At 56.8% G+C, this 111896-nt stretch overlaps 32 protein-coding genes across 32 annotated transcripts; 14 read left to right on the top strand and 18 right to left on the bottom strand.

Moving 5' to 3' along the window:
• Positions 1–3250: 3250 nt before the first annotated feature.
• GGS23DRAFT_603720 (uncharacterized protein) lies at positions 3251–6192 on the top strand (the record flags this gene model as incomplete). The annotated part of the gene is made up of 10 exons (XM_051519506.1): positions 3251–3343; positions 3392–3460; positions 3715–3749; positions 3839–4541; positions 4702–4847; positions 4906–4936; positions 4995–5050; positions 5103–5139; positions 5209–5428; positions 5489–6192. The coding sequence occupies 10 exons, from the start codon at positions 3251–3253 to the stop codon at positions 6190–6192; spliced, it is 2094 nt and encodes a 697-aa protein (XP_051373758.1).
• A 16055-nt stretch (positions 6193–22247) lies between these two features.
• GGS23DRAFT_406248 (uncharacterized protein) lies at positions 22248–23187 on the bottom strand. Its single transcript, XM_051513625.1, has one exon. It carries the CDS (start codon positions 22928–22930, stop codon positions 22403–22405), a length of 528 nt encoding a protein of 175 aa, XP_051373757.1. The 5' UTR covers positions 22931–23187; the 3' UTR covers positions 22248–22402.
• Positions 23188–26392: 3205 nt separating this feature from the next.
• On the bottom strand, positions 26393–28079 carry GGS23DRAFT_406144 (phosphoglycerate mutase-like protein). The gene has a single exon (XM_051513623.1). It carries the CDS (start codon positions 27883–27885, stop codon positions 26416–26418), a length of 1470 nt encoding a protein of 489 aa, XP_051373756.1. The 5' UTR covers positions 27886–28079; the 3' UTR covers positions 26393–26415.
• Positions 28080–28749: 670 nt separating this feature from the next.
• On the bottom strand, positions 28750–31169 carry GGS23DRAFT_557449 (uncharacterized protein). The gene has a single exon (XM_051515707.1). The coding sequence runs from the start codon at positions 30974–30976 to the stop codon at positions 29081–29083; it is 1896 nt and encodes a 631-aa protein (XP_051373755.1). The 5' UTR covers positions 30977–31169; the 3' UTR covers positions 28750–29080.
• Positions 31170–31550: 381 nt separating this feature from the next.
• Positions 31551–34107, bottom strand: GGS23DRAFT_406184 (methylmalonate semialdehyde dehydrogenase). The gene is made up of 2 exons (XM_051513624.1): positions 33320–34107; positions 31551–33201 (listed from the first exon to the last, which is right to left on the bottom strand). The coding sequence occupies exons 1-2, from the start codon at positions 33981–33983 to the stop codon at positions 32147–32149; spliced, it is 1719 nt and encodes a 572-aa protein (XP_051373754.1). The 5' UTR covers positions 33984–34107; the 3' UTR covers positions 31551–32146.
• Positions 34108–34880: 773 nt separating this feature from the next.
• Positions 34881–36438, bottom strand: GGS23DRAFT_594597 (ARM repeat-containing protein; the record flags this gene model as incomplete). Its single annotated transcript, XM_051518191.1, has 3 exons — positions 34881–35493; positions 35556–36078; positions 36144–36438. 3 exons carry the CDS (start codon positions 36436–36438, stop codon positions 34881–34883), a joined length of 1431 nt encoding a protein of 476 aa, XP_051373753.1.
• Positions 36439–37198: 760 nt separating this feature from the next.
• Positions 37199–38385, bottom strand: GGS23DRAFT_406111 (uncharacterized protein). The gene is made up of 3 exons (XM_051513622.1): positions 38162–38385; positions 37710–38107; positions 37199–37568 (listed from the first exon to the last, which is right to left on the bottom strand). Exons 2-3 carry the CDS (start codon positions 37998–38000, stop codon positions 37290–37292), a joined length of 570 nt encoding a protein of 189 aa, XP_051373752.1. The 5' UTR covers positions 38001–38107; positions 38162–38385; the 3' UTR covers positions 37199–37289.
• Positions 38359–39610, bottom strand: GGS23DRAFT_405855 (uncharacterized protein). Its single transcript, XM_051513620.1, has one exon. The coding sequence runs from the start codon at positions 39380–39382 to the stop codon at positions 38717–38719; it is 666 nt and encodes a 221-aa protein (XP_051373751.1). The 5' UTR covers positions 39383–39610; the 3' UTR covers positions 38359–38716.
• Positions 39611–40979, top strand: GGS23DRAFT_405928 (uncharacterized protein). The gene has a single exon (XM_051513621.1). The coding sequence runs from the start codon at positions 39839–39841 to the stop codon at positions 40904–40906; it is 1068 nt and encodes a 355-aa protein (XP_051373750.1). The 5' UTR covers positions 39611–39838; the 3' UTR covers positions 40907–40979.
• A 1412-nt stretch (positions 40980–42391) lies between these two features.
• GGS23DRAFT_557384 (60S ribosomal protein L9) lies at positions 42392–43703 on the bottom strand. Its single transcript, XM_051515706.1, has 5 exons — positions 43477–43703; positions 43278–43325; positions 42937–43192; positions 42646–42823; positions 42392–42546 (listed from the first exon to the last, which is right to left on the bottom strand). Exons 1-5 carry the CDS (start codon positions 43520–43522, stop codon positions 42493–42495), a joined length of 582 nt encoding a protein of 193 aa, XP_051373749.1. The 5' UTR covers positions 43523–43703; the 3' UTR covers positions 42392–42492.
• A 458-nt stretch (positions 43704–44161) lies between these two features.
• GGS23DRAFT_405836 (vacuolar protein sorting-associated protein 26) lies at positions 44162–45828 on the top strand. The gene is made up of 3 exons (XM_051513619.1): positions 44162–44530; positions 44708–45180; positions 45274–45828. The coding sequence occupies exons 1-3, from the start codon at positions 44317–44319 to the stop codon at positions 45550–45552; spliced, it is 966 nt and encodes a 321-aa protein (XP_051373748.1). The 5' UTR covers positions 44162–44316; the 3' UTR covers positions 45553–45828.
• GGS23DRAFT_557377 (nucleoporin Nup120/160-domain-containing protein) lies at positions 45648–49873 on the bottom strand. Its single transcript, XM_051515705.1, has 3 exons — positions 49167–49873; positions 47075–49102; positions 45648–47020 (listed from the first exon to the last, which is right to left on the bottom strand). Exons 1-3 carry the CDS (start codon positions 49789–49791, stop codon positions 46104–46106), a joined length of 3570 nt encoding a protein of 1189 aa, XP_051373747.1. The 5' UTR covers positions 49792–49873; the 3' UTR covers positions 45648–46103.
• A 185-nt stretch (positions 49874–50058) lies between these two features.
• Positions 50059–51738, top strand: GGS23DRAFT_557375 (DNA repair protein rhp51). Its single transcript, XM_051515704.1, has 3 exons — positions 50059–50490; positions 50551–50698; positions 50815–51738. The coding sequence occupies exons 1-3, from the start codon at positions 50404–50406 to the stop codon at positions 51624–51626; spliced, it is 1047 nt and encodes a 348-aa protein (XP_051373746.1). The 5' UTR covers positions 50059–50403; the 3' UTR covers positions 51627–51738.
• A 1448-nt stretch (positions 51739–53186) lies between these two features.
• On the bottom strand, positions 53187–54746 carry GGS23DRAFT_405536 (uncharacterized protein). Its single transcript, XM_051513618.1, has 2 exons — positions 54389–54746; positions 53187–54318 (listed from the first exon to the last, which is right to left on the bottom strand). The coding sequence occupies exons 1-2, from the start codon at positions 54440–54442 to the stop codon at positions 53194–53196; spliced, it is 1179 nt and encodes a 392-aa protein (XP_051373745.1). The 5' UTR covers positions 54443–54746; the 3' UTR covers positions 53187–53193.
• Positions 54747–59303: 4557 nt separating this feature from the next.
• On the top strand, positions 59304–60456 carry GGS23DRAFT_405252 (Formyltetrahydrofolate deformylase). The gene has a single exon (XM_051513617.1). It carries the CDS (start codon positions 59583–59585, stop codon positions 60435–60437), a length of 855 nt encoding a protein of 284 aa, XP_051373744.1. The 5' UTR covers positions 59304–59582; the 3' UTR covers positions 60438–60456.
• A 1731-nt stretch (positions 60457–62187) lies between these two features.
• On the top strand, positions 62188–64058 carry GGS23DRAFT_557343 (uncharacterized protein). The gene is made up of 4 exons (XM_051515703.1): positions 62188–62901; positions 62959–62987; positions 63063–63203; positions 63275–64058. The coding sequence occupies exons 1-4, from the start codon at positions 62679–62681 to the stop codon at positions 63641–63643; spliced, it is 762 nt and encodes a 253-aa protein (XP_051373743.1). The 5' UTR covers positions 62188–62678; the 3' UTR covers positions 63644–64058.
• Positions 64059–64112: 54 nt separating this feature from the next.
• Positions 64113–65835, top strand: GGS23DRAFT_405205 (TPR-like protein). The gene is made up of 2 exons (XM_051513616.1): positions 64113–64144; positions 64237–65835. Exon 2 carries the CDS (start codon positions 64583–64585, stop codon positions 65768–65770), a length of 1188 nt encoding a protein of 395 aa, XP_051373742.1. The 5' UTR covers positions 64113–64144; positions 64237–64582; the 3' UTR covers positions 65771–65835.
• Position 65836: 1 nt separating this feature from the next.
• On the bottom strand, positions 65837–67299 carry GGS23DRAFT_617983 (RWD-domain-containing protein). Its single transcript, XM_051520908.1, has 2 exons — positions 67021–67299; positions 65837–66877 (listed from the first exon to the last, which is right to left on the bottom strand). Exons 1-2 carry the CDS (start codon positions 67085–67087, stop codon positions 66213–66215), a joined length of 732 nt encoding a protein of 243 aa, XP_051373741.1. The 5' UTR covers positions 67088–67299; the 3' UTR covers positions 65837–66212.
• Positions 67300–68115: 816 nt separating this feature from the next.
• Positions 68116–70002, bottom strand: GGS23DRAFT_603709 (S-adenosyl-L-methionine-dependent methyltransferase; the record flags this gene model as incomplete). The annotated part of the gene is made up of 6 exons (XM_051519505.1): positions 68116–68374; positions 68450–68744; positions 68849–68905; positions 68966–69309; positions 69391–69517; positions 69645–70002. The coding sequence occupies 6 exons, from the start codon at positions 70000–70002 to the stop codon at positions 68116–68118; spliced, it is 1440 nt and encodes a 479-aa protein (XP_051373740.1).
• A 1195-nt stretch (positions 70003–71197) lies between these two features.
• Positions 71198–73915, top strand: GGS23DRAFT_557329 (ARM repeat-containing protein). The gene is made up of 2 exons (XM_051515702.1): positions 71198–71619; positions 71695–73915. The coding sequence occupies exons 1-2, from the start codon at positions 71352–71354 to the stop codon at positions 73551–73553; spliced, it is 2127 nt and encodes a 708-aa protein (XP_051373739.1). The 5' UTR covers positions 71198–71351; the 3' UTR covers positions 73554–73915.
• Positions 73916–74442: 527 nt separating this feature from the next.
• GGS23DRAFT_603707 (uncharacterized protein) lies at positions 74443–77418 on the top strand (the record flags this gene model as incomplete). Its single annotated transcript, XM_051519504.1, has 7 exons — positions 74443–74602; positions 74665–74829; positions 75824–75828; positions 75934–76356; positions 76412–76496; positions 76599–76765; positions 76840–77418. 7 exons carry the CDS (start codon positions 74443–74445, stop codon positions 77416–77418), a joined length of 1584 nt encoding a protein of 527 aa, XP_051373738.1.
• A 2840-nt stretch (positions 77419–80258) lies between these two features.
• Positions 80259–81633, bottom strand: GGS23DRAFT_557320 (RNA polymerase Rpb4). The gene is made up of 3 exons (XM_051515701.1): positions 81417–81633; positions 81158–81285; positions 80259–81064 (listed from the first exon to the last, which is right to left on the bottom strand). The coding sequence occupies exons 1-3, from the start codon at positions 81599–81601 to the stop codon at positions 80943–80945; spliced, it is 435 nt and encodes a 144-aa protein (XP_051373737.1). The 5' UTR covers positions 81602–81633; the 3' UTR covers positions 80259–80942.
• Positions 81634–82136: 503 nt separating this feature from the next.
• Positions 82137–83364, top strand: GGS23DRAFT_405053 (Sybindin-like protein). The gene is made up of 4 exons (XM_051513615.1): positions 82137–82294; positions 82364–82443; positions 82527–82649; positions 82739–83364. Coding segments are annotated over exons 2-4 (570 nt in total). The 5' UTR covers positions 82137–82294; positions 82364–82441; the 3' UTR covers positions 83184–83364.
• A 47-nt stretch (positions 83365–83411) lies between these two features.
• On the bottom strand, positions 83412–84921 carry GGS23DRAFT_557313 (uncharacterized protein). The gene is made up of 2 exons (XM_051515700.1): positions 84270–84921; positions 83412–84179 (listed from the first exon to the last, which is right to left on the bottom strand). Exons 1-2 carry the CDS (start codon positions 84558–84560, stop codon positions 83574–83576), a joined length of 897 nt encoding a protein of 298 aa, XP_051373735.1. The 5' UTR covers positions 84561–84921; the 3' UTR covers positions 83412–83573.
• A 117-nt stretch (positions 84922–85038) lies between these two features.
• Positions 85039–86474, top strand: GGS23DRAFT_617973 (Borealin N terminal-domain-containing protein; the record flags this gene model as incomplete). The annotated part of the gene is made up of 3 exons (XM_051520907.1): positions 85039–85393; positions 85466–85751; positions 85832–86474. Exons 1-3 carry the CDS (start codon positions 85219–85221, stop codon positions 86472–86474), a joined length of 1104 nt encoding a protein of 367 aa, XP_051373734.1. The 5' UTR covers positions 85039–85218.
• GGS23DRAFT_557309 (translation machinery-associated protein 22) lies at positions 86263–88074 on the bottom strand. The gene is made up of 4 exons (XM_051515699.1): positions 87803–88074; positions 87664–87683; positions 87367–87454; positions 86263–87292 (listed from the first exon to the last, which is right to left on the bottom strand). Exons 1-4 carry the CDS (start codon positions 87867–87869, stop codon positions 86880–86882), a joined length of 588 nt encoding a protein of 195 aa, XP_051373733.1. The 5' UTR covers positions 87870–88074; the 3' UTR covers positions 86263–86879.
• A 1903-nt stretch (positions 88075–89977) lies between these two features.
• On the top strand, positions 89978–93480 carry GGS23DRAFT_404876 (uncharacterized protein). Its single transcript, XM_051513614.1, has one exon. It carries the CDS (start codon positions 90276–90278, stop codon positions 93297–93299), a length of 3024 nt encoding a protein of 1007 aa, XP_051373732.1. The 5' UTR covers positions 89978–90275; the 3' UTR covers positions 93300–93480.
• A 778-nt stretch (positions 93481–94258) lies between these two features.
• Positions 94259–98326, bottom strand: GGS23DRAFT_404829 (uncharacterized protein). Its single transcript, XM_051513613.1, has 5 exons — positions 97968–98326; positions 97696–97791; positions 96984–97627; positions 96801–96924; positions 94259–96731 (listed from the first exon to the last, which is right to left on the bottom strand). The coding sequence occupies exons 1-5, from the start codon at positions 98215–98217 to the stop codon at positions 94336–94338; spliced, it is 3510 nt and encodes a 1169-aa protein (XP_051373731.1). The 5' UTR covers positions 98218–98326; the 3' UTR covers positions 94259–94335.
• An 8030-nt stretch (positions 98327–106356) lies between these two features.
• GGS23DRAFT_404723 (uncharacterized protein) lies at positions 106357–107471 on the bottom strand. Its single transcript, XM_051513612.1, has one exon. It carries the CDS (start codon positions 107248–107250, stop codon positions 106486–106488), a length of 765 nt encoding a protein of 254 aa, XP_051373730.1. The 5' UTR covers positions 107251–107471; the 3' UTR covers positions 106357–106485.
• Positions 107472–107816: 345 nt separating this feature from the next.
• GGS23DRAFT_594576 (uncharacterized protein) lies at positions 107817–108394 on the top strand (the record flags this gene model as incomplete). Its single annotated transcript, XM_051518190.1, has 2 exons — positions 107817–108083; positions 108209–108394. The coding sequence occupies 2 exons, from the start codon at positions 107817–107819 to the stop codon at positions 108392–108394; spliced, it is 453 nt and encodes a 150-aa protein (XP_051373729.1).
• On the top strand, positions 108175–109252 carry GGS23DRAFT_404688 (uncharacterized protein). The gene has a single exon (XM_051513611.1). It carries the CDS (start codon positions 108576–108578, stop codon positions 109179–109181), a length of 606 nt encoding a protein of 201 aa, XP_051373728.1. The 5' UTR covers positions 108175–108575; the 3' UTR covers positions 109182–109252.
• A 72-nt stretch (positions 109253–109324) lies between these two features.
• GGS23DRAFT_603702 (ethanolamine kinase) lies at positions 109325–110642 on the bottom strand (the record flags this gene model as incomplete). The annotated part of the gene is made up of 2 exons (XM_051519503.1): positions 109325–109846; positions 109914–110642. 2 exons carry the CDS (start codon positions 110640–110642, stop codon positions 109325–109327), a joined length of 1251 nt encoding a protein of 416 aa, XP_051373727.1.
• Positions 110643–111896: the final 1254 nt, after the last annotated feature.

The raw sequence follows: 111896 nt of genomic DNA, 5'->3' as shown, positions 1-111896 counted from the left end.
GGACCACGTAGTTCCTATACCGCTGCTATCATCGCTATAGGCAAATGCTGGCAGCGTCTTGTGAGCGATAGATTACCAGGCGGACGGAGTTGGGTTGGTCTGAGACTTGGAAATAAGTAGGGATGGTTGAGCAGACCACCAGTTCTAATAGTGGGATGTATGTGATGTGTGTAGTAGTAGTGGTAGGAGGAATTAGGAGGCAGGCGAGTTTCCGCCTCTCCAAGATATATGTACATAGGTAGGTACATTATGTAAATGCAGGTTGAATAACTTGGAGGGAACCCCGGACTCGGCTCCTGCCGACCTAGATAGGTACATACCTACATACATATGGCATATGCAAGTACGCACCTTCTCGGTGAGGCACACCGACCGGTCCTTCCTCCCCCTCTACGCCTCTCAACTGATCCGAGGTCGACAATACCTCAGGTATCTTGGGGAGGTACAGGCACAGACCCAGGTACAGACCCATGTACGTAGATGCCTCGTTTCATGCAGGTAGCGCCTTATGTACTACGTTAGTTGTTGGGTAGGTAGTTAGGTAGGCAGGTGCAATGTTGACGTGCGGTACGGAGCTGAACAAGTAATGCGCGTGCATATATCCATGCCTACCTACCCACCTACCTACCTAGACCTACAAACCCACCTGCCTCCTACGTATGTACTTGTGTACTTCCGTCCTTCTATTCTCGCCGAGGAGGCAGGACGGGCCTAAGCCGTAGCACCTCCCTACTGTAGGTACTTAGGTTGTCGTACGGGTATACCTGACCTGATGTAAGGCATGTGCCTAAGCCATCCACTGAGTTAGGTAGGTACCTTGATACAGACCGTTACCTCTTAGTAGGCAGACGGACCTTGTGTACATAACATATCACCCGTGGTTGCCTCAGCCTACCTAGGTACCTCCCTAGATGCTGTGTGCCCACCCTAGGTAGGTACCGTAAGCCAGGCCCCCCTGCACACAGTAGGCAGTTAGGCGCATGTAGGTGGCGTTCATCCCGTATTATAGGTGAAGCAGAGAGGTAGGCACGTACAGCTAGGCTAGGCTGGTAACTTCCGTGCTTCCGTGCTTACCTTCTTAGTATATGCCTGTAGCATATGATTGGCTACGTGGGAGCGGATGGATGAGACGCTCAGCTTACGTACCCAGGCATACTTCCACGCGTGGCTAGGTACCTGGCTAGGTACCTACATTAGAGGTAGAGGTTGGTAGGTACCTACCTAGGCAGGCACCCAAGTAAGTACCTAGGTGCTGTGCGTACCTGGGTACCTGCCTACCGACCTACCAACCTGCGTGGCAGGCCTGGCAGGCGCTGCGGGCTGGGGGGAATGCCATCCGGACGCATTGACACGCTTAATTAAGGTAATCTGCGCTTCTTATCGCTGCTCCCCCATCCCTCAACTTGACGTGCCCATTATTCATCTTCTGCTTGGATTTACGTGTAATTTTATCCATGCTGCCGAGATATGCGATGGGAGACGTCTTAGGTACCTAGAGAAATTAACTTCATCTTCATTATGCTGTGATTTCCCGGGAAAACATAGAAGCAGAGAGAAGAGAGTGTATCTTTCGACGTCATCGTTTCCTGAGAATTCCCAGGTACCTACCCACATCTTCGGGTCCCAGCTTCCCGTCCTGTCCCACCACTGGCAGGGCAGCCGGGCGACGTTGATGGATGTGCGGGTACGTACCTCCTGCATTTGCGCTCATGTACCTACCTCCAAGTGATTTTATTAGTCCGTTGCGATTCTTACGTAGGAGGCCGGGTTTTACTCGTACGCGAAGAACAAACCGACTTCCACTCTCGCCGGCCAATATATCTGCGGCTTTTCGTGGCCCTCTCTCTTCCTCTTCCTCTCTCTCTGGGCGCTGGCTACCCGTCCTCCCGCACATCCTTTCGGCCCGCGCAGCTCGATGCTCAGAATCCAGCAGATTGCCGGCAACTAGCGGGATGACGTCGGGCTTCTCGCTCGTTTGTGTGTCGGCAAGCCAAGCCCGCCCGTCATCCATCGTCGAGACTTGACCCTTTTGGACCTGACCTGGACGAGGTTCGAGAACTCGAGCTGGGCCTCCGCCACCCGCCTTTCATTTTGGTCCAATTGTATTTGCCTAGCAGCGAGCTCCCACGACCTGGGAACCACCCCGGCAACGCATCGTCTCGAGACCAGCCCCTACGGGCCTATGGCCGCCGGAGCCAGGTCGCTGCGGGACCGCGTTGGGATGTTTGGCAGCGGGTTGTGAGTTGCAGAGGCCAGCGCTGCATTTGCCACCAGGATGAGCGGATGCACGGTTTGCAGGTGGGTGGGTGAGCGCGTGGGAAGAGGTAGGTAGAGAGAGATGTCTCATTTGCGGCGCCTCGACGGGCTTGCGAAGGGGGCATTCATACATATGTCCATGCTACCTGGCTCTGCAGCCTTCTTCAGCCCCTTGAGGTCTGGCCACTTTTATTCCTGATGGGTTCCTTTTGCCAGTGCAACAGCCACACTAATCAGGTTCTCGCCGGTCTCCAACTGGCAACCCGCGCCGTTGCATCAACCACCAGGATAAAGCAAATCACAGCGGTTTCGAGCGCTTGGGAAGTCATGTGTCCGGCTGTCTGGCGAGCAAGCTTCACTGCACTGACCGTTCTGTAAACTGTTGCCGGGCCCGTCGAGAGAGCGGTACCTTTCGACCGCGAGCGCTCGACAAAACCAAATTAAGGCCCTGTATCTCCCTTCCTTGGTGAGGCGGCCGGCGGAGTCGGACATTTCCTCCGTGAGAACCACCCTCCACCATCATCAAAACATTCGGTTTTGCTTGCCTTGGCCCAAATGTCTCCAAAAAATACAAAATCTCCATCAATTTTTGCCCTCGTGCTTCTTTGAAGAGTCGCTACCGCATGACACACGCTGGTAGAGCAGACTATGATCCCGGCCGGCCAGTCGCCACCGTACTAGCCCATCTACGGACCGCTAGATATCCGAGCTGATACCTCCGCCGTCGACGCGTTGCGGTCCGGCCCGGCGACCGTCCTCCAGACCCAGACCCCCATACGGCAAGTACATCGCGCGCCTGATCAGCGTCGACTCGCTCTTTGGCACACGCGCTTCTTTAGGGATAGTCGGGTTTGGACACCACCGTAGCACTAACCTCGTCTCGTCTGTCATGTGCCCCCTGTTGACAGGAAACCTTCCCGATCGACCTCGAACTAGAGGCCTTTTCCCCCCATCCTCACCTACCTCTCCCCGGCTCGCTTATTAATTATAGAGGATGAATCCCGAGAACGCTTCGAACAATTCAAGTTCTGCTGGCCCGGCGACTCCCACCAACAGCAGAAAGGAGCGGGGCGCGATAGCAGCCCAGGTATTTTGCCTTCCCACTCTCCGCAACCAGTTTTGACCATCCGTCTAGGCCTGTGAGTCCTGCAGGCAGCGCAAACAGAGATGCAGCGAGGAACGGCCGAAGTGCGCTACTTGTCAGGTCAGTGATTGAAAGTCTTTTGCGTGTCCGTCCCAGCCTGCCGGGAAGCAAGTCAGCAACCTCCCCCCCCCTTCTCTCCCGGGAAAATCGCTCTTGAAGTCGTGCAGCACTCGTCTACTCTCGATGGTCCTCTTGGGGGATTCGTATAAACTGTGCGAGTAGGCTAATCACTAACTCCGGGGTGCGGAACAGCGAATGAATGTGAGGATGGCTCGTCATCTCAACCCGCGTTAGTGTGCTACTAACCCCGTCAGCTGGAATGCAAATATCGAGAGCCCCAGCCGACCAAGTGCGTATCCTCCGAGTGCACATTCGACCAGTCGCCCGTTGCCGAATGGTGTAGTGCGGTTACGCGTCGACCATACTGACTAGCTGCAGGAAAGACAAGACCCTTGTTGAGATATTGGAGAGACTCAAGAGCCTCGAAGGGGGGCTAAGGAATCTCGAGGGGAAAGTCGATAACCTCAACACTCGAGGCTCTTTTCCCCAATCCATATATGGCCCTACACTGCCCAATCCTTCCGCCACGACGCTAGATACCAGCCGGATCAGTTCGTGGTCCCCTCAGAATGTGCATCTGCCGCCGCCGCCAATCCCCCCAGCCTCTGCGCGAGACGTTCAGTACGTCTCCGCAACGTATAAAACGCTATCTTGGCCTTACGTGCAGCCGATCCTCGAGAATAAGGTCCCGAATCTCGACCTAGCATGTCTAGAGAAAGACGGAGTTGCCGTGTTGTTGGGCCTGCAGGGACGGACGATGTCTCTGCCAAAGAGCATGCATGGCTCTCTGCATATCGGTGGCGAGGGGTCCTCTCTTCCCATGCAGGTCCCTCACTCGAGTCAAGTGATGCAGACGGGGGAGCTAAACTTGAACTGGGAAACGATGCAGCGACTCGCTAAGTCGTACTTCGATACGTTCAACTTGATACATCCGATCATGGATCGGCAATCGTTTGTGTCGGAAGTATTGCCTTCCATCGGGAATAATGGCTTCGATGAGAGCAGTTCTTCCACATTGGCCTGTCTGGTATTCGCGCTCGGCGAAGTCGCTCTTAACGCTACACAGGGCGCCCCCCTCGGTGTAAGTCAGATATCGAGCAACTCATTATCAACCTTTCACTTCGTTCACAGTATCGCATAGTACCGGAGGCATACCTTGTGAAATCCAACCCGTTTCCCACCCACGCTATCCGCCTGTTCTTCTACAACGCGGAGAGACGGCTGCTAATACGCTTTTGCAGACCCATAAAGGTCGCCCTAGCGGTGTCAGGGGCGGAACTCTAGAGAGACCACCGGGCTTGCTGCTTTTTAACGAGGCCAGGAAGCGAATGGGTTTCAATTTAACCGAGTGCAGTCTGGAAAATGTACAGATGTTCGCATTAGCAGCGTGAGTGCTTTCCCAATCGCAACTCGTATTGTTGTAGCTTACCAGTTCGGTTACATAGTATATACTACGGAACGTGTTGTCATCATCTGGTAATTCCTCCCGGTATTGCAGGTATTATCTTCACGGCCTGGGGTCTAATTGGCGTAGGAGTTCTGGCGCATGACGATATCAGCCTCGCTAGCTTGCCAGGCGCTGCTGACCAGGTATGCACAAGAGATGATGAAACGAGGTTGATCATGGTTGACGTGGCCTCAGCAACCCGGAAGAGTTGACGACACACCGAGGCGATTTGGTTCGAAGGGCATTTTGGCATTGTTCCATAATGGAGACGTACACCAACGACTCACTCTTATCCGCTTAGGGATCCGGGCTGACCCTCGACAGATATTTAAACATGGAGCTGAACCTGCCTCAGACTGGGCTCGACAAATTAGAAGCCATAGTTGGCTTGCCAGATTTCAGCGGCCCGTACTCGGAGGATGACTACATCGGAAACCAGACATCACATTTCCAAGAGCACTTCGCCTCGCAAATCGTGCTTCGGAGACTCTCTGTGGAGTTTCACACCACATTGACTAATGGTAAGCTGCATTGCTCGTTACCTTCACATCGTAGCAAGACGGCTAACGAGGGAAGCAAAGCTTTCGGCCCTACGAATCTCGCAGCCGAAACGCCGGCCACGCCGGCCACGGTTATGATGAAGCAGATGGCCGCCCAACTAGATCAGTGGCGAGGCCTCTTACCTGCATATCTGCGTTGGGAAGAAGAACACCCCGGGGCCGTACCGAACCCGACCGAAGAGCTGTACGACGACCAATCGATGTATCCGCCTCCCATTCCCGATCTCCACGCCAACTTCATGTTCACGGCGGATCTGGACAGCCCTCCCGTGAGCTATCCTTACGCGCTAGATATACAGACGGCTAGCCTCCGGACCCGATATTACTACGTCAAGTATCTCATTTACCGACCATTCATCTTCAAGGCCCTTCACCGCCCGGAGCAGATGACACGGGACGACGCGGACGGGGTTGTGGAATGCCTTAAGGCTTGCTTGAAATGGCCCATCACCATGTCGCCCACATGCTTCCACAAGAGGTTAGTTCCGTGCTTGTTCTTCTGGTCGCAGAACCTCCTAGGCATCCTCTTGATTCTACATCTGACGCGGCAGGTGCCGATCCTGGTGCGGATACGGACGATGATGGGAAGCAAATTCGAACAAGACGCCAACGAGACGGCCATCCTTTACACAGACTGGATACGGGACCTGAAAGACGCTGATCCGACTGCTCTGTGGTGCTGGGAGATTCTGAAGGGCATCTACTCGCTGGGGGATGACACGTGATAACTACTACACTTTTCCTTCTTCTCTGAATGTTTTCCCACTCAGCCGTATTAGATCAGCGGGGTGCAGAAGAAATTTGGAATAAGGAATAACCAAAGATTTCCCCCTTTGTGGATCAGAGCTTCTGGCTGTATACCGCGCTCGGGGGTCGTATCAGATGTCATGGAAGAAACTGGCGCTAGGTGCTTTCGGATGCGAATGTTCCGATAAGTATTTATGGGATTGGTATCTGCATTGCTAGCGAAGGGACATGGCTGTCTGGATTTGAAGCATTTATGGTAGACGTATGTGCAACCTCCGTATCGGGTGGCCATGTATATACACCAACGACCTGGCAGTTCGAACTCGCCTCGTACTTGCTCTGTTGGTCAGCATAGAAACGGCGTACTTCATGAGGTCAATATCCGCTCTTGCGCCGAGCGTGGAGAGCGGGTTAGGGTAATACAGGGGGTTGGTTCACTGCTTCTCATCTCGCCAGGTCGTGAAGCTGCGGTAGTAGAAACGGGATAGATCTTTCTCTAGCTTCCAAGACACAGGAGAGCGTGGAGTCCAGGTGCCAGCATAGGCGTCTTGGTAGCTGTCTCGGTAGCTCACCCGGCAAAGGGGTTCTGATTCACGGGGCCACGTCGGCTCGGACCTACGTTGACCTGGGAGGATGTCTCGGGGTTTCCAAGAAGCTTCGAAACACCGCGATCTAGCGTTCACGGCTCGCTAAAAATAAAATAAGAAACAAGAATTGCCCTGCCATTATAGGGCTGACTGGTCTCGGCCAATCCGCGGCCGTCGTCGGCCGCGGTCAAGAGGCTCAGGTTGCGTTCGCGTTGTATGATCCGCTTCGCGCGGCACGCGGCCTCGGCCTCGTCGCTGTCGTCCCAGCGCCTCGAGCAAACCCGCCCGCATTAGCCAACCCACACTCCACGCCCCCAGGTGCATAAACGAGGAGGCGCCGTCCAGCCCAATATTCTGGCGCTTGATAGCACACGTCCGTTTGCCGTCCCGCTTTGAGAGAGACCGGGGGAGGGGGAGGGGCCAGTATATGGCAAATTCCCGCAATCCCTATGGGGAGGGGAGGGAGCTATCTGTGAGAGCAATCCTCCACTGCTAGCCGCCTGAGTGCTCCCTCCGAGTCCCTCTCTCACACACACACACACTCTCTCTCTCCCGAATGAAATACCGCTGCTCCGTTTGAGCCCTGGGAGGGCAGCCCGGCGATGGGAAGGCACCGCGCGCGGACAAGCGCAACGCGCAGCACACACACACCGCCATTCGCGTGCCAAGATCCTGTTCCTCAGGGCCAAATCTGGCCGAGCTTACAGTGACGCTGGGGTGCGCCCTGTTCTCATCGCCGCTACGGCCCTTTTTTTTTCTTTTTCCTCTTCCTCTGGCTTGCGCTACAGGTGAAAACATACATACGTGTGTGTACGGGCGAGCACAAGTGAGGCTTTGGCGGCCGCAGCGTCGAATGAGCGGTCTGTCGCGTAATCGCTGTTGGTGCCTACAACTCTGGACTCAACCCCCGGGAATTCTCGATCGGGGGAGGGGGTTTGTCTCGCATTGGTAGAGACTGGGTTAACTGGGTAGAGCCGTAGAGTGAGAAGCGACTCTGCCTCGTTTGGCGTCTCTATCCTAGACACTTTCTGTTTCCCCTCATCGCTGGAGGGAGGTGGGCAATCACTCCGTCGAACACGGTCTACACGAGGCCATCTAGATGCACAGATATGTGAGACACGATCCCACTAGATGTGGGCGCGAGATTGGCCGCGTCGGAATTCTCGGACGGGTGGGTTGAGTGTCCGCGCGGTGTTGTTGCCACCACACGCGGGCAAAGGCAGCGAGCGTATCGAGCTGAGCGCAAATGCTTCCGACGGCCAGCGGCTGCCGTGTCCAATCCGCGCTGATCACTCCGACCCGTGTCGCCGAGATATGTCGTATGTGCGAGTGGTACATACGTGCTGACTGGCGAGGTAAGTAGATAGGGAGGTATGCATTGTGTGGTGTGCGTGTGCGCGTATGTACTACGTAGGTAGATCACGACGCCCCGACGAGCCATACCCTTCCTCCGCCCATACTTCCTTAGCAGGTTAGCGGCAGCAATGGCAGTTATGATAGCCATTGACAGATACTAGCGTCTATGGATACCGGCTCGGCAAGTGTCGCCCACAATGTGACCAGCGGGAACGTCTTGAACCTCTGGCTTGGCTGAGGCCTGTCGCGAACAGCCCTACTCGGGAAGACGTCGAGGCTAAGAGAGAGACCGTGAGAGCGAGGGAGCGCTAGGTCAGCACGGTTGCACTGCATTGAAGTGCCTATCAGACTTTTTATTGGGCACTTTTATTGCAGGGCCTGGCACGAACCCTCTCGTGTGCCCTGCAGTCGGCCGCGGTGGATGCTACATAACGGGTTGCCCTATTGTTAGGCATGGTAAGTCTGGCGTCGGGAGGCGGCGACGGTGAGAGGGGACGGAGAGAGACAGGGCGCACAGGGCGGAGGGCGGAAGGGAGGGGGTAGGCATAGCGCGAAGAGGGATTATACGAGAGTACTCTCTAGTCGGCACGCTGTGGACTTTTCCGAGGCCATAATGAAGCGAGATATAGGAACGAGAGGACAGAGATCAGACGAGCGCTTTGACCTGGGCGAAACCCAATTTGCGCTTTGACGGCTTGGACCGGGCGGTTACTTTTTCGGCGTGGTTCGGAGAGAGGGCCCACACAGGTTATGGCAGTAGGGATTGTTGGTTGATGGGTTTTGCCGTGCGCGTGTGCGTGTGTGTGTGTGCGTGTACTCATATGTGCGCACGTAGTAATGTAGTAGGTGTCTGGGTATGCGTGTTCGGGTTGGCATGGCCGGCGGTTTGGCTGGCTGGCTGGCTGGCCTGGGGTTGGGCGACGACAGCGTAAATGAGAGAGATCGATGACAAGCTTGGATATGTCCAAGCGCGGCTTCGGGAAAAATGGAAGAAGAAGAGAAGACAAGGAAGAAGGCCGAGGGATACGCAGATATGGAGGTGTGTAGGTACGTACATACATGTGTGCCTTAGGTAGAGGCAGGCAGGCTCTGGGGGAGGAAAGAGTGACGCTCCACCGGTGCCGGTGGCATCACACCCAAGTGCATGCGCGCGTGTACCACGTACAACATCTTATAGTATAGGTATCTGTCTCGGTTACTGCATAGGCAGGTATGTAGGTATGTATATGCATACATTGGGTAAGGTAGTTGAAGTCGGCGCATGCCCCGCACAACGGTTTCAACCTAGCAAGCCTGTAGGTTATGAGGTAGGTACCTTACATATATAATATATACCTATACACGTACACCCCCTCATCTATACGTCAGGGAGGTACCTACTGTATAATGACCTGATATTAGACGGGAGCCTTCGGAAACAACCTCTCCTCTGTAGTCTATAATGCCGGCTACGTTATGTAATTTCTTCTCCTGCATACCGTCATAGCAATACTCGCACATACGCCTCCTCCTAACCGTGAAGGAAGGATATAGAAATTGAAAGCCGCAAAAAATTAAAAATATAAATATGAATATAGGTGCGTCGAACCCGTGCCCCCGAGAGCGTATACGCCCTTCTCTTCCGGGAACCAGAAGACCGAAAGAGGGAGAGGAGCGCAGGGGAGAGGAGAAGGCGAAACATACGTTCAACAGAGCTATGACTGTAAGTATGGTACGACTCGGAACCGGGTCCAGTGATCCCTTGGCCGACGGCTTCGAGAAGGATTCCCGGCCTCTCTCGCCCCTACAAGCTACCAAAGGACCAAGCACCAAAGCAAAGGTGTCCACCCTATTGTCGCTGTCGCAACGCCCGTACGCGCGTACTGTATACCTGCATAGCGGAGTACATATGTACATATATGCATACACGCGTACGTGCATATACGCCCATCTCCTCTCTCCTATCCCATCCCGGCCACCTGGGTCCTGACCCGGCTATGCCACGGGCAGTAAGTAGGGGGGGGGGAAGCTGGTCCTCCGACCCCGACCGCGTGGCACAATCAGCCGGCCATAGCTCTCCTTCGTCTGGCACGTTTTTTGTTCTTTCGGGCTTTCCCCCGTCTCAGTACCGCGCCAGAAGTGCGCTTTGAGCGCAGTTTGGACGTACCTAATCCCGTGCCAGCCCACACGCACTACGTAAGCCGCCCGCTGCTGCCAAAAGCTCTCCCCACTGCCTGCCCAGTCCTGTGGAGTTCATGCAATGCAAGTCCCAAAGCTGTCGGTACCACTGAAGCTAACCGGATCAGGCGTCTCGTGGCTTCCCTCCTCCTCTGGATGCCTAGTTACTATACTACGTACCTAGGTACCTAAGATATGTGTGTAGCCAGGTACATATATAGGTACCTCAGGCCTGAGGTCGGCGCGTATGCGTGCGAGTACGCAAGTTCCTGCCTCATAATGCTGATTCTCCATGTCATCATAATGGCAAGGGCAGCGGGGAGTGCTCCACGCACATAACCTCTAACTACGGGTAAACGGGTAAACGGGTATACGCAGCAGGTATTATATACCGCGACATCAAGGCAAGGAGATACATACGTACCCACGTCTGGCGCCAACTAGGATCAGGTTGTGGCCCGGTACGTCGGCAATCTCTCTTGCAGGGCCTCGCGCGCGTGGGAGAGAGACATGCATATGTACAGAACAGGTATCCTGTATATATCAAGTATGTATGTACCTACATGCTCGAGAGAGTGTGCTGATACGACTTTCCTACATATACTCACGTACTAGTAGATCTTGTCAAGAGGTAGACTACATGCGCCAGGGTTGCCTGCCACATCGACGCCAGCACTTATGAGTATACTATTACCTACCTACCTAGGTAGGTAGGTACTATGTATATCCATACCGGTACGTGCATGACCTAGATTAAGTTAGGTTGGGCTGGGTACTTACATGCCTCCTACGTACATATGCGCCTATCAGCGTCCTCAAATGCGAGTCAAACGTGCGCATGTTACATTTTCGTCCGACAAACCGTTTGGGCCGGCTGCGCAGCTTGGCGTTTCCACCCTCCATCCGGATCTTCTCCCTCTCTCCGTCTCTCCCCCTCTCAACATCTCTCTCTCTCTCTCGCGCCCTCTTACCCGAGAGCGCGTGTTGCGCCACCGTGGACGCGTCTCAGTCTCAGGGGGAGGGTCCCCGACTTATCGCTATCGTCGGCATCGCTATCCGCTGCAGGCTCAGACAAAGCTCGTCGTCGGTTCTACATCACCCTCACCTCGCCACTCTCCCCTAGTTACAATTCCACGACCCCGTCTACGGCTCCTCCGGTTCCTGCTGTGCGGTAGGATCGGCTCAGATACCCGGGCGGGAAAAAACAAAGAACGGAACGACAACGGCGATGATCGCTCACCTTCGCCTGCCTCACTTTTTGTCGCTTAGTTGCCCGACCCTCGGCTTACCTACATCCCCCCCCCCCGCTCCCCCCTCCCGCCCCCAGCCTTACAGAGATGTCAGAGATGTTGCCAGTTGAGACGCACTATGTATGTGTGTATGATATTGCCCATACTATAATACAAGCAGAATCGATCGTTGTTTCTATTTACTTTGAAACACCCTCTACTCCCGGCCCACCTTCTTCTCCTTGGAGCCAGAGAGATCACACGGCGAAGCCGACGCCTCTGGATTTTTTTTTTCTCCTCCCGCTGCCCCATCGACCTCGACGCTGTGTGCGCACACAGGCACGTGAAGATCTTTAGCATGCCCGCCTCCCGTTAGACTGTCTCGGATAGGATCTTGTATTTCTCCTTATCATCCGACTATCTCGCCACTTGTCTCGTACGGAAAGCAGGTATTGTGCCCATATGGCGACATTTCCGTGGTGGATCTAGAAAGTCCAATTCGTGGGGGGAACTGTTCCTCTCTGGATCACATATCCGCGATATTAAGCACAAGTGCTAGCTTGGTAACCGGGCGCCGCAAGCCACGGCCCACCCGCACAGATGTGTACGTCCATGTATGTGGATCAGCACATCAGATTGGGGGAGAGGGGTGAGGATCGACATGGGTTGGTTGGCGTTGAGGCATTTTGGATCGTCACGGTCTGTGCCCTGTGGCTCAGATATTGGACGACTCGCAACAAACATGCCCATACACCCAGCACATATGGACAAGGGTCCGGGAGAACGTCGACAAGCCTGCCCGATCGGGAGAGGATGATAGATTCAGCAACGTCACCGCCGAGGACCCTCTCACACATAGGTGCGCTCCCTCACTCGCCTACAGACATGCTACTACCTACGTAGGTACGTATGCGCACGCACACCCGGCAATAGCAGTCGAACCATTATAGCGCTGCTGCGTGCTATTATCATACAATGTTACGTTGCCGTTGTAGCTGTCAGATCACGCACCGCGGATTCCCATCACACAACAGAGCCTTGTCACGGGGAGAGGGATGGCCGCAACCCCATCAGGCGAGCATCCGCTATCAGGCGAGGCAGCAGACAAGGTACCTAGGGCGTTATCTCGGCAGCTAGCTATGCCATTCACCTACGCAGGACTCGTTGCGTGAGTAGGTAAGCATGAGCCATGAGCTCGCGGTGGCCAGCCCAAGCCGAGGGGCGAAGGAGGGAACACTTCGTTCCCCGCCTACGTAGGAACGGAGGGAGGGACGGATAGATGGACGGGTGGATGGATGGGTAGATAGATGGGTGCAGGGACGGGACGTACATACATGCGCATGCAATGTATGTGTGCTCTACAACTCTGCCGGTAATTCGGATTCTGTCACAGGTGCAGACCGATCCTCAAAAGGAAAATTTCGACCAATTTCCGCAGTTGATGCGGGCATTCACCAGGCCGCCGGGCCACGGCAGGTATCTTTAGATACCCCCGGTTCCCCAGTTTTCCGCCCAGGGCGCCTCAAGCTCCAGGGGTGAGGGCTTGGCCGGCGCCAGGAGGCTCTGGGATGCTCTTCTTGGTACATAGATTCGGTATGCTGCCTCTATATGGGGGTGCGTACGTACGATACGCTAACTACCCAGGCCCCTCTATCCACCGCGACCGCCGGTCTTACCAAGCAACACGTACGCCTATCCAGTCGTTTTGTCGTGTTCCTGTTTTCTCCCCCCCTCGGCCTCTCTGTCAGCATTTGCTATATCCCCTTTCGTCATCTCGCTACGTCGTCCGCGGCGGCGATGATGGTCTTATGATGTTCAGGTCATAGTGGGCCGGAACGTACCCGACGACGCGACGCCACACCGAAGGGGCTATGGCACGGGCGAGGGGGCGGCCGATGCTGTCGGCACGCCAACTTTAGAACGCATACGTACATACATTCACATACGTAGATGTCACGCGGACTTGATATCACCGTCCCATATGGGAGACGGGGGAAGGGGAAGGGGTCCTTCGTTTGCCCGGTGTGCGGCCATGGCATGATGATCAGGGACGGACGGAACTGTTATTGCACTGCAACGGTAATGTGTTAATACCCTACCACGTACTACCGAGCAAGTAGCATGTGTCCATCGCAAATTGGTGGCCAATATCGGCTACGCTGCTGACGGCTTTTCCTTTTTGCTGCTCTCGTCTTTTTCTTTTCTTGGTTTTGGCGCCGGGCATCTCGGAGGAGGTCCGGGGGCGGGTGGTAAACCGCAGAAAGAAAAAGAAAAAGAAGAAGTTGGGGCACGCGCTGCCTTGGAGAGAATTGGAGAGGATATATATATAATAGATCTCCAAATGTATTATGCATGTCCATGGATGGATGGGCTGGCGCAGATGCAGAATGCCTCCCTATCTGAGGGCTGAGGGACCTACGGATGGCAGTTCTGGTAGCGAGAGCGCGAAGTAATATGCTTAGATGCGTAGGTGCACGTAGGTAGAGTTAGGTACCTCTACCTAAGGTAGAGGTTAGGTAGGTACCTAAGGTAGGTAGTATTCGTATGCCTGTATAATACGTAGGAATATAGGCAGGTATATACCTACCCCCTAGGTGCCTATAACATGACGTGCCTAGGTAACGAGGTAAGTACCTAGGTCCTTTGGGCAGGAGGTAACTCTAGATAGGTACCTATCTGCGTCAGCAGTTCGCTCACCGGGCGCATGGTAGTGATACTATCCCGATACGTGCACATGCCATCCTGTACCTTTTTAGCTCCGTCCCGAAACAGGCCGCGGGCAACGCACCTACCGAAGCCATAAACCGGATAGGTCACGATGAGGTATGTACTTGCCTCCTAGTAATTGCCTACCTAGAGGTACCTAATACCCCCTAAGGCAGGTGGACATACTAAAGCTCACGGTAGGTACAATACCCATGTATGTAGGTATACATATATGCATGTATGAGTATACTCATAGTTGGCTGCGGACAAGGGGGTGCCAATTCCCATCGCATTCCACCCTCCTCTTCCACTTTTCGATCCCTCTTCTCTCATCTGCGCCTGATCGCGAATCAGGTTTCCCACAGCCAGCACCCGGCCTCTCTCCGTCTCGCCGTCGCTCTCGAACTCACGTATCGGTTATACCTAGGTTGTCTGCCCGCCCACTCGTGCTGGGCCGGCTCGGTACCTGCGCGCCTGGCCCTTACAGCCCCTACGCGTCAAGCACCTCCTGAGGTAGCGCCGTCTCGGCCACGTTCGCCGGCGCATGCACACGTACAGCACACCCATAAAACCACAGGCAGCCGTAGTAGGTACGGGCGAACGCACGCCTACCGTCATCCTCGTCATCCTCGTGCAAGCCCGGCATCACCAAACAGGACGAGCCCAGGGTCTCGAAGGTGGATTGACCTTGCATGCCACGACGCCCTATGAGCGTGTAGGCACACACCTACCCACCTCACACCGCATGCCTCGCTTGGACACACGTTACGGCCACCCTACGCACGACGGTACCTATAGTGAGAGGTATCTGTGTGTATCCGTCATGGGAGGACCCAGCAGAGGGTGGATGGTCGGACACTTGCCATCACGTCGCTGGGGGCCCTGGTTCGGTTCCTCGATCTAAGAACCTTGAGGATCGTCCCCCCTTGTAACCGATTTTTTTCTTTTTTTTTTGCTGATTCTTTCGCTCTCTTCGTCTCCTCCCTCCTCCTCCTCCTCCTCCTCCATCGTATCGCATCGCATCGCATCGCATCCCTTTCGACGCTACGAGATGTATTCGTATATGAGTGCATGCCTACCGTGGGCACTGTACCTCTTAACCTACCTACCTAGGTGGTACCTAACCCACCCACCCACGACTTAGGTACCTACATATACGCTCTGCGTACATAGACGTATATGTACATATCCATACGCGCACCACACACGCACACACGCACACACGCACACACGCACACATGTCCACGCCTTCGGGTATACCTGCTATGTACCTATTCGGTACTATGCTGGCTACCTACCTACGTGCTCCGTGCCTGGTACTCTACCCAGTACACGTATTGTATTGTATACGCGTATCGACATGCGCATTACCGTCGACCTCCTATACCCACCGTCTGTATTGAACCCTCCTTCCTGGCATGTATACATCGAGGATCCCGCCAGCCTTGATCAGTAGTTGCAAAATCTCCGCGCCTTGTTTCTCGACCCTTCTGCTTCTTCTTCTGCTTGTGCTTGTGCCTGTGTTTCTTCTAACCCTCATCCCTTTTTCCCTTCTCCCTTCTCCCTTCTCCCTTCTCCCTAAACCTCCCCCCCTCCCGCCCCTCCCCTCGTCCTCGTCCTCGTCCTCTTCTCGCTCCCCTCCTCGCCCTCTCCCTCCCCCCTCCCCCCCGGTCCCTCTCCGAGAGCTCTCAACCACTGCTTTCTTCCCGCCCAGGGATGGCATCTCGTTCCAAGCTTTCCGTTCGTGGCCCTGGCCATTGTCCGACCATGCTTCATCGATCGTCTGATGGATCCAGATTTGCTTAGACCCCGTTAATTGTCACACAGTTGTTACTCTTCTTCACCTTGACCGTCAAGTCACGGCCCTGGACCGTTGAGACGTATCGTGCAAGCGCCTCTCGCCAGTGCTCTTCTGTGTCCGTCTCTCAGACATGGATACCTCCTCCCTCTACGTAGCATCTCCCTCACTCCTCGTCGCCTCCTCTTCCTCGCACTCTCCGGACCCATGTCTTCGCCCTCGGCCGTGGGTCTCGGATGTCCCCAGATAGTATGTGTATTCCCCTTCCATGTACCGTGTTCATTATCGGTGTATATGTAGCTGGAATCCGTTGCTGGACGTGCTTTACCCATATGCCTAGTTTGTGACTTACACCGGCGAGTCTACCTTCTCGCCTCTCCCACGAGCTCGCGTACTCCCTTCTCCTCCTCCCCCCTCTCTCGCCTCCTTCTCGTACGTGCGTGCACATACACACCCACAGGGACCGGGCTGACCACACCTTAATACCAACTGTTATTCAATGCTTGATATCAAGGTAGCTTGTGCCACTGGATACTCCCGGACGGCGGCTCGGCCTTGCACCCATATCCGCCCTGTATACACACACATACAAGAAACACACGCACACATATATACACATATATATAAGCTGGGCTTGCTGTCACGATCTATGTTCTCCCCCCCCCTCTCTCTCGCACTGACTTTCTCTTTGGCCGTCTTCCATCACTGCTTCCACATCTTCCTCGCCGTAGCCTCTCGAGCAAACCTTGTTAAGGCAATAAATATACGCTGCTTCCGGAAACTCTCACCACCATTGCCTGACATAACATTACCCTCGTATCGACATATATCAACGTATACACGTATAACTAGGAGAAAGGGTATGTCAGATCCCACCAACACAATCCCTCGTCGACTCGTCTGTTTACTAAAAAAGAGCATCACGGATAGGCACTCGCTGTTACACCTACACGCCCGCACCACCCATACACAAACCTACCCGTATATCTTCTTATACGCATAACGTATACGCATAACGCACACACGCCTCCGCCCGCGCATCATGTGTGACTTTACGAAGAACTACTACATCTATACGTCGTGCTTAGACCCGGGTGCGCACTTCTTCCGCACAACCGTGGACGGGAACCGAAAGCACGCCTGTCCGAAGGGCCCCCACGAGCGCTACATTGTCCAGCCTGGTCAATGTCCACTATGCGGGTGACGGCGGGAACCTGTCACCTTTTCGTCCTCTTTCCCTCTCCGCCATTACTGGAACCAGGGGGTCCGGGGCACACCCGCAGCCATCGACTTGTCGCCCAGACCCGCATTTCGAGCTGGACACCTACTCTTTCGGTAGTCTTATATATCCTGGGGTATCATAACGCATAATTCTCGCTCTATCTCGCTTGTCACTCGACCTCTCCGGATCCACTCTCGAGATGTTTACGGGCTCGATTCGGCTGTTGCGGCCGCGGTGTTGAAGGGAAGGGTACCAGTCTCCATTTTATTTTATTTTCATCAGGATATCACGGGTATGGGTGAGCGGCCTTTTGCGCTGGCGATGACGAGAGGGAGACAGAGAGATCCGGTCACATTTTCTCCCGGACGGACGCTGACGTTGGAATTGGTGCTGCGACATTACTTAAGAGTACCATGGGCTTAGCTGGGGAGGGAGGAGAGGCCGATCCGCGAAGACGATTGGGCGAGGGGTCCCGGGAGAAGAGGGACCTTGACGAGTCGCTCTGCACATGACGGTTTATTGATTAGATAGGCGCCACAGACCTATTTCTGGCCAGGGTTTTCTAGGCGGCGCAAAGGTTCGGTTTGCTGTTTGATTTCAGTTTGGGTAGCATCCCAACCCGGATGTAATAAGCGTCGGGAGGTGTCATCGGTCATGGGATAACACAGCACAGCGTTTCCTTTCTCGGGACTGGTTATATTTACAACCCTTCTGACGGCGTTAAGGGGAGGAAATACCGGTCTGGCCGTTATCAAGTAACACTGCTTTTTTTTTTTTGGCAACCCTCAGAGCGTTCCAATATCACATGTGCGACACGAACTATGTGCACGTAGAAGGGTATATGCGCACCTATATGTGTGTATAATAGATATATACCTATACATACGATGTGTAACATATATAGCTGTGCCGGTCTCGTGATGTCTATTCCGTGACATCGGTGGCTGTTGAGCACTACCAGCTAGTCCGTAAACACAACGGCGGACTCTCACCTATACGGTCTTGCTTATTTTTGCCTTCATCCGAGCGAGTCGGTGAGTCGTTCCGGGATGCTGGCCTACGCCATACCATCGTACATGACATACACAGGTATTAGGTGGCGGAGCGAGTTATCCCAAGTTGGCCTGCGCTACCTAGCACTAACGGCCCAGAAGGGGTGGAAAGTCGACAGATATGGTAGCCGATTACGCTTATAGCAGAGCAGATATACCCCTGGTTACGTCTTGGGGGCTGGCGCAATCCGCCCACTGCGACCCCAGCGGCCACCCGTAAGGCGTGGGGACGGGAGATATCGCGGACAAGCTGTAAAGAGGTTGTCTCTATACGGGAGAATCCCTCTTCAGGTGCAGCAGTCAGGCACATTATCACATATGCTCCCCCCCCCTCCCTCTCTTCTCCCTTCTCCCCTCCTCCCATTCCCTCCCCTTTCCCTCCCTCTCGTCTCCCCAGGTCCCGGTCCCGGATCCCGCCTCTTGGAGCCGTTGACGAAGGAAATAATATCAGGACGCCACAATCCTCCCCACCCCCCCCCCCCCCCCCCCCAGCGCCAAGTCAACCAGCGGCCGAGAATATGTGAGAGCGTTGGTTGAGAGAGAGAGAGATAGGTCTAGCTTCCTCCACACACAGACAACAAGGGCCGCCCTAGCCTCCCGTGCGTAACCCACAATAGTGACTACGAAGGGACGACGGACGAACTCGCTATTCTACCCATACCTACACGGCCCGCTAGGTAACTCCCTCCACCCCTTCCATTCGAGGAAAAACGTGGTCCGGACGACCGTGTGGCGGCAGGCTCTGGTTGACTCGGTTGGGGAGGCCACGGACTGAGCACCCTCTTGCCCCCCTTCCCCCTCCCCCCAGCTCGTGCAGGGTGCCCGAGTCCTGGGTTCCACATTACCAGTCCGGTCGTGAGGCTATACTCGCGTGTGTCTGAAGCCTGAGCGGGATGTGGAGCTTGCTTGCTTGCGGATGCTATCTAGCTGCCAGGCATAGCTATGTAGACACCGAAAGGGGAGAGACGGTGGACACCTGTACCTTTTGGGTGTCTCCCTCGCCTCCCCCCCCGTTTCCCTACCCCCCAAGGGCCTAAGTCCCTGAGGGCCGAGTGGGGGGTGGTGGTAATGGAGAAGAAAAGATGACAGCGACGTTATAGGTGACTAGAACATATATAATACGGCCTGCACTTGTCATTCGCGAGCCCCCCGCCCCCTTGACCGAACAGCGGGTACCGCGGTTCGACCGATATCGACGTTGTATCTCGTGTGAGCCACCCCAAGCATTTGGGGCAGGTCGCCCTCGGGAGCATCGTATGACTTGCATGAAAAATGCCTTGTTGATCGTAGCCGGCCGGCCGTCCAATGGACGGTTGAGATGACCAAGATGCCGGTGAAGGGGGGGCTGCGCGCACACCCCCCCCCTTCCCATCACACGCTCGCGCACACGCATGCATACGCACACAGCGGCTGCAGCCGCCGAGCCACGGCATCGTGTAGCCGACGTATAGGGTGACGTTTCTTCTTCTCCAGCAGCCTTCAAGGGCTTGGTTGTTGTTGCGGGCTCGCAGCAGGACACGCCAGGGAGCCTCGGGTTGCGGGGAGAGCCGTAGGTAGGTAATAGCTGCAGCGCCGTCGAGCGGGCCAGCTCGGCATCCCTGACACCGATCACTGCTGCGAGACGCAGACGGAGAGAAGAGGAAGAGAGAGAGAGAGAGAGAGAGAGAGAGAGAGAGAGAGAGAGACCACGTACGCATCTTGAATCCTTCGACCGGCCGTGTTGGTCCAAGCACACTAGGCGTGAGCTCCTGGGGGCCCATGGGCCGTCGGCCGCATCGGGAAAAGGGACCTCTCTCTCTCTCTCTCGGCGGTACGCACGACGCGCACACGTACTTGGGGGGAAAGGCAACCGTAGCGCGACCCTAGCTCGCCGAGCTCGTCCCGTCTTCTCCCCCCCCCGATGAGGAAGTGCCTATTCCCAAGTTGGGGAGGAGCCGTTGGGCGGACGGACCTTCGATGCTACGTAGCGCGCGTGGGCAGCGTAGTATACTGGGCGTCGCGAAGCTGTCACCTCGCCGCAGGGACGGGCGGCTACCCGGGGGAAGGGAGGGGGGGGGGGGGGGGGGTTCTCTCTCTGCGCCCTGGACGCTGGAGCGCTGCCGCGCGGCGATCCACGTTTCATCGTGCGAGAGAGAGAGAGAGAGGTGTGTGCAGCCGTCACGCATGGCTAGCTGAGCCAGCCAGCCCGGGCTCAGCTCGCCCAGGACCAACCAGTGTGTGTGTCGAGCGCAATCGACAGCGCGAGCCGTCTCGTCTCGTCTCGCGGCTGCCGTGGCCTGGCCCCCCCCTTCCCTCAACCCCCCTCTCCGCGATAGGCGAGTGTCTCGCACCCCTGACGCCGATCGCTGCCATCGCGTCAGCGAACACAGATCGCGCGGAGCACATCGGCCGCCGCGATCGGGCTCCCTGATCTGCCTACGCGGAGAGAGAAAGACGACCGTGGTGGTAGCGAGAGAGAGAGAAAAGAAGAAAAATAAACGATGTCTAAACGTCGAATCCCTCGGCGACGCCACCGTCCCTTATGCCCATCCAGGGCCCGTGCGTGTAAGCACGTAAGGCGCTCGAGATATAGGTAGCAGATGTGTCCCCCTAAGGCGCTAAATCCGCACTGTGGCGGCCGAGTTCATCACTTGCATGCCAACCTCCCTCGCCAGCTCCGTTGGTTCAGGGCCCCTACATGCTACGCAGTCCCTACCGCGAAGCCTGAAGATAGGGGGTAGGTAGGTAGGCGAGTAGGTGTTTTCGTTCCATATACCTACACAGAGAAGAGTCCCTGGCATCACGACAGCGCGCCTCTTGGGAGGCGTATCGACTAGTCGAAAAGGGGTAGGTAAGGCATAGGTGTAGGTATAACTATAGGTATACAACCCATATCAGCGGCCCGAGGGCCGCCAGGCATGCACATACATACAGAGACGGTCTTGGTAGCCTCCTAGATGTGATAGGGGCATTTCTCTGCACGGAAGAAGAATTCTCGCCCCTTACTCGTTGCACACCTACTTATCCTCGAGTGTCCCAAACATCACCACTCGGCACGAAAAGCCGGATCTGCGACTCGAGCATAGGCCCAGACGACGTGATTCACCGAAAGGGCTATCCCCATCCGTTCGCCTGTCCGCTCTCTCTCACTGTTTGGTCGCAGGGCACCGGCGTCCCTGACGTGAGGAGTTTGCTCGCTCGACCCAGGGGGGGAGAAGGGGGGTACCGATATCCAGTCTCCTATATCACCTAGCGATAAGAAGGGCCGTTCACTCTCGCGCGGCTATCTTAGCGTTGGGGCACGGGGCGTCGCGCCCCCGGGAAGAGGCTGGCTGGCGAGCAGCGGTACGACAGCGCGAGATCTTGGTCCGACGGCGATCTCGACGCCTTGTCGCCAGCTCGACCTTGCCCAATGGCGACATTCCGCTCTGCCGTCGGCACAAGGGCACCACAGTTGCTCGGATCCACCCATACGACCCAGATCCTGCAAGGAGCCGTCCGCAGGGAACCTTCTGAGGAAGTATCGGATACCTGTCTCCTTCTGCTATACCCCCTTGCTGGCTCGGATCTCGCGAATTGACGATGCGTGACGAGCCGGTATGCAGTAAAGCCGAAAAAAACAATCACAATAACAACAGAGCCTCTCTGCCAACCCTGGCTTACCAGCACCGGCGTATCCCCAGCCCATTCCTTATCCGGAACAACTGGCAGCGAGAGTCCGGTCCATCGCTATGGTCCTTGACGGGCCGTCTGGAGCCGTGTGTGTGTCTGTGTGTGTGCGCCAAACTCTAGCAACGTGCTCTCTAGCAGTCCTGCTTCGCCACACAGACGGGAAAAGGAGAGAGGCTGGTCGGGAACTGTGTGAGGCGGGATCTCCAACCACCCCCCAAGCCCCTATTGGGGCCAGGGCCCGACTGCAGGAGTGCCTAGACATCCAGCCATCCCCTTCGCCCCCAGCCAACGCCCTCGGATCCTCACGACGCGATACAAAACATCGAGGCCATCGGAACCGTCGTGCAGACAACCACAACACCCGAGACACCATCAACGCGGGTAGCGTAGAACGAGACCTCCCCTTCCGCCCCCTCTCGAACGCGCACCGCTAGGGGCTAAGGCAGAAGAAAAGCCTTCGCCGGCCAGATGCCCGGCGGAAGTCCATCCCGGGGGCGAGATAACGCGTCACGGACGGACAGACGCTTGGGTGTCGGATCGAGGACAGCGCACGCACGCGCGTTGACAGACCGCTAACCGCCTCGGGGCTAATTTCGTCACTTTCCCCCCTCCCTAATGGATCACGGCTTCGTTGTCGCTGGCTGCTCGCTCCGAGCTCTCGAAAAAACGAAGGCGCCATCGATGGGTACCCGGCTCGCCTCCGACAGGGGAACCGCTGCGGCTCCCGGTAGCGGGTTTCGACACTTGGGCGCGGCGGACCACTCGGCTGGGAGATGAAAAAAGAAGAAGACATCCCCTCAAAGGTAGTCCGTCGGCAAGGGCTGGGGGTCGTAGAGAAAACAGCATAGTAAGCAGTTCCGCTCGTCGCCGCGTATCGCATCCGGACAGTGAGCCCGGCGAGCCGGGTGTGTTGGTGAGAGAAGAAAAGAAGAGACGAGGGAGAGAGGAAACGAACCATGGCATCGCGGAGATAGGAGGCGGTTCGTCGGCATTCATTAGACACGACGACGCGAGCTCGGGGGTCATCGAGACCGTGTTTAGCGAAGTTGTCCTCGTCATGTGCACGCAGTAAGTGCAAGACCTCTCTCGACTAATCCCGTTTCTCTATATAGAGGGCTATCAACTACTCGTTCACACACACACTCTCTCTATAGGTATATATCTCTAACAACGGGGGTACCGGATCAACAGTCGATAACGAGAACACTCGAAAGCATCTCAGCATCGGACCTGAGAAACAGCCGCGGCGAATGTTGTCCCTCTCCGCACTGCTCTCTCTTCTCTCACCGTCGAACTTTTTTCTCGCGACATCCCCCCCTTAGGGTTTCGCCATCTTGCTATCGACAACATCTACGCGCGGTTTATCAGTTTGATCATCGGCTTTTCCGGTGACACATCGACCGCCCGGGAGGATACAGTCTCCTCTACAAGACAAGACGCCTCCGCGCCGCCTTCGGTGCTGGGTTCGCTGATTAGTCTCGGGAAACTGCGCCTGGCTTTCGTCCCGGCGCGCGGACCCGAGCCCCGTGTGAGAATAGCCCGTGGTTCGAATCAAGATGCCTAGTACCTACATAGGCCCGCTCTGTGGGAGTGGTAAAAAGAAGGGGACTTCCCGAGAAGCGCGACTCCCGTGGACAAAATCGAGCGGATCTAGCGAATGTTAGGCCGAACCTCGACGACTGCACAGCGAGATACGAGTTGACGCTCTCTAGGCTGCTCGAATTAGCGGGCTCAGAGCCACAGACACAAGACCCTGCGCCCGGGCAGCTTAGATGGCTACACCATTCCGACGAACTCCCCGTTGCGTTCGATATACGACGCGGAAGAGAAGGGCGTTTTCGGATACTAGCGCCGCGAGATACACAGATAATACCTAGGTAATTAGGTTTCCGCTCACGAATCGCCGCATAGCCGAGGCCCGGGGACGACTGCCGCAGCATGGCCGCTCGCTCTCCTGCTCGAACGATACGTTCTGCATCCGAACCGGGAGGCGAAGACGTCGAAGGGATCCGGCTCCGAAGCCGCGGAATCCTCCCCGCCAAGTCCGCACTAAGTCGAGAGAGGGAGAGTGCTTTTCGATGTGCCGAAAAACTAGTATACGCGCACTACGCAACGGCTTGGGGTGCGCGGCACTGACGTTGGGGGGGAGGTATTACCGGCAACGGCGAGCAACTGAGCGTCCGACACGTCTCCCAGCACTAGGCATTCCGTGAAGGACCGGGAGGGGAAAAGAGGAGGGAGACGAACTAGGCGGTAGGAACGTACGAGCGATTCGATCCCTGGAGGTCAAGACAAAGGAACGGGCAGATCCAGATTCATCCTACACCGCGATCTCGGCCCGCCCGCGTCGCCGCCGCATCTCGTCTAACGAGGGCGCCTCGCGCCATGATCTCCCGAGAAGCTGCGCGCGAAAGAACCGACCGGAATCACGGAAAGAGGGAGGACGAGGAATTCCGGGGGGCGGGGAGGGGGGGACCGCAGCAGCGCCAAAGAAGGCGAGAGACGGACAGCTCTCGGACCCTGCAGCGGGAGCGGAGCAGGCGGCCGAGGAAGATGAGCCGGGAAAAAGGAAGGAAAAGCGGGAAAAGAAAAAAAAAAGGAGACACAGCGAGAGACGGACGAACACGAAGGACGACGAAGGCTCGAAGCGAGGTCGCGATCGCGTCCCTGTATAGGACATAGACACGCCATGGTGCGTCGGTATGTACGGCTCTCCGGCCTGCCGAGCGGCGCGCGGGCCCAGGCCTGGGCCCGGGGTTGAGGATGAGGCTCTGGTCTGCGTTGACACCCACGTACCTACCTATCTACCTACCTACAGGAGTAGGTACGTGGAGAGCAGGCGGCAGCAACAGCGGGTTTGTGGACGACGCGGCAGAAGCAGGCCGTTGGGTCTCGCCACTGCGATCCCGACGGGGCACCTCTACCCGTAATAACCGTAAGGCCGCGGTCCGAGGAACGGATTAAAAGGAGGGGGGTTCGCCTCTCGACCACCTGACGGGCCTGTGGTCTACAACGGCCGGGGCATCGGGAGGAGACACTCGGTCTGTGACCTGTTTGTCTGGGCCCGCGCCCGAGATATCTGAATCAAGAAGACGAAGGGTACCTATATAGGCGGACGAGCATCCTTTCTGCCAGTACGCCGATGCTATGTTTCGGTATACCTACGTGCACGCACAGGGGGTTGAGGAGCCTGGACAAGATCGGCGGGGGGGGATAACTGTGCTGCGATACGCAGGCTCGTCGCGGTCCGAGAGCGAGACGTGATCCGGGATATCGAATACCTATGGAAATGCTTGGCCCGGTTTATATGAGAGATGTTTATTGCTGTCTCGCTCTGGGAATAATACTTCCTCCGGCAAAAACGGTGGTATACCTACTGGTAATAAGACGTCAGATGTTCTCTGGACGATGTGAGGTTGTTCTATAGGAGGTAGATACTGAGGTACCTATGTACTGCGTTAGTAATACGGTGCGATTATGTGTACCTACTATATTGCACTATTATCACGTGTGCTGGAAGGTGGCTTGGTGAAGCGTGGCTTGGCGGGTTCGTGGCTTGCCCGAGGGTGACTAAGTTGGCTGGTTGGACTGTGCGGGTGGGTCGCAAGTACCACATACCGACCAATTTCATGCTGCAGAGGGTATATATAGCCAAATGGACCTCACCCTCTCGCCTTCGGGCATTTGGTCAATTTGAAACGATACAGAGAAGATTAGCATGGCCCCTGCACTAAGGATGACACGCTACATCAAAGAGATGCTAAACATTTTTTTGCAATTTTTTTCACCCTCCCTTCCTCGCATCGCGAACACGGGCAATTAATAGGGTTGTGTTCGCGCTCGTGCTGGCTATCGCACATATATTTTAGATCCTTCGTCCAACGCCTACAGCCGTTACAAAAACACAGAAAACTTATGCCCACTGCCCGTCTTGAACCCTCCGTCGACCTCCTTTAACGCACGATCCCGCACGTCTCCACGCATCCTGACGCGTAGCCGGCCGCTGGCTACCTCGGTGTCAGTTCACCCGGCTGCGTTTTCCGTTCTACTAGTATCCTCTTCCTGATGATTCTCGCCATAGAGTATAGCGATGCTCGATCCCGCTCGTAGTATAGATGCATCACTCCCCTCGGCCACAAGTCGCTGCGGATCTGCCTGCCTCCTCATTTCCTACCTGGAAAGAGTCGAGATACCCAGCGACAGCGACACCTAGCTCGATACGAAAAGGAGAGGAACCCAATAAGACAGCGGATGTCTACATCAGCCCATTCAATCGAAGAGTGAAGCACATGCATGTATACATATGTCTAGCCTTGTCATTATTTCATATATTTCGTCGTCGCATATTACTCTTGCAATACCTAGACACCGACCTGGCCTTCTCTGGGGTTACCTAGCTCCCTCTTCTCCCCCCTCTCTCCCAATTAGACCCTAGACCGCCCCCTACACCTTCTTATCAGCCGCGGCACCCGCCGACGCTGCCCCGGCCGCGCCGAGCGAGGCCAGCGTCGACTTGCGGACTAGCCTCAGGCCCGCAACCGCGTATACGAAGGCCTCGAGGCCGAGCACGACGACGAGCGCGACGAGCGCGCCGATGACGCCGGCCACGGGGAGCGAGACGGCGTTGGTCGACGTCTCCGGCGCCGCGGCCGCGTCGCCGTGGCTGCCGCTGCCGCTGCCGCCCGTGATGGCCTCGTCGGCGCACAGGCCGGTCGTGTTGCCGCAGGCGGCGCACCAGGCGGCGGTGTCGCCGATGGCGAACTTGGCCATCTCGGCGGCGAAGTCGGGCCAGGGCAGCGGCGAGCGGCCGGTGCCGAAGAGCGGGAACTCGCGCGGCGGCGCCTCGGCGGCCGAGCCGTTGGCCAGCAGGAAGCGGACCGCGACGTCCTCGGGCGCCGGGTAGCTGCCGCCGGTCCCGACGCCGCTCGCGTTCGTCACCAGCTCGAACGCCATCGACGACGCGTACCCCACGATCCCCGTGAAGTCGTCCGACAGCCGCCCGAGCCCCGCCAGCCCGAAGAACGACATGAAGCTCGCGTACGCGCCGAACTGGACGCTGAGCGGCGTGCGCCCGCCGCTCGCCAGCGTGTTACTGAGCTGCGCCACCACCTGCGCCGCCAGCGTCGAGCCCGCGACGGCGCGGATCGGCTCCGTCTCGTTGTACGCCAGGTTCCACTCGTGCTCGTCGGCGAGGAGCTTGAGCCGGCGCATCGTCGCGTCGGTGAGCAGCTCGGCGCCCGGGATGCTGACGTTGTGCACCGTGGCCACGTTGATGTAGTCGAAGATGGTGTAGCCGTTCTTGAAGTTGGCCTGCGCCGGGCTGAAGACGCCGCCGATGACGGGCAGCAGGCCGCCGTAGAAGGCCCGCGTCTCCTCGAGCGTGCGCGCGTACGCGGCCGACTGGAAATAGTTGTTGGAGCTGACCATGGCGTTGCCGCAGCCCGAGCCGCCCTGGAGCCACTCGTTGTTCTCCGAGTTGGGGTTCGACGAGGCCGTCGCCACCGCCTCTACGGGGATGTACTGGTAGCCGCCGAGCGGGTACTGCACCGACGAGCTGTTGGCGAGCTCCTGGATGCCGATGACGCCGACGGGCGGGTAGGCGCCTTGCAGAAACGCGATGGCCGAGGTCTGGAGCACCGAGTCGGGCGGCGAGATGACGTTCAATTGCGTGCTGACGGCGATGTCGTGGCTCAGCCCCAGGATGGGCGAGCTAGCGTCGGCCGCGATGTAGCGGCTGCGGTAGTAGCCGCCGGACTGGAACGCCTCGTCGGCACCCAGCGCGGTTAGATTCACCGGCGCCAGGCTCTTGGGCGTCCGGTCACCATGGCGGTGAAAGATGTAGACGCCGAGGACGGTCTCGCCCTTGGCGAAGGGCAGAGCTGCCAGCGACACCACAAGCGCCTTCAGCGCCATGGTTGCGAGTTCCGACCTATGTCCGCTTGGCCTCCGTAGGTAGTTTTCTGTCCACTCGCCAATGCTTAGAGACGAGGACACATGCACGTACACGCGCCTTAACCAGGAGCAATCCAGCCCAGACTGAGAAGCTTGGAGAGGGGAGAGCCGAAGCCCTAGATGGGGACAAAGACCTCAAGTATTAAACCCTCTTTTGGTTCCCCTCTTACGCCTTGCCCCGCCCGCGTCCACACCCGGATGTAAAGTAGGGTTGCAGTGGCTCTAGCGTAGGCCACTCAGACCCAGTACCGGGAGAGAGCTGGTCGGAAGAACGTATGAATGCTAGGTACTGCTATCTCGTAGCGATAGCCGTCGACGCGGGACCGACAAGGTCAGGAAAAAGCCTGGATGGAGGGGAACCTCAAGAGACCCGCCGGGCCCAATCCCCAATCTTTCTATCTTCTTTCTACCTGCCTAGTTAGGCGGTGTCGACGCTGGCTTAGCCGATCCCGGTCCTCCGCTCCAAAGCTCTCTCGGGAACCTGTGCCGAGAGCAGACTGGCCGTCTGCCTTCGAATTGCCCAATCGCAAGCTGCCTTCGATCCTGATAGTGCGTACGGGTGTCGGAGGCACAAGAGTCTTGCATCTCCGCCGCGGTCCGATAGATGGGGAGAGTGGGGTGATCCGATACGGATCAGGTCGGAGAGGGAGGTGAGGAAGAATGGAGGTGGGTGGGTTCCTTGGCTGGCCGGGGCTTGCTAGCTAGAGGCGGACTATTAAACGGCTAGGCCGCATTTTATACGCCCTTTCTAGGTTGCCAGAGATAGCAAACTTTTGTCACGGAGATACGAGATGAATAAGAAGAAGACGGGGAGGAGGAGGAGGAGGAGGAGGAGGAGGAGGAGGAGGAGGAGGAGGAGGCTGTCTTGTGTCTTTTTGTACCTCGGTGGAAGAGAAGTGCCTAAGTAGGTGTAGCCATACCAATATCAGAGAATGGTACGAGGCCGGAGCGAAAAATAAATAAGAAAATATACCTACATCGTGGAGTAGCGCTCCTACCAGCCACGCCATGCAAAGAGAGAGGGTTTAGAGTATTAATGTATCGTGCGCTAGACATCATATCCTCATGTGGATTATATCATAGCATGGGGTAACGGACGGAAATGAGACGCAAGTCAAGCTGCTTGGATCGGCGTAGAAGGCGCTGCAGCACTCTTTTAGAACCGCACGATTGTCACCCTGCCTCTCATGTCCTCGCCAACGACCCACCGCTCGTCACCCACTATCTTTCCCTTGCCCATGAGCTCCGACCACATCTCGTCCGCGAACCTGACCTCAGAAACCTCGTCCGCTCTGTCGATGCCACCCTCCTCGTCGTCATCGTCGTTGCTGCCGTCATCACGGATCCCGTTTTCCTCCTCCTCCTCTTCCTCTAGGCTAATCTTAGGCAGCACGAACGACGACAGCGCCTCCATCATGAAGCACTGGCGAGCCACGATCCGCACCCCGGCCCCGGCGTCGACCACATCGCTTACCGTCAGGTAGGGAAATTCCTCGTGGCGCCAGCACGGGGCCCAGCCGGGCCACGACGTCGTGCCGTCCTCGTCGACCACATCTAGCGCTTTGCCGCCGGCGCCGGAGGTGGTGGGAGAAGGAGACGGGGGAGAGGGGGAAGGCGGAGGAGACGGCACGGCCGAGGCTGAGGCCCGCCGCTTTCGTCGCCGCCGCGGCGTCCCGCCGACCCGGGCCGCAGACCCGGCGCGCGGGCAGAAGCTGAGGTGGACGTCGCCGTCGGCGCAGCACTCGTCGTACCAGCGGGGGCCGGTCGCGTCGGGGCCGAAGGGCACGCCGGTGCAGCGGACGATGTGGTGGCGCGGCGGCCACAGCGACGAGTGCAGACCCGCGAGCCAGCGGTGCTCCTCCTCGTGCACGTACACGTTGGCGTGGTCGAGGCGTAGCTCACGCAGCGTCGGCGTGTGCCGCTGCCGCAGCCCGAGGAACTCGAGGAATTCCCAGCAGAAGCGGCTGACGACCACGGGACCCTCGCACCCTCGTTGTTCCTGCGATTGTTGCTCGCATTCTGCCGGCGACGATAATGACGAAGAAGGCGGCGGCGGCGGCGGCGGCGATCGGAGTTGAGGCTTGCGCGCCCCGGTCGGGTCCAGCGACGGCCGGTACGGCGATGGCGACGAGATGTCCCAGACCGTGAGCTGCTCGAGCGGGTCCTCCTCGCCCCAGGGGGACCGGTTCGGCTGCCACAGGTACAGCGCGTAGTGCGTGGCCGTGTGCGCTGAGAAGAAGCGGTCTTGGCCGTTGAGCGGCAGCCCAAGGAAATGGATCTTCCACTCGGAACGAAAGGTGATGTCCCAGGGGAACTCTGACTCGGCCTCGAAACCGAGCCCGCGGTGGATTTTCGATGCCGGTTGCTTATCCTCCCGTACCCCCTCCCGTCCTTGTTCCGGCTGGCTCTGCTGTTGCTGTGGTTGACGTCCTCGCCGCCGTCGACGCTGCTCCCGCCGCACGATATCGAACGCGGTAGAGAAGTGGCGGTGCACCATCTCCTGGCTGTTCAGACGATGGTATGGCTCGCGCTCGCACCACTCGATGATGAGTACGCCGCAGGCCAGCCGCAGGCGGCGTACCGTCTTGTCAGCGGTGTCGAAAGGGACCACGGTGCGGCGCCGCGTCTCAAGGTCATACGCGATGTAGCGCCCTCCGCCGTCGTCAGGAGAAGAGGGCGAGGAGCGAACCTCAGCGTAGATTAGCAGGCCGTCGTCGGCACACCAGGTCGGGTCGCGGTGTTGAAAGACGGCGGTGCTGTCGTTCCAGCGCAGCCAACGGTTCCAGGGCGAGACACCGCGGAACCGGCACCCCGACCCTGGGCCGGGTCCCGATTCGGTCGCTCTGGCCGTCTCGGACGCCTCCCGGAGCACGTCGATCTTCTCGACGAGGCGCGGCCGCGCGGACCGCAGGTGGTAGTAGCGGCAGGCCACGACAGCAAAGATTCGGGCCCAATCGGGTTGTCGCCGGTCGTCGTCCCCGTCGCCGTCCCCGTCGCCGGCGGCACCGGGGGCCCTACGCATCTCGCGCGAACGGGGAAAGTGCCAGCGCATGAAGCTCCGCGAGACGTCCGGGTCGGTGAAGGCGGCCTGCCAGGCACGGCTGACGCGTCGGCACAAAATGCAGTCCTGCGGCGAGAGGTAGGCGGCGACGAGAAGGAAAAGGTCACTCGGCAGGTCAGTGAGATCCGGCGTTATTGCGGAGGCAGCCGTGGCAATCGTTGTCGCCGTCGCCGTCGCCGTCACCGTCGCCATAGTCGCCTCCGCCCCCGCCCTTCTTCCTGTAACCCTAGCGGTGTTTGTGAGATTGCTACTGATGCTAAGCGCGGCTATAATGGTGTTGTTATCTGCGGCATCCATAGTCGGTTACGTTGACAGGGGGGGCGTTGGATGTAGGCAGATATAGGTAGATGTAATAGCCTGTAGATGGATGGAATTCGGTAGAGGGTTCAATTGTAAGTTGATTAGCCTTAGGAACCACCCAGGTATACCTACCCGTTATATGCTCCGCACTAGATAAATGAATGACAGAGGGCGGGATTAGATGAGTAAACGAATAACCGAAGTATGGAGCAGAGAGGGGAGGTTTAAATACTCGACGAATCTCTCGGGAAAGGTGTAAAAGCACGTACGATATACATATGTATCTTACCGCCATTTCGATGAGCCGGACGGTAACATGAGCCATCTTTATGAACTCCTCACAACGAAATCACCAACCAGTTATTGCATATCACCTACCTAGGTAAACACCTAATATCATATAGTTGCCTATTTCGTTTTGTATTATGCCCCTGCCTATGTAGGTACCTTATACGCCATCCATCATCGACTCCACAGGCGCATCTCGATAGCAAGGCATCGGCGGCATCCCTCTTCTTCACTTTTCTACTTTCCCTCCCTCCCTCCTAGGACTTGTCACCGGAAGACAACGATAATTAAATTGATCGACAGCGATGCAAGCTCGCCCATGCTCCTCGGTACTCACGCTTGCTACATCTGCCTACCTGTATTCGAATGCCATTATAGGTATATACAGTTCGTAATACGAACCCCAACAATCCCCCCCCCCCAAAAAAAAGAAGGGGGGCCCATCCGACTCTTTTATCTTGCTCCAACTAACCTCATCGCCCTTTTTCAGCCTGAGATGGCGGACACGTGGATAGTATGGACGGGTCCGAACAGACTGGACCTGCTCACGCCTCGCTCGGCTCGATGGACCGACTAATTGTGCGTCGGCATCGCCACGTCTGCCTTTCGCGAGATCGCGTCGGCGCTCGACCACAGCGCCGTCACCGTCTTCTGCTGCGTGTAGAAGTTGATACCGGGCCGTCCGTAGAACGTGTTAGCGCCGCCGCCCGCGACGCTCTTCTTGTTGCCCGTGAACGAGAACATCGGCAGCGGCACCGGGATCGGCACGTTGATGCCCACCTGGCCCGCCTCAATGTTGCGCCGGAACGTCTCCGCCGTCGGCCCCGACCGCGTGAAGATGGCCACGCCGTTGCCGTACTCGTTCCGGTTGATCAGCTCGATCGCCTCGTCGAGCGTCTCCACGTTCAGGCACACCAGCACCGGCCCGAAGATCTCCTCCTTGTAGCACCTCATCACCGGCGTCACGTTGCTGATGATCGTCGGCCCCACCCAGTTCCCGTTGGGGTACTTGGCCGGCTTGAAGCCGCGCCCGTCCAGGAGGATCGTCGCGCCCTCCTGCTCCGCGCTCGCGATCAGGCCCTCAATCCTCTCTTTGCTCTGGGGCGAGATGACGGGGCCCAAGTCGGCCCCTTGCTCGAAGCCGCCGTTGACCTGGAGCTTCTTGGCGCTCTCGGCGACTTCGGCCAGCCACTCCTTCGTCTCGCCCACCATGACTAGGGTGCTGAGAGCCATGCATCGCTGGCCGGCAGCGCCGAAAGCGGCGCCGACGACGGCGTTGATGAACTGATTCTTGTTGCAGTCGGGCATGACGGCTGCGTGGTTCTTGGCGCCGAGGTTGGCCTGGACCCTCTTACCGTTCGCCGATGCCCTACTATAGATGTACTCGCCCGCCTTGTTCCCGCCGACGAAGCTTATGGCCTTGATCTCGGGGGCGTCGAGGATGAAGTCGACAGTGCGGTGCGCGCCGTGAACAACATTGACGACGCCGTCGGGGAAGCCGGCCTTCTTCGCCAACTCGACCAGGATCATCGCCGCGCCGGGATCCCTCTCAGACGGCTTCAGGATCAGGGTGTTGCCGGTAACGGTGGCGATCGGAATGCACCATAACGGAATCATCGCGGGAAAGTCTGTCAGACAGAAACAGTATTAGATAAACGTTCGCAGGCACAAACAACTAACCCATTTGGCCAAAAATGAGGGGGCAATAATCATAATAATCATAATAAACAACTAGGCAATACGTACTGAAGGGGCAGATGGCGGCAACGACGCCCAGCGGCTCCTTGTAGGACCGCGTCTCCATATCCTTGGCCACCTCGAGCAGCTCGCCTTTGAGCAGCTCCGGAGCGCCACACGCGGCCTCGGCGACCTGCAGACCGCGCAGCACGTCGCCCTTGGCGTCGGCGAACGTCTTGCCCTGCTCGAGGGTGATGCTGGCCGCGAGGCGGTCCCAGTTCTCGCGGATCAGGTTGACAAACTTGAACATGATCTGCTGCCGTGCGAGCACGCTCGTCGCCCTCCAGGCCGGGAAGGCCCGCTGGGCGCTGTCGACGGCGGCCCGCAGCTCGGCATCGGTCATCTGCGGCACGCGCGTCACCAGGTTGTTCGTCGCCGGGTCGTGCAGGTCGATGAACTTGTCCGTCTGGCTCGGCACAAATTGGTTGTTCAGAAAGTACGGCGTGTCCTCTGGCGCGGCGATCTTCTCGTGCGTGGTTGGGTAGCTCGTCGCCGTCGAGGCGAGCCCGCTTATGGGGCGGATATGTTGCGCGGTGGCCGCTATCCGCCTCGCGGCCGCTGTCTCGGATGCCATGCTGGAAGGAGCTGTGGGGGACGACAGAAGGGAGAATGAGGACGAGAGGCGAGCTGCGGTGCGGCCGACGGTGGTTCGCGTTCTCGCGAGACGGTGCATGGTAACGATGGTCCCAAGAGGAGGGAAGAAGGAAGAGGAAAAGTCGGCCTGGCGGAGCGGAAAGCTCCTTTTCCTACTCAGAAAAAAAAAAAAAAGAATTAGAACCCCAGGAGCTGCTGAGCTGGCCGCCAACTTCAATCCCGCTGCAATGCAATGCTGGCTCGTCCCGCGGATAGGCTGTGACGATAACCGGAGCGCTCCTCCTCGATGACTGCGGGTTTGTTTGGCTAATAAACCACCGAGTTGGAGATGGGTGGGGTTAATATTTACCGTTCCAAGCCGAGACCGAATACCGGATGGCCGGTACCTGGGGTATTGCGTATATTACGTATTAGCGGCTGTCAACCACCGTTACTCTCCCTTTCAAGGGCGCCAGCCTGGCCCCGGATCCCCTTTATCCTCCCATCCCCTCGTCCACCTAGGTCAGGTTGGTGATAGGTGTACCTAGGCTACCTACACGTAATTATCAGCAATTGTCTTAGTCGCCAGCCTAAAGAGATAGTTAGTAACGGACGCTCCACTGGTGCAAGTCGTATCGACGGGTCAAGTCTTTTGAGGTAGGCATTTCCAACGGCAATATACACGCACTGCCGCCAGCTAGCCGGGCTTCGCCCTAAAGCCGTGTTCTCTAGGCTCGCTGGAAGCCTGCCCTCGGTTAATAAGACCTAATTATTCGAAGCAACCTGACTGACTACGCCCACCCACGCATGGCAGACGATCTCGCACCCGCCACGTCCTCGGCCGATGTCTCTCTACCATAACCCCGTAAGATGCTGCACCCGTACGCCGCCACGACTCGTAGAATAAGTACCGGCGACAAATACAAACGATATATAGCACGCCCAGGCCAAGACTGTAGTCTCCTTTCGCCCACCGGATGACGGATGAGCCTAGATCTTAGTTCTCGAAGCTATACTTCAGCCAGCCACCGAGGGCCCGTAAACTCTCCCATCGCACGTTCTCGTCGGGGTCTCCCATGAGCTCCATGATGCGTGTCTTGAGGCCGAGCTTCTCCAGTTGGTATCTCTTCTCTGGCACCTCCTTCACGAGGTTGCCTACGTCATTGCAGGCGACGGCTAGCACCGCCTTGTCGCTCTCCCACGGCTTCCGCATAATCTCCACCAACTTCCGCGCAATCTCGCCATTCTCGTATTCGAGGATCTTTCGCGCATTCTCAGCCCAGAAGACGGCGTGGCGGTGGGGCGGTGACCACCTCAGGTGTCCCGATTGCACCTCGGCGACGTATTCGTCGAACGTAGTCTTGTTCTTCTGGTATTCTTCGAGCATCTCCGTGAGATTCCCCAGGTCCTCTTGCAAATCCGGGTCGGTCACGCGGCGTCCGCCGACATTCTGAAGCAACGCGGGGAGTCTGGCCAAGACAGCTATGGGGAGCAGTGTAGTGGGGTTGGCTTCGAGGAGGTTGTACAACGTCGATAAGATCAGGCGCGTGGTCTTCTCCTTTGGCGAAAGCCGCAGTAGCTGCGTGTATAAAAGAACGATATCGTATTCGCTGTTCTCACGTTAGTTCTAGGTGGCTCCTCACGTGCTGCTGTGTATGGGTTCTCGCCGTACTCATTCAGTTCGTCGCCGATGTCTTCCGCTTCGAAGCTTAGCTGCCAGAGAACCAGGAGGACGTGGTACAGGAGTTGCAATCCGACCCCTCCGCTTAAGCCCTCGAAGCCTCCGCTCCTCGTCGTAGTGTTCCCGCTCCAGAGAATAGCAGAGGATTCGCTGCCGACACCTGCGGCTTTTCGTAGGATATCGATTAGGGGTGTGACTGTCTCGCTTCGCTGCTTCCAGAACAGCTGTCGAGAAGATCGGCCGTAAAGGAGGGAGGAATACTCTACTATGGCGGTATCTTGCACGCCCGCGTCGCTCGAGTTGTTTACCAAACTGGAAAGGTAGCTCAGGACTAAGGGCAGGGCACGGGCCGTCGACCGCGACTCGTCTTTCGAATTGGCTGTGAGCGTAGCGAGCACGGTGGAGGCTAGCAGGGTGGTGGAATCTTCGGTGTTGGTCGAATGCGCAAGTAGCGGTAGGATATGTTGATACGGGTCCGAGTCCTTGAAGAGCGCCTTCGCCAGAGTCGGAACGCCTACGTACGTTATGTTAGCTACGAGCTGTCCAAATTGGCACATGCAACAGCTCGGAGCCTCGCACCTTCGAGCAGGTCATTCAGCAAGACCAGGTTGTACTGCAAGACGTCGGGGTGCTTGCTCGCGGACTCGAGAACACCCGGCGTGCCCGGTTCTCCCAGAAACAGTATTCGGTAACCGTCGAGGTCGCCCTCGACCACCCGGATCCTCTGCTCCTTTTTGACCTTGTCGACCGCCCTGATCTTAGCTAATTGGGCGTCGGTAATGGTACCTACTCTGACTGCGCCATCCCAAGGAATTGGTCGTTGGCGGATGTTGTTTTGCAGCCAAGCGAGGTACGGAGGAGGGTCGAGCGACATAGCGGAATGGTGGACAGATAGGTATCTAAAGGGGAGGGTCGGCGAATGAGCGGAGGAGTAGTCCGCCGGGGGATTCGGGCCCGGTACGAGGTGATCTAAGCTAGAAGGGCGGCCCGACTCTACGCAGGTGGACGGGACGACGCGACAGCGTGGCCGACGTTGTCTGCCCCGTGATATGTGACACGCAGGAGGTAGGGAGGGCAGGCAGCTACCGTGTCTATTTCGATAGGGTGGATAGGCGGAGGGATGGACAGACAGATGGGCGCAACAAGCGCCTTTTTCCAAGCACAACTCGGGATCGGGGTCGAGGAGGAGGAGATGCGGCACGGATGAGGCTTCGGTTTCGGGTCGTCAACATGGAGCTTAGCACTGGGTTGTCTGAACGATGCCTCCATGCGGTTTTTGGGAGGTCAGTCAGTTTTCAGATACGTACCTACCTAGGTACCTACCACCTACCCAAACGGTTTAGGTAAGCCAGACAAGGATCTTGCCCAAGTTTTTAAGCGGACCTGTCGTCATCAACAGAGGTACGTATATACATAGGTACCTGCCTACCTAGGGCAGGCGTATGAGTAAAATCTACGTGCATCTCAGGAGAGGAGCGATCGAGACTTGACGGATATGTACATAGTGAGTGCATCCATCTACCAGAACCCGATATAGAAGTCATGACATGCCTGCTTTAACCTACTTCTACTCACAGTTGGCATCCCGAGATCTCCTTGATCGAACATAGGGGGTGACTCCCGAACCACTCCGAGCTTAGGAGGTGCCTATATCATAGTGCCCAGCACTCGCGGTGTGTTCGACTTGTGGCCAGTCTCTCTAGATGGAGCATGGAAGCGTCTTAATTATCCTATCCTCTGTTTTCTCCTCACCCATACCTCTTGGTCATCTCCGTCCTTCTCGGTGCGGGTCCCGGACCCGGCTCCGACCCCGGCGCTCTCGGCCGGGCGCAACTGGACCTCCCACAGCCTCAGCTCGTAGTTGGCCCGATCCGCTCGCCCCGAGAACAAATCGAACGACCAGCCGTGCTTCGGGCAGGTGATCCCTGCGCTCAACGCGACGCCGAAGTCCTCGATGTCGAACGGGATGCCTTCGGAGAGGGGATAGGCCGAGTGTGGGCAACGCTATTCCTGTCATTGGTCATCGCATTCTCGCCCAAGCCGAGTTCGCACGAACGGCACACGACTACAGAGACATGCGTCGACGTATGTGCGTGTATGGAGTGCATATGCAATGGGCAGGGCAAGAAGCGGCCAGGTACTTACGTTGTTGATGGCATGGACCTTGCTCTTGTACCTGAATACAACCATCTGATCCCACAGCCCGCCTCCCTCGGAGCGCACTATCGAGTCGCCCTCGATCTGGCGCGCTTGGGAGCTGTCTGTCAGAGGGACATGGAAGACCTTACACCCGGGCGCCGAACCCTGGCCGGCGCAGGGGCGGTGCTCAGAGAGACTAGCGCTGCCCGACTCGGTGATGTCGGGGAACGAGGACGCGAGGCCGACGCAAAACCACGCGTCACCCTTGCGGGACGGGGTAGTGAAGGGCAAGGTCATGCCGTCTCAGCTCCCCGCGCGATTCTCCGATAACGTTGACGCCCGGGGCGGCGGGGGACTGCTTGGGCCTTTACGAGAGGTCCTATGGCTGCAAGTGGGTAGTAGATCTGGCAATTGGTGAGAAGGCTGCAACGAACGAATCGAAAAACGGCCATTTTTACGCGATAAGATCCTAGGCGACGGTATCTACGAATCGCGATACACCATCGCCCATCTAGCTAAAATGTGCGCAGGCAATTCGAAAGTAACAGCAACTTGACCAATAGCTTGGCTAACAATTGCGTGGAGATTTCCTCAACGAGACCTGCATTCTCTGAAACCCCGGTCCGGGTCGGAATGTGAGAGCTGAGTGCGGGCGGCAGAATTCAGGGAGGTTAGGCACGTAACCGCATCGCATCCCTCTGCCTCGAGAGACCGTCGCGGACAATATTGATGCATGCCTACTAGGTACCTACGTACGATGCATGCACACCTAGTCAAGACCAGACGCACACTGCTGCTGAGCGATGTCGCGGTCCCTTTCGTATTTCGAGATACGGCGGGGCTCCCTAACAATGGGTGCCTCTCTCGACGGGGCATGGCCAGTACCAACAGGCGGCAGCGCGAAGAGAGCAAATCGAGTTGCGGAACCCGTTGGTCCCTGCAGCAAACCACCACCGACTTGGAGGTATTGCTACAAGTGCGTAGTACGTACCCGTATAGGCTATACGACATCGCTAGCTGGGAGCAACCGCGCCCCTGTTTGAGATGTCTGATTGGCTAATAGCCCTAGCATAGCGCTTTATCGGGCTGTGGGGGTACCCAGGTACTTGGTTCGCGGCATGTACCGGGATACTTATGACACACGGGGCAGCGTTGTACCTCCCACACATAAATTGGGCGGTCCGGGTACGTGAGCCACGGCCACCACGCAGGTCACTACAATCGATTATCATCGCTGTTGCGACGGCACGGGCCACACTGTCAACACGGAAGTTTGCGCTGTTTCTTGTTTCTGCACGGGGCCTGTCCGGAGAGCTGTGCCAGCTCACCATCGCATAACAGGTGGTAAGTAGAGATACGATAGGGCTGTGATTCGAAAAGTCGACGAGAAGAAGCGTCAATTCCAATACGGCCCGACGAAAAGCAGGTGGGAGAGCCGTGTCGATTTCGATACTTATTTGCCAGAAACCGTCGGCTTGGTCCTGTCCACATGTGGCCGGTGAAGAGATCGCGACCCCTGCCACCTCCAACCCCCTCTGTTTTCTTGGGCAACTGGCGAAAACGCAACACCAGCCCCGCGGCATTTCGTAATCGCAGACCTTTTTCGCCCGTCGCCGTCTCTTCCCCCCGTCCTGAGGGAGGCTGGGAAGAGCTTGCAGCCCACCAGGCCAGAGAGACATGCATTAAGGAACGCACTCGAGCTCACCATCCTCGATCTCATCTCTTTCTCATCTCTTTTCCCTCTCTCTCCCAGCTTTTCCCACCTCCCACCTCTAGCTCGCCCTTATCCATATCCACCCGCTCGCCATTACGCATCCCGCTTTCTCTCGGGTTTGGGTGTGGTGCCGCCCTCGAGTCTCACCGCCGGCACTGACCATCACACAACAGTAGCAACACACACCGGTCGGCTGGGTCTAGTCTGCCCATCCTAGTCCGAGGCATCTGGGAAGTTGCTCCAGCCTTAGATAGCGAGTGGCATTTCCAACTGAAGAGAGCGCAGAGGTGGTAAGACGCCGGCTCTCATTGGCGTCGCGCGCGATAGGCTTGTCTCAAGTTCTCTCCAGACCACTTGCGCCTTGCCCGCATTCCAACGCCTACCACCAGCCGAGTCTGTTTCACCGTCAAACGTGCACACGATGCGACTCGTCCCGGCCGGACCCCTCTTCCTCCCTCTCCTCTTTGCCTCCCTCGTCGTCGCCCACCCTTACCCGCGCGACCATCTCCAAAAGGGCCGCGGCGCGTCCAGCGGTATAGCTGGCCGTGCCGACGCGGCCACGGCCGGCGGATTCGACTTCTACACCACTACCTGGACTGAGACCAGGACGTATACCAGCACTATCAGCTCTTTCGTCGGCGTCACCACACCGGCTTCGGGCGGCGCGAATGGAGAGCCCTGTGTGCCGCCCGAGGGGTCTGGGCAGATCGCCTGCGGCCCCATCTGCTGCGCAAACTGGCAGTACTGTGCTTATGAGGGCCAGTGCATGGCCAACGCTGGTGGTCCCGGTTCTTGGACCGAATGGACAACGGTCGGCGTCATCACGACCCAGTATTCGGCGCCGTACCGTGTCACAAGTGGTAGCACCATCTTGCAGACGTCGACCCCGACTACGACCGGTACCGCGGCTAGCGAAACTGCTTCCCCCTCCGACACCGCCGCCCCGGTTCCTGTCGAATCCACGAACGGCCAGTTGAGCGGAGGCGCAATCGCCGGCATCGTCATCGGCACGATCGCCGGCGTGATCCTGCTGCTGCTGCTCTGTTTCTGCTGCATCGCCAGAGGCCTTTGGGGTGTGTTGGCTGGTATCCTCGGGTTGGGCAAGAAGAAGAAGAGTACGGAACGTATCGAAGTCATCGAAGAACACTATTCGAGACGTGGCAGCAGGCACGGCAGCGCGTATGGCGCCGCGCGACCAGCTCACCGAACATGGTTCGGTGGCGGCGGAGGCGGCGGGGGCGGCGGCCGACCTTCGTCGGCCGGCGAAAGGAAGGAGAAGAGCTCGGGCGCCGGCCTTGGGATGTTAGCTGCCGGCCTCGGCGCGCTCGGCCTCCTACTCGGCCTTAGAAAAGACGACAGGCGCAGGCCTAGCAGCCATAAGCCCTCACGCAGCGAGTGGAGTAGTGGGTACTACACTGACTCCTATACTGCGAGCAGCCCTAGTGAGTTTATCCTTGAAAGAGGTAAACTCCGAGAGGGTGTTTACTGACCGAGATTGTCTAAACAGGTAGCCGAAGCTCGGATAGGAGAACGCGAGACACACGACGATCCAGGCAGTCGAGAGCCACGAGAGTTTCCAGGCACTCGGTTTCCAGGCACTCTAGAGGACCGCGACCCTCAAGAACATCGAGAAGCTAAGAGGCTGTGGTAGTAGTAGCCGACGACCGAACCTCCTCCTCCTCCTCCTTTCCTCCTCCCCTGTACCTTATGAAGACCACCCTTTTCCAAACGAAGACTATACGTAGCCGACCCCGGCACGGTTTGCCATTTCTCTCCCTCCTCGCACCGGTATTCATGCACATAGTACTATAACACACCAAATCACATCACAAACGGCGTTCTGGGAGGAGGAGTTCAGGTAGTTGTTCCTTTACCCTAGAGACCAAGAGGATTTGTTTGTTTATTCGCTTTCCCCCCTTTCTCTTTTTCTCTTTTCTCCTTTATGATGCCAACGACCTCGATTCGATCGGGCCCACGACACCAAGTAAAACCAACATTTAGCAATTCTCCTCACAACCCCCCACCCCTGATCCCTTAATCCTATTTGCCGACGGAGGGAGATGGAGATACCGTCGGAAATAGAGGGGAGGAAATCCTGTAATGACAAAAAGACACTCTCACGGTTTGATGTACATAAGACACGAAAGTAATGTTGAATGCGGCGAGCAGGGGGGGAGGAGGCGGACGAGATCAAGGGATAATGAATGAAAACCGGGGCGAGCAAAGCGGACGGAGGAGTGAGGGCTTCAGAGGGAGGGGGGGCCGGGGGACTGGCCTCTCTCCCTCTCCCCCCTTGGCTTTTGCTCGCCCCGGGAACGAGAGACGGGACCGAGGACGCGTGGACGAAGAGGAAGGAAGAGTCTCCACGCGAACGGACGATTAGACGAGATGAGATGGCCGAGTAGGAAGGATGAGCTCCCCCAAGGGGCCCTTCGCCGAACGAAACGAATAAATGCTGATGAGATTTGCACTGCCTTTGCCTGACTTGAGTGCATCCGGTCTCGCCCGCAACAGCTGTGATATGGGCATGCTTCACCCTCCTTTTCTATCGTGTGTGTGACTTTAGAGGCAAATAAGTGGGCTTCTGCCTTCCGAGGCGAGAGGCTATATACCTATAAGTATTTTCACTCACACCCGTTGTCGTCTACTTTTACCAGGTAAAGAGAATGCCTCCCCGGCGACGCTGAGAGAACCGGGGCATTTTCTTCTCTTGTTTTACTTATTCGTTTTATCTGCTAACTCTCGGGTATCCCCCCGTCTCGCGGCGGCTCTACTTAGACATACACTAATAGGATAGGGTGTAGGAGGGCGGGGGGGTGGTCCCTCAAGATGTGATCTCGTGGGGAAAAAAAACCTCACAATGTCGCGCATAGGGAGGGAGGAAGACAGGCTGCGGGCGCGATGTGTTGTTATATCCTCGTGGTCAGGACTGGGTTAGGTATTTGGTTCCGTTTTCGTTTTTTGTTGGTTTCGCAGCTATGTTTCGCTACGTGACATGCAGATGAACCCCGGCGACTCCGTAATTGAGACCCTTGAAAGCAAAAAGAAACCATTATGCTCCGCGCGCGCGCGCGTCTATTCATCCGCCGCGACGTGGCCCTTCTCGGACACGTACATGCCGTCCAAGAACTAGAAAATCATCCTTTGGTTAGCGAACATGACCATACCGGGTAACGGTGCGAGAGGGTCGACGGCCGGGGCGGGGGTGGATTCGGGAGAAGTGCCCACCTTTCGGATATCCTTGTTTCGGACTCGGCAGATCTGTTGGATGTCGGCGGCACTTTGCGAGACGTTCTCTAGGGAGTTGCCCCAGAGGATCAGCTCGTCCTTCTGGGCTGATGAGATCTCAACCTCGACACCGGGGTGCATGGTTACTCTCCGGACTAGCTTCTCTCCGATGAAGTTTCTGTCGTCGCGATATCAGCCACTTCCCAATTCCTTACGCGGCTGGCCCGTTGCGTGCGTTCCCCCCCGCGGGGGCGGGCGGACGGGTATTCGACAAGGGCCGAGAAGACATACCGGATCTCGACTTCGAAGACACCAGTCTCGCTGTTCTTCTCGATGTTGACATTGATGGGAAAGTGGGCGTAGACGTAGCGCATCTTGTACTTGAAGCCCTTGGTGACGCCGACGATCAGGTTGTAGATGAGCGTTCGGACGGTTCGAAGGGTGGCGACATCCTTCCGCGACCCGTGGTGGATCTCAATGCCGATTACGTTCTTCTTAGGCCGCGAGAAGTTGACGGCGATATGGCTTAGGTCCTTGGATAGCTTTCCTATTTATCCCATCAGCGTTCCTTGCGCCCCGGAGCGGTAGGCCGACCCTCATATGCGGTGAACGGTGTGGGGTGGTCTTCGTACCTCGGGGGCCCTCGACTGTGACGTTGCGGGACTTGATATGGACCTTGACTATCGTTCGGCGGAGCGCATGTCAGCGAATTGCTCGTCTGGTGCTGATGCGGATGCTACCGCGAGGCCTGAGCTGTCTTTCTGTGCCAGCAGCTCCACCACGCATCTCCTTCTTCCCGTCCAGACACATAATCCCCCTCGGCAAACGTACCTCCCTCAGGAATCTCTAGGGTCTCGAGACTGTGGATGTATCGCATCTTGGCGGCGCAGGCGGAAGAGGAATCGGAGGCCCTGGAGGGAATGAAGAAGTCGTGATTAGCTTGCGAGGGTTACCAGAACCAGCGAGTAAATAAGATAACCAGGCCGACAACCAGCTGATCTCGGGGATGCTGGCAATGCGCTGGGGGTTGACGTACCTGGGGGTGAAGGTGAAGGCGTCTTAGATAGGTGCAAAAAGGGAGTAGAGAGAGGCTCACCACTGGTCAAAGTCGCAAAAATCAGTCGAGCAATTGAGGAAATTTGGTGTGTGGGCAAATCGCTAAGCTACAGGCCGAGTACCGCCGTACCTTAGTGATTGTCGATAAATTGGTCGACGCAATTAGGGCTTCTCTCGCCGACGTGGGGTAACATGTGGCTGTGGCGGGCGAGTTATGTGTGGCTTGGGAATATGTAGAGGTACTACGTACCTAGGTACCTCCCAATTAGGGGTATAACGGAATAACTCGGGTTCCCGATGACGAAGACAATGGGAGCTCAAGCCAATCCAGGTCGGGAGGCATGTACGTACCTTTGAATCGGGAGGAAGCTGCAATTGCGCAGTAAAAAAAAGCGGGACGTGCCTGCAGGGTGCAAGTACATATGTAGTTACCTAACATAGCAAGTGCGACTCGTTCGCAAGCCCGTGAGGGAAGCAGCTTCGACTTCTCGACGAGCATAGACACGAACCGTCCCACCCGCCCCGAAACCATCCCAACCTCCCCTCAAACCCGCCGCGCCCGTATCCCTCGACCGACCGACTGACGTCCCCTTGGCTCGGCCAATCTCGCCCAGCATGTCCTATTTCTTCGCCACCCCTGTGGACATAGACATTGTCCTCGAGGACAGCGACGAGCGCCAGGTAGTAGACATAAGGGAAAAGCAGCGCCGCGAGAAGGCGCCGCTGTACATGGACGGCGAGTCCGTCAAGGGCCAGGTCACAGTACGCCCCAAAGACGGGAAGCGCCTGGAGCACACGGGCATCAAGGTTCAATTCATCGGCACGATAGGTTCGTAAGAGAGATGCTATACTCCCGCGCGACTACAGCGAAGTCGCCTGCTGTTCTGAGAGAGAGGAGAGTGGCAGACAGGCAAACAGAAAGCGAGACAGAGACATATGCCCTTCTATTCCTCTTCTTGGTTTCTGCAGTTGCTTACTTGCTCGCTTGCTCACGCGCCTACCGCAGAGATGTTCTTCGACCGCGGCAACCACTACGAATTCCTCTCGCTCAACCAGGAGCTCGCGGCGCCGGGCGAGCTCCAGCACCCGCAGACCTTCGAATTCAACTTCAAGAACGTCGAGAAGCAGTACGAGTCGTACAACGGTATCAACGTGAAGCTGCGCTACTTCGTCCGCGTCACCGTCGCCCGCCGCATGGCCGACGTCATCCGCGAGAAGGACCTCTGGGTTTACAGCTACCGCATACCGCCCGAGTTGAACAGCAGCATCAAGATGGATGTCGGTATAGAAGACTGTCTCCACATCGAGTTCGAGTATAGCAAGAGCAAGTACCACCTCAAGGATGTCATTGTCGGCCGCATCTACTTCCTTCTCGTTCGTCTCAAGATCAAGCATATGGAGCTGAGCATCATCCGGCGCGAGACCACCGGTGCCGCCCCGAACCAGTACAACGAGAGCGAGACCCTCGTACGCTTCGAGGTTAGCTTTTACTCTTACTCATTCCCACTCCTGGCACGCTACTCCTACCTCTATAATTGTCCGAGCTGACCAGGGCCCCGGCCTCGTCTCCAGATAATGGACGGCTCCCCCTCCCGCGGCGAGACCATCCCCATCCGCCTCTTCCTCGGCGGCTTCGACCTGACGCCGACCTTCCGCGACGTGAACAAGAAGTTCTCGACGCGCTACTACCTGAGCCTCGTCCTCATCGACGAGGACGCGCGGCGCTACTTCAAGCAGTCCGAGATCATCCTCTACCGGCAGGCCCCCGACGCCGCCAACAACACCGACCCCCAGACCGTCGTCTCCGTCCCCGAATCTACGCGCCAGATGCCGTTACCCAGACATGAATGATAAAGCGGAAAGAGAAAGAAGATGAAGCTGGATAGAATTTCTTTTTCTCTCCTCGACCTTATCGACTGAATGACTGACTGACTGACCGACTGACTAATCCGATCCGACCCACTGTACATTCCTCACCCCAATCCTATTCCAGTCCCAGGTCGAGCGTTGGAGGCAAAACGGCGTTTACTGGTCTCTGTAATTTATGTAGCATGCGGTTATGACCAAGCAGACAGGGAGGGAGAGAGAAGGAGAAAGCCAAGGCGTTACTCGCGATGGATCACGTAGTTTTTTTTCTTCCTTCTTTGGGTTAATGCATCTAAGATTTGTATTCCCTCCCCCCCTTACCTCCCTTTTCCCGCCGTGTTAACGCAGAGGGAAAAAAGAAGAAAATAACAACATGAGCCCGAGGCGTAGTTACAATTCGGGAGGTATCATCTCGCAGTCGTAGTACCAGTAGTCTTCCCGCATAGTCGTACATTATGACCTATCGCCGTTCCTGATATGGCGCCGCGGCACGGCACGGCACGGCGCTATATTATAAATCTTATCTAATCGTTATCTCACAAGATCTCCATCTCGTCGTCGGCCGCGAACCCGAACTGGTTGTTGTGGATCGCGGCGATGCGGTCGAGCTCGTCCTGGTACTCCTTCCGGATGTCGGCGAGGGTGACGACCTTGCGCTTCTCCACGACGGGGGCGGCGGCGGCAGCAGCAGCAGCAGCAGCAGCGTCGTCCTTGGCGTCTTTCGCGTTGGCGGCGGCGGCGGCCGCGGCGACGATTGCAGTTCGCGCGGAGCCGCCGGCCTCGGTCGTGATCCAGGCCTGCTTCGGCTCGACGCAGCTCAGCACGTTGATGAGCATGAGGTACTGGCGGGTGACGGCGGTGTCGAGCATGTCGTCGCCGGCGACCTGGTCGCCCTCGCCGAGCTGGCGCAGCTTGTGGATGCGGTCGAGCAGGACGGCGGCGGCGCCGCGGTAGTCGTTGCGCCGCACGCGCCACGCGTACAGGATCTGGTGGTACGGCACGCCCGTCACCACGTCGGCCGCGTCGCGGCAGTGCTGCGCCAGCACGTCGTCGACGGCCCCCTGCAGCCCCGGGAACGGCAGCGCCACGAACTCGGCGTTGTGCAGGTTGTCGCACATGCGCTGGATCAGCGCCCGCAGGCACGACATCTGCAGCGCCCGGTCCTTCATCGCCACCAGCGTCGCGTGCGCCAGCTCGAACTGCGACGTCGCGATCGCCCCGCTGAAGAGCCGGCACTGGATCTCCGTCCGCGCCTTCTCCGCGTCCTCGGTCCTGCTGTTCACGAACTGGAGCGCCAGGCGCGAGAAGTCTATCACGTACGAATACGCCTTGTGCTGTTCGAACAGGGCCACGATGTGGGCGTAGTAGCGTGGCAGTCCCGCGAATAGCAGGTTCCACTCGGTCTCGTCGAGGAGGCCGCTGCTGTGCTTGTCGGGTTCCGCTTGAGGTACACCTGTGCGTATCATCGTTAGCCGGGATATTCCGAGGTCGTCGTCGACCAACTTACTCATTCCGTATGCCGCCTTCTTGAAATATGTTGACGCGGATGTGTAGTCCTTCAGAGCGAGGTGAACGCGGCCCTGCACATAGGTTGAGAACGGATCCTCCTTGCAAAAGGGGTTCAGCTCGGCGGCAAGATCGGGTCGGTCTCTGACGAGCAGGCCGCACTGGATGTACTGAGGTTGCAGCTCGATGTTACTACTAGGAGCACAAAGATCAACCACGATGCTCGTGATAATCGCCGGCATCGTCTCCGAGACGGCCGAGTCGAGCTCGGGCAACCCCAGAAGGTGTCCCACATTGCCTTCGAGCGCCGTGATGACCCTGTGATCATCGACTTGTCGCTTCGGGGCAACCGGGGAGTTGCCGGACACCGAGCTGGGCCTGTCTGCCTTGGGGAGCGGCGCCGATATCTGGGTGTTGGCAAGCCACCGGACGAGTTCTAATCTCCGTAGGTACGTCAGCAGGTTGCGGTATACTACGCCGATCTCTACCCTGTTATGAAGAGCATCCTCGGGGCGGTCGAATTCGAACTCCATGTGAACTAGGAGAATCAACTGGCTGAAGCAGACGTTCCATTGGAGCTCGGCCATATCTTGGACTGCCCTGACGATAATCCTCCGCCCGAACTCGGTGAGAGGATGCTCCGTCGGGTGCTCGGCATCCCAGGTCTCGTCGCAGACTTCAAGCAGGCGCTCGTAAAGGTTAGTCGTCACCAGATTGAAGTTTGGGCCGAGCACGTCGGTCACCTGAGCACAGTCTTCGTCGGATATCTGGCGCCAGAATCCTGCCTTGTCCGAGAAGAACTGTATGCGTTCTTGGTCCGTCTTGGGCGACTCCTCGAACATCTCGGAGCGCAGGACGGAGCGGCAGATCTGCAGCATGCTATCGGAAAAGCTGTCGAGGAAGTTGAGGCCGGAGGTAATGAGAGACGGGCCCTCGTTGGAACCCTGGAACCTCGAGGTCGGGTTGTGGCATATCTGTTCCAGCTCGCTGCATTCCCGGATGGCGGAGATGCTATCGGCGCATACGACCCACGGAATCCCCGATTCCGATTCATACGACAGGGTCAAGGCCTCGCCCCTTGGCTTGTCGAGCTCAAGTAGGATCCGGTAAAACTTTCGCCACTGCGTTTCGCTGGAGGCTCTGAATTGTTCGTGCTCCATGTCGCCAGACGAGGTTTTGTTCAGAGATGCGGTTGCTGCGATGGCGGAGCAAATCGACTCCGCAAGGCCCTGGCCGTTACGAGATGAACCGCCACCCTGTCTTCCCACCACGCCTTCGTAAGCTGCTATCGCGGCTTCGATGGTTGCTCTTGGAAACCTCCCCGGGAAGAGAATAAGCTGTAACCACCTTTCGGTGGGGTCGACAGGATCCGACGGGCTAGATGCTTGCGCCGTCGGTATGACTGTGTCAGAAAACACGGATCTCCAGCCATGCTGCCACGCCTCCGGGAGGTTATCTGCCTTGAACGATAGCTCCTGTACTCGGTATGCCATGTTGTTCTTCCACAGAAGCCACAACCGGTACCCGTCGGACGGCGAGCATTCTATGACCCTGAAATCTGCGAGAGTCCAGACGTCCGACCCCAGAGGCGGTGTAGGGATGAAGCGCTCTGTAGAGAAGGTAACAGTTACGTCGACAGAATTCGCGTGGTTAGATTGCAGCAACCAGAACTTGAACTCTCCAGAACCGATGGGAGAATACGTCACGCAGAGTCGTTTCCCTTCAATGCTACCCGCGATCTGCATCAAGTTCGTCTGTGACGCATCGAGCTGCCACTTTCCCGTCTCCTGCGGGTCCCGCTCGGCATCCAGCAAGTCCATGGTGCCGAGAATCTGCCCGCTATTCAGATTCCAGACACGCAGGTGGTGGTCGAGGCAGACAGTGAAGAGAAACGAGGCGTCGTCGAGCCCCAGATCGGTGTGGACCGCGGAGGCGGCGGCCTTGATGTCCATATCACCTCGGCCCCCGAGGATGCTCCGAAACCAACCCTTTGCATTATAGAACGTCTCCTTCCAGGGCGGGTGAGAGACTAAAGGCTTGAACGTTAGACTCGCAGGCGGTCAGAGAGCAGGCAGGTATCGGGGCAGACGAACCATTGTGTGTTGTGTTTCTGTCATACCGGACGTGGCCGCCGTCTGAAGTGGTGACGACCAGCTGATCGCTATTGACGGCGATGAGCCGGTAGGGGTGTTTGAAGTTGCGGAAAGCATTGGGCTGGTAGATACGGCAAGCATCCCCCAGTCCCGTCTCGACGAAGGAGCGCTTGCGAAAGGAGTCAGGCCGCAGAAAGAGGGTGTAGAGCTGATTCGCGGTGTCGAGCACGAAGACGCTGACGGCGTCGTGATCGGGGGCGTCTGAGAGGGCGATGCAGGTAGGTCGGATGGGATGGTAGAAGTGAAAATTCAAGATAAGGTTGGCATCGGATGCCTTCTTCGGCTTGTAGATATCGGCCGTCCGTATGCTTAAGATGGTGTTATCGCCGCCCAAGACTCTCCAGAGGAAGGCCCTCGGGAAGCTATGATATTTCCTGTAGTAAATAGCGGACGCCGTCGCTCTTGAGGCGTCGTTCCTCGCGGCGGCCTTGGCCGATTTCGCGGGCTGTCGCTGGCTCCATCCTTGCGAATTAGAGGTAGGGAGCTTGATGTCGACGCTGTAGGCGGTGGTAGACGGTTCTAGGCTTATGCGCGTCTCCTTGAAGAAATACGGCACAGGAGCCATGGCGGGCCCGTCGCGCTGCGTAGAATTACTGTTGACGGCTGGATTGGAGATTTCGGGGCGTGGGAGCGACGCGGGCGCGAACGGTAGGAACTCAGGGCGCAGCCAAACCAAAAAGACGGGAGTCACAATAGCTCGAGTTATCGATAAACAGGGGTCGGTAGTCCCACTTAAATAGCAGCTGTCCGACAGCTGGAAAGGTTTGGCCACAACCCACCTGCCGCGTTTCGTGCCAAGGACCTACCCGATCCTTCTTGCCTGACGAGGACAGGGAAGGTATTAGCTTGTTAAATTGTTCACGTGCTTCCGCGACTTCCGTCTATTTTCTCGTCACTTTTCGCGTCAACGCGTCCCCCCTCCCTCTGCCACGCTCCAAGCTGCCTCTTCCCTACCCATAACCAGCTTTCTCCCCGGTCTTTTCTCTCCCGTTGCCCGTCTCGCCCTCCCGCCACACAAGTTCTTACCAAATACCCAGGACGGAAAAGAAATACATTGCCTACAATAACGGCAAGACTCGATAGCAAAATATAGAGAGAGAGAAACTAGGTAAACATCGAAAAAGAGAAGAAAAAGAAGAAAAGTAGGGACGGAAAACGTCCGTAAACACCAGCAGATATGGCAGAGGAGTATGAGGAAAGCATGAATGAGGACCAGAGTGGAACGACCGGTCCGGGTGCGCCGACACCCGTCTACGCGCTCGAGGTACCTTCCAAGTCGCCACGATCTCTTGTGGAGCGTACTGACAAGGGAACAATGTGTTAGGGTCTCGCCGGCCTGACCAAGCGCGACTGTCAGCTTCTCGCCGAGGGGGGCTTCCAGACGGTCGAGGCGGTCGCGTATACGCCGCGGCGAACGCTGGAGCAGGTCAAGGGCATATCCGAGCAGAAGGCTGCCAAGATCCTCGCCGAAGGCAAGTCATTGCATGTTCATCGTGAACTCCCCCTCCCCCAGAAAAAGAAGAGACACCTAGATCGGCCATAGGCCACATGGCACAGCTACGGGAGACGTCGCTAACATGTCGAACAGCGTCCAAGCTGGTGCCCATGGGCTTCACAACCGCGACGGAGATGCACCAGCGGAGGAGCGAGCTGATCTCGATCACGACGGGCTCGAAGAACCTGGACACGCTGCTCGCCGGCGGCGTCGAGACGGGCTCGGTGACGGAGCTCTTCGGCGAGTTCCGCACGGGCAAGAGCCAGATCTGCCACACGCTCGCCGTCACCTGCCAGCTGCCGTTCGACATGGGCGGCGGCGAGGGCAAGTGCCTGTACATCGACACGGAGGGCACGTTCCGGCCGGTGCGGCTGCTAGCGGTGGCGAACCGGTACGGGCTGTCGGGCGAGGAGGTGCTGGACAACGTGGCGTACGCGCGGGCGTACAACTCGGACCACCAGCTGCAGCTGCTGACGCAGGCGTCGGCGATGATGTGCGAGACGCGGTTCTCGCTGCTGATCGTGGACAGCGCCACGTCGCTGTACCGGACCGACTTCCTCGGGCGCGGGGAGCTGTCCTCGCGGCAGACGCACCTGGCCAAGTTCATGCGCATGCTGCAGCGGCTGGCGGACGAGTTCGGCATCGCGGTGGTGATCACGAACCAGGTGGTGGCCCAGGTGGACGGCGGGCCCAGCGCCATGTTCAACCCGGACCCGAAGAAGCCGATCGGCGGCAACATCATCGCCCACGCGAGCACGACCCGCATCAGCCTCAAGAAGGGCCGCGGCGAGACCCGCATCGCCAAGATCTACGACAGCCCCTGTCTCCCCGAGAGCGACTGCCTCTTCGCCATCAAGGAGGACGGCATCGGCGACCCGGCCCCCAAGGATATGGAGAAGGACTGAGAGGAACGGCTGCGCGTTGGGGACTCCCCATCACCACCACTACTAACAGGTACCTAACTACTAATACTGCTGCTACTCCGCTACTATCCCAGACGGCTCGGATGATGCGGGGGGGGGGGGGGGGGATTTGGGGGAAATGAGATGACTATTATATACGACTAGACCGGTCGGGGCTGTTTTTACACGCGAGCGGGGTGCATGGCTTTTGGCGTTTCGAAGGGGGCGACGAGACGCATGCTCAAGTCCTTTTTTTTTTTCCTTCTCATTGTTCTTCCTCGCGAGATGTGCCCACGTGTATGTATGTATGTATGTATGTATGTATGGCGGGTAGGGCAGGTAGGGTAGTTATACCTGGGGGGCGCGGTCCCCCATTCTAACGGCACCGGTGCGTCTCGCGAGAACCCAGCCCTGCGTGCTGTCGCGTGTAGCTTGCGTGGCGAAGCACTGCGTGGGCGGCATCGGGGCGGGCCCGAACCGGCCAAGCCCCCCGTGAATCCCGCGATTCCTTCCCTCCCCTCTCTCTTTTTGCGTCTCCTCGACCCGTTGCCGTCCGCCTCGCTACCCGCCAAGGCCTGCACGCCCAGCGGGGCTTCTCCGCCGCCCACCCCCCCGGACCGCGACGCCAGGACGGGTCTCCCGCGCACCGCAGGGATCGCCCCCCCAGCCCGCCACCATCCGTCCCGTGTCTCCAGCCGATCCAATCCACCGCAGGCTGGCTGGCGCCCCCGCTGCGCAGTCGATGTAAGTCGAAGCCGGAGCAATTGATTGATTGGTTTCTCCTGCTCTTCTCGAAAATCAAATCATTCATCCCCCCTCCCTCCTCCGTCTTTAGGCATGCAGGTATACCCAATTGTCGCCGGCGTGCCAAGTCTTTTTCTTCCTTTCGGTCCGTCGAAGGAGTGTGAGTGAGACTGAGCCGGAGAATGCTGTGTCTCTCAAGAGTATACCTACTTACTTGCCTACAGCGGTGGGCATGTCTGCCGACGCCCACCCCTCTCCCTCTCCCTCTCCCCCTTATGATCAAAAAAAATTTTCCTTTTACTTAAACCTCTACTGTCTTCGAGGGGTCACCAGTCACCGCAAATCTATCTCGTTTTTCAGAAGCTGCCTACACGACAAGGTATTTAGATTGGCAGATGAGCGACAAGCTTACGCCCGTCGGAATCAAATTAGTCGGATTACTTGCGTATGTGAGTGATCGTAGTAATGGTAGGTAGGTTAGTTATCCCGGCGCAAAGTTCGCCTCCCCTCTCCTCGCAACGACCCTCTCGCATGCAGGAAATCTAATAGAGAATTATTCCCCAGGATACTGCCTCCTCGTCACGCTGCTGTACGAACGCCAGTATGAATGCGGCGCACCTCTTCATCTGGATGCGATTACCCCCCTCAAGATTCGCCCGAGCAAAATGCAGTCTACATCGTTTCGCGGGATATGGACTCGCGACGAGCGACAACGTCAAGGGCCAGCCGCATGGTGTCATCACGACCGTGGCCTCTATTCTGGTGATTCTTCGCTTTCTCCGTCGCTCCTTTGCATACGGTCTCCTTACTTAACGAGGACTAGACATTATCTTGACGATCGATCGCGGCCCTTATGAGCTCGGCTATTACTGTGGCTCCTCGGCTGGACATTCTCGGCGCCATTTTGGCTTTGGGGCTGGTCGAACGTACCAGCAGGTAGAAGTTCAAACCCCGCATTGACTCTCCTGATGGTCGTGTTCGCGTAGGCGTCACCCGAGTACGTACGGTGGGGTATCGGCCTATTGGCCGCTAACGGGGGCCGGGAAATCGGCGGCGATGAACCGGGGGTCTGTGTTTCACTAGGATGTCGCGTCTGCTTAGCCGGCGTGTCCGAGAGAGAGCCCGCGTTCGACGGCGGCGACCCTACATCATCGTGAAGGGGGTGCGTCCGAACCATGGGTATACCAGAGCGGCGGGAGGTGGGTGTGTAGCGCATGTTCGAATGGCCGACGTCCTCCTCCGACGAGGTTGAGTTGCGCCCGACCGTGGTCCTCGGGCGTGAGGATGTCGAGGACTGGGAGCTAGATGACGAATTTGTCGGAATGTAGGTTTCAACCTGCCGAGGTCTAACGAAATTGGCCTCGAGCCGGTTCAACGTCTCAGCATCGAAAGATGCGCCACCAGAGGTATCAATAGTTCGACGACGCGAAGAACCCTTGGGTTGGTACGTAGGCCGCCCAGGGGGGAGGGATGCCCTGGCCTGGGTCTGGTTGGCGTCGCTCGGGATGCGCCGTTCAGAGAGACTAGTCGGAGTGATCTGTGGGCTTGGTTGTGGGCTTTGCGCAGGCGTTGGCTCGACCTCGGTCACCGTCATCGTCGAGTGCCGAACACCGCCCGATATGACCATGTCATTTTCTCGTTCTTTGCCTTTCAGCCTACCATCCGACTCGAGCGTCGACGACGAGGCGAACGACGGGCTGCTTTGACCGAGCCCCACTGGTGTGCTGGGCCTCGATATCCAGATACCGTCCACCTCTATGCCGCTTTGTATTGCGCGCACGCCGAACGGGATGTCCGCCCGCTTTCCGACGGGGAGGCCGCTCTTGCGCATCTCCATGTGCCTAATCCTCTTTTCTTCGTCGAGTACGGTATGCTTCTTCAGATATCTGCTCAGCCACCACAGCTTGACCAAGCCCGCCAGGAATACTACGACGATGGCCGCGGCGAGCACCTTTCCGCGTGTGAGCAAAGGGCGCAGAGAAAGGAGTAGGGAGAACAGGGGAGAGGGCCAGGGGTCTTACAAAGGTCATCTGCTGCCATAATTCCCAGTTGACGAAGAAGTTGATGTGTGCCATGTTTGGATGCTCGGGGGTTCGACGACGCCCCAGTTAACAAAATTCAAGCGAGAGAAGATGGTGGGAGAAGAGGTGGAGGGAGGGGGGAGAGGGGAGATGGGGGAGTAAAAAACGAGTGACCCGCGGCGCAATCCAGAATAATGATGAGGGTAACGAAAGACGGATGGTCCAATATGGCACCACCAGAGAGAGGGGGCGGATAGCAGACGGGGATAGTGAAGCAGAACGAGAGGCCCGTCACCGGAGGGGAGCGAGCGGAGGGGGGGGATCCAGTCACGTCGACGGACCGCAGCCAGTTAATACTTTTTTTTTTGTTGGCCGCACAAGTGGAGACAGACTGGATAGACGAGACGCCGAGGAAGCTGCAAGGTACTTCCTTCTGTCGTACTCGCCTACCGGTCGTGCTTGCCTTGCGCTTCGTATAATGCTGGCCAGGGAGGCAGTCGCAATCGAGGACGGTCTGGGCGTCTGGGCAACCGCGAGTTGACTAGTCTTGCTGCTTCTCCCCTCGTCTTTTTTATTGTTTTTTTTTCCTTATATATCTTTTCCTTTCCCGGTGTTTTTATTTATTTTCAAGTGAACAGATGCGACGGGAGGGTTGAATAGCGTCAGTCGCTCACAATCTCCGCCAGAGACGATAGGAGCAAGAAGAGCCTGAACCAGAATTGTTCGTTAGTTCAATATCGCTGACCCGGCGGTCTGGTCCGGGTATCAGATGGGTCTCTGGCGACTTGTGTTGTGCAGCTCTGTGTTCGGCCCGAGTAGACGTTACGGTCAACAGCAAACTTGGGCACAGGTCCCCTTTTTATTTCATTTTTTTAAAGTCTCTTTTCCTACCCGCGCCGCCGGAATACGAAGAGGCTTGTCAGGCCGTATCGTGCACCGTCGAGGTATCCACGACGGATGCGATCTGCTGCTGAGGGGTGGCGGCAGCTGGCTGCCGTAGGGCTGGGGAGCTGAACAAAAACACGATCCGCCTACCTCGCGCCGGTACCGATCACTCTCGCGACGTTGCTAAAGGCGAGCTCAAGAGGGACCCAAGAGTACCCAAGAGAATCCAAGAACAGCTTGGCCCAGGAAGATGTCGACGGGTTTGAGGTAAGCTTCAAAAGAGGACCAACCCACTGAATATATGAACCTCGCAGTCTCCCCTGCGGGGACAACTTCACCCTCATCCTTTTTTCCTCTCTTCATTCCATTTTCTCCTCCCTTTTTTTTTCCCTCTCTACCGAAAGCCGGGTTGCCGTCGGGCCACCAATGAAGGTCCCGAGCTTGAATGGGTCTGGTGGTCGATATAGGGCCGAGAGGCGTTATATTGATCTGGTGTCCCTGGCGAGCTTATGTTAGGAGAGGCCCAATAAGCGGCAACTTAAGAAGGCCGGTGGATATAGCCGCGAGAGAGAAACGCGCGTTCCTGAACAAGGGTGGGTGAGATCGATAGATCCAGAGCAACCTACGGTTCTGGGCACGGGAGAAGAACATCGAAAGCACGCGATGGGACGTCTACATGGCGCGGGCGGCGCAAGGGGACAGGCGACCTAGAGTAAGCAAGCAGATGGAATCGTCGTTCTTACGCAGTCAAACGGGCAAACTCTTTCCAATACCTACCTACCCCAAACTTGTGCAAGCTGCAACTGAGGGAATGGCCGGGTCGCGACGCAGATGCCAGCAGGACGAGCGGAGTATCTAGGGATCCGGTTACTACCCAACATATGGGGTCTGCTGACGGGGAGATGAAGCTGGTGCTGTGATATTTACGAAAACGACGCTATCCCAAGGGAACGAACAGTGACAGGACATAAACGCCATCGCGCCATGCCTCCCGCGCGGGGAGCGGCCTTCTCGGACGATCCTCGCGGGTACCCAGCTCACTTCGATCCACCTGAGTCTGTTACCAACGAAGTGCTACAAGGTCTTGGATACAAAAAAAAAAGGACCCACAGTGGAGAGGGGAGAGAGCGGGCAATCCGGGTTTGCCTGCATCGCGATCCCCAGACGTGGACGGACATAACATTCCCTTTTTTCACGACAGCCTGTGCACCGGTGCAACCGGAGTGGGTTGACCGGCTGAGGCCAGGAAAAGCCTGGCACCGGCTTGTATGGAAGCACGGTCTCGTATACATGCCTACATGGCTGACAATTGCAGTGAGAAACTATGACACGATGTCATGCCAGCATGCCACCCCGAGGGAAGAACAGAAAGAAGAAAAAAAAGGGGGGCTGCAGCTAGCCGGTGCGGTGCCGGGTTGGTGCGCACATCGACCTGCAGAGTCGCGAGAGTATGCTCTACCTACACCAACAACAGAGTAGGAGTTCAGCGGTAAGCAGGTACCTGAAGTAAAGGTATCCGGACATGTATGGCTAGGTGGACTTTACCCGGAGGCAAAGCCTACCGTGGCGCCGTGTCGTCCCGTGTCGCCCCGTGTCGCCCCGTGCGCGCAGGATGGGACCCCAATGGACCAGCCCGTGCGGCCATGGAGATGCAGATGCTGACATATAAATAACTACCTAAGCAGTGCCCACGTACCCCCTTGCGCCGGCCAGGAGGCGAGCAGGAGACAGCGAGGGAATCAATTTCGGCGATGGAACGTCGCGATCTTGCCCACGTATGGTTACTTTCCTCCTTGTTGTCGTTCTCGATCTCTCACGTTCTCGCCTAACGCCAAAATAGCTCGCGAGTCTCGATTCGTCCTGCTGGAGCACCCTTGCCTACGTCGGCGGTTTGGGGGGGGGGGGAATACGAAGGAAGTGCGCCGCACGCACATACGCCATGTGTGCGAGTATTGGCGTCGCCGACTTGGCGAGCTGGTATTGCCCCTTGCGCTGCTGTGCGGGATGCGATGGATGTGCTGGCGAGACTCCAAACTGCACATATTTAGGTATAGTACATCAGATAGGTACCTACCCGCCTGCCTACCCATAGGTACTGTCGTATGTACTTAGACGGCTTGCCTGTTTCCCGTACCTGGGTCGCGCGGTCTAGTGATCTATGGACGCACGCATGTCTCAATAAACACGCCCAAAAATCGATGTGAGCTCGCCAATCCGGAGATTGGGAATCGTTGGCAGCGCCTATCTTGGAAGGGGGGAGAGGGGGGTTCTCCCATAGGACGAGATTCGGGATGAAGGCGTCTCCCCAATGTAACCTAAAGGAAGAGCCTAGGGGCGAAACTAGCAGTTCTAGAGCAGCGGGACGCGGGCAGACGGGGAAATATTGCCATATTATTTGTTTAAAGGAGGGAGCTGAAGGAGGAGGAGGGGAGGAGGAAGAGGAGGAGAGGGGAGCAGGCGGGGGAGCGGGGGCGAGAACGAGCATCTCAGGCCGATGGAAAGCCCGTCGCCCTTCCACACCTGCTCGTTCTAGCACCACCACGCAGCTGCATAGGGAAGTGGTAACTGATCCATTAGGGACCTATATTGCCTACATACACATCGATAAATGTACTCAGGCATGCCTCAGGTCGGGGACCGTCCGCCACTCACACACTGGGGTAGCAGTGATGCAGCACGATACTACGCCTGCGCGCGTATGCGAGTCCCCGACTCTGACCAAATAGGTACCTCCTAGGTTCACCCATGTACTGCCCAGCGAGGTACCTGCGTACCTGGCAAAGTACTATGGACCTTACGTGGTAGGTGCCTCTCCCACTAACCCGAGACAACTCCCAATGTGGAAATTGCCTTACTTAGGTACCTGGGGTACCCGTAGGCACCGGTCGAATGTGCTGAATGTGCTGAATGTGCTGAGTGCTGAATGTGCGCCTTCTTCCGCGCCGCGCCGCGGCGGCCGCTCTCGCGTTCGCATAAAAGGCTCTCGACGATACCTCCCTCCAAACTTAGGTCACCGGTATCTACCGTACTTATTTTATCAGGCTCGATTCAACTCAAGTAATAAACTATAAGAGGAGGTATGTAGAAGGTAATTTATGTGACGTACTCGTCGGATCTACCTACTATACATATATATTACCATCTACGTATATATATTCGGGATATACCTACAAGATATCCGTGGGCCCCGGCGTCTGCTAAGACTTAGGCAAAAGCTTAACCCTCGCCAACCTCGCACCCGCGCGCCCCTCTCTCCACCTGAGCATATTACCTAGGTATAGGCACGGACGGCGTCGGTCTAGGAGGACTCGGGCAAGGGGCAGGAATCAATTCATCTTGCGTCTTGCGTCTTGGTCTTCTTGGCTTCCCATGAGGCTCCAAGCCGGCCGTGTGCTTCGCAATTCTGTCACGGGTCTGGACAGGTTCTTCTCGGCTGCCTCTTGGCTCATCGTCAATGCGAGCGACGTGTCACAAAATACCTCAACGCTCTTTACCTACCTACTTAAGGTATAACTTGCGCCCTCGTATCTCCGGTGCTTGCCTGTCTGCCTACGATTGCATCTGTGATGACATAGGTAAGTCTTACTGTATGTATACCTACCTACATATTGCAGGTGAGATTAGGTGGGAGGTAGGCATGTCGTGACAGCGCACTCTGCTCACTCTTCCCAACTCGTTAGGCTTGTCTATCCGACATCATATTAGAACGGTCCCAACCAATATGCCTACCTACCCCTACGTCTACACCTAGTTTTTTTCCCCCTCTCTCTGCTCCATGTAAGACCATCATGGCACCACACTTAGAAGAACATCATAGCGCGCCCGCCAAGTAACGGCACAGGTATCGGCGCTGTCAGCAGATGGCTCTTCGTAGAGGCCTGTTCTAACAGCAGAAGACCCATCGTTATCGCCCTCCATCTTGGATAACTAACCTAAGGCGGAGAAGAGAACCTTATTCAAACCTCTCTCGAGAAGGAGAAAGGTTCGCTTACGTGATACGCACTATGTACCTGAACCGTCTTAATCAGATAATCGCTCCTGCTTATCGCATCCCTATACTATTAGCCGTTAGTCGCAAGCGCGCTACGCATTAATCCCAAGGCCCGCTGCCCGGAGCCAAGACTATGATGACTGTTTTCGATATATCCGGAGGCCTGCCGGGAAGAATTAGTCACATCGCACTGTGGCTAGAAGGACACGAGCAAAATTCGTCGTAGGGAAGCTAAAGAAGAAAAGCGTACAAGAGGGAAAGAAGGAATAAAAACCAAAGGAGGAAAAAAAAGGACTCACGCGAATTGGGACTAAAGCCATGTCTGCACACGATGACCATATCCTCACGCTTTCCTGTCCGGACAAGCCAGGTATTGTCCACGCCGTCACCGGGCTCCTGGCGAGTCATGGCCTGAACATCCTCGACCTACAGCAATTCTCGGACCCGGGGTCCAACAAGTTCTTCATGCGGGTGCACTTCAGCCAGGCCCGGTCGACGGCCGACCTGGACGGGCCCATGGCGAAGCTCTCGTCCGAGTTGGCCATGGACCAGTACGACCTGAGGCCGGCGGGCAAGAAGCCGCGGGTCCTGATCATGGTCTCCAAGATCGGGCACTGCTTGAACGACCTGCTCTTCAGGGCCAAGACGAACCAGCTCGGCATAGAGATCCCCCTGATCGTGTCCAATCACCCGGACTTCAAGCCCCTGGCCGAGAGCTACGGCGTCCAGTTCCACCACCTCCCGGTGACCAAGGACACCAAGCTGGAGCAGGAACGGCAGATCCTAGACCTCATCCGGAAGAACGACATCGACCTCGTCGTGCTGGCGCGCTACATGCAGGTCCTCAGCCCGGGGCTGTGCGAGGCGATGAGCGGCAAGATCATCAACATCCACCACAGCTTCCTGCCCTCCTTCAAGGGGGCGAAGCCGTACCACCAGGCCTACGACCGCGGGGTCAAGATCATCGGCGCTACCGCGCACTTTGTCACGGCGGACCTGGACGAGGGGCCCATCATCGAGCAGAGGGTGGCGCGCGTGGACCACAGCATGAGCCCCAAGGAACTGGTCGACGAGGGTAGCAACGTCGAGAGTCAGGTTCTGGCCGCGGCGGTCAAGTGGTGGAGCGAGAAGCGGGTGTTCTTGAACGGACACAAGACCGTCGTCTTCAATTGAACCGATCCGAATGGAGCCACCGCAGACCATCACCACCTCACCTTCCCTCTCTCCTCTCGCTCCGTCGCGGCGCGTACACTGGGACCCCGACTCGGCATCGGCATCTGTGTCGTCTTTCCGGGGCCATTGAGGGGGGTGGGGAAGGGCGCCGAATAGCGCAGAGACAAAACTGGTTCTCGGTTTTTGCGATTGAGACACGGGAGTCGGCTTGGTTATCGGATAGACGGCGCAACTGTTGAAACGTGGCCCCAGACATCGGACAAAAATGGGAGCAGGAGAGGAAATAAGACTGAAGACGAGATCGCCGGTAGATCTTTTCGGGCACTAATAGAAAAGCGAATGAAGGTATCACTTGCATCTGCGGTCCTGCGGGACAGCCCATGGCGACATAACATGTGACCTGGGAGATTACGATCAGTGAGTAAGGCAAGGTTAATAAGTGAGCCGGTAAGCAAGTAGGTAAGCCGATCAGCAGCAACTGTTCCTCTTTTTGTTTACTTCATTTGTAAACCCCCTTGAGGAAGAACAAGTCGAATATTATGCCGCGACAAGTTTCACAGCCTACGGTGGCCCCGCAGCCCTCGATGGTTTCGCAACCCGCCATCCCTCCTACCAAGTCGTCGCGCCTGGCTCGGCTATGCGGTCTTTCTAGACAGGTATCGATTCCATTACCGAAACCGAGGCACGGCAGGGAGTAAAAGACGAAAACAAACAAAGGGGGAGAAAAAAATAACAACCACCAAACGACACCACTCTATACCTAACCTACCTACGTGAAAGGGTGGAAGACGAAAGGCAATTATCAGTCAGCTTACAGAGTAGACATTTCAGCGCTGGGCTACCAAGGCTCGTTGGCTGGCACCGCCCTCCGCACATCTTCCTGGGCGTAATCGTGCATTTACCGCGGATGGGTCTTCACGTCGGCCATATATGAGCAGCTTGTTGATCGGTGCTCCGTTGGCAACGCAGAGCTAGGTCGACCCCAGCAGGAGCCCCGGTTCCGACATGGATGTCTTCGGCTCTCTCGGAATGCACATGGACGGCGACAGGCTGCGTGGCGCGTAGCACTGCGCAGTAAATTACTCACCTAACCTGCCTTGCTTGCTAAGCGTGTACGTGTATGAGTGGGCAGGTTGGCCAGCCCCCAAGCGAGAGCCAGGAGCTGCCAGCGGGTGGCATAGATAGGTAGTAGTATAGGCAAGGGGGAGGCGCGAATACCAAGGAACTCGACTAGATCACATGCATTCATGCCTGGATCTTGCTCATAACGCACACCTACCTACAAAGAAGGCCCCTCAGGTATATGCTTGCAGCGCCAGGCTAAAAGGTAGGCAGCGCAACTCGTAGAGTGCGAGTTGTGAAGCTGTACCTACACACACCCACCTGGCACGGGGATGAAATCCGGGACGAAATACCCGTGGGTACGCTACCGCCTACACCCTGTATTTACCGGGTTAGAACCTCTCTGTAGAAGCCCCGGAGCCTGTGACAGGTAGCTGGTTTTCTGTGGAAGCCACCAATAGAAGCACACATGCATGCAATTACCAGCAATTGCCCGTCGGGTCAATAGGCAGAGGAAGCGACGGAAGCAGCAAAGGAAGGAAGGCGCAAAGAAAGAATGGACCCGAACCGCAGCTTTTCTGCGGGTACCGAGTCCCGTCGACGTCGCACAACGATGTCACCGCCCACTTGAACCTGCATTTTTAGGTACTCTAGACACCTGTAGGTACCTACCTAACCCAGGGGAGCTAAACCTAATGCTCCCCATCCGCCCTGATCCCTTCCCGCTGTCTCTCCCTCTTTCCGACCCTGGGGGCGGATTAGATTGCCACATGCCGCCGAAGCACACGGTAACGGCCCCTTAAAAAGACAGTAAGAACACACCTGTTCACTGCTGCTACCGCCCCCATTCCCCCCAATTCATCGTCAGAAGCCCACACTGTCGTTGTAAGCACTCATGGGGCAAGAGTCTTTCTCTCATCCGATTCAACTTAGCAATTAGGTAGGAACAGACTCTGGCACTTGCCCCATGTGCCCTGCTCCACTCCCGTCATCGTCCCACCGGGTCATCGCCCATTGCGATCTCACCCTCGTCAATTCGATTCGGCTACACCCAACCTCTTCCTCCTCTTCCCTTCTCTTTCCCCCCCTCTCCCAGACTACGTCGTATTTGCCCCAATGCACCTTAGTTAGGCCGTATTCAAGTCCATTAGCATCGCTTCGTCCATTCTCTCTGCAAAAATGCCCATTATGCCTATCATGCAAATTCGCAATCCCTTTGCCAGGCGCTCTGGCTTGCTGAATGGTGCCGAGGTCAAGGACGAGAATGTCCCGCCCGGCTTAAGTCCCTCAGAATCCGCCCAGGCCGGCTTCGAGAAGGTCGACACCATCGGCTCCATGACGTCTTCGGCCCTGAGCATCCGCAGCGCGAAGGGCCGCGACAATGGAGACTACAAGATGAGTGGTTAGTTTGCGAACTCTAGTTCGCGCCCATCCCGACTAATTGGTCTCGCGACTCCAGTGGTGAATGACAGCGGAGTTTATCTGCCGGTACGGGCCCGCCCATCTCCTACCCCGAACCCACGTCCCCGCGGCCACATGCTGAACTTACACGTCCTTCTCTAGCCCTCACCAGTAGATGACAAGAGCCTCTGGCCAAGGCGTTCGGTGGCCTCTCGAACCTCGGTCGACACCCGCAGCAGCCTCGGCGACATTGAGCACTTTTCCATCTCCCGCGAATCTTTCGACTCCTACCGCCGCTCCTTTGTACGTCGCACCACCCTCTGGCTTCGGCCAAAGCTTTTCCCGTCTAAATATAGAACTAACCGTGTTTCCAGGACATCTCGGCTAGGTCACCAATCGCGGTCTACGACCGACCTCGCCAAAGCCTCGACTCTGCGGTATTTCCTCGACTGCCGAGGACGCCGATCCGACACCGTCACTTTGACCAGGAACCCCCGACGCCCGAAGAGGGATTTGAGGACGTCGGGCTTAACGATGACCAGAAGCAAGCCCAGCCGAAAAAGAGGGGTTTCTTTGCCAAGTTTTCCGAGCCGCAAGAGCCCAGTGCGCATCCCCCTCCGGGAATGGGCATGTCCAGATTCATTCCGGGGCGAAAACGAGCACAGAGCGGCCAGGGGTCGGAGTTGGGCAGTATCGAGCGGCCTAGGTCGCGCCAATCCGTCGACGAACAGGAAGCGCAGTAATTATCTTGTACGAGCTTACGCGGGGAGGACATGCATCCATGATTTTACGGCGTTTGGGTGGTTTCGGGTGGGGGCAGGGGGCACCGTGATATCCGTTTCGTGAGCAATCGCTTGCCCCCCCCCCCTGGCTTGGCGGAAATGTTAAGCCTAGTCGTTCGCTTTGGCACATCACGAGCTGACGGATAATGAGGGGGCAAGGACGGGCGAGCCAGCATGAGGAGATGCTGGGTAATTTGGGCACGCTGAAGAGAAAGCAGATAAAGTAATGACTTACAAGGGGAGCTGGGGGTGATGATGGGTATATTCCATATATGCTATGGAAGAATCGGATACCAGCTCGTATTGCCCGAGTACAATAACGGTTTCTGGGCCGACCTACCTTGAGTACCTTAGGTACCTACCTAGGTACCTACCTGCCTCTTAGGCGTGTAGCTTAGATATAGGTAGCTGATAGGTGGTGGGTAGTGCTGCAATTACAGTGCTTCTGCTTCGTCGCTGCATGTACGTCTGGCCCAACCTTAGGCACGTCGGCAACCTAGAAGCTTATCATTAAGTTTATATGGCATCTCATTGCTGATCACAAAGGTATTCAGCCGGGATTCATGTAGTTATCGAGGCTAGGGCGATTGAGAAATATTCCCTACAATTCAATAAAGGGAGGGGCGATAGTCGATGGAGGGGTTAAGTTTGGCTGGACCCGAAGAAAAAAAAAATACCGCCGGAAAGTGAAATAGGTAGATATTTTAAGCTTATCACCATCGTCATTATCGATTACTTTCCCCATCACTTTGGCGTGCCTTATCGAGCGATGCTCACCTCGCCCGCTCACCAAACACGCCCGGTTACTAAAGCCAATACGATTCTCTCGTCTCGCCCGCGTACATAGGTGCCCATCATCATCATCATATCGTCGTCGTCGCCGTCGGCATTCCCATCGCCATGGCGCCCCGACGACCGGATAAGAAGAAGTCGAAACACCGGCAGCCGGCGGGGGCGGTCTCGCCGCAGGCGCTGGTGAGGGCGGCCGAGGCGCAGCTGCAGGAGGGCAACGTGGGCGAGGCGGCGGCGCTGGCGGAGAAGGCGCTGGCGGGGTCGGCGGCGGGGTCGGACGGCGAGCTGGCGGCGCGCGGGCTGCTGGGTCAGATCGGGCTCGAGGCGGGCAACTTCGCAGCGGCGCGGGCGCACTTCCTGCGCGCGGCGGCGCTCGACCCGGACGGGTCCCGCGACGAGGCCTCCGGCGGCGGGCCCGACACGTTCCTGTGCCTGGCGCAGCTGAGCGAGGAGGGCGGGCGCGACAGCGTCGCGTGGTTCGAGAAGGGGGCGGCGGCGCTGCGGAAGCGGATCCGGGGGCTCGAGGAGGATAAGGAGGAGGCGCGGCGGCCGGGGCTCCTCGCGGAGCTGCGGCGGAAGCTGGCGGCGACGCTGTGCTCGGTGGCGGAGGTGTACATGACGGACCTGTCGTGGGAGGCGGAGGCGGAGGCGCGGTGCGAGGCGCTGGTGACGGAGGCGACGCTGGTGGCGCCGGAGAGCGCCGAGTCGTGGCAGACGCTGGCCAACGTGCGCATCTCGCAGGCGCGGGCGGGCGACGCGCGGGCGGCGCTGGCGCGCAGCCTCGAGCTGTGGCGCGACCTCGCGCCCGCCGACCCGGCCGTGCCCGACTACGCGAGCCGGGTCGGGCTCGGGCGGCTGCTGATGGAGGTCGCGATGGAGCGCGAGGCGCTCGACGTGCTCGAGCGCCTCGTCGCTGAGGACGACGAGAGCGTCGAGGTCTGGTACCTCGGCGGCTGGGGGCTCTACGTCATGGGCGAGAAGAAGCGCAAGGACGCGGGCGCAGCGCCGTCGTCGCCAGCTGACGGCGGGGCTAAAGGGAAGGAGGCCGAGGATAGGGGCGAGGACGAGGATGAAGAAGAAGACTGGGGGGCGCTGTGGACGTCGAGCCGCGTCTGGCTCAACCAGTGCCTCCACCTGTACAAGCTACAAGATTACGAGGATGACCGGCTCGGCGAGCACGCGGCCGAGCTCCTCGCCGAGATCGCGAAGGAGCTAGGCGAGGCGCCGGCCGGCGAGGACGATGGCGAGGACGACTGGGAGGACGAGGAGGATAACGACGAGGAGATGCAGGGCTAGGTTGTCTCCTGGTACCCTGGAAGTATGCAGACCGGCTATATTACGAGAGGAGGAGGGGGCAAGGGGCAAGGGGCAAGGGGCGAGATGATACCACAGTCTCTTAGGGCATATATTGCAGTGTTCCGGCTAAGCAGGGCGGCGTTTGGGATCAGAGAAAATAAAGGAGCGCAACAGATGATGCACATTTCCGGTTGTACTCTTCTTATAGGTATAGACTGCGGAAAACCCCTAGCATGTTCTGCCTCGAACGAGAAAAGAGGGAGAGAGAGAAAGACCTCTTTTTTTGGATCCCCCCTCCCCCCTTAGCACGCCTAAAACTCCGAGAAATGCTCTACTGCAAAACAAATGCAGGAATAAGCCAAGCAGGCAGTCCATCGCCATCGCCATCGCACATCAAACCAGGTCCCTGCACACACCACCACACCTCCCCCCACCCCCTCGCTCATTCCTCGACCTTGAGCTTCCCGACGCGCTCGGTCGGGACGTCGGGGTCGTCGTCGGGGTCGACCTCGGCCTCGGCCTCGTCGCCCCTGCCCGCGAGGCCGCGCTCCCAGAGCTGGCGGCCGGTGAGGCGGGGGGGTTCTTTAGCAGCGGCGCGGGGGCGCTTGGCGTCGGCGAGGCGCAGGTCCTCGTCGTCGCGGGCGCGGCGCTCGTCCATCTCGCGGCGGAAGGCGTCGCGCCAGCGGGCGAAGCTGGCGGGCGTGACGGGGTCGCCGTGGAACTTCTGGTTCTCGGCGCGCTCGGCGGCGCGCGCGGCCTCGTCGCGCGCCGCGGCGGCGGCCGCCCGCCGCGACGCCACCAGCTGCTCCGCCGCCTCCTTCACCGCCGTCACCACCGTGAACACCATCGCCATCCCCAGGCTCTCCCGCACCGCCGCCTCCACCCCCGCCAGCAGCGCCCCCTTGTCCGCGCCCACCGAGAACTCCGGGTGCGGCGCCGCCCCCGCCGCCGGTAGCAGGTCTAGCACCGGCGCCTCGTCCGGGTACGCCTCCGGGTACTGCACGTGCAGGATCAGCGTCGGCGGCTCGCTGGCCCCCGCCGCGGCGTCGCTGTCGTCGTCGGGTAGGTCGAGCTTGATCGCGATGCGGAACTCCGAGTCGGAGATATCTGCGCGCTCGGGGGGGGATAGGTTAGCCCGAAGTTTGTCTTCTCTCCCAGGTATCGCCGTGCCCTGCGCGTTGCGGGGGGGGGCGACGGGTAAGGGCAGGGAGGGGCAGAGAGGAGGGAGGGCGACGAGGGGGGAAACGAACCGGTGATTTCGTCGGGGAAGATGGAGGCGAGGACCTCGCGCTCCTCGGCCTGCTCTTCCTTGCCCATGCTTGCGTGATGGGACTGGCGATGACCAGTCTCGGCGGGTGTTCGTGGCTGCGGTCGCGAGAAAGGGTCATGGCTCTGCAGTCTGGTCGTGTAGTGGGAGAACTTGGGTGCCAGACCGACCCCGCCTGCAGGGGCAGGCAGGGGCAATTAGGTAAGTAAGGGCAGAATTCTTAGCGCGGGGTTTAATGGAACAAACCATGTTAATGTTGTAACTGCGGGATAAAAATATTCAATGTTGATTGATTTAATCCCTTATCGAGATGATGACGTTAAACTTAATACTGCCAAGTTGAATCCGTAGGTACATTGCCTGTTTTGGGTATGGAAACACTTTTATACTGTCAAAAATAGGTACCCTTCTGTGTCTCGTCGTTTACTCGTTTCTCTCCGATTCATCTCGATAGCGAGTTCTTCCCTGTTGTAGTTCGGTTCTCTCTTGGTGTCGTTGGTGCGTACTTGTTTAGAGCTACGCGATAGAGAGCTCTTGTTGTTGGTTACCCAGGTAGTTTGTTGCGCTGTTTAGGTCTTCCTCTGTAGAGAGAACCATCATTAGCAAACTCGGGAAATACCGAATTACTAGGGGCAGAATAAATGAGCATTTGATGACTTCGTGTCTCTAGTCAGCGATAGCGCACGTTGGAAGACTTCGAGAATAACCACCTTCCACTTTCTGTCCCAGCACCCGGGACGACTTGAAGAGTAGCGATTGTTGGAATGTTGGCAAACTTTCCCCAAAGCGTCACCCGCGAACTACTACTAGAAGGACACTACTACTAGCTACTAACAGTCTTAATAGCATCAAGGAGTGGCCGCGGAAGCGCGACGTTGACATCTCTTATACCTAATAGTGGTACCCCGTGCTGACCCCCAAGGTTCCAAGAGCATGAATGCGGAAATCAGATGGTTCGGCATGGCCACCCCCCTTTCCTGTTACATACCTAGGGGGGAATTTTGAACCTGATATCCCGAAGTGACCCGGTTCTGCGTGTTCGGGGCTCTACAAAGACCTCTCGTCGCGACAGGTTCACCTACAGCTGCGAATCTGGGAGTACAATCTCTACCAGCCCGACCTGACTCCTGCAATCTATGATCCTACTCATGCGCAGGCCAGCTCTAGCGATGATGTCACGGAAGTCGCTTGGCTTGCGTTCGATACCATTGATAATCGACATCATGGCTAGGTCGCGCTGGTGGGACCAGCGTGTATAGTAGCCAAAGTTGGCCGGCAAAGGCGCCGGGGCCGAGGGCACTTCGGGGAATCCGTTGGTGGTGTTCATGACTTGGTCGCTACGGGGCACAACATGTTAGCGGCCGGGCAAACGCCAAGGGGTGCCTCGAGAGCACATATTCAGGGGCATCTACCAAACCAATATCCGGCTTCGTGGCCCCATCGCGGGTTTGATCGCAGCTAGTATGCGGACGCAGTACTCGTCGGACCAGTCGTGTAAGACATAGCGCAGCCAATAAATATCGGCCTTCTCGACCGGGTTTTGCTGGAAGAAGTCATGGGGGACAAACTTAACCCGGCCAGCCTCTATCGCGGCTGGGTTTTCGCGGGGCCAAACCTCAGCCTCGGCTTGCTTCAAAACCGGCGCCCGGTCTTGGACAATGAAATTGAGTTTCGGATATATGCGGGAGAGCTGGATACTGAAGCCGCCTAGATCATGCTTGAGTTAGCAAGTAGCCGAAAGCGGACGCAGGGGAACCGGAAGAGAGCAGCGGGCTAGAAGAGAAGAGCATTGGGAGCAAGCCCATACATACCAACGCCCCCGCCAACATCTACCACCGTGGCTGTTCCGAGGGATGCCCAGGGGTAATCTAAGAGAATCCGAGTAAGCGACTTGGCATCTCGAGTTTATCTAGGCTTGCTTCTCTTACCATATAGATGGGCCTGACCCAGAACCTTGCCACCCCCAAGCATCGCAAGCCCGAAAATGGCAAGCTCCGGGCGAGCTACGGTGGCGTTCGCTGCCGCATCCTTGACCAGTTTCTCAAATTCAGATCCGAAAACGCCGGGATAGGCGCTCAGTTGGCCCCCAGAGCCGTGGCGGCCTGCTTGCACATCGCTCAACTTGACTCGCTCCTCCAGCCAGTCCCACCGAGCCTTCGGCGTCCTGAGTGTGTCTTGCCACGGGGTTACCTCCACGGCATAGGACGCACCCTTGCTCGGGTCGCTGAGATAGTGCGGCAGATACGCGGAGCTACTATAGATATCGAGCGCACTGGAAGGCTTTGCGAGTTAGCGCCTCTCGGCTTAACAGGGTCGTGGTTGGGCCGCCACCGGGAAACCGAGGGACACGTACAATAGCATAATATAGGCGCGCAAAGACTCATTATGAACCAGTGATGCCGAAACCCTGTTGTTGGCATACACGTCGTCGCCTACTGCGGCAAAAACATGGTTGGAGCATAGACATCGCATCACACGAGCTAAGACGGGGATATTAAAAAAAAAATCAATCAGTCAATTACCAAAACCATACAAGGGTGGCTGTGATCTACAAGCATAGCCAGGCCATTCCGAATGACGAGGCAGGACGGGGGTAGGCAAACGTACAGAGCTTCCTTGACTCGATTCCGACCCGACTTGCGAGCGTCTCGATGTCCAGCCCCTTCTCTCCGTTCTCGTCTAGTATGTCGGGAACGCGCTTATCCGCGACAATGTGGAGAGCTCGAGCCTCGAAGTACTGCATCGAGAGCTCGACGAGACGCATAGACGGGTCGCTGACCAGCTCTACAAGAGACCCAGCGGCCGAGAGCAGCTGCCTCTGCGCCTCAAACACAGGCCTAGATGGTAGGGTCCCTTCTGGCTTTCCGGGGGCATGGCGCTGGGCTACGTATTGCGCTATGGAAGACTGTATCAGCCCTCCAAGCTGCAACAGCTTATAATCGGTGTCGTCGAATCTGATAGGCATTGCGGGTCTGAAGTTGCTCGGTTGTCGTGTACCTAACTATATTGCCAGTCTCAGCAACTGCCCGGGGGCTCAAGGGCCTATATATACTCCCTTCTCGTCGAGAATGGGCTCGGGCTGGAGCTATCGAGCCGAGGATTTACGTGACTAAGCCGTCAGGTGCTACTCCTCCACGTCAGCGTTCCTTACCCCAGACCCTCGTACGCCGACCTTCCTACCTCGGGGAGACGCATGTCAGAAGAAAAGACGAGTTAAAGCGGCGTTCTTGTCGTAGCGAGCTCGAATCCGAGCTCTCCTCAGCTTGCTCCTCTCTTACACGCATCGACCCCTCCCTGACCCTCCTCTGCTTGTTCCACGTCATGAAACATGCTCTAGATAGCCTTTGTCTACTATTTAACCAAACACCCAGGACAACGGCTTCCGCCCGCTACGTGTCATAACGCGATGGGCTTGGAAGAACGAGAAATCTGAAGCAGGTGAAGGCAACGTCAAGGGACGCTTAGTTAGGTAGGTACCTACCTATGTCACAGCACCCTGGAGAGAGGCGGTCACTTAGATGGCTCACAATCAACTCGGGGCCTGTATAACTCGAGTATGACCGACTCTTAACAATGGAATTAATAACTCGTGTTACCTGCACCTCCTTAATGGAGGCCCTCCTAAGTGCCCTAACAGGGTGCGGCGCGGCAGCTAGAGAACCCGAGCGGCTTTCTCTTCGCCGACTAACGAAGGGTTTAGCTAAGCCGAGCAAGCTTAAAGTTGCTGCCTCCCCCGCCCCATTTTCTCCATAGAGACTCGCTACGCCGGGGGGCCATGTCATGGCCCCAGAAGTTGACGAGGGAGGCCATAAATGAAGGTGGGTACCTAGGTAATAATCGAGATACCTAAGAATGAGGTGGGTAGGTATAATTCATGAACGGCTCACACGGATAATATATATTTACCTGACGTTTATTCACCTCCCCTACCCCACCCTATAGCGATCCTTTGCGGGTGAGTCGGGTTAGAGGATGAGGTGAGGTTCAGATGGCAGATCGTCGGTTTTGTGGAGAGTGACGTGGGGGACAACTGTGAAACCAGGAGTACAGGTGCGAGGTCGGTACCAGGCCTCATCTCACCGCCTGGCAGAATAACAGACCCACTTAAAAATTTCGAGTTTTCTTAGTAACGAGGTTCTTAGAGAAGTGGCAGGTATCGCTAAGGGACTCGCACTTACCTACCTGTAGTTAACCCGTTGAACGATATAGTCTAGACTATTTTTTTTCTCTCCTGTCATGCCCTCTGCGCCGACATCGTGAATTAACCACCTCCCACCTCCCCTTTCCCCCGACTCGCCCTCGATCGATTCAGCCATGGCGCCCGAGGATGGCAGCCCGGGAGGCAAGAGGAAGTTCGCCAATGGTGGCAGTAAGGACCACTTAAACAAGAAGCCGAAATACGACCAGCCGCTTCGGCGGGGGGACAAAGCAGAGAATAGTTACAACAAGGGCGAATCCGGCAGATTCTGGGACCGAAAGAACAGCAGTGCTTCCCTGAGGGAGGCGAAGTCGCAAAAGAATGACAACCTACCCAACCGGTCGAAATCCGATGACAAGCAGGCCGGGAAGGTCTTCGAGAGAGGTGGGCCAACGCACTGCGCGGGCGCGCCGCCTGTTTTCGAGCCGATTTTCGATAGCTAATGCCAAACCGAAACAGGCCAAAACTCCCAGGAATCCCACATGATACAGAAACAGCTCGCCCAGGAGCGCAAATCTCAGAAGCCCCTGGCCGACGAGCTGCATAAGGCCAAGAAGCTTTGGGAGAGGTTAAGGCGCAGGTCCCACGTGCCCAAGGAGGAGCGCGAGAAGCTGGTGAGGGAGCTCTTCGAGATCGCCACTGGTCGCATGAAGGAATTCGCCCTCAAGCACGACGCCGTCCGCGTCGTCCAGACCGCCATCAAGTACTCCACCCCCGAGCAGCGCAAGATGATCGCGAGGGAGCTAAGGGGCGCGTACCCCACATTAGCTGAGAGCAAATACGCAAAATTCCTCATCGGAAAGCTCCTCGTGAAGGGCGACGACGAGATCCGAGACATGGTCGTCCCCGAATTCTTCGGGAAGGTCCGGAAGCTTATCAACCACCCCGAGGCTTCTTGGATCCTCGACGACGTCTACCGCGGCGCCGCCACCAAGGAGCAGAAGGCCATCCTGTTGCGGGAGTGGTACGGACCCGAATTTCATGTTTTCCGACAGGCCCAGGACGGCGCGGCTCCGCCTTCGGCTGACCTCTCCCCGATCCTCGAGGAACGGCCGAACGGCCGGGGTCCGATCATGAAATATCTCCGCGACATGACCAACCAGCTGGTCCAGAAGAAGATGACGGGCTTCGCCATGTTGCACGACGCCATGTACCAGTACTTTCTCAACGCGAAGCCGGGCACCGAGGAGGCCAAGGAGTACATGGAGATGATCAAGGACGACGAGAGCGGTGACCTGCTCAAGAATATGGCCTTCACCAGGTCCGGCGCTCGACTCGTGTGTCTACTCCTCGCATACGGCGGCGCAAAGGACCGGAAGCAGATCCTTAAAATGTACAAGGATACCTTTCCACTGATGGCAAGCGATCCCCACGGGCACTTGGTCATTCTCGCCGCGTACGACCTGGTCGACGATACTGTCCTCACCTCCAAGTCCATCATCACCGAGCTGGTAGGCAAGACAGAGCAAACGGGAGGTTCCAACATCGTAGCCTGCGCCAACGATTCCAACGCGCGGCTTACCATAAGATATCCCCTCGAGGGCCCCTCCAAGGCGCTCTTCGATCTGGGCCACGCAGACGAGCTCAAGTTTCTGGAGGAGATCTGGGAGATCCGGAAGACCACGAGCAAGAAGGAGGCTGAAACCCGCCGGAAAGAGCTCGTGGCTGCGTTATCACCGCCCCTGTTGGCCGCCATCGCCTCGTCGCCGCTAGACCTGATCTCTACTTCCTTCGGATCTCAGATAGTCGCCGAGGCGCTCCTCTCCTGTGTCGGAGACAAATCCGAGGCATTGCAGGCGATAGCATCCGCCGCGGACGGGGATCCCGGTGAAGGCGCCGAGACAGCAGATCGACCCGAGGAGTCCGCGGATGGGCCTCCCATCGGCGTACACATATCTAGGACTCCCCACGGCGGTCGTATGTTCAAAACTTTAATAGCGGGCGGCCATTTCGACAAGAAGTCGCGCCAGGTAATTCCCGTCGACCCTCCTCTCCATTTCGCAGATATCCTTTACCCCGTCATCAAGGACCACGTCTTGTCCTGGGCGACAGGACCGAGCTCATTTGTAGTGGTCAGCCTCCTAGAAGCAGAGGACTTCTCCCACCAGGACGAGCTCCGGGGTATACTAAATAAGAACGAGAAGATACTAGAGAAGGCGGCAACGGAGGAGACGGAAGCGCAAAGGGCAGCAGCAGAGGCGGAGGCCAATGGCCAAGACAAATCGGCAAAGAAGAGAAAGGGCAAGAAATCAGAGCCAAAGGGGCGGCCGGTTGGCAATATGGGCTCCAAGATATTACTAGAGAAGCTGAAGACCTAGCCACCAGCTAGCTAACTACCTATCTACCTACCTACCTAGGTACCTACCCATCTGTGCTCCATTCCATAGGCTCCACCCCATAGGCTGTTAAAATCTACATTGTCCTTAAGGGCTACTGTTTTGTATATATGTCCAACAGCCATCGTTTCAGCCAGGGACAGTGGATAGATCCTACATAGGGGTATTAAGTATTTCCGAACGCCATGTTTAGCTTGATTCGTTTTCTCCTTGAGCAAGTCAATAGCTGGGAATGCTGGCGAGGCTGTTTCTGCATGTTCCCTGTGGGTTAATACGCCCAACGTGTATTACAGATACCAACGCCTGGCAAGTCTAAATCGGGATGGGATGCCTATGTTAACGGGACAACGTACTCTTGAACGGCCACAGTTTTGAATCATTCAGTACGCACTAGTTAGGTTTGGTGTAATACCATACAACCAACAAGCGAGTTCTTATACCTGCTTACTTGTGTTTACATTTCCCTGAACTTCCTTGAACCACCACCTTGAACCAGCAGACACGAAGCCCATGACTTTAGATACTTGCCGAATGTTACATCACATAGATCATCACACGAGCGTTTACTACAGTGTTGCTTCATACAGAGTTCGATTTCTCTTATCTCGTACTTCTCTTTGTCGTGCACGTGCTTCTAAGCGTAGCTCTCCCCCAAAAGTTATATGACAAACGGCAATAATTGAATTAAATTAATTAACAATACTATTTTATTATATGTTATGTTTGGTTAGTAAATTACCAGCAGTTATAAAGTAGTTAATATTAGAGCTACTTTCTGTTTTATTATCCCAGCTAAGACTTTCTTCCAACAATTTGCGGGGATCATCAATGGACGAATGACTTTTCTCCAACAAACTAGCCAGCTAACGCCATGACTTTGAGGGACTCGGCCGCCATGCAAGTCTCTATAGCAAACTGCGACACCCTTTCGGCCTCAAACGTACCCGATCCTGGGCCTGGTCATCTTGGGCTGGTACCGAGATGCGGCGCTTGCATGGACACCATCTTTCGACACGAGAGAGTCGTAGCATGTAAGAAATGCCGCGTCCCTCGAAAGAACGCTCGTTTCGTTGCTGACCTCGTTCTCTGGCAGTGTTGAGTAACGAAGGCTCGACTTCAAATGGCAAGAGGACGCGGCCGTTTCCCTTTCCGCAGCTAGGCTATCCCAATACACTGGTTGACGGATACCGACTTTGTCGACACCCTGCCTGTGGCATATGTGCCCGTTCGCCCGAGTGCGTCCCCATTCACCATGATTGTCTCGCCATCTTCCTCCGAGAATGCCCTCTGGCCGAGCCAAAAGCTCTTGCCCGCCTCTAGACCATCGGTTGCTATCGGAATCCCTGGCCGAAGACGCCTCTTCTCCACCTCACTCCGCAATGGCACGCCGATTGGGAGGCTAGCATAAGTTAGGGTACCCCTTCACGGACCACCCCTTCGCGGACCAGGCATTTTATATGGGGTTTATATACAAAAAGCTTATTTTAATAAAAGCCATAAAAAATCGGAAAAAAATCGGAAAAATCGGAGATTTAATTACGTAATCTAATTACTTAATAAAAATAACATATGATTTTCTTGATTTTTTTGCTTATTAATATAAGGATTTTTATACGAATTTCGTTTTTGAAAATTTTCATTAATAGTTTTATATATAATTTGTTAGTAAATCTGTTAACTATGCACTATATCGCCCTCTTTACGTATTTTATTTATAGTAATAAAGTAGGGCTATGACCTAATTATTTTTATAATAAATAAATAAAAGGTTAATATTAGCTAATCTTATTTTTTTTTATTTTTCCGATTTTTATTAAATTAAATATTAATAAAAAATACTAAATTTTGAGGTTATTTTTTGAAATTACTTTGTATGGAAAAACAGCTCCGTTAAAAAAGTCGAATTCTTACTGTGAAAATAGGTATAAAGTAGTCTTTAAAAATAACCTCAAAATTTAGTATTTTTTATTAATATTTAATTTAATAAAAATCGGAAAAATAAAAAAAAATAAGATTAGCTAATATTAACCTTTTATTTATTTATTATAAAAATAATTAGGTCATAGCCTTACTTTATTACTATAAATAAAATACGTAAAGAGGGCGATATAGTATATAGTTAATAGATTTACTAATAAATTATATGTAAAACTATTAATGAAAATTTTCAAAAACGAAATTCGTATAAAAATCCTTATATTAATAAGCAAAAAAATCAAGAAAATCATATGTTATTTTTATTAAGTAATTAGATTACGTAATTAAATCTCCGATTTTTCCGATTTTTCTCCGATTTTTTATGGCTTTTATTAAAATAAGCTTTTTGTATGTAAACCCTATATAAAATGCCTGGTCCGCGAAGGGGTGGTCCGTGAAGGGGGGGTCTAGCTTATTACGGATCATGCACATTTGCGGGCTTCCACGGCTGCAGTCTCTGCCACCAGAACTCGTGGAGCTCATCCGGCAGCTAAGTCCACACGCCCTGTTTTGGCGTGCCATCTCCACCATCAGTCTAGCTAGCAACGTCACGATCCCGCCACAGCCGTTGCTTGTATTTCCCCTGAAAGACATAGAAACCTGGAAACGTGGGGAGTCGGTCGTGCGCATCACGGAGCAAACGGGGCGATGCCGACCTATGACGCGCCTTACCGTTGACTCGGAAGGGATCCAGAAGATTGATCGGCTTCCAGCGACACCCAAGTATCGTCGCGGGGAGACGGTAAGCCGTTATGCCTACATTGTGGAAAGAGCGGAAGCTCTCTCCAGTGTACAGGCACATCTAAAGGTACGCGTACACATTCTTTGGTCGATATTGGTTTCTATCTACCTAAATAGAAAAGGACAATCTTTTACGACTCATGCTACCCTCGAGTCTACCGGCTCTACGAACTTGGGACACGCCCGCCCCTCCTATACTAGACAATTGTTTCCTTTCCCGCCCACTCGCGGGACTATCGTGGCAACGCTTTCGAACAATCGATTTAGCAACGATCCAGGGCATCACATTCTTCTATTAATACTCGGTAGGCCGACTTTGCAGCATACACGTGCATGATTCGGACGAATCATGCGCCTTGCCAGCATACCATCGTCTATCGAATCGATGTCAAAAAGGCGCGGTTTGGATTTATTGGCCGATTGCGCGGCAAGACAGCGTTGTTGCCCTTAGTATCCGAGGCGAATTCGATATTCTGGTAAGTCCAACGGAGCCACGTTGCCTCCCAACCATTCCGTCGGTGCACCCTTCTGATTCGCATACGGATATCAGATTCGGACTCGGCTCATTGGCAATGTTGTCGTCGGTTCGCGATTCCGAGGCGCTGAGGCCGGCCTATGGCTTGGTGGTACGGGCAAATGCACCCTACTATACGGTGAGCCTCGGGAAGGCGAGAATATTCCCTTGATCGGAGGATGCTGTTCCGCCCATGCGCCCTTTACAGCCCGAATACAATCCATTCCAAGACCGGAGAAGGACTGTCGCATGCACTTCTCCGCGGCCCCTATTGGCATGGTCTCTTCTGCCCCCGTCTGGTACGATGAACAGAACGGATTTTGCCGAGGCATCTTATTTGAATACGAGAACGGCGAACTGCGGGCTGTGGGACAATGCCGCCTACATGTCGATCCAAGTAAGAAGTACGTACGACCATCGAGACTTTGTTTCCGGACAAATATCCGAGTCGGACACAAGGTCCAGGGCACTCGCGTTGTATTCGAATCCGGCGAATCCGCTCATTCTCACTATGACTACTCTGCTGATGACGGATGGCAATGCAAGGCTCTTAGGGGCACTTTGATGTTCTGGTTTTCTAATCGGTGTTCATTGCTATGCGTAGAACAAACATAGAAACAAGTGCTAAAACTAGGTAGTTAGGGAAGTATTAATGAAGTGGCTGGAACATAGTCATCAAATTAGTTCAGATGAGTTAAAACCAGCTTAGATCAGATTAAATCACATCAGATCAACTTAGGTTATCTGTTGTCGACCCTATATGGCCTACATTCCGGCAGAATCCTTCTCGGTAAGGTAGCGAGGGCGAGGAAATTCTATCTCACCTTTTTCTAGTTGTTATATCAATCTGCTTACTAGTAGGAAGAATGCTGTATATCTGCAAGCCAACAACCCTAGCTAACGGAAGGAGCTTTAACCCCTATACATACGATCTGGAGGACAAAATATCTTAACTCGATGGCGTTTAGGCAACGTGTCTAATGGAGTAACTTTTAGTAGGCGATAAACCCCTAATATACATCTTCTATTACTACGAGGACAATTGCATGCAATAGAGTAATCCTCTTTAGGGTGGTATCGCGGAGACAGGCGGCATGTTCAAGCTTAGTCTGGTGAGGCGACCTCCTGCGGCATGACTAGCAACTAGACCATTCACTGGATGACGCTAATGCCATCCATTGACCGAAATTGGCATGACTGATCCATGAGAGTGTTAACAAACCGTACCAACCCCGGCGCATAAGTGTCCTCTCCTTTGTCTTTCTTTTGTTAAACTGAACTATCAGACATATTGTCATATTGAACACATGGTTTAATCTCCATTTACTTTTCAAAGGATAGCGCTGTCATGCCTACCTGATGTGATATACTAACCGGACCGGCCATCACGGATTCAGATAGCCAACCTGCTGCTTTTCTGATCTCGGCGTTTCCCAGAGACCCCCCTATCTTTATTAACCATCACATCAAACGACAAGCAGTCCTACGACTTTCGAGCAAACAACGGAGGTTCAGCTCACAAAAATCTAATCAAGTCCAGAATCAGTCCGATTTTTGCGCCGATACAACCAATGGCACAAGTACAGACATATAAACATGGATCAACCAACACCTTCCGATTCTACAGCCGTTAAACGCTTCGACCGGCCTTCGAGTTTAAGACCATCCTACATAATCTCGGCGCCATTTTCAACGCTGACGACATGGAAACAATCACTGCCCAACTGTTTCCTTACCCACGACCACCAGTTCGACGTTCTCATACATGTCCATCTACAACTCAAAACCAACAACCAATCAAGGGTACGAACCTCGTCAGCCCCATAACCCACCTCCTCCCTCACCCCCTCTCCCTCTCCTTCCTGCCCGGCTGTCTGCCTCACCGCTGATAGTCCCTCTCTACACTGTCCAACGGGCATCTCGAGGTCACCTGACGCAGTGGAGCCGGGGAACATCCAACCCCCGGCGTACCCCTGAAGGCGGAGCGGGGGGGGGGGAGGAGGAGGGACTAACTGGCGGTATCGGCTACGGATATGATGGGACATTACAAGTGGCAAAGGGGGGAGCGTTATCACGGGACACGAGACGGAGGAGGAGCGGCCTCATTCGATGCGGACAGAGGCTGTGCAACGCAGCCCACGAAATGGAGGGCGTTGACATACAACCAAGTCCTGACGATGACGGCGGGCGCAGGGATGGCGGCATGGGAGACAACACATCTCCCCCCGCGGGTGCCGACGGAAAACGGGCCAGCCTGCTCAGCAACGTAGAGTTATCGAATCCCGACAGCATCGGCATCTCGCCGAGGGAGAGATTTGGGCGACCCAGAAAGCCCATATATTCGACTCGAAGGACCCGGCTTCTAGTGCGATGAACAACACGCAACATCGACAAACAACGGAGACTGATACCCCTGTGTTATTATCTAACCAATTTCTGCATCAACTGCTAACCCATCGGCTTTCTACCCAAAAAGCTGATGGAGCGAATGCCGGCAAACGAAGCGTCTGCACAAGTTAGAGGCGAGGCTGAGTATGTATATTACCCGTTACTTCATCTTCCTGGTTTACGAGTTGCTAATCGATTAATAGCCTCTCTTTCGTCCCCGAGACGCTGCCGTATTAGTACGGTGCACCATTAGCTTGGACGGTATCCGGACGAGTATAGCCGGGCCGTTCCCGGTTTGCATCAAGCTTCGTGGCCACTTCGGTGGTACATGTGCTTGTTGCAAATTCCGGAATCCCGCAGTAAAGTGTTCCGTACGGGATGGCGGTCTTGAGGATCCGCCCGCGGGCCATGCGCTTCCTCCGCCCCAAGTCATCGAGCTGGATAGCTCGGACGAGGGGGATGGGACACAGGATAATCCTGTGGTCCTGAACTAACCAGTATGTATATATTTCTGTTACCCAAACCTGCACTATTCAATTCATCTGCCTTCCTACGAAGCTAGATACTTCAAGTGAAGTTCCGGCGGAGGATCCTTATTAGAAGTCTGATAGTGACCCAGAACGATTGCCGCGCACCTTTTCGTGGTGTTCTAGAGAAGTAGTGAAGAGAACAGCTTCAGCTGCTAACAACTGACCTAGGTGCCGATCAACCGGATGAGATAGCTGCAACGGCAGATACGACAGCTGTATCTGTGATCGGCCAGCTGTAGATGGCAGCTGGGAGAAAAGAAGAACTCTGAAGAAGAAGGCGTCGTCATGTGTGAATGCATGGCGATGGATGGCGATGTGGAAGAGTGAATATCTATCTGCTCTGTATGGCGATGGTAGATGAAAGATGAATAAGGAATGAAGGATGGTGAAAATAGGGTATGTGGACGAGACCTGCCTATACAAATATCCCAAATCCTACACGAACAAGTCACACTGCACCACTACAGTAGCCTTACCTTCATACGAAGATAAGATGAAACTAAGACGCAATACATACAAACCAATGAGAATGATCATCGTACGTGGTATAATTACATGGTATTTATCGTAAGGAATTTCTTTCCAGCCTAGTGTCGGGAGCTTCACATCGACTTTCTGGTGTGTCTCGAAGGGGAACCAGCTTAGCCGCACCACGAGCCAAGAGAGAAGTTGTGCCTAGGAACGGTCGGCGAGTATATAGCTTCGTAGTTATTAGAGGGTATTCAGACTATCTCCTTTCATAGAAGAGTATACATTGTATCCCCCTTGGAATGCGAGGAAGAGAGGGAAACCGAATCTGATGCTAAAACAAAAAGGCCAAAAACAACTTTCGCTTCATGCCTCTATTTGCCAATCTGAAGTTGCGCTGGAGGGGGTGGGTATAAAACAAGACTGCCGGAAAACAAATCGAAAAGGCCCTGAATGTCAACCAGTTGCTGTTTTTTTGTCTTTTGTCTTCCTATCCTACGCCGTCTGCTACTGCAAATGCAAATGTCCCTGGTCCCTGGATGATGAGTTGATTGACCGATTAAGCAAGCGGTCTAAAAAAAAAACGCCCCCTGTCAGAAATTCACTCTGTGTTCCGGCCCCTCTCCTTCGTCGCTCTCGCTCCCCCCTCTCTCTATCCGGGGCATGGTATTATCATCGTGGGCATCGCGCATTATAGGTAGGCGGTAGATCGTGTGTGTGCGCGCGAGAGTGCGCGTCCGAGTGGTGAGGGGATCACCGCGGCATAAGCTTGTACATCTCGTTGAGAAGCTCCTGCAGGTCTTCGTCGCTGATCTTGTCGTTGAGGGAAGGGATGAGATACTTGGCCTCCTCGGCCGTCTCGCAGCAGAGAGACCCTGGATGGGTGCGTGGCAATTTTCCACCCGTCAGCATTTCTTCCCCTACATTCTACATGTAGGTACTGGTCGCCGACGATCGGGCAGACTCACCGAGCTGCGCGCGCTCAAACTTGTGGAACTCTTTGCGGCTGCTCAGCAGGCGCTCGACAGCCTCGACGTTCTCCTTCTTCTTGTAGCGCGCAAACGTGTCTAGGTAGTCCATGGTTTTCGTCAACATCCTGTAGGCGACGGCGCCCGATCGCGTCAGCCAGCGCTCTCCCAGTCCGCCCCGAGCCTCTCCGTCGCGCAAAGAAGGGAAAGGGAGAGGGAGAGGGGAAAGGAAGGGAGCGAGGATGGGAATAGACCCTACTCAGTCTCGTTGACGTTCTTTCGATCATTGCGGCGCTTCGCTACTAGGGCGTTGATGACCAAGGCGGCCTCGGACAGCGTCAAGGTGTCGACGTCCTGGAACTCTCCGAGGTAGAGGACGTTGGTGGCCTCCTCGTTGCCGGCAGGCTGGGCCTTCGCTCGCGAAGTCGGAGGATGATGCGACATGGCTGGTTCTGTCTCGCGCAAGAGAGAGGAGGGGGGGGGGGGGGGGGGGGGGGGTAGAGAGAGAGAGAGAGAGAGGAAGGGAGGGAGAGAGAGGAAGGGAGGGAGGAGAGAGGTCTCCTTTTGTCAATGGGCGGCGGTTCGTCGTAGGCAACCCAGGATAAGAGGCGACGGACGGGAGAAGCAGGGCTGCGCCAGGAAATATATGGGATCGTGGAAATGGTGATAGTGGTGGTGGGAGAAAGCGGTCGTCACAGCTTTCGTCTGGTGGTCGCAAAACCACGCGTTGGAAATGTAAGAAACCAAAATCCAGCCTGTTGCCATCAACCATGCGGCTGCGATAGATCTGTGAGGGAGTACGTACCTATGCCAGTATTGTAATTTGTCCCTGTATGCATTAGGTTAGGTACCTCCTGTGTGCAGGTACTTGAGAGGTACGTACCTCTTATGCTACTGCACTCGCCGGCATTTTAGCGACCGAAACTGTTTTCTGTATAAATGCCTATGTCCTTTAAGGGACTATCGAGATAGCCTTACTCAGTAACCCAGAGTACCTAGATACATACCTACCTGACGTTTACTTACAGAGCCCAGAGTGAGTCCCTTTACCTAGAGATAGCATGCCATATACCTACGCCAAGGACAGCGACAGGGTCTCATAATAAGAAGAGGTGCTCGGCCTACCTATCTACCTAGGTACTACATACCCTACATACCTCTACCTGCTAGGAACTGAAGGCGGTTCTGAGAGAGAGAGATGAGCAGACCCTTCTCACGCCTCCTTCCGAACCCGCGCAAGCCAAGGCATCTCGACACAACCTGCACGCCTCGGTATATACCACAATGTACGCAGCACCCGCCCAGCTTGGCCAAGGAGCCTCCTCTCCGCGCAGCGCATCCGCTAACCCGCCGGGACCCAACACCGCAGGGGCGTCCTGGCTCTCATCGTCATCAACAAGGCCGGCGGCCTCATCTATAACCGCACCTTCGGCGACGGCCTGAACCAGCTCAACACCAACGACTACCTCGTCCTCGCCGGGACCTTCCACGGGTGAGACCTCCCGCCCGCCCGCCTCTGCCGCTGGGCATCTCTCGCTATCCGCTGCTGCCTCGCTCGCTCACGCTAACCCCACCACCCAGCGTCCACGCCATCACCGCCCGCCTTAACCCGCGCAAGGAGCTGCTCCAGGCCCAGCACCAGCAGGCGGTGGCCGCCGCGGCCGCCGCAGCGGCATCGGCGTCGTCAGCGTCGGCGGCGGCGGCGGGGGGCGGCAGCGGTGCTAGCGCCAGCGGCGGCGGAGCGGCGGCAGGCGTGCCGATGCGGCCGGACCCGCCGTCGGGCCTCGAGGTGCTCGAGTCGGAGAACTTCCGCCTGCAGTGCTTCACGACGCTGACCGGCACCAAGTTCCTACTCTTCACCGACACGCTGCAGGCCAACGTCGACGTCGCCATGCGCCGCGTCTACGACCTCTACGCCGACTACGTCATGAAGAACCCCTTCTACCAGCTCGAGATGCCCGTCCGTTGCGAGAACTTCGACCGCAAGCTCAACTCCTACATCCGCGAGATCAACAGCTCCCGGTAGCACTAGGTTGCAGCGTCGGTCGCTGCCGTTTACACACTTTTTCTTTTCTTTCCCTCCTGGGTAGGGATGGGGCCGCCCGCTACGGACTTGGTATGGGGACTACGGGGAAGGGCTTCGCGCACACGCGCGCTCGAACGGCGTGGGATCAGGGCAGAGATAGCTAGCCGCATTATCGCATGGCGTTCGGAGTTCACAGATAACATCCGTGTTTCTTACAAGACCAGGACTCAGTTATCAATAGAAGATATCCCGTCTTCCTGCGGGGATAGTATTTTCCCTTCCCCCGCCGTATTCAGCGCCGGAAGCCCTAGGTAGTCTATCATTATTGTACAGGTAACCCCGTCGCGGCGCCATTTCGTCGATGGGCGGCTCTCGAGGCGAGGAAAGCACCTACGACGTGTCCATCTTATCTCCGTCGTCTTTCTTGCCATCCTTCTTCTCGGAAGATCCGCTCCCGCTGGGCTCGCCCCGCTCGTTAAGCAGCGGCTGGTTCTCGCCCTCCTCCTCGATGCCCTCCAGGCCCGTCTTCTTCGCGGCATCCTCTTCTGCTTTCGCCTGCTTGGCCTGCCTCGCGTTCTCCTCCTCCATGCTCATGCGCAGCGCAAGGGCTAGCTCCGGGTCCGCGCTAGGGTCGAAGTCGAACCCGCCAAAGTCGCCGCCGCCACCTTCGGCCACGCCGCCGGAACCGCCCGCGGCCCCTTCTCCGAGCAGGATGGGCGTGGTTATCAGTTGGTCGCTGAGGAGCTTTCCGCTGGGGGGGATGACGACGAGGTGCGAGTTCTCGTTCGTCTTGACGGCGTTGTTAAAAGCCTCGAGCTTCTTCTGCACGTCGTCGTCGTCCAGGTCGCCGAATAAGACGAAGTCGATGTCGATGTTGCCCTTCTTCATCTTCATTGCCAGCGATACTAGCTTCTTTTCCTCGTCGGCCACGGGAGAGCATACGAAGACGATGATGCGCTGGCGCTGCGACTTGTTCTGGCGGTGCTTCAGGGCAAGCTAGAGGGGGAGAGAGCTCGCCGGTTAGTTCACACGCTAGTGCTCGGAGGAGGTGGGATGGGTTCTTAGTATGCTAGGGGTCCCACGTACGCTGGCGATCTGGATACCGGTAGCGAGGTGGGACGAGCCCGAGATCTTCTTCTTTGTGCGGTGCAACCCCTCGAGGAGGTTGCCTCTCTCCGTCGTCAGCGTGGACAGAACCTCGGGGCCCTTGCCGCCCATGCTCATCAAGCCCACAGAGGACTCGGGGTTGGATTGGGTGATATTGTCGAACACGATGTTAATCGCATCGGCCTGGGCGTCGAATCTCGAGGGGGTGTAGTCTCCATTCCGGCTGCTCTCGCTGTTATCCACAACTATCATCACTGCCTGCAGCGGCATCTTGGCAGCGTTGCAACACAAGAGAAGGCGAAAGGATTGCGACGGGTTCCGCGGGTAGTAGAGAGCAGGTTGGCAGATGGAGACTACGGGAATGAGTTGTAAAGAAGTTGAGTATGGTCGGCCACCAACGATTTAGCTGGTAGAGGTAGCAGGATCGGTATGATGTATGGCGTTGCGTTGTGTCGGACTCGGAGGATGAAGTAGTAGAGAGGGAGCTCGTCCAGCAGTCAAGCAACGTCAGGCAGGTGTAGCCTACCAGGAGGTATCTAAGGTAATGGGGGTTAGGTAAGGTAGGGTCTGTTTGTACCTGATGTACCTCCCGTACCGAGACTACGTTATATAATGTATTCAGGTACCTAAGGATATCGCCCAAGTTCAGCCACGAGTTTTGATGTTATGTAATCGGGGCTTGATCAAGCGCCACGAAATAGAGGGACCGAAGTTTTGTGCGTCGGTACACCTCTCTTTTGTTTACTTACACAAAACCAACTCCTACAGGCAATTCCATCATCTCCGTCAAGTCAACTCAGCACCGCCAATTCCTCTCCAGATACTGCATATTCCTTACAGCACGACACAAAATACGCGTTCCCCCCAACCCTCGGAAGCGCCGCACCTACATTGCAGTCCTTAATACGAATTAGACGCATTCAGCAAGATGGCGCCCCTGAGAGCGACGCGAAAACACCAGTCAGACCAGTCGAGAGACCCGACGGGAAGCCCCCAGGTTCACGCGATGACGAGCACACCGGCGCGAAGCCCGATCAAGAAGCGGAAGATGGGAGTGACGCTCGCCCAGAAGCAAGCCCTGATCGACAACTTACAGCTAGAGAGTACGGGTGCCACGCCGAAGTTGCTCGTGTAAAGATCAACCCGTGCCAGCTACTAACTAATCCTTCGCGTAGTTACCGAACGCGCTCGACGGCTGCGGGCCCAGTACAGCATCCAGGCACAACAATTGCGATCGCGCGTGGAGATGCGCATAAACAGGATCCCGACCGCGTTACGGAAAGCCAAGATGGGCGACCTCCTCCTCAAGGCTCTGCACCCGCAACAACCCCCCCAGCCACCCAAGCCAGCGTACGTAGCCAGACCTCCACCAGTCCCGGCCAAGGATGCCACAACCCCCAAGCCCATCCCGCGGAAGCCAGTGCCGGCGAGCAACGCGGCGGCGGGCCGCAAGCGCCTGAGGTACGACGCGACCTCTCATCCAACCCTCCTCGTTACCTGCACCGCCTAGCTGACGTGACATGACCTATGTGTGTGTATAGCGGTGAGATCTCCGACGACAAGGAGAACCAGCGGAACGACGCCAACAGCCCCAAGAAGCGCTCCCGCGTCGTGGCCGCCACCACTAAAGAGCCGGCGCCGATCCAGCCTGCGCACGTCCTGTCACCGACGTCCTCGAACACGCGCTTCGCGCCGCGCGAGCGCCCCGCCGCGTCCCCCGCCAAGGCGGCGCTGAGCCGGCCCGGTTCTCCCCACAAGGGCCCGCCGGGGCGCCCCAACAACATGCTGCCGAGCACGGTCGAGAAGGCAAAGGCGGCGGCGGCGAGGCCCGGAACCGCCGCCGGCGCGCGGCGCGCCCTCCCCGGCGCCTCGTCGTCGGTGAACTCGACCACGGGCACGCGGCCGCGGCAGGCGATAGCGCCCCGCCCCGCCACCGCGGCGTCGACCCGTGGCCGGCGCAAGGTCAGCGGCGCGAGCGACGACGGCAGCGACGGCAGCACGTCAACCACGGCGACGAAGAAGGTCGGCGCCGGACGCGTCGCCAAGGCCTCTGCTGCTGCCGGCCCTGCCGCGAAGAAGGCGGCCGCGAATGCAACCAAGCCGCCAGCAACCAAGAAGCCGCCCGCCGCCAAGGCAGGCACCGCGTCTGCGGCTACGGGGAGAGCGTTGCGGAAGAGGAATTAGGCGCGAGTGACGGAGCATACGCATGTTTTTTGTACGAGGTTGTGTATATGTGTGTGTGTCGCGGGGCGGCTGCGTGTGATATCAAGCAAAAATTACGGCGTTCGTGTCATGCCGGCGTTTTCGGGGCTGTCTACGGCTAAGGCAAGGCAGGATAAGGCAGGGCGGGGCCAGGTATGGCAGGGTAAGGGTGCTAGGTCTAGGCCGTTGTCACAATCAGAATCCTGTTTGACTTTTCTGCCCGTATGCTACATGTCCATTCTTCATTTCCCAATCCCGTTGTCCTTCCTTGGCTTCACTCTCTTCCACCCATCCCTGTCCCGCCGTCCCCCCGTGTGCCTTCTCTTACTACAAAGGAACGAGAGATTGGTACTCGCTCGGTCTGCTGCCGGCGCATACGACGCCTGCTCAGCTGGCACTCGCCTTCTTCTTCTTGTCGTCGACGAGCTCGATGTTGTCCTCGGGGATGTCCTTGTAGCGCTCGAGGAGGAACTCCTCAATCTCGTCGCTGACGTCGCCCTGGACGACGATCTCCTCGCCGCCGCTGGGGACCTTGGTGACGGAGGCGCCGGTGGCGAACTTCTTGCCGAACTCCTTGGCCACCTTCTTGAGGTCGAGGCCGAACGCCTCGAGCCCGACGACGGCCGTGACGAACTTGCGCTTGTTGCGCTCGACCCGCTTGATGGTCACCACGCTGTTGGCGATCCGGTCCGCCTGCTTCTGCTCTGCCTTCTCCGCCTGCGCCGCCTTCTTCTGCGCGTCCTTCGCGGCGCGCTTCTGCGCCTCAACCGACAACGACGCCGTCGCGGCTTCTAGCGCTTCTGGTGGATGGGGAATGTCTCCGTTAGCAGCAGCACGCACGGTATATATAGAGTGTTCTGTTCGATGTACGTACCAGGAGACCATATGACCCGATACACATCTGGGTGGGCCTTCTCGAGCCAGTCCTGGCACTTCTTGACGGTCCCTCCGTATTCGCAGTACTACTTTGCCAGAACGGTTAGTCTCGCGTCGTTTGGGGGCGTCGCACCGCGCAGCTCGATCTCTGAGGACAGTAGGGGAACACCCCAACAGCTCTCTCCCCCCCCCATCTCTATCTCGTACACAACACACCACACTCGCCCTGCCTCCCCCCACCTCTCTCTGTATGGGTGTTCTGTCATAGTGGCTTGTCATCGGAAAACGATCGTACCTCGGGAGGTAGGGTGCACACTAGAGCATGGCCGCCAAGCGCCGTCAGCTATGCTGCCCAAGGTGGAAGAAGCGCCGCGGCCAGGCGCTGGCTCGTCGCGTGGTGGGGTCAAGCTGGAGGCGTGTTGTGTTTGACTTACCGCCGCAGTAGAGGACGTGGCGGCTCTGGGGCTCGCTGGGGCCCTCTGGCGACTCGGTGTCCGCCATACCCGCCTAGTCGATTACTGGGGGGGGGGGAAGGGAGAAAGACGCGAGATCGTTTCGTTTCCGTCGGTACGCGATGGGCTTGGGGAGGGGGATCGGAATTGATTCTTTTGCTAGCTGGCCTCGATTATGGATTACGGCAAGCGGCGGGGTTATGGACAAGTCTATCTGTCTATCGAGTCGCCTATCGACGTAGATAACGGGTTTGGTCTGCCCCACGGCGGGTTTTGGCGGGGCTCGTCGGTACATATGCTTAGGTACCTGATATAGCGACCTTCTACCCAAGATATGAGTACTTGTGGGATGCAAGTAGGTACTTTACTGGGACACTACATCCCGCCTACGTAACAGGTACCTCGCACCGTAAGGTTAGACTTCTTGAGTACCTAACCTCTAGGTATCCCGAAGGAAAAGGACGAATTCAGTTGTGGGCACGTGCCCTCTCTCATTTCACACCCCACCAACTCTCCTCTCCCGTCTCCGGCCTCCACACCTCATATAACTGTGCCTCTATGCCTGCTTCGCATAGCGAGAACCTCACCGAGAGGAGAGAGTACCCAGAGCCACGTCGACGGGACACATCTGCACTCGCCCCCCCTCCTCTCGGGGTTGTCGTCCACCCATGAACATAGCGCAGATCGTAACGACGGTCAAGTATGCACTAGGCACGGGCCAAGCGTCTAAACCGTGAGAAAATCACCCGCGCGCGTTTCCTCCTTCACGCCACGCGCCTTCGGGGATTGCCAGCGAATCGTCTCTTCAGCGTCACCCAGTAATCGCCGTGCCCCTCGACGTGGTGGCGTCCCCCGCCTTGGCTGGAGAGATGACCAATGCTACCTCGAGATCCTAGACCATGCGACGATACGCCCAGTTCGGCATAACCTGCCATACCGGCGTTCTACGTACCCCGACATCTCATCCTTTGTCGGAAGAGGGCGGATGAATATACGTGGGCCCTCGGCGTCGCTTGCGGAAGGAATCTATCGTATACCTATACCTACTTGAATACCTATACCTACTTGAGCGCTCCCAGGTACGGCTAGGTAGGTAGGTATGTATATTAAAACGAGAACACGGCGAGGAAACGGGGACCAGAGGAAAACAGCCGGTCGGCTCTACTCATACTTGACATCAAGACGATATCGGAGCGCGACGACGGGCACATCCTTACAAGATGCCTACCTGCGTATCCAGCTTGCAGATCAACAGACCACCTGTCTTATAGCCGCGTCTTTATAGATGCAGGTAAATCTCCGAACTGGGCCGGTTTCTATTGGGTAAGCTGCCAATTCTCGCAGTGCATAGGTCCCTTTACACCGGCCCAAGGCTCAACGAGAAGACGGGACAGTCGGGAGAGATCTACTATCCGCCGTACAGACCACATGTTTGTTGATTCCTGCCGTCATCCACCCGGCGTCTAACTGGGGACCAGGTTGGCGCGTGGGCTGGCGAGCACTCCACCGATACGCAATCGGGATTGGGCTGTTTGCCTATGTCTTGCATTCCACTCGGCACGTCAAGCCTGTGCGTGGTAGCAGTGGCCAAGCCAGCCCGTGGCTCTCCCAGCCCATGGCTCTTCCAGCCCATCCGACTCCATCTCTCGTCGCGTGCGTCGTCAGCCCAATCACGGAGCATCACGCCCGACGATGGGCGTGTTAAGCGCCTCAGTCGGCGTAGCCTCGCCTCATTGGCCTGGACGCCTGCAGCGTGCCCCAATCAGTCATTTTCCCCGGCTACCTCGTCCGCACGCCAGCGCCGCCGCTGGTCGCCATGCCTGGGCTTTCTAAAATTATACCACCTCGGGACCAATTGATTGGGTCGAGGCTCCAGTCCTTGGGTCGGTGCCACCGTTCGACGGACGTCCGCCTGCAAGACGACCACCACCACGTCCTCTTCCAGCATCCTCCGTCACATTTCCTTGCCCAAATGGGCTCCGAGGCTTGCGCGACTAGCCGAATATGCAGCTAATGCCCAGAGTAATGCGACCTACCTGCCGCCCGCTGCCCACCAGAATCGCAGATGGCTGCGTGGAAGCGCTCGCATTCCTCGATGTCGAACGCCGTCCCCATGTGTAGCCGCCTCTCGTCTCCAGGGCCAATATGATAAATCCACCCACTCCCCGATTGCTAGCAGGCTTCGTTTTCCCTTCTTGCCTTCTTCCTCAAGCATCCTTGGGGTTGCTCATTCACTTCATATTGCCTCACTTCGTTGATCGAAGCGACTTCAGTCGTTAAAAGCGTTATCTCTCTCTTCTTGTAATCCCCGCTTTCAACGACGCTGGGCGTCACCCACCACAACTTCCCTTATACCAACCTTCTCTCAGCCCGGCATATTGCCATTAATCCCCCCCTCGAGCCTAACTACTTTATCTTCTCTATTTTGTTACATTTGCTTCTTAAATCCAATACGATGTCCGACTTAGTTCTCCTGCCGTCTACTACCTACCGGCCTCCCTCCCCTACGCTGGCACGAAGAGCGGGGAGGTCCCTTAATACGATAATAGAAGAGCCGGACGAGGTGCACAAGTCCGCGGCGCTAGGGAATCGCAAGGCTCAAGTCAATTCATCTAACGAAAAGATAGCCCAGTGGCTATCGCCACAAAGTGACCTTTTCCCGACTCCGCGAGGCTTTCACTTCTTGCCAGCTCCGATCTACCCAGAATCTCCGTCGACTGTCTCTGCTGAGGAGAGCACCTCCCCGTCGATAGCATCGTCAGACCTCTGGAACCGAATCAGCATAAGCACTGATGTCACAGAGTTCGAAGACATCTACAATATTTCTGACGATGAGGATACCCGGCGGACAGCCTCGAGGACGTCCTCGTTGAAGCGCCGAAACAGCTCCCGCAATTCCATACCAAAGCGATCCACCGTCAACCCGCCAACCTCCCCACGGACTCTCCCGCCTTTGGTCATCCCGGAGGAACGGAACCAGAATGCCGATAGCAGGTCGGGCAGGCCCGAGTTCAAGAAGTTCTTATCGCCAATCCCTCCGACGCCGCCGTCCAGGGTTGACATGTCGCCAGCCATGGTATCCTTCCTACAGTCGCAACAGGCCCAGGAAGTGCCCACCATTTCTGCACCGCCGTCTCTCGATGGAAGTTTGACCTCTGATCAGATGGCGGCTATGTCTGCTCCGCCCACGCCGATAATGGGGTCGGAGGACGGGACTCCAGGCGCGGATTTGTTTGGCGTCCAGCTGCAGCCCGCCGCTTTAGCTACTCTGCAGGCGTTAGCCGGGAGTGAAGACGGCGAGGAATACCGATCGGAGCAGGTCATCGAGATCTCCGAAGAGAGAAGACCGGAGATGGCCCAGCAGACTCCCCGCTTGCTCACCGCCACGGCACGACAAGCCGCAAGACTCTCAACTCACCCGGCCCAGTCCCTCGATGGGTTGACAAGACTCGACATCCCGTCGCCCGGGGGTTTCTTTTCCGGTCTCTCTCCGCGTGCGAGGCATACTTGGCATCTGCCCTCGATGACGCCGGATGATGTCGCGCCTCCTACTTCGACCACTGCAGAGCAATTCTACCGATGCCCGTGGAACGAACCCGCTCCCAGCGTCCCGTCTCTGCCTGGCGTTTCGACTCTCCCTCTGCCGCCGCCGCCCTCGCGGCGTCCCGAGTGGTTCGCGGGTGCACCCGCTTCGTCGGTGCCGGTTGAGCAGACTGTAGAAATTCGGGGCACAATGTCGGATGGAATCCCCACGGCAAGGCCGGCGATATTCGAGCAGGTTATCGAGGCTAGAGTTCACATTACAGAAGAGGTCCTTACAGCCCGACGCATTGACGAGGGCGACCGGTCGGCGTCCTCTGCTGTCTCCCTCGCCGAGCCGCTAACACCTACTGATGATGTGGTCGCTACGGAAATTGTTACCACCTACGATCCTGAATATGCCAAGAAACAACAAGAGGCTGCTCTCTCCAACCTAGATCGAACTGAACTGTGGCTCATGGCCCAGAAAGCATACCTCCAGGGTATTTATCCCGAGGAAGAGATCAAGGCAGAACCCGAACCAGAAGCTGAGCCGAGAGTGGAGGGACAGACCCAGACCGAAGAGGTGACGGAGCCGAAGGTGCCCCAGTCCAACGAGGGAGCCCAAATCCAGAGGAAGAAGACCGTCCGCTTCTCTGAAGCCCCGGTCGAGGTCAATATCCCAAAGAGCCTACCGTCTAAACTCGCGCGGCAAGAGTCAGCTTACTACCGTGCATTCCAAGATTACATTATTCGCTCGCGCAGCCAGGATCCCTTCGTTCATCGCCTTCCCCGCTTCGAGGCCCTGCAGGCTCAGCGCATTTCTCTACGCGAGACTCATCGCAACCAGCTTCTCGGCAAGTACCAATTGTCGGTAGTTCCCGAGTCAGCCAAGAAGCGCATGAGCACGAACGTTGCCCGCGGCGATGATATCCTGGTTGAAGACCCAGAGAAGCTGAAGCAGGAGAAGGAGAATGAGGCTCTAACGCAAATGTCTATGGCGAACTGGCACGTCGGTGCCACCAAAGCTCTGAACAACGGACGTCTGTTTTCCGCACCCATCGCCAAGCGCCTGGCTCGACTCTCCCGCATCGGTGGCCCCAGGGAACGCGCCCGTATCCTTGACCTGGGCGGCCAGGCCGCTTGCGACTGGGCTTGGCACTGCGCCATTATGTACCCGAATACTAAGGTATACACAGTGACGACGAAGGCCGTCCGTCAGCTATCTAACTCGAATATTCGGGGCCCCCCAAACCACCGCCAGGTAGCTGTACCGCACCTCACGCGCCTACCGTTCCCAGACGCGCACTTCGACCTTGTGTCGGCGCGGGAGCTGCACACCATCCTCAAGTTCATCGGGGAGAACGGCGAAGATGAGTGGGAGAACTGCCTCAACGAGTGCATGCGCGTGCTCAAGCCCGGCGGGTACCTCGAGTTCTCAGTGCTCGACTCGGACATCACAAATGCCGGGCCGCTCGGCCTCGCCCGATCTGTCGAGTTCGGCTTCTCGCTCAAGACGCTCGGCTACGACCCCAGCCCGACCCGGTTGTTCCTAGGCCGCCTACAGCGTGCCGGGTTCGACGAGGTGCGCCGCGCCTGGGTGTGCCTACCTATGGGCGAAGACCCGGCGGTGCGACGCAACCGCAAGGTAGCGCGCGACAGCACGGGAATCGAGCGGCCGCTCGAGCTCGAGGCGATGGTGCTAGGCAGCACAGAGGCGGCAGCGTCCGTTACCGGGCTCGCCGGTAGCTGGGCCTGGGAGCGATGGCTGCTGCGGTGCGAAGCCGAGAAGGTGGCGTGCGAGGGTCGCCTCATGCTCGAGGCGGCGGAGATGCGAGAGGTTGGCAAGTGCCTCGACGGCGTGCACGAGGTCATCGAGGAAGGCCGCCGCTGCGGTGCCGGGTTCAGGTTCCTGAACGGGTACGCCAGGAAGCCCCTCGCGGAGGCGGAAGCCTACTAAAGAGAAGGGGGTGGGAGGGATGGATGTGCGTATAGGGTACGTACGTGTGGGACGAATGGTGGTGGTCGGACGATCGTTCTCGAAATATGGGGTAGTCATCTATCTGCCTATCTTTTTTGTGTAATGCGGGGATTCATGGATGGATGGACGGATGTATATGCATGAGGAATATGTATGTCTGTATGTATGCACGGTTGAACGATGATACCCAAATTTGGAGCCCAGACGGGGGGCGGCGAGGGGGGCCGGAGGCGCGGGGTGAGGATGAGGAAGAAGACGACGACAGTATCCGCCAGGACAGAGGGGGAGGGGGGAGGGGCAGACGTCCTCGGCTAGAATATTACCGGCCCTAAGCGCCCGAATCAACTCCTGTCATTTTTTATAATTAAGTGCCTACCCATCCCGGTCCGGTTGCGAGGTGTATAGACAGACAAACTCGTACTTTGACCGTGTGTATACGGGTACGTGACGGGAACTAGTCGCTGGAGTTCGTGTGTGGGAGTATTTCGAAACGTATCAGTCATAACACGTTGTCCCATTTTCACTGCTGCTGCATAGCGATAGAGTATATATATGTATCTATATCTTTATTTGTATCTATATATCAGGTAAACCCATCGGTAAACATACCTGCCTGCCTATACTCGGCTGGCAGCTGAGCGTGCGGACGAGTTCCATGTGGTAAGCAGGTCAAACAATCCTTCATCTCGAATCGAGTTGTGCCACGGCTTTCCTCGCGCCTATGAGGAGAGAGGGAGGGAAAAGAAACCTGGCAATTGTCTCTCGACTAGAGAAGCGAGCCGTAAGTTGTAGTATGTATGGCAATGATATGTAGAATATATTAAGCTCGACATGTCGCACTAACTTCCATCGTTATACGCAAACCCAATCCGCATCTTCGCCAGTGGTGCATATGTACGTATGCTTTGCTCTCTTCCAAACTCCATATGCACCCACCCCCCTTCCCCACCCCGACTCCTTTACTCCCGCTTTCGGCCCAAGCTACGTATATATACACAGAATCTCGTCCTTCTTTCTAATCCCTATCCGAATCCACATCCATCTTATCTCCCCTGATCGGATCCAAGGCTTTGGTCGTCGACATATCGAGGATATCCTCCCCCTTGAGTCTGCCCTTGTCGTCAGACTCCTCCACGACGACGACGACGCTCCTCTCGTCGCCTTTTTGAGGCGTGGAAACCCGATCTTTTAGCGATTTCGGCGTCGTAGGGACGATGACGTTCAGGACGCAATCGTCCAAATGTTCGTAGAACTCCTGTGCCGTCGAAAATCGCGTCTGGCAGATGGAGCACTTGGCATCGCCGCCGTTGCGGGAACTGTTCCCGGTGATGATCATCTTCCGACTATTCGGCGGCGTCTGCTCCACGCCGTGCACAGCGGTCAGGTGTCGCTTGAAAACGTCGGCCCTATTGAAGGCCTTCTCGTATGGTGTGCCCGGATTGGGGCAGAAAGGGCAAACCATCGTGCCTTTGTAGTGCGTCAGGGCGTGCCTATTCTTGTCGTACTTCCGTGCAAAGCCTTTTGTGTGATACTCGCAGCTCTCTATCGGACATTTTTCCGGTCGCTCCTCCTGATGCGTCAACATATGCGCAGCCAAATCTTTGAACACCCGGCCGCAATCGGGGTGGGGGCAGCGGTTTCGGTTGTCTTCGGCTTTCTGTATGACTGGGCTGCCGTGGGCCGTGCTGTCCAGGGACGGCGTTATCGAAGGCGCCAGCAACGGCCCCTGGGGGGGTGCTGGCGCGAGCCGCGGAGCTTCCACGAAGGATGATTGCCGGGGTAACGGATATTCTTCCATCATCCTAACATCGTTATCTTCCTCTCCGCTCGACGTGTCGTTCTCGTGAACATCGATCGACTGCCGGACCTCTCGCATCCAATCTTTGAGGATATTCATCGGCGGCCAGTCGCCGCTGGCTTTGCCGCTCCGGTGCGGGTGGAAGTGGGCCCTACGGAGGTGAGCTGCGGCGTTGTAATAAGCGCCGTATCGCTTCTGTGTAACGCAAGCCTTGCACTTCGAAAGCGGTATCACGGGTTGTGGAGAGTTAGGACTCGAATTCTGCGGTTCGGTACAAACCCACCGCTTCACCAAGGAAGCATGCTTAGCGTCGTTGTGCCTTCGGAGCTCGTGCTCTCCGCGAAACCCTTCGGGATATTCGTTGCACTTAGTACAGAACACGCGCCGCAGCGGCGGCCGTTGGTACGAAGTCCTAAGCTTCGATGGGGAGTTGAGCCCCCTCGCGATCGCGCGGGTGAAGACGGGGTTTTCGCCGACGGTGTGCCTCCTTGCGGGCTCGGGGCCATCCATGGCGAAAGCGGTAGGTAGCATCTCCTGATCGCTTCGGGTTGCCCAAGGATCGATCGGGCGCCACTGCGGGACGGACTTCCGAGCCTCGCCGGGTTGGCTAACGACGGGCTGCTGATACGAGATGTGCCGATAAATGGGCGTCCGCTGCCTAAAGAAGCCATTGAACCCGACATTATTGTCCAGATAGCCGCTCCCGAGGCCAAGAAGGAAATCTTTCGACGAGCGAATCCCCAGCGAAATCCAGTCATCCTTTCGAATAGCCAAAGTAATAGCGTTGAATAAAGCGCGGTCGTTGGTGTCCAGTTCCAGGGCGGGATCGTCGAGTATCATGGGCGTCGACCACGCAAACACGCTCACCAGCACCTTATATACACTGTGCATGGCGGCGGCGCCGGCGGACATGGGGCACCCGGCTGGGCCCTGTGCAGAAATAGCTCGCGACGGCGTGGATATGAGATCTGCCAGTATGGTCCTCACGACGCTAAAAATGCACAGCGAAGCGAAGACAGCTAGCCAACTCTTGGGGTCCGAAATAACTCTTCGCATGGTCATACTCTCAAAAGACTGCAGGAACTGGACCATGCAGTTGTAAATTAGCCGGTTCCTCCCCTCGTAGTCTATGTCGTCCGGCGAGCTCGGGGTGTTGGTGACGTTGGTCAAGTTGACTTCGGTGCGTATCGACGGCTCGGGCTGCTGCAGGTCGTAGAACAGAATCTCCCGGAGGAGTAGCTTGGCGCGATAGAGAAGAGGATACGTCACGGCCTCTGCCTCCCGGCTCTCCGACATGTAGCCCGTGAGCCTGAACATCTCCCAGAATTGGAAGGGAACGCTCTCGGCGTTCCAGCTAGCCGCCAATACCTTCAGCACGGGTGGCGGCTTGTCCTTGGCTTCCTTTGAGTACGTCGCCAAAGTAGGGTTAGGCATCGGCAGAGACGCCAGGTCTTCCGTCCACCAGAAGCCGTCGTCAAAGTCGAGGTGCGACTTGACCATGTCCGACATGTTCTGGCTCACGAGATAAGTCCGCTCGAGATACTCGTTCATGTTTCGCCGCCTCGCCAGCGGCGATGTGACGGGCGTGTGCACTTGTCTCGGGGACAGCGCTTCTGCTTCGAGATGAGCATGCGCAGTTTGCAGAGGAGCGGCACGAACGACAGGTGCGCGGAGAAGATTACCTGGCAGCATATAGTCCGCCAGCGCGACCAGAGGGCCGCGATGGCAACCGAGCGCGCTCCAGAACTCGTCGTGGGCGGAGCTAGCGGGCTCCGCGCAAAACGAGCAATCGTCTTTGGAATCGCACTACCGAGGACAGTAAGCAAGCATCCAATGCACGCGCTGGCACCGGGGTTCCTGCCTACCGGCTTTGCGTAGACTTTGCAGCGCAGACACGGCCCGGTATCACGTGGCAGCCTGAGCTCGCCTATAGACTCGAGTCTCGAGTGTCCGACTCGGCTTCGCTTCAAGGGTGGAAGCAGAGAGTCGGGCTCGGAGTCCATGGAGCCTCTGGACTGGGTGGGTGCCTCGCCCGAAAAGGAAAATGCAAGCGTCGACTCGCGCCGATCTCTCGGCGGATTGGCGGTGACCAGCGGAGGTAGGGAGGGGGGGACAGAGAGCCGCGGCAACGGAGCTGGCGAGCCGCGACCAATGTGATCGGGGCCGAATAGTCGGGAGGACGGCTGCTCTGCAAAGACGATGGGGGGGATGCTGCCGACGGAGAGGCCCGAGTCCCGCTTCAGCGGAAGGACGTGTTGCTTCAGATGTTCGTCCCGCTCTTCGGGATTCGAGAACCCGTATACATAATACGCGCACCGGTCATCCCAACACTTGAATGAGGACTGGCGCCTGGAGATTAGAGGTATGGCCCCTCTCATCCTCCACCCCCGGAAGATGGGGTCGTAAAACGAGGTGTTCCTGTCCAGCCAGGTGTCGTATCCGGGCGGCGCATCCTCCTGGCCGAGTTGCTTCAGCGCGCGTAGGAACTGCGTATTGTGGAGATCCAGGCCTGCTCACAGCGGCGGAACACATTGGTTAGGCAAACAAGCGAGGAGAGGCCAGCGCGACTGCACATACCTTGGTCAATCAAGAAGCTCTCGATGCACTCGCACCTGTACTGTAAGGCGCGTGCTTCCTCGGCGTCGGAGAGGACGGGGACGGTACCCAGCATGTCTTGAACGGTTCGAACATGATCAGAATTTAACGCAAGGCCACCGGCGCCGCCGTGGAGGCTATATACGTATGTATATGTGTGTGTGTGTGTGCGCATAGAAAGGGAGAAGGGTAGAGGCAGGGAGGGAGAGGCGGGAAGGGGCGGCGGGCTCGAGATGAAAGGCGGCGTTGCTCACTTTGACTTTTCGCATAGGCCTCGAGGGCTCTGAGCTTGCGACGGAGCATGTCCGACTCGAGCTTACTGTTTGGCACATGTTTGGCGGGGAGCAGGGCAGCGAGTTTCTCCTGGATTTCAGCTTGCTGGTCGAACAGCTGCTGGATCGTGGGGTCCAAGGACGGATCGAAGCCGGGTACGACTTGAGAATCCCGGCGCTCGAACAGAGAGCCGCGACGATCGAGTCGGGGCTCCAGGGAGTCGGCAGCCATGTTCCTCCTCGCTAGTCCGTCGATGCTGCCTGCGTCAGGGTGCCAAAGTCCGGGCCGGGCCCGGGCAATTGTCTTTCTCCTAGGGTTTGTTTTTCTCTCCTTTCTGGTTATTTATTTAGTTTTATGTTGGGGTTCGGTCCTGTGGTTTTTTCTTTTTTTTTCTTTTCCTCTGCCCTCTGTCTGGATAGGCCCGTGCCTGGAAGCCTTATATAGGTGAGTATGCCGTATGTGTGTGTGTCTGCGTGTATAAGTATATATAGGCTGACTGAGGACCGTGCCGCAGCACCAGCAGCAGCGGGAGGCTTTTGGCTTAAGGCTGGGGCCGCTCTCCGCTTAGCCTCACCCCGTATGCGTCTGCCCTTCTCTCTCACGCACCCGCTGTCCTTCTCTTATACTCTTGTCGCTCGCTCTCTCGCGCACTCGCTCACGCACGCACGCACACACGCACACACGCACACGCGCACACACATACACGCACTCTCTCTCTCTCATACAAGCACACATACACGCACCCGCTCTCTCTCGCTCGCTCGCTCTCGCTCTCAGACTCGCTTCCCGCTTGGGTGTGCGGGCCAGCTATACATATCAACTGAGGCTCAAAAAATACAGGGACGGCTCAATCGCAAAAGGGATGCTCATGACGAAAGTGCCGGCCAAAGGGTGCAAGGGAAGAAGGGGGGGGTGGAAGATAAAAAGAGAAGAGGTCAATGACCGCGCCCCGTGACGGCGAGAGCCAATAGCGAGGACAAATTTCAAGATTAGCTGCAGGACGCCTGTCGGAGACGATGTCGCGAGGGGGGTGGACGTGAACTCGGAACGTCTGGCTGATTCCCTGCGAGGGGAAAAGAAGGGTCAATGGCGGCGGATGGCAGGGAGGGAGGGAATGGTAGGCTGTCTCTTTTTTTTTTTTTGGTTCCCTTCCCGTTTCCCGTTACGAGAGAGTGTCAGAGTGAGAGTGAGAGAGAGAGATGGATAGATAGAGAGCGGAGGTCTTGCAAGGTCTTGGTATCGAGGGAAAATAAGAGAGGAGAGCAGCAAAAAAAAAAAAAAAAAAAAAAAAGAGCTCCAGCTCCAGCTGCTTCCTGCCACTGGCTAACTTGGCCTGGTGCTGCTCTTTCCTGAGGGCAAATTGGCTAATAAGTTTTGGGGCCGTCGCGATCGAGAAATAACACACATGCCTGCCTCCCTCCATAGCCACAAGCGGACTAGGCGGGTTGAGACGGACGGTCTGAGATAGCAGCGACGACGTTAGGTACCCACCTGCCCTACCTGCTCCTTGCTCCTGCTGCTGCTGCCGCTCCTCCTCAGGTTGCCTGGCGGGTACCTAGTAACCTAGCAGTAGGAGAAGGCTGGCTGGCCGACAGCGCAGGTGCTACGCCGAAGGGAAAAAAGAGGTGGGGCGACCAACTACTACGGCAGATTACACACATATGAAGCCAGCTGCACCTGCACCATTGTTCTAGGGGGGAGGGGGAGAGGGGAGGGACGATCTTCGCGGTGTGTACCTACGTACATACCCAGGTACATACATGTCCGAGTACATACGTGCATATATACATACGCGGCACGCGGCCTGCAAAAGGGGACGACGAGGGAAGAAAGAAAAAAGAGAGAGAAAAGGTGGGGAGGAGGCGACGGGAAAGAAGAAGAAGGGGAAGAGGGAAAAAAGAAAGAAAAAAAAAAGCCCCTGCTAGAGCGAGAGCGAGAGGAGGGAGGGAAGAGAAGAGGTGTGGTGGGAGGGTGTTAGAGAGAAGGTCCGTGCTGCCGCAGCTCCCAGGACCGACTGATGGGACGGGCGGTGGAAGGGGGGAAAAAAAAGGGTGCAGGGTGCAGGGTGCGATAATGCTGGCCAGGATTCTAGCTCCCGACCAGCCGGGGTATTCGGGAGGTCGGTGCGGAGTGTCCAACGCTTCCCTGCGACCTGCCCAGTATGTACATCCGGGGCTAACTTGGCTTGGGCAGGTACAATACTGCTAGGCCTAACCCTTACCTTAGGTACATTAGCCCCCCGGGAGGTACCTACCTACCTACCTGTCGCTAGAGGTGGGTTTGCCAGCCGGGTGCTAGTAGGTACCTAGAGATGGGTAGGCAGGTAAGGCAGCAGCTTGCTAACTACCTAAGGTACCTACCACCTACCTTAGGGAGATACCTACCTAGGTAGGTAGGTACCTAAGCTCCCTACCTAAGAATGCGTGTGCGCAGGTGTTACTGACGTACTGCTCCTACGCAGCTAAGGTGATCTCGCCCTGTTATTGTATCATCTACCACGCACCGCGCGCCCTCCCATTGGACCGGCGTGGCACGACTTACCTAATGGCTCCGGCTCGAGGCCAAAAGCGAGCGTCGCATCAGGATTCGTCGAGTCCGGGATCACAAGGAGCCGCCTCGTCTCGTCTCGTCTCTTGTCTCTCTTCTTTCTCTCTGCCCATACTCTATCTCGCCCTCACACACGCGCTCTCGCGCGCCCGTACGCGCACACACACCCACCCCTCCATCCATTCCCCCCTCCACACGCCTACGCATATACCTACCTAACCTACCTACCTAGAGTACACACACATACACATACACACACATATACACACGTACATATGTGCACGCTTACGCTGGGGAACCTGCCTACCCAGTCCAGGTTCCTGACGAAAACGGCACAGCGAACGCGAAACTAGACCCGACAGAGAGAGAGCGCCGGAAGACGAACGGGGGGAACCGAGGAGCGAGGGACGACCAGACGGAGAGAGAGATAAGAACCGCCACATGATGCACGCCCGCCTCTGACCTGCCGCAGCTAGCAGGTATGTACATACTTTATACCTCTCTATCGGACTGCGTACCTCGCATGCGGCAATGCGTGTGGACTGCTACTATATAGTATGTGTGGAAACACGCTCGCGGGCGCGAGGAAGAGACACGGGAGAGAGACAGTCTGCCACGCTGCTTATTCGAACAGCCCACGCCAACATGGCCTATCAGGTACCTACCTACCTACCTACCTACCTAGACCTCTAGACACGGATACTACCTACCTAAGTACCTGCTAGGAGACGTGTATAGAGTGCGTTCCCCCCGTCATACGTGCATGCCTGGGTACATACATAAGACGCCTCCTACGGGTGCGTTGGGTAGGTACACGTAATACCGGGTAAGTGGCGGGCGCAGCAGGCAATGCATCGAGGTATATTATCACGTAGCTATAGGCATATTTCTAATGTGTAGGGTGCAGGATGGGCTCTCGCGACGCTTACGAGAAGAGAGAGAGAGAGAGGACGGAAGACAAGAAGGATTGTCAGACGAGTACGTTGCCTCGCCTTGGGCAAGAAACTAACCAAGGCGCCGAAATGGCTCCTCATCGTAGAGCCGACTTACACCAACCCCCTTCCCGCCTAGCACACACGCGCGCTAACAGGCACCCGATGTATTTATATATATATATACCTGCGTTGAGGTTGCTGTTGTCTGCCGACATATACAGCACAGCGCACATACATACACATTGCCGTACGGACCAGCCGGCAGACACTAGGCAAAATAGTAGAACCAGGGGACCCAGCGGAGGGAGAGGGAAGAGAGGCGGAACCAGAACCAGAACCAGAAACTCCCCCCCCCTGACTTCGAAACAGGCGACAACCCAGATAGGGCGGGCCTGCGCTCTCTTCGTGTCCTTTTTCCCCGAGAAAACGTGCCACTGGGGGGGGGGGGGGAGAAAGGGGACCACCGTGTTCACTACCACCTTGCCCTAGCCGACCAGGTACGTCTTCTGGGTCGGTACTAAAGCCAGGACGTACTATGATGTGTGGTCCATTTGCGCACGCATACGGACATGGGTCTTTGTATGTAGCAGAATGGAAACGGGTAGGTAGGTACTCATAACTAGTGGTAATTTGTTGTCGTTACATAGCCTCTCTTAGAGTATCTTTAAGATACCCCAGTAGAAGATTGAGGAGGTAAGTAGGTACCTAAGTAGGTGCTCATTGAAGGCTGCGGGCGGGTAGGTATCTTATTACCTAGGTAGGTACCTGCTTACATAGATACCTAGAGGTTCGGATCCATCGTTAGGATGGATGTTGGTATGTGAGGTACGGACCAGGTAGGTAGAGGCGGGCAGGCAGGCAGGCAGGTATCCAGGTACGGCGCGGGAGGCGGTAGCGCACGGCGGTCGTTTTTGAATACTGACTGACCTGCGTGCCTAATGATCCTAGCGATCCTTATCCGCTTCTCCTGTCTCTTTAGGCGGCTAAGAACCTTGCTGACGGTGTGGGGGGGGCGACGACGACGACGATGAGGAGGAGGAGGAGGAGGAGGAGGGGAAGAGATGTGGGCGGTAGCGGGGGGGGGGGGGGAGCACTGGTGTGGGTGATATAAGTCGACCCAGTCTCTCCAAGTCGGATCCGCCCGCGTCATTGGCCGAGCGTGCCGATTATAACGTGAGGTAGCACTGCGCGATGTGGTTCTGTAGGTCGCATCGACCGCAGCACCCAGCTGCTGCTGATGCTGCTGCTGCTTGCTGCTTGCTGCTGCATGCATGACAGGCGGGATACCTTCACCATCCACCCAGAGCTGGCTCGGCTGGACGTCCAGCTGCGGACTGGGTTGACGCCGATCGCCCGTCGGTGCTCTCACCCGCAGCGTCGATGCGACGCCAGCAATTTGCCCCGTCGTGGCACAACCGCGCAATCGCGTAAGCGGGGAGGCTGGACAGGCAAGATAGGAGAGAGGGAAGCAGGGAAAAACGGGGACGAGGGCGAAGGACGAGGCGGAAGAGAGAAAAAGGGGGGAGGAGGGGAGGAAGAGGAGGGGGATGGACCCATGAACGATACGACCTCATCACGTTATCAACGAATCCATACCTACCTACCTCCTAACCCCTCCTCCGTGTCGGTCGGTTCTTATCTGCCTTTCCCTGCAGACCTAATAGGGTATGTATCCCTCTATGATGTGTGGGATACCTATCTAGCGAACACAGCAGGCCATCCGGTATTCAAGTCGTGTCGCGGCGCGAAAGTAGGAGTGAGCCGCCCTCCCTGTGCCTAACGCAGTGTAAGCGGGTAAGATAGAGATATACGTGTGTATAGCAAGTAGAGGGCGTAGTATAGATCGAGGTTAGGTTTAGAGTAGGTAGGCATTTTTAGTCTATTGATTAGTACCTACTAATTATTGATTACGAACCCTCTTTAGAGTATACCTACCTACCTACCTACCTACCTACCCGCCTACTACCGCTTGCACGTATCGTATCCTGCCTGTCTCCTCTTCTACCCCCCCTCCCTTTCTATTCTTCCCCCTCCATTCTTCTTATTTTGTTTTATTTGACCCCTTTTAACTAACATCCCACCCGGCTTCGCCAAAAGGCTTGAGATCCCGACCCGTCAAGAGACAGTCAGATAGGAAGAGAGGTAGGTCTGTCCATCTGTATGTAGGTACTGTGCATCCTCGGCATACCCTGCCCGCCTACCTACCTAACTAACCTACCAACCTACCTCCCCACGATGATGCATAGCATCAGATTACACACGCATACGCTACCTTGAAACCCCCCCATCGCGCGTCCTAGTGAGAATCGGAGAGCCGGCTTGGCACCGCATCCCTTGATAGGTCGATCGGAGCAGCCCAGCATAAAACGGTGGTAACCGTGGACGAGCCCTCGCATTTCTTGATCTGGTCGATGCAGCCTGCAACCACACAGGCCGGGAAATACGCGCCTACATAGTAAGTAATAGTTGGGCGCTTTATGGCCCGTTCCCTAGCCGCTGATAGGCAGGCTGGCTCCATCACCCGTCCGAAAGAGTTTGCTCGGGGCCACATCCGGAGAAGCAGCACGCATTATTATTATGTGTATACTACCGTGCGGGTATATGGGTATGTGTGTGTGTGTGTGTTGTGTGTGTATATAGTATGTGCAGCCCATGTACATACATAATAGTAAGGGTAACGCGTGTCCCCGTATATGTACAGACAAAGCGACACGAGACGGGCAGACGGGCAGACGGACAAGACAGACTATACCGCTCCTATAGGCCCGCTCCCGCTGGTATAGCCCCGACTTTTTCGAGAAGCTCGCGCGCGAACCCACCAGTAAGCCTCAGCGCCAGTGCACCCAACCCGCCCACCGGCCGCCTCAGCCCGGTAATTTACTTGCCGCTAAGAACAGCCTGGCATCAGCTCCCAACAGCCGTCCATGCCATCCATCGTTTCGGCTGACCTTCCCACACACGCTCTAGACCATCCCGCGCCCGCCCGCGCCCTCCCCTCCGCTTCACCCCATCTCGATCGCCTGCGGCTTTCTCTCCCTCTCTCGCTCACTTTCTCTTCCCCACCAACCCCTACTTTTTCTCGGTTCCTAAAGAATAAAATAAAATAAAAAGTGGAGGGGTCACGGTCGACCTAAAAGAGCAGATGAGAGAAGAGGCATCTCACTAGCACTTACCTACCAATTCTTCACCCCACATTCCTCCCCACCCCCTGCCACAGAACGGTGATGATTCTGTACCTGTCTGGGGGGGGAGAAAGAAGAGAGAAGTACGTAGACGGCATCGGGAGTAGCTGGAGTCAGCGATTCGAGGGATGCGTAGCGGGCGTCAACCATAGGCTGCGGCACATGCGTCGACATCGGCGCCGATCGCTTCCCGAGATAGAAACGTCATGTTTCTTAAGTGCATTGATAAGTGCCGAGAGAGGCCCAAGAGAGAGGCCTCGTCTCGTCCGCCCGTTCCCGCCCATTGGGGTGCAGGCTATTATTGTGGGTTAATTAAGCGTTGCAGATGCACGCCCTCGTATCTCACTCTGCTCTCCTGCCCTTCGACATGGCCGGTGTCTATCCTCCGCTCCCCACGCGCTTCCGCCGGGAAGGGACAAAGCCGGGTGGTAGGATGAGGGGCGTAACCATCGGTGGAAGGGGGGAGGGGGGAAGAAAGAGAGGAAGAGAAGAGACAGAGAGAAGTAATGGCGCAGGTGAGGCTGGGGAGCGAGGGTGAGATTCGAGAGTGAGCAAGAGAGAGAGAGAGAGACAGAGACAGAGAGAGACAGAAAGGAGCGATGAGAAATTTCAGCGCTTGCTGAAACCACTTCCCCTATTCAGCAACGCATTCTCGTCGACTCCGACCTTGTCTCGCCCGTTGCGGCAAGCCGCTGACTCGTCTCCGTTGTAGATCGCTCACCCCATGTCGCCATCGTCACCGCAGGCGGGTGCGCGAAAAGGCAGGCTGAAATGGGTGGGAATGAGCGAAATCGCGTGCGCGGATGACAGAATGGCAAGGGCAGGAGGCGGTCAAGGCCAGGCGGCATGCAGAGCTCACCAGCAGCAGCGAGCGCGGTCCGTTCGAATCACGGTAGCGGAAACACGCTCGTCACACCTGGGATTGCGCGTCGCCAAGAAGCATCTGCAGGTCGACAGAGGGACGGATGGACAGAGGGGCCAGACATGTCCATCCAGCAGACCGACACTGAGGAGGGCGAGAGAGCGAGAGAGAGGCGGGGGGGGAGGGTGGTCCGGCGGAATGGAGCCACGGGATAGGTCGTCGAGGGAGAATACGTATCGGGGGTGTGGTGGACGAGACGGAACGAGAGACAGGCGGAGGAGAGGGAGGGGAGGGGGGATGGAGAGCGAGCGAGCGAGAGATAGAGAGAGTGAGTGAGAGACGACAGGTTGCCTAGGAGGTTAGGAGATAGGTAGTAGATGCAGCGAAGGCCGTGAGGGCACGAGATGGGGAGGGGGGGGGAGGGGGGGACAAGGGCGACGGTATTTTCCCTCGTCGATGCTTCCCTTCGCACTTTCTGGCGGCCAACCAGCGACGAGCGCACCCTCCTGAATACACAGTTGGGTCGCGATTGGTCGGCTCATATAGCGCTCCCCACTTATCGCCTCGACATCGTTCGCGCTTTCTTATCTGCTCGTTCGGAGCGTTGCGAAGCCTGCCCGATTGCCTCAGCTCCAGGGCTCCGTCCAGGTTCCCGCTCTCTCCGAATCCAGCAGGTCCATTACGTAGCTGCTACATATGCTAGGTACGCTGCCCACGTACCTCTTCCCATACCTTAGGTACCTCCTCCGCCTACCCTCTTGCGCGGTATATGTGTACATACATTAGGACGCAGGTATGAGGAGCTACCTGCGCAGGCAGGTAGGTAGGTACCTGCCTCTTGACCTTGAGTACTAAGCTGACCCTCTGACGGGGGGTACCTATTAGTATTACCTACTACCTCCTACTATAGACGTTAGGACGAGGTAGTATATTAAGTACCTGTCTATGAGTAGCTACGAAAGGTGGGAGGCACCTACCTAGGCATGTGCCTCTTCATATGTGGGATGGCCGCCGGCAGGCATCCGCCCCTCGGTGCCCAGGAACGTCGTCCTCGTTCGTCCATCCGTCCATCCTCAAAACCCCCAGAGCCATCAGCAGAGCCGTCGCCTAGCCACCCACGCCCGGCGTAACGGATAATTGGTGCCCTCGCTTCCTCCTCCCAACACACCTCCACCCGAGCCACGGCCGGGCACCTCCTGGCTTGCCTAGTAACGTAGCAGCAGGAGACGAAGCGAAGCGCCCACCCCTCACCGCTGCCTCCCTCACACCTACCATGCCTCTCTCCTACAGAACCTAGAGAAGGCTGAGGCTGCGACAAGGCGGGACACTCGGCATCACCACCTCCCCCCTTCTTTAGGCTTAGCCGGGCTCGTTGCCTTACCCTCAGCTGGCCCCCAAACGGATAGACGAGGTCGACCTGCCTGCCCGCACGGATCGCTCGCCGCGTTGAGATCCAGTATGCCTTCGCAAATCGCCAAAGGCCCCGGCCGGTCACCGATTCCCCTCGTCTTGCCTCGTTCGCCATTCCACGCCGGCGCGCATGCGTTATTTTCAGCTGTTGTTTTGTTGCCCGAAACTGCCCACGTAGGTAACTTGTCCGCCGACGGCGACGCAGCTCTAGTCGAGTTCCCCCCCTCCCCCTCCTAAGGCTGTCGACAGAATCATACGTGACACCCACTTCGAGGGTAGAATCGAACTTACTTCCCACACCTGGCTTGCGGGAATGTGACGAATACATGTCGGCGGCTACGCCCACACGCCGAGATCCTAGAGCCAAGATGGCTAACTAGGACCGAAGGCCCTAGTTCTGCTTCTTCTCGTGCTGCCCCTTGCTCCGAGGTCGCTGGAGGTTCGTATCTGATGTCCTATTACCCCCATGGTAGGGATACACACGCCTAGGCGGCCTCTTATTTATATTTCTGGTTTGCCGTGGTTGTGTCTGTAGATAGGAATCAGCATGTATTCCGCTCTAATGTTCGACGTACTCAACCGTAACCTCATCCATAGATCCTCTCAGCCACGCTCGCGACTCCGTACAGGTTAACAGACTATAGAAACTCGAGGGCTCTTTGTTCTGTCGCGTGTAAACCCGTCTCTATACGATATCAATACCTTCTTCGCGGGGAGACGCAGCTATTGTTGTCTCTAGTAAGACTGCGTGCCCTTTCGTGTCCCCCCCAGTCAACATCCACACCCGCAGTCAACCGACCGGACCGCTCTCCTGCTACAGGACGGCGCCAACAAGGATCCGCCAGTAGCATTCCTACTCAACATACATCGACGATAGTCGCCATCGGCGAGAAAATGCCGTACCAGGGAGACTGCCGAGAGCAGCAACGGTGGGAGGGTCAGGAGGGGAGGCAGCAAACGCAGGACGAGAACAGGGGGCAGAAGCAGCTCGTAGCCGGCGCTGGGGCACAGTTCGAAGCCGTGGGCGTGGATTACGACGGCATGTCGCGCTCCCTCGCGGAGCTCGCGGGGCCGGCCCCGGCCGCCTCCCCGGAGCTTAAGGCGGCGCTCGGACGGACCGCGGCCGCCAGCGCCGCCCAATCGGAGCTTTTAGATTCGGCCGTCCTCACAACCTTGTCTCCCCCCCGTCGCGCGTGAGAGTTTGTCAGCGGCTTCGGGGCAGGGCGGGCCCGGCCGGCTCCCGCATATCATAAGATCAGACGCCGGCCAACCTATTATAGCCGTAGAGTCGGATACGGAGGACTGGGATACGAGACGTCGTCGGGGCGGATAAGAGAGGCGAGCGTGCGTTCGGCCCAGCGGAGGCAGAGAAACGGGGGACGACGACGACGACGACAACGAAGAAGGAGAAGAAGAAGAAGAAGAAGAAGAAGAAGAAGAAGAAGAAGAAGAAGGAAAACGGCAACAACTAAAATACAAGGTTCTAGCAGTTAGTTCTCTCTCCCCTCCCTCGCCCCTCCGTTCCTTCTTCCACGATAACCTCGACACCCGGACCAGACAGAGCCCGCCTCACCGCCCCTCGCCTACCCGAGCAGCAACCCCCTTCGAGACGAAGCCTGCAAGGCACAGCAACGCGCGCGCGCGCGCCTACCTATGTCCGCGCACACCTCAGACACATACACATACCCACACCCACACCCGCATCCAGACGGTATGTATGTACGCGCGCGCGCGTACGTGTACATATGCGACCCATCCTCCCCACACGACATCTTCCCGCAACCTCCCCTCCCTCGCCAGCCGACCGGGACCTGCATGAGCGTCGCCAAGAAGCGGAGGCAAAGCTTCCAGCGTCAGCCGCCGCGGCGTCAGCTTCCGGCGCACCGTCCCCGCGCCGCAGGAGCAGTAATGCCGGGAGGGGTTAAGAGAGAGAGGGAGGGGGGGAGAGAACGAGAGAAACAAATGGAGAAACGGAGGAGAGACAGAGCACAGGTGAGCACGACGGGCCGTAGAGCAGTGGAAGGGAGAAAAGAGGTTCTAGGATACCACGAGCTTAAGCAGCAATTGACACGACATACTCATACTCGTACACCCCCCAAAAGAAAAAAAGTGCTCTCTCTTTCTCTCTCGGCGTGTAGTCTACTCTATATGGGTTGCGTCGACCTAGCACATGTTGAAAGAGTGCCTCTTCTTCTTTTTCTTCCTCTTATCCGGTCCCGTCCCGTCCCAAAAAAAAAAACTCCACGCCGTCTAGTCTAAGGTATTATAGAATCACCGGTGATAGGATCCTCCAAGCGACTCTTAGCCAATCGACCTTCTCTTCTTCTTCTTCTCTTCCATCTCGTAGTAGTATCCAGCGGTTCTCGTACGGGACTCGCCCCTTGGAAAGAATTTTCTAGATCCTATTCCAATTGGGCCCACCTCTTCTCGCGCGCCGACAGCCCCTTGCCGGCGCGGCCGCGAGCCTCGTCCGTCGATTCGCGCCAGCCCCAGTACTCCCCTAACCGCAGCTCGGCGTACTCGGCGTAGTCGAAGTCGATGTGGGAGATGGTGGCCTGGATGAGGGCCCAGATGCCCCAGTAGAATCCCGGCACGCCCCGGAACACGTCCGTCTCCTCCAGCAGCTTCTGCGTCTCCTCCTCCTCGTCCACGTCGCTGGGCCGCTTCGGCACGAGCTTGAAGTAGGTGCGGACGTATTCCCGGATGAATTCCAGCCGCTGCGCGCGGGTCGGCATCGCGGTGTAGTCGCACTCGAAGCCGCCCCACTCGGCGAAATGGTTGGCTAGATCGAACGCCGCCGGCGAAGGGGTGGCGTATTCGTAGTCGATAAAGCTGACCGACGTTTGGCGGCCGTTCGCCTTCTCGGTGCTCTGCGGTTCGATGATGACGTTCCCGCTCAGGAGATCGCAGTGGGCAAAGACGAGCTAGAGGCGGCCAGTGTGTTAGCACGCGACGTTTTAATTCTGGGCTTAGGTGGTGGTCGAAACTCACGCCGTTCTCGCCTAATCCGGGACGCTGGCTCAGTTCCTCTATGAGGGAATCCAGCTCTCGCTGAAGGTTGGCTTGCCTCCTACGCTGAGCCTCGGTCTCGGTGGGCAGAGCCAGAATCCACTTCTGCATGACCGTCCAGACGTTCGGAGGGGGCTTCCCGGGCGCAGCGTGATCGATCTTGGCCTGGTGAGAGCCGTTCGCGGAGCCGTTCGCTCCGTTCGTCTGCACGTGGGTCTCATGGATACAGGGAACGGTGGCATGCCACTGGGCTATCCGCCTGGCAACGGCTAGATAGATCGAGGGCTTCCTCAGGTCAGCGGGCTGGGTGGGGGTGCCACGAATGTAGCGATACAACATGCCATTGTCGAAGCGGGCCAGCAGCTCGGGGGCTAGGCCACATCTCATCAGCAGTTCGTGATTCTGGGTCTCGCGGTGGCGGTCTATGAGCACGTCGGTGCCGTGGCCATACGCCCGCAATAGGACAGCCTCCTTGTCGATCTCGTCGTCGGACAGGCCATTTTTCCGGTTGACGGCCTTCAGCAGGGTGTTGGTGATGCCGTCCTTGAAGGGTATAAATTCGATATTCGAGTCAGGGCTGGCCCAGTCGGGACGCAGGGCGAGGATGAGCTCTCGAGCCGAAGAGCTGGGATTGTCGCTGTCGTAGGAGATGGGGATGTGTCGTAAGTGACCGAGGCCCTTGGCGGGCGGGCTAGATTCATTCGAAGGCATAACGCATGAGGCTTCGGTGGCTACGAGGCGAGCTTGAGGGTGCGGCATCAAGTCACAGGTACGGCGTGGATCGGAAAGGGGGAGAGGTTGCTTGTTGTTCTCCTGGAATGGGCTGAAAAGTGAAAAGGGAGACTGGGGGGGGGCGAGTTCACCGCCAAGAACGCAAATACGTATGTATGTAGTATAGATTGTTGAGAAGTTCTACAGCAGGAATCCAAGACCGTGGCGCCCTCACAAAAAGGTGGACAGACAGGGGGGTCGATAAATAAATGGGCGGTGGTAATAAGTGAACAAGGCCAACTGTCTTGAATCTGGCTAATTGCGGACAGGAGCGCGTCTACAGCTATGGCAAAGGGCGTGACGATGACGGCCGGAGGCAGAGGCGAACAAGAGGACAGTTGGCGTAGAGAAGAAACGTCATCGGCGTCTGGGGAGTGAGGAAGAGGAGCGTCACAGGGGAGCCAGAGGAAATGATCAACTTTTGGGGGGGGGGAGAAGGAGGAAATCGGCTAACGGCAGTGGTCGATGCTGTCCAGGGATCGACCAGAGAGATGGTTAGGGGGCAACAGGGGTAGCTGCAGCCCACTCTAGCCTCGGGAACGCGGTACCGTACCTACTCCTAATCTTCACCTAGGCGAACATTGTACCTACACCTGCCTTAGGTACCTCTAATGTAATCTACCTCTTCTACATACCTCCTCCCGCTATATCTACGGATAGGAGGCGCCTAACCGGAGACAGAGGAATTGCTATCTTAGGTAGGTAGACATCGAGAGACCTGAGGCCCTTAGATTAGGTGCCTCTGGGAGACAGGTAGACACGGGAAAGGGCATGGATATTGAGAAGGTGTGTGTACCTGGTGTAGTCTATACATACCTTAGGTACCACCTACAGGTAGGTACCTAGGTACCTGCCTAGAGGGAATCTACTCATAGGTACCTGAGGCGACGGAGAAGCGGCGCCCGTTCGCCCCCGCTGCTTCATTTGCAAGGCCTGTCAGTGACCTGACCTGATTCCATGCGCGTGCTGTGTTACTCGCCTCAGTGGCACAATTCAGGGCCCGGAGCACCTCGGAGCATCCCACGCGGAGTGGGCTGGGCTCGGCTGAGAGCCCTTCGCGACCCAAAACCAGAATTTGAAAATTTGAAAAGGAGGACCGTTCAACCCGGCTCGACAGCTCTGGGGCGGACAGACAGACGGACAGACGTGAACATCTGACCAGAAATCCATGCTGGCGAACATGCAAGACAGTAG

Source organism: Durotheca rogersii (genome assembly GCF_024521655.1).
Source record: "Durotheca rogersii strain YMJ 92031201 chromosome Unknown GGS23scaffold_5, whole genome shotgun sequence".
Taxonomy (NCBI): domain Eukaryota; kingdom Fungi; phylum Ascomycota; class Sordariomycetes; order Xylariales; family Xylariaceae; genus Durotheca; species Durotheca rogersii.
Note: the sequence above shows the minus strand (reverse complement) of the source record. Positions and strands in the feature narration are given on the sequence as shown.

Excerpts from the sequence above, each read along its gene's own strand:
- GGS23DRAFT_557343 (XM_051515703.1), top strand. The coding sequence starts at position 62,679 with ATGCCCATTATGCCTATCATGCAAATTCGCAATCCCTTTGCCAGGCGC. Across the intron at positions 62,902-62,958 it reads TGGAGACTACAAGATGAGTG|TGGTGAATGACAGCGGAGTT; the intron begins GTTAGTTTGCGA and ends TCGCGACTCCAG. Across the intron at positions 62,988-63,062 it reads ACAGCGGAGTTTATCTGCCG|CCCTCACCAGTAGATGACAA; the intron begins GTACGGGCCCGC and ends GTCCTTCTCTAG.
- GGS23DRAFT_405536 (XM_051513618.1), bottom strand. The coding sequence starts at position 54,442 with ATGGCACACATCAACTTCTTCGTCAACTGGGAATTATGGCAGCAGATG. Across the intron at positions 54,319-54,388 it reads TATGGCAGCAGATGACCTTT|GTGCTCGCCGCGGCCATCGT; the intron begins GTAAGACCCCTG and ends ACACGCGGAAAG.
- GGS23DRAFT_404688 (XM_051513611.1), top strand. The coding sequence starts at position 108,576 with ATGTCCGCGCACACCTCAGACACATACACATACCCACACCCACACCCG.
- GGS23DRAFT_405252 (XM_051513617.1), top strand. The coding sequence starts at position 59,583 with ATGTCTGCACACGATGACCATATCCTCACGCTTTCCTGTCCGGACAAG.
- GGS23DRAFT_557329 (XM_051515702.1), top strand. The coding sequence starts at position 71,352 with ATGGCGCCCGAGGATGGCAGCCCGGGAGGCAAGAGGAAGTTCGCCAAT. Across the intron at positions 71,620-71,694 it reads CGGGAAGGTCTTCGAGAGAG|GCCAAAACTCCCAGGAATCC; the intron begins GTGGGCCAACGC and ends AAACCGAAACAG.
- GGS23DRAFT_405205 (XM_051513616.1), top strand. The coding sequence starts at position 64,583 with ATGGCGCCCCGACGACCGGATAAGAAGAAGTCGAAACACCGGCAGCCG.
- GGS23DRAFT_557320 (XM_051515701.1), bottom strand. The coding sequence starts at position 81,601 with ATGTCGCATCATCCTCCGACTTCGCGAGCGAAGGCCCAGCCTGCCGGC. Across the intron at positions 81,286-81,416 it reads AAGAACGTCAACGAGACTGA|GATGTTGACGAAAACCATGG; the intron begins GTAGGGTCTATT and ends CGTCGCCTACAG. Across the intron at positions 81,065-81,157 it reads GTTTGAGCGCGCGCAGCTCG|GGTCTCTCTGCTGCGAGACG; the intron begins GTGAGTCTGCCC and ends GCACCCATCCAG.
- GGS23DRAFT_405928 (XM_051513621.1), top strand. The coding sequence starts at position 39,839 with ATGCGACTCGTCCCGGCCGGACCCCTCTTCCTCCCTCTCCTCTTTGCC.
- GGS23DRAFT_557449 (XM_051515707.1), bottom strand. The coding sequence starts at position 30,976 with ATGCGCTGGCACTTTCCCCGTTCGCGCGAGATGCGTAGGGCCCCCGGT.
- GGS23DRAFT_406248 (XM_051513625.1), bottom strand. The coding sequence starts at position 22,930 with ATGGTTCGTTTCCTCTCTCCCTCGTCTCTTCTTTTCTTCTCTCACCAA.
- GGS23DRAFT_617983 (XM_051520908.1), bottom strand. The coding sequence starts at position 67,087 with ATGGGCAAGGAAGAGCAGGCCGAGGAGCGCGAGGTCCTCGCCTCCATC. Across the intron at positions 66,878-67,020 it reads CTTCCCCGACGAAATCACCG|ATATCTCCGACTCGGAGTTC; the intron begins GTTCGTTTCCCC and ends CCGAGCGCGCAG.
- GGS23DRAFT_557384 (XM_051515706.1), bottom strand. The coding sequence starts at position 43,522 with ATGCGATACATCCACAGTCTCGAGACCCTAGAGATTCCTGAGGGAG. Across the intron at positions 43,193-43,277 it reads CACAGTCGAGGGCCCCCGAG|GAAAGCTATCCAAGGACCTA; the intron begins GTACGAAGACCA and ends TGGGATAAATAG. Across the intron at positions 42,824-42,936 it reads GTCTTCGAAGTCGAGATCCG|AAACTTCATCGGAGAGAAGC; the intron begins GTATGTCTTCTC and ends TCGCGACGACAG.
- GGS23DRAFT_557377 (XM_051515705.1), bottom strand. The coding sequence starts at position 49,791 with ATGGCTCCTGTGCCGTATTTCTTCAAGGAGACGCGCATAAGCCTAGAA. Across the intron at positions 49,103-49,166 it reads CAGAAACACAACACACAATG|TCTCTCACCCGCCCTGGAAG; the intron begins GTTCGTCTGCCC and ends TCAAGCCTTTAG. Across the intron at positions 47,021-47,074 it reads GAAGGCGGCATACGGAATGA|GTGTACCTCAAGCGGAACCC; the intron begins GTAAGTTGGTCG and ends TGATACGCACAG.
- GGS23DRAFT_557309 (XM_051515699.1), bottom strand. The coding sequence starts at position 87,869 with ATGGCGGACACCGAGTCGCCAGAGGGCCCCAGCGAGCCCCAGAGCCGC. Across the intron at positions 87,684-87,802 it reads CCACGTCCTCTACTGCGGCG|TGTGCACCCTACCTCCCGAG; the intron begins GTAAGTCAAACA and ends GCCATGCTCTAG. Across the intron at positions 87,455-87,663 it reads TGTGCACCCTACCTCCCGAG|TACTGCGAATACGGAGGGAC; the intron begins GTACGATCGTTT and ends CTGGCAAAGTAG.
- GGS23DRAFT_404829 (XM_051513613.1), bottom strand. The coding sequence starts at position 98,217 with ATGGCTGCCGACTCCCTGGAGCCCCGACTCGATCGTCGCGGCTCTCTG. Across the intron at positions 97,792-97,967 it reads GGCCTATGCGAAAAGTCAAA|ACATGCTGGGTACCGTCCCC; the intron begins GTGAGCAACGCC and ends GAACCGTTCAAG. Across the intron at positions 97,628-97,695 it reads GAGCTTCTTGATTGACCAAG|GCCTGGATCTCCACAATACG; the intron begins GTATGTGCAGTC and ends CGCTGTGAGCAG.
- GGS23DRAFT_405053 (XM_051513615.1), top strand. Across the intron at positions 82,650-82,738 it reads CTCGCCGGGACCTTCCACGG|CGTCCACGCCATCACCGCCC; the intron begins GTGAGACCTCCC and ends CCCACCACCCAG.
- GGS23DRAFT_405836 (XM_051513619.1), top strand. The coding sequence starts at position 44,317 with ATGTCCTATTTCTTCGCCACCCCTGTGGACATAGACATTGTCCTCGAG. Across the intron at positions 44,531-44,707 it reads TCAATTCATCGGCACGATAG|AGATGTTCTTCGACCGCGGC; the intron begins GTTCGTAAGAGA and ends CGCCTACCGCAG. Across the intron at positions 45,181-45,273 it reads AGACCCTCGTACGCTTCGAG|ATAATGGACGGCTCCCCCTC; the intron begins GTTAGCTTTTAC and ends CCTCGTCTCCAG.
- GGS23DRAFT_406184 (XM_051513624.1), bottom strand. The coding sequence starts at position 33,983 with ATGCACCGTCTCGCGAGAACGCGAACCACCGTCGGCCGCACCGCAGCT. Across the intron at positions 33,202-33,319 it reads TGCCGCCATCTGCCCCTTCA|ACTTTCCCGCGATGATTCCG; the intron begins GTACGTATTGCC and ends TCTGTCTGACAG.
- GGS23DRAFT_406144 (XM_051513623.1), bottom strand. The coding sequence starts at position 27,885 with ATGGCGCTGAAGGCGCTTGTGGTGTCGCTGGCAGCTCTGCCCTTCGCC.
- GGS23DRAFT_405855 (XM_051513620.1), bottom strand. The coding sequence starts at position 39,382 with ATGTCTCTCTGGCCTGGTGGGCTGCAAGCTCTTCCCAGCCTCCCTCAG.
- GGS23DRAFT_404723 (XM_051513612.1), bottom strand. The coding sequence starts at position 107,250 with ATGTATTCGTCACATTCCCGCAAGCCAGGTGTGGGAAGTAAGTTCGAT.
- GGS23DRAFT_557375 (XM_051515704.1), top strand. The coding sequence starts at position 50,404 with ATGGCAGAGGAGTATGAGGAAAGCATGAATGAGGACCAGAGTGGAACG. Across the intron at positions 50,491-50,550 it reads CACCCGTCTACGCGCTCGAG|GGTCTCGCCGGCCTGACCAA; the intron begins GTACCTTCCAAG and ends ACAATGTGTTAG. Across the intron at positions 50,699-50,814 it reads TGCCAAGATCCTCGCCGAAG|CGTCCAAGCTGGTGCCCATG; the intron begins GCAAGTCATTGC and ends CATGTCGAACAG.
- GGS23DRAFT_406111 (XM_051513622.1), bottom strand. The coding sequence starts at position 38,000 with ATGACCTTGCCCTTCACTACCCCGTCCCGCAAGGGTGACGCGTGGTTT. Across the intron at positions 37,569-37,709 it reads AGGTCCATGCCATCAACAAC|CGTTGCCCACACTCGGCCTA; the intron begins GTAAGTACCTGG and ends TGACAGGAATAG.
- GGS23DRAFT_404876 (XM_051513614.1), top strand. The coding sequence starts at position 90,276 with ATGTCCGACTTAGTTCTCCTGCCGTCTACTACCTACCGGCCTCCCTCC.
- GGS23DRAFT_557313 (XM_051515700.1), bottom strand. The coding sequence starts at position 84,560 with ATGCCGCTGCAGGCAGTGATGATAGTTGTGGATAACAGCGAGAGCAGC. Across the intron at positions 84,180-84,269 it reads CCGGTATCCAGATCGCCAGC|CTTGCCCTGAAGCACCGCCA; the intron begins GTACGTGGGACC and ends CTCCCCCTCTAG.